The 144,179-nt window shown below is 39.4% G+C and overlaps 3 protein-coding genes across 7 annotated transcripts; 2 read left to right on the top strand and 1 right to left on the bottom strand.

Annotated features, from left to right (window-relative positions):
* Positions 1-24,703: 24,703 nt before the first annotated feature.
* Positions 24,704-122,562, top strand: lrfn1 (leucine rich repeat and fibronectin type III domain containing 1). Of its 3 annotated transcripts, XM_020088603.2 has the most exons (6): positions 24,704-25,930; positions 73,354-73,405; positions 89,979-90,045; positions 98,697-98,813; positions 116,911-118,306; positions 120,668-122,562. In XM_020088603.2, the coding sequence occupies exons 5-6, from the start codon at positions 116,931-116,933 to the stop codon at positions 121,560-121,562; spliced, it is 2,271 nt and encodes a 756-aa protein (XP_019944162.1). In that variant the 5' UTR covers positions 24,704-25,930; positions 73,354-73,405; positions 89,979-90,045; positions 98,697-98,813; positions 116,911-116,930; the 3' UTR covers positions 121,563-122,562. The 3 variants fall into 3 exon arrangements, with proteins under 3 accessions (XP_019944162.1, XP_019944160.1, XP_069391068.1); XM_020088601.2 differs by lacking the exon at positions 89,979-90,045; XM_069534967.1 differs by lacking the exons at positions 73,354-73,405; positions 89,979-90,045.
* A 3,163-nt stretch (positions 122,563-125,725) lies between these two features.
* nkapd1 (NKAP domain containing 1) lies at positions 125,726-129,509 on the bottom strand. 2 transcript variants are annotated; one of them, XM_069534970.1, is made up of 6 exons: positions 129,411-129,509; positions 128,531-128,629; positions 127,812-127,900; positions 127,520-127,660; positions 127,377-127,430; positions 125,726-126,997 (listed from the first exon to the last, which is right to left on the bottom strand). In XM_069534970.1, the coding sequence occupies exons 2-6, from the start codon at positions 128,597-128,599 to the stop codon at positions 126,556-126,558; spliced, it is 795 nt and encodes a 264-aa protein (XP_069391071.1). In that variant the 5' UTR covers positions 128,600-128,629; positions 129,411-129,509; the 3' UTR covers positions 125,726-126,555. The 2 variants fall into 2 exon arrangements, with proteins under 2 accessions (XP_069391071.1, XP_019943510.1); XM_020087951.2 differs by having other exon boundaries at positions 128,716-129,506.
* Positions 129,510-133,102: 3,593 nt separating this feature from the next.
* On the top strand, positions 133,103-143,882 carry dixdc1a (DIX domain containing 1a). Of its 2 annotated transcripts, none has more exons than XM_020088234.2 (16): positions 133,103-133,261; positions 133,535-133,713; positions 137,674-137,831; positions 137,934-138,079; positions 139,457-139,546; positions 139,818-139,871; positions 139,982-140,032; positions 140,280-140,384; positions 140,508-140,561; positions 140,658-140,747; positions 141,658-141,735; positions 142,157-142,318; positions 142,433-142,499; positions 142,694-142,802; positions 142,962-143,070; positions 143,317-143,882. In XM_020088234.2, exons 2-16 carry the CDS (start codon positions 133,691-133,693, stop codon positions 143,398-143,400), a joined length of 1,380 nt encoding a protein of 459 aa, XP_019943793.2. In that variant the 5' UTR covers positions 133,103-133,261; positions 133,535-133,690; the 3' UTR covers positions 143,401-143,882. The 2 variants fall into 2 exon arrangements, with proteins under 2 accessions (XP_019943793.2, XP_019943792.2); XM_020088233.2 differs by having other exon boundaries at positions 140,655-140,747.
* Positions 143,883-144,179: the final 297 nt, after the last annotated feature.

The following is a 144,179-nucleotide window of genomic DNA, read 5'->3' as shown; positions in this document are numbered from 1 at the left end:
GAAGCAATTAGTGCCATGTAATTTAATTGTCGACATATTCCTGTTTAATTGCCCTGCTCATGCATATCATTCCACTGGGTCTGATAAAAGGAATATATTTACAAACTGTGAATGTCACTTCAGCCTTACAGATGATAGTGGATGAATTATTATTCCCCGGACAAGGAACTATCTCACCAAAATGAGTAAATAAAATACTGTACCTGTAAAAACTTGTATATGCATCACAAGCCCAACAGTGTAATTGTTGAAAGTTCAGGTGATTTATCTGTCACAGACAAAAGAAACTGACTTTATTCGCTAAGCAGATATGCTTTTTGTGGAAAGAAATATAATTTTCCTCGGAGCAAGAATGTAGTCGTCTTTCTCCTTACCAGCAGAATATGCCTCCGACCTTAATAATACTTTATTCCCCTGCATTTGTATCCCTTGTGAGCCTGGTGCAAAGTGCGGCCATTAAAAACTAGCCTGTCATATGCAGGGTGAGAGTTTCCAAACCCAAGGGTGTCTATGCACGAAGGAAAACAACACAGTTCATTAGGAAGCACTTTGACGAGGAGCACTGGCTTTTTTCTAGGGATCCACCAGGGTTATAACTGTGAAAACGCCACGGTGACATCGTTTGATAAAACTAAACGGCACCATTATAACAACTCGAAGCACATGTCTGTTTGTGGGATCTCTGCGTTACAAAGAAACAAGGAAGACAGCGTCGCAGCAGAGCGTTTAGGTTGTCTCAACCAATCACGCTGCCAAGGACTGCTGATTACAACCACAATAATCAATGTGACATCCTTAATAGAAAAAAAGATAAAATGAAAAACAGAAATCCACAAAGCCTATGAGGGATTCATGCCCATAACACACTCACCGACCAAATGATCTGATGAGATTTTATATGTCCAGACGTATAATTACATTTTTAAGCAGCAGTAAATCAGGGGTGTCTGTGTTTACGGCTGCAGCTACCTATTGGAAAGGGATCAGGATGAAATATTGGTATTGCTCCTCCGGGCTGAGAAGATGCTTGTTTCAGCATGTTGAGCATGTCACCTTTCCCACCACAGCCCCAATCAATGCCCCCTTGACAAATCTCTCCCAGAGTGGGAATCATATTTTCCAGCGACTGAAGGACATTTGCTCACCCTGGCCCTAACAGTGACCCAGCTCTGGCTCACATTTACAACCTTTCCACGCTGCATGACACATTTAATCCACTCTGTATTCATACACTGTTCTGAGGATGCCATATATCTCCACGCTGCTGTTCATCTGTCATATCATATATACTGTGTATGTATATATATTACACATAGGCTACATATATATATATATATATAGGATCAAGATGTAAGATTGAATGTGTTCAGCCAAGCAGTATTTGGAATCATTTAAACACTCCAACCCAGTTATGTATTATAACCCTCCATTTTTATGACACCATAATTTTCTAATAATTTGCTCTGTAGTTTCCAGGAAGGAACTGTTTTATTTGATATTTCAGAGACATTAGCACACCTATGTAAATATTACTGCTCAACATAATTGTTGACAGTACAGTGAATTGTCTTTCTGACCTAAGCATGAAAATATGCACATTTTGACTTCACATATAAATTAGTAATTTATGGTAAATTAACTGTAACTATACCCATTTATACACATGTTCATACAGTGCTATTATGTGCTGCACTTTTTCCAATCCCACACTATTCACACACAGCCGTCAGGGGTTCGGTATCTTGCCCAAGGACACTTGGGATTTAGAACTAGGGATCAAACCACAGACCTTCCGGTTTAATAGGCAGCCCGCTCTTCTTCCTCCCTTCAAGTAAATTAAAGAGGAATGAAAACTTACTTGCAGTTAATTGGAGCCATTCTTTTAACAACTTCTTATAGCATCAACATGGCCAACTCAATGCTCCCTTAAATACATGTGACTGAAAAAAGCCTTAAAAAACTTCAGTAATTGGTATAAAATTATTCTTTTATCATTATATTCTCACTGAAGAGGGATTTGCTCAGTAAAGTCCAAATGATAATGAGTCATTTCTAGCCTAGACATGTTTTGTATTTCCTTATTAAAAAGTTCAGTCACCACTAATTCACCCACGTATGAATTGAGTCATGAAGAACAAGTCGACTTTAAAGATGTGTGTGTGCTCATGATGCTCAGGTGTATTGAGAGGCAGGTTTGGTCTCCCTGAAGAGAAAAGACTTTGTGATGTGATTGAGGTTGAAGAGTTTCTTATTTGATGAATAATGAGTCACACGTTTTTTGTTAAGTGTCCTTCAGGTTTACAACCACGTGTTTTAGGAAAGGAACTGTTGTGCAGAGGTGGGAAGTAACAAAGTACAAATACTTTGTTACCGGAAAATCTTTCAGATATCTGTCCTTTACCTTAACTTTTTACTTTCACTCCCTACATTTGAACACAAATATCTATACTTCCTCCTTCTTATATTTTCAGGCTTGTTACTTTGTTTAAATCAGTCAGTAGAAATGGCCTTCAGAGGGTTTAATTTCTACCTTTACACTGTGAGTACATTCTTATACAACCTCTTTACCCAGTAGTATAAAGTATAAAGCTTTACTTTTATACTTTATACTGCTTTAAACTTTATACTACTGGGTAAAGAGGTTGAATAAGTACTTACATGTTTACTACTTCTACTGTATAACATGTTAAATCTATAATATAACATAAACAAGTGATTAATGTTGTTTTATATCCTCTTTTCTTTGCAAAACAATACAAATATATAGAAATACATTTAACATTGGTTTTAGTTGAAGAAATAGATTCAAGTTTGTGATGGTGAGGATGTAATTACGTTAATGAAGAAGTTACTCATATTAGTGGATAAAGACTGGAAAAGAAATCCTTTACCCTTTGTTTCTTTTTCACAAATGAGCATTAATGTCCCCTGAGTTGTTTCTAAAAGCCTCCAGACCTAAAAATATGGCTGCGTATGTCCTCACATTTAAAAGTTTCTACTTTTTCAACATTTCACCGCCCACTCTGTGCACATGAGTGCACCTGATGTGCAGGCGTATAAGTGAATGTTACAAAGCCTTTGACCCGTGATATCAGCCGACCATGTGAGTCAGGTTTCAAATTGTTCCTTTCTGTTGGCGAGTTTGCCTCCAATGATAATGTTTGATACACACTCACCTTTGACAAGAGGAGAAGACTCGCACCGGACATAAGTATGAATGAAGGGGCCCCTCAGGTGAGAAGGGCAAAATCATCCGTTCATACTTTCCAAGGGCTGTGAAATGCAGCGTGGCCGCATTTTATCTGACATTTATATCTACAAAGCTTCACATTGAACTTAAGATATATGTTTTCATCTGCATCTATGTCTCAGATTTTATATTCTGATATCCAATCTGCCAGGATGATTGAAATAAACGCTACAGCAAACTTCATTAAAAAACATCCCTGAAATAGGAACATGCTCTAAATTTGTGCTTTGAAAGGTCCTAAAACTCTTTTTTATTAAATCTAGAAATCTTTCTTCTGAGAAGCATGTTTTTATTTGTCTCTCTTTGTTCTCTCCAAGCTAATTATGTGCACAATAAAAGCTAAAATGGTGAAACACACAAAATGAAATTTTTTTATTTTGTCCTTTGTGATTATTGTCTTTTATGCTGTGCTGTGGATCAGTCTCTTGCTGTTTTATATTGTGATTTTTGATATGTCAATGAAATAATAATAATAAAATGAAATGAAATACTAAAATTTTTAAAAACACTCAGAACAAACAAACATGTTTATGAGAAAGTGCCACATATTGTTGACAGATAATCGCCTTCCAGCTTTGAATGAGAATGAATGAATTACTTTCTGGCCTTAAAATAACCAGCAGATAATAAAGTCAGTGTTCTCCGGAGAATATATTATAAGTGAAATGAAACCAACATGGTGCTGCCCATGGTGAATACAGCGTTCAGGGCTGATGCATGTCAGCGCTGGTAGGGAGTTAATGGTATAATTTGAATTACATGTTGTCCCCAAAAGGTCAAATAGGGAAAAAAATGTTCCAGAAATCTTACACCCACCCAGATACAGAGAGCTTTGTCTCAAAGTCGCCGTGGTTACATATTATACATGTAAATTCTATCGCTGCTATATAACTGCTCACAGTTTTGTAGAGTAACAAAGATTTGACATGAGAGCAGAGCTTCCTCTGAAAAAGGAAAGATACAGCAGATATACAGCCCCATAGAGACACAGTGAGCAGAAGCTATGCAGCACCGCAGAGACCAATCACAGGTAGTAAAGGGGAATTTATAGAAGAAAGTCGTGACCTAAATGTAGGGCAGTGCAGAAAGAGGACACAGGAACCTCACATCTGACAACTGAACCCCACCTGAAAACAAAGGTGCACCTGTAGGCGGACAAGAACAATGAGGCCGGGGAAATGATGGGGTCAACTTCTACATTGTGCTCAAGTTAGGAGCTTGATTTTTGTTCCCCGATGGTTTATTACTGTATCCCTGACAACATGGCAGATAATAGCACAGTGTGTTTACATGTTGAAAAGCTGTAGCCACAAGATAAAGGCCCACGAAGGAAATTATTGATGAATGGTCTTCACAAAGCCCCACTGGTTTTCTGCAGCGATGTCACCCGCCTCACAGCAGAGCTCCCAACACGCCTGCCTCGGCCAACTCCGGCCAATGACATATTCAACTGCCACATACATGGCAGGTGTCTGGGGGTTCAAACACGCCTTGTACCGTCCCCCATTCAAGAAAATACTCCTGGATGCAGTAAAAAGAAAAGCTGTTAACATTTAGATGGAGATCCACTACAAATGAATGGACGTCCAATTATTCTCCTGTTTGTATTATATATATCAGTTTCTACCATATAACTGGTCAATTTGAGCAAATCTGAAAGTTATCAGTACCAATTTTGGGTTTCGCCTGTAATGATTATGCAGCTATCTCAAAGGATTAGAGATCAACCTCTGAAAAGATTTCCTCTACCGAATAATCTATTCTCTTCAGTTCCATGGAGACGTGGTTAAATTCAAGTATTCTAAACTAATTCACAATTTGAAAAAACAATGAAAGAAGAAAATAATAATGGGGAAGTGCACTCTGCATGTTAAAAGAAAGATCCAAAACTAAAATCGATTAGGGATGAAATAAATATTTGGTACTCACAAGAAAAAGGCAAACAAAAGCAAAACCATTCACAAAATTAGGTATGTTGATTAGACATTTTGTAGGTAGTAGTCACGTTTTGGTAATTAGGCCAAAGTTCAAGTGAAATTTGATCCGGAAAGCACATTTTCCAAATATCTCCATATGTAATAGAGATACAGAGACAATCTGAAGCTTCTATTCATCAGAAAATGATTTTCATAAATCACGTAATTATTCCAGTATAAATAAGTCAGCATTGGAAACATGCAGGGTATGAATCGACCCTGTGATGCTGTTCATTATTATTCTCTTTTTGTCTTTAAAATAGATTAAATGAAATGTTGCTGTTCGTTTGCTGCTGACTTCTAATGATCTCTGTGAACAGGTGATATCTTTACAGCTGAGGAAATGTCCTCAACTATCTTCTAAATACAGAATTAGAAAAAAAGGAAAATACGGGGGCTGCCAACCACACTCTTAAACTTTGAAGGTGATACCTGATTCTTTGTATCAGCAGGAAACTGTTGCCAAGGGAACAGAATTACTTGACTGTTGATAAAGGATGTCAGGCAATCAAGAGGGAGCTGGAGGCGCCGAAGTACATTCTGAGAGGGCGGCAACTCCACCTCCTCTCTGAACAAGGATGTGGGAAACCCAACAATCCATCAGCTTTTCCATGGTTGCTGGTCAGATTGACTGGGATCAGCTCCAGACCGCTGTTGTTGTCTGAACGTCTCTATCTGAGCATGACTTCTGCTGTGGAAGCAAAGACAGTGAAGCAAAGACATTCATAATGACAGTCATTACCTGACAAAAATAGACCTTGGAAGGTCACCTGCGAGGCAGAGCCAGTTTTACACAGAGAGGTGACTGACAAATGTTGCCGCGTCGCTCTCTGAAGATCTATAGCTTGACATTTTTCCTCTTGCTTTCTGCAGCACGTTGGCTCCACAGTTTCAGAGGAGGCTGTGAAATCTGCACACATGAGCCTCATGTCTTTATGTAACATGCCTAATTTAATGGTACTTGTTTCAAGTAGGAACTCTCCCGTCCTCCCGTCCAATTATTTAGTTACAAGCTCAGGGCTTTATTTTTCATATCTTATTTCTCCTGGAACTAAATGTATAAACAATGCATATGTGCAACAAATATATTATTTCATACATATAGAAGCATCTCTTGCTCACATTTAGAGCCAGAATGATTTGCATTTTTGGGGGCCGAGGCCAGTGCCAATATTTAGGATGTCAAAAATATCCAATATAAGATGGTGTTATCGAACCCTTGTGATAAAGAAAAGTAGTTGAGACTTGATGTGTTACATTCTAAGCATAAACTTTTTATGTACTAAAAAGAAGATACAAATACAAAATTGAATTTGAAAATATCATAAAAAACTAGCATCATTTTCATTTATGTAAACATAAATGCATTTGTTTATTCTGTAAAAACATGCAAACATGAACGCTGACTCTGATTGGTCTGTGAAATACTCATGTAAGCCATAATTTGGAATACACAAATCAATTTTCTGTTTTTGCTCTTTGTCAGTTATTGAACGTATTGAGGTATTTGAAGGCAAAAATCTTTATTTGCTGCAAATACCTCATTGAAACAGACTGCAGGTTTATTTTTATTGAAAGCCAAAACTCTTGCACATTTCTGATTTAATCCATAGAAATGTGTTCAATTTTAAAAGTGTTTTATTATCCTCTGTGGAAAAATATTTATTAAAAAAAAGTTGTGGCTAAACTCATCGAAACAAATGTGGAGTACGGCGTACAATTCCTCCGTACAAAAGTGCAAAAGAGTGGAAGTAAAAAGTAGCATAAAATGGAAATACTTGAAGTACAAGTATCTCAAAGTAGAGTACTGGAGTGCGCTACTGACCTTCTCTAGAAATATTATAAAATCTCACCAGTGGCACAGTTGCTTAAATTCTAATATTTTGCTGTTGTCTTCATCGAGAGGTTTAAGAAATGGAGCGGGCTGAAGTACTAGTAGGCAAACAGGCGAGGGAACGGATTGTGTTTACACTTCCACAATGACTGAGAAATAAAAGACAGAACCAGGTGGATCTTTGTGAATCACATTCATTTTAATAAAAAGCATGTTTCTGTCTTTGTGCATATGTAGTTTAATAGACTAGCAATATCAGAACATTTAATTTATCATTTAATTGTACATAAATAATTCACTTTCTAATTTACAGTTGGATTGATCGCACATCTTTTCTTTGAATTGTTCAACATGTAAATGGCAGAAATGATTTTCAGGGACTGTCTTTTTTTCCTTCTTTTTATCGCTGTGAAATTCTCATTTGAATCAGGTATTAAATATTGAATGACTGGTTCTCTGCAGAAGATTCATAGACCAGCTATTGCAATATAAATGTAATGGTAATATTGAAAGCGAAACAATTAGATGACTCAAAAACGAGCTCACCACCATTATGGCTAAAGTGGACATACCGTCATTACTCAATAACTGGAATGTAATGATTTTAAAAAGCATCCCGTGTTTTTGAGTGTTTTATTCTGAGGTCTGAAAAGTGATGGAAGCAGAGAGCAGAGTGTGAGAGCATGCCGTGTTCTCGTCTGAATCACGCTCTGTTCAAAATAGTCTAAGCATCAAATTGGAAGTAATTATGATTCATTTACCACGGAATCACCTCTCTGAAGACTCTCACCAGCTTTAGTGTTTGAATAACATCTGAAGATGGAACATTTCATTCCCATAGATGTGTATATAATTAAAACAAATAACTAAAATGGTAATGTTATATTCATGAATACTCTTGGATACACCCCGGTCTTGTTGTGCTGTGACTGGATGACATGAAAGCTGCAGTTAAGGTTATACTGGAATGAGGGGGGAAGAAACTCTGAAGGGGGGTTTTTGGCTTGTGGCTGCATGAATTTCATTGATGTTGAGCCATATTTTTAAGAGTCTTGGCAGGACTGACGCAGAATTATCTGTCACATAGAGACACTGCCAAGTTACCACCGAATCAGAATCCATCGAATTAATAACCTTGACTAAATTACAGTTGCTCTGATTTGGATTCACACAGAGCTTGGTAAGGAGGTAGGTTCATACGTTTTTATAATACACAGGTGTGAAATGACTGGAACTAATAGAGACTAAACGGAAGTATTTTGACGAAGGATTACTCTTGATGTTGCTTTAGTAAATTTATTAAACTGCTAATTCCATATTTATAGTGATGTGCAGATATTTGAGACACTAAAGAACATATAGTAAAAGAGTATATAATATGAACCCCAGACTCTAACCCTAACCCCCCATTCATGTCAATGGGAAAACAAATTATTTCTATTTTAATGTAGTTATATTGAGTCCATGAAAAACAGCCCCAGACCAAGGATACAAAAATGCAGGTGTATTGCATCGTGCAACGAGACAAAGAAGACAGAAAACCAAGATGGTTTTGTTCTCTTTTAACAAGCCACTGCTCTTAAATACTGCATCCTAGGGCCATTGTAAGTTAACATAAATAACGATCCATAGGAAGTTTTTTTCTTTTATCTCACAAAAGTCACATAACAACCTGCGATGGATGATAATGAAATCATACTTTGATTAGGAAACTTTGCAGTCGGATTAGGCAATGAGGAAATATGTGCTGTGGTTGTGTGAGAGAACTATAAATGCAGAGCACTGCTAGAAGTGATAAAGGGTGGGGCTGAATGAGTGGCCAGTCGACAGGGGAATGAGGTGGGGGAGCGTTGATGAGGCAGGGGGCTGAGTGAAGCTGGAGACAGCTGGAGATTGCTCATTCATATGGACTGCTGCATTTCTCTATGATATTGTAAGGTCTTGACCTCGTTGTGTAAAGTCCCTTGAGGTTATGTATGTAAAAATTTGGTAAAACAATAAAAATACAAAATTTGAATTGAATTATAGAGAATTGCGTTCTGTGGCAGGCGTCACCACTTAAATCTTGGAATATCTTTATGTCCTTAAAAATGTGCAACTTTAATGTCAAGTTTTTTCACGCAGTACCACGGTAAGGGAAACAGAGGAAAGAGGAAACAACTGGCTTGGCTCTGTGCAAAAGTAACAAAAGCTTGAGAAGTGCGGTTGGATGGATGGAGTAACCTCAGGGCCACACCAGCTGTTTCCCCATTTCCAGTCTTTATGCTGAGCTTAAACAAATTAAAAACACACAAAGAAGGCAGCATCCAAATGTCTATTTACTGCAGAGTAAGCATATGCTACCCCACTTCAGGTCATATTCTTTCTTTGCTTCGTGTGCTGTAGATTTCTTTTGCTGGATAAGGTCTGCTGCACATTCGAGGATAATCAGGCTGATTCTGGACCTGATTTGCCCCTTCTGACAATCCTGGGGCTTTGCTTGACTGGAGGTCACTTGGTGTTGATTATCAGCACAAATAATCCTGAAGTTGTTTAAAAAATAATCTTAATGCTATTGATCTCGAGTCATTATATCAAACATGTTAAATTGAGAGCAAGCTGACTCGGAAGTGTCACCAACAGGACGTTGCATTCTTGAATAAAAACAACAATACATTTCCAACTCACCTCCAGCTTGTGCTGCAAAATGCATAAACCAATTCCTCCTTCTCAGCCATGATCTCATCCATTGTTTTTTTCCCTCTTTTTTATGTTTGGTCCTCCTCCATGTTTGATTTTGCTCTGAAGTCACGTTTAATCATGCAAGTTTTCCACTCTCCAGTTCAGAAGGAAGGGGGAAGTGCACCGAAAGTTGTTTGCCAACCGCCATTGAAGAATGTGTGGTCATATGTTCCGACCAAATCATCTAGTGTGTGTTTGACGATTATAACATTCTAAATCAGTTAAATCTGTCATTATGACTGTGGTCTCCCACGTTGCTTAAGAGTTGAAAATCCTCTTGTGTGCACCAGGCTTTCCTGAAACATTCAGAGAACTATTCAGGCCGGGAAATAATGAAATATAGTTCAAAGCTGTATTGAATCTGACATTATTTCATACACACTGCCCATATCACTTAACATGAGTGGTTGGGAGTGATGAGTCGTCTATTTCCAAAGACAATTTATACCTCGAATGACTCCGCTCTCGTTCTCCAGAAACTGGTCCTGGTCTCTCTCTAACTCAGAAACTGTTGAAATGAAAGTGTCCTCCACGTTTCCAAAACTGTCGTAAAAAAAAAATTGCTTGCGCGTCTGTAATTGTTGCCGTATCATCAGATGAAAAGACACCTCATAAAACCGAATTCCTCGAAAGGAACAAAAGACGAACAAGTGGAACATGGTGGGTCAATTGCAGGCGTATATAACAGTAGTAATCCTTATCTAATTGGAATTGTTCTGAGAAATCATTAAAAATAATTCTACCAGGGAATGAATCAGCCGCCAGGCCCTGCTCTCCATTAACTTCATCATTAATGATCACATAGTATTCTGCACTTAAATGAATTAATGTCATGTGTGATTTCTAACCCTTATTGCCTCAAGCACATTTGATGAAATTTTAACATATCAAGGTGCGGTTAAGTTTGCGTGCATACGAGGTCAGGTAGAGCGGCAGAGACTCTCTTTATTCCTCTCTCCCTCAGATACGGGCAGATTTGACAGCCAGTCTCTCTGTTTTCCTCTTCAGATTTTTCCATTTCAGCCTCCCAGCTCTCTCTCTCTCTTTCTCTCTGTTGTTGAAGTAAACAGCTTTTGTAACGACAGTGTTCCACCCTTGGTATGAGTTCAGAAACAATCCCTCAGTTCTTCAAGATGCGATGTGGAATTGATGTTGGCGCCACACGAGCCAGACCTTGAGCCGGTAATTTTGCCAAATATGATGCTTTATCCTGCAGAGGACAAGAACCTCAGTTGACTCTGTGCAAAAAGAGAACAAACAAAGCAACAGTGTGTAGTTTAACTGTGATGCAAAACCCAACGCTCCCCTGATGAACTTTAGATGAATTTCTCATTGAATAAACCTGCACATGATGTTGGATAGGTAAAAAAAGCTTTAAAAAGGTTGAAAGTGAAAAAAGTACCTCAGGGCTGTCATGTTAAAAACAAATGATCTTACTTTTCTGGTCAACCTTGTCTTCTACATATTGTGTTTTACTCATTTGGCCACAGCTACAGCATTTTGAAAGAAATTGGATTACGTGTTTTTATTGAAATATCAAGAACACATTTTTATTAACCACTGCAAGTTCAAGTCTTTCAAACTAAACTAAAAACACAAAATAAGTCATTTGTGATTGTCCTTCAGAAACACATCTACATTTACACAGTAACTCTAAGTGACATTTTGTTAACCAAACAGCCATCCTGGCCTCTCATGATATCATCCATCCATCATCTATTATGCTTGTCGAGGGATTGCTGCAGCTAATCGCAACTGACACCCTGGACAGATCGCCAGCGTATCACCAGGGCAACACACAGAGACAAACAACTATTCACACTAACTCTACAAATGATCTATCCCCAAACTGTATGTCTTTGGACTGTGAAGGAAGCCGGGGTAACCAGAGAAAAACCTGAGTGGACACGATGGGAACATGCAAACTCCAAACACAAAGGCTGCTAGCCAAACCAAGATTCAAACCAAGAAGCTTCTTGCTGTGAGGAACCGTCTCTCTGTCTTCATGATATCACAAAATTGATATCTCACTGTTTCCTCCTTTGCTTCAGACGGATACAATAAATAATTCCAACACAAGAGGGATTTGTTCTGTGAATATAAACAACTGTTGTTTGGGGGCATTTGCAGAAATATCTGATGATCGTTTTTCTTTGGAGAACGGTCTCGAAAAGGTATGAAATGTCGTGTATTTGTTTCCCCCCTACAATTTCCGCTCATGGCATCCAAAGCAGATTTAGGATTTCGGCGGTGTGAGGTTGTGCAATATGTCACCATTCATTAGTATTCCCCTACAGCGACATATATCTTATCTTATGCAACCGTGCTGTGTTCACCCGCTGTACACCTATAAACACAAGTATGACTTCTGTGCAGGACAGGAACACGATACATTGCGAACTAGGAAAAAAATGCAGTCACATTTTTCTCAGAACCATCTACTAGTATGTAAAAATTACATCTTAGGGACAGGGTTGCTTTAAGCATGTGTCATTTCAATGTTTAGAGAAACGTTTAATCCTTTCATATCAGTGTGTATCTGGCCATATACTATATAACAGGTACAGCACTGTCATGGTGCATGAAGAGATTTCACACAGTCTCAACCATCGTTGCCACATTTAATTGCTCAAAAGAGTCGCTATGCTGTTAAACCAAAACAGGATTTAACATCAATTGATCTTCCCCCTCATGCTTTACACTGACATCCTTTACCAGTGAATGTATCCTATAAAGGCACTAACAAGCATGAGTCCGTATTGCTATTCACATTCTTTTTGCACGGCGCTGCACAGTTTGACTGATATGTCTTTCAATGCCGCCTATTAAGACGTTATCTGTCAGAAGTGAGCGAAACTCAGCATCTTTTAAAAAAAAGTGGTAACTCTGCATTGTCTTTCTTTGAATGTTTTAGCACCCACAGCCTTTCAAAGAACGAAAATGTTGACGAGAGTGATAAATAAACGTCTGCGTGTGTTTCACATGGAGGTTTTGAAGGAACATTTATTTCACCGTAAAGATGCCTTATACAAGCAGAGAAAAATCCGCCTGTGAAAATGTGTCACGGCATGTATACATTATATTAACAAACATGTAACTTGAAAGAGAGAACAGTTTTATTTTCAGAGTTTGATCCCTGGCAGAGATTGAGCTGTGATGATATTGGTCAGGGGGAGTGAACGTATCAGTGAACGTATCATAGTTGGTGCTGCATCACAGTAGCCATTGAATAGTGAATGATCAGTCCCTGGGGAAATTAATGGGGTATCACAGCAAACAGGCTCTATCACAAGTCTGCTTAAAAAGGCAGAGGCAGGAAAGAGGCGAGGGAAAAACAGGAGGCTTGATCACTGAGCGCACTTAGAATTATCTATTGAAGTTGCAGAGCTGCAGGTGCCAAAGGCTCAACAACACCTCCTCTCTCTCTCTCTCTCTCTCTCTCTCTCTCTCTCTCTCTCTCTCTCTCTCTCTTACTGTGTATAATCTTGACTCCTGTGCGGAAAGAGCAATGACAGCTGTTTAACCTGAAGCGCTATTGTCCAACTGTGGGAATTGTGGATAAAGGCCTGTCAATGTAGAGACAAAGTCGCTGCAGTCGCCCTGTGAATTCATCACATTCACTATTCCACTATTAAATATCAAGTATGGAGGCTGAACAGATGCTCCTAAACTCACATTTTGCCTAACATGCAAGATCCCTGAACAAAAGCATGCCCTGCAAGGAAGAGGAGAGAGCTTGAAACCAATAATATCAGATACTTTTTCCTGTGTTGAGGGCGTTTTAATGGCCAATACAGTTTGCGGGGAAGCCTGAACAGGCTGCCTCCCTGTTGGACAGCTGTACTAATGGAATCATGCATAGTCTCAATTAGCCAAGTCCCAGATCTGCTCTAAGTGCCAGGTGGAAACAAGATATTGTGAACTCACAATTTCATTCCTCTACTGCGGCCTAACTAGAAAACACAGAAAAATGAATTAGTTTCAAGCCTAAAGGCAAATAGAGACCACATCATTAGAAAGGTACATTAAAATCAAGCCTAATGATTGTTATGAAAAAATCCTATGCATACAGTATGAATCAACCTTAGCTTAGAGGTGAGCAGTGGATTTATTAACATATACAAAATCTGCATCGTCAGGGAAAATTGTGCAACATGGACAATAAATTGCAGCATGAATGGATGAGCTTGAATGACACGTTTGTTTTCTGCGCAGCACTAAAGACACTGAATACAGCCTGATGCAAACTGAAATTTGTTCGTGATCATTTTCTGTGGGATAAAACCACCACTTAAAGCATTTTGTGACAGCAGGTGATGCACGACTAAGCCATCACCACCTGGAGGCTCTGGAGCAATGTGCCAAACGACCATCAAAGAAAGAGCGGTGTTGGGTTTGGGCCAGGATGTTTAGTCTTTACAAGGTGTAGATGAATGTCTGTGGAAGAGATTTGTCTCGATTATAGCTGTCGTTTTTTCAGATCCCTTTTTTGTGTCAATTTCCTCCAAGATTTAAGATACAAACAGAAACAAAGGGCTGGTTGGCACAAAGTCATATAAATGAATAAAAAAGCAGAAGTTTGAGGTAGAGCAGGTTCTCCACTGATTGTGAGGTTCATATCTCAATCCTCAGCCCTCTTGACACCATGTCCTTAGGGACGCCAGCATATTGCATGCAAAACAACAAAGTTCTTTGGATGTAAGCACAATATTACACGCGCTACAATTTAAGAAAGTATGTACAAACAGACATAGCACATGAAAATATAAATATTATATGTACAACACATGCAAATAGTTAATGAAGTCTGCTGCTCATCAGTGGTGATGGAATGTCACAAAGCATTTAACTGCAGACACGTTCATCACTTATTCAGGTTGCCTGGAAACATTTCCGGAGTGGTTTGCAGATCGTTTCTGTATTTGCATGTGTTGTGACTTTTTGCAGCGCATTTGTCATCAAACTGATGAAGTTGTTTTCTTAATTTGCACCTGTTTTTTCTATTTGCATCTGTTTTTCAATTTTCAGCTCTCTCGGTCACAGTGATCCCATTTGTAACTCAGTAAAGTGACTGCACCCACAGAAACTGAACTGGTAAAATTTTTTATTTTAATGTCCTTTCATCTGTTTATCTGATTTGATGTGGTACTGATGAGTCGAAGGCAATTTTCCACTCTTGGTGGACAATAAAGTTCTATTCATTCATTCATTCATCACAGCATGCAAATAGTATCTGTGCCATATTGTAATTTAATAAAGTGAAGTAAAGTTAGAGGTTTTTTTAGGGACCGTCAGTAAACCGAGAGGAGAACTAACAGTAGGGGGCGGTATATACAGCCTGGAGCTGCTCCACATGTTGGAGCAGCAGCTTCAGAATTATGGACTAAAACAAAAGTCATGGGACAAAACAAAGGTGAGACCTGACGTATATGATTATTTTGTTTTTGACGTGAACTTTACTTTAGCTCTTGTTCAGCTGCTGCTTCAGTGTTGGTGACAGAAAGTTTCCTCTGGACTCTGGGTTTGTGTTGTTAGCATCAAGTAGCATGTTTGTGTTGGCAGCTTTGTGGCCATGTTCAGTTTGTGTGTTCGGTGTTTGAATTGTGTCTGATTTATGGTGTTATGGTTGTTATGGGCGTTTAGCAGAGTGTCTATTGGTTCTAATGAGGTGTAGCATCGCCATATCTCCTACATGAGACCCCATCACTGTCTGGTATGTTTACCTGCGACCAGGTGAGTTTCAAGAGGTTAAAGAAAACATTAGACATGAGTGGCAAAATATGAACTAGTTAATTCTGATCTTTATGAATTGGACTTTGAACTATAGGTCATTTTCTGTGTGGACTCAAACTGAACTAAACCCACATCATGCTTAAAAACCCAGTGAACTCTGTAGATTACATATTGTTCATCAGTAAGGGTGTAAATATATCAATGCCAATCATACAGCATTATTATGTGTCAAAGAATTCAATGTGTATTTTAATTCATTCCATTTCATTTAATTGTTATAATCACACAAAATCTTGTGTCAATGCAGAACATTCGGTACAGTCCTGTAACCCTACATCTCCTCCTTGAAAGCTCCTTCAAATGCGATTCTTCATAATGAACCCGATACTACTTTAAAATCAAGGAAGTCACGTGGCCCAATAATCAAGGTCTGAACCGGCCTGTGAATTTGGAGAATCGTTCCACCCCCACTCATCAGTGAACAGCTCTGTTTCACCCCACTGAACACAAGTAATGCATAAATCAGCATCTGCCCTGGGGGTTGACTCACCCTCCACCCCTGAGTGTTCCCTTGTGATTGAAGCTGCTTTGACATTCACCTGCCTGCCCTCATGGGTGAAGTAACAGACCAGTAGCTCTAACCTTTACTCAACCAGTGATTTAGCCTGCCTGTCCGCACTGATAACACACTCTATCAGAGTCGGCTGGAGAAGAGGAGATGAGGGTTGCTCGGTGGTGCCGCTGTGCTCAGGTAGGGCCTTTGGTCACTGCCACCCATCCTCTGAGTGTTAACCGCCATCCACCGTTTATCTCAGCCTTGGTAGCCTCTATTCCTCACATCCACTGAACACTAGCACTCGTCTATTCTGCAGCATAAAACCCTGTTGAAGAACCTTGAAACTCACCTACATGGACTCATACAATGGCAGCCCCCAGATCCATCTAGTCAGATACCCTATCACTCACTCTTAAGCTCGAATCGCTTCATCTATGGCGTGACTGGGGTTTCACTCTGATTGAATGCTGTCATTTTGATGAGATTACTTTTTTTGGCTTAGAGATGAAACGCTTGAACATTTCAGACATCTTCTAGACTCCACATTCACAACAGCTTTAACTCAAGCAACAATGGCTCAGCGATAAGCTGCATGACTAATTTCTGTCTGCATTCTGCATTTGAGCACAATAATAAGGATCCAGTGTTTTATATCGCAGGCCTTGATGTGCTCTGCTCCAGCTCGAACAGTGATGGACTAAATTTGTCATCACCAATTACAGTGCTAAAATGGAGTTTGTGAATAATATCTTATATAACCTAATAAAAATGTCATACATTATTAAAGCTGTTAGACAATAAACACATTTTTTAAAATTGGACAGTCAGGTGAACAGAAAACACAATTAAGTGAACTGGTAATGTTGTAAAACTTTGGCTATGACAAAATGAGCTTCGTAACATGAAGCTAAGGATTTTCAATCAAGAGTCAAAACTTGTTTGACGTTAAGACTTTATGTCACTCCATATTTTCCATGCAAAACATTGAATATAAATATTCATTCAACCGGTATATGTCATCAGTTATTCTCTTTCAGTTTCTCTCTTGAGCTTCCTGCCTTGCAAATGAGGTGCATTAGCACATATCTGTGAAGTTTGGAAAAGTCTCAGGGCTTCTGTTCCTGATGACGGGGGACTTTTACTGAACAATCATCACCTAATAATGTGGCGCTTGTGCATTCAGCATGGAAAGGTGTTTAAGTGAATGGGCATGCAGCATTTCCCCCACTGACAGATGTTCTCTGAATCTGTGCTGTGAGTGATTATGTTTGTCAGGACGATGGTGTGTTTGCCAAGCACTGGAGAGTGAGATTGGGAAGTGAGAATAGACGCCCAAGATAGACAGCTGCAGCACTGTGTTGATTGCCACTTCCTCTTTCAAGATTTGAAATTGAGTTTCTCGGGTAAAAAAAAATAAAAAGAGTCTCCGCCTATTGCATGTCTGGTGCTCGTCCTGCTGCACTGCCAATCAAAGCAGTGTCCACCTCATATCACTATGCCAATGCTTTAGTGGCTAAACAAGCTTCATTGCAAAAGCAACACAGACGGAGCCCTTCGTCTCCACACCAAGATGCTCCGGCTGCTCTCGCTCGTCCTGTGACTGAAGAGCCGTGATAGGACAGAAGAGATCAGTGGTCCAGACAAACAATACTATAAAACGCTTGTGTACGTGCAATCAGACTCTGTTGCTCTTGTAATAGAGTAACAAGTCTCTCTTGTAATCAGCCTCTCTTTGCCTGCTGTTCTCATCAAAATTCTTTTGAATGCTCTGTTGCCATGGTACCTTGAAAAATCTGCTGCTGAGATTTTTTTTTGTCTTCCTGGTATAGCACTTCTCATATTTCTGTCTGCTAACCTCACAGACGAAAACACTTTGGAACAAATTGAGACAAAATGTGTACATAATGTAAAAACAGATTGTTTGGGGTTGAGGGAAAAAGAAAGACACTTAAAAAAGTGTTCTGCTGATTTCCCGCTGCTATATGTTCTTTGAATTAATTCAGTTTTAATCCAAACACTGTAAGAAATATGAGGGTTGTGAAATTGCTCTCATCAGGACAGTCAGGATCAGGGCCAGTGGTTGAGATCATAGTCACATCACCAGAGCCATGCATACAGATCTAATGATGTAAAATCTACAGGTAGGTGCTCCCTGACTTTTGCACCACATTGCATATGCATAGGTTTTTGATGGGAATGCCCAGTTTAACTTTCTAATCTTTCTGTAAAGTATGCATTTCACAAATACAATTCGATCACATATAACCTGCTGTCTATATCCTTTACCTGTCTGAAACCCGCCATTATACATCAAGAGGGCAATGAGTCAAAATGAATATATTATCTTTTGAAGATAAGATTTCACACTTCATACCTAACACCAGACTGTCTGTGTTAAGATGTACTTAGCATTGATAATTAACCCCTGACTCTCTCTCTCCTTTAACTCTATGCAGCATTTTAGACTCTTTCAACTTATTGTTTTGGTTTTTACAGAGTTAGTATTGTGGTTCTCTCTCGCTGCCGTCATTAATCCTGTATTCAGGCGCTGCAAGCATCTTTTTTATTTCATCAAAAATACTCGGTACACTACCTAGACAGCACCAAACAGCAGTCAGTCACAGTGAGCAACTAGCCAGCAGATTCCATCAGATATTTTCCTCAAAAGTTTGGTGTGACTCAGAGTGCTAAATGGAGAATTAACATTAGTCAAGGAGCCAATACTGAATGCTAATGTACCAGCTGGATGTGTAAATAAGCAACAGCAATGACTTGATGAAGTGCTAATATGACAGTGTTGTGTTTTCTGCTGGTGCTGCCCCCCCCCCCCCCCCCCAAAGGGGCCAAAAACATCAATGAATGCAGTCACCTCATGAAACCACTGCATCAAATTACACACACTCATAAATCACTCCCTTTAACATGCCTTTTTTCATCAACACACATGAATTATCTTGGGAAAATTCTGTGAAAATGTTAAATATGCTGTCTCGCAATTTCCTGCATCTGCAGCCTGATCCGGATCCACACTTACATGTTATGGGTTCTTCTCTGACCCATGCTGCATCCTTCCAACGAGCTTCCTGCTAATCCTTCCTGTAGTTTTTGTGTAATCTTGCTCAAAAACAAACACACAAACCTAAACCAAACCTGTCCTCCTTAAATAAAATATTACTTTTGTTATGCTATGAGTTGAGATAACACCATGTTTTTAAACAAAGGTTGAATGTATTTAGCTGTGTGAGCTTTTAAAAAAATCCAATACAAGTTGAGAAACTTTTGCTTGCTGACGTGCTGACTGAAGTGCATCTTTATGTTTAAGGGGTAAAAAAAACAGTGTTGCACCCTTTCAGGATCAAAAGATGCTCTCATGGAACAACAGACAAAGCTTTAATGTCAGAAACCCTCACTCTCAGTGTTCATCAGGATTACATGATAACTTGCACTCTGTGATGAAGGTATTCAGTAATATCCTAGATGCCTATAGACTTAAATGGCTCTATAAGAGAAATACAGAATTTTTTCTAAGACTGCAGACATGCAGAGACTCATTAGCTGTAAAACAACAGATGTGATGGATGATTTCATGGCGCGGTGGAAAGTGAAAGTAAGTGCTGAAATACTGAGTTACTGAGTGCAGGAGCTCCATTAAGAGATAAGGTGTCAAAACTCTTTAAAGAGGCCAGACATCCCATGTCTGCTTTTTCTTTTATTGCCATCAAAAAAGGTGTCTCTTGGTCCAGGAGGACGTGATTTAAATTTCATTAGAAAATAGAGAGAGAGAGAGAGACCTTTTGGATTGTAACCCAAGAATAAATTGGGAACCTGATTTTTGAATATATCCTGCAGCTCTTTCAATATGATACAATGTCAGACCCTTAATTATGTTTTGTGATATATATACTTTTTAATATTTTTTAAAAACTGGCATCTACGAGGTTATTTAAATGTCCCTGTGAATTAACTATACATGTAATCTTGTAAGACTAGTGAAAGCTTCAGCAGCTAAAAAAAGAAGGCCATTTGCTCTTAAAACTTTGTCTTGTGTTCCTACACAGCAGTGTAGAATTCGTTTCAGGCGAATAAAGACAAACTTGGAGAATTGCTTGTACCTAACACTTCTCCAGATGGCCTATGGCTATCTTTAAGAATTTCCCATACAAGGACACATACTGAAGAGCCCTTAAAGCTGCCAAGTAGCACTTATTTTATTTGGAATGGGCCGGCCAAGGCTGACACACAAAGCGCACAGGAAACATGAAAGAGTGATTGTTCTTGCGTGACTGGTAGGAGAGGAATAATGTATAACACTGTGTCATTTGAGACACAGGTATAGCGTGAGAGCGACCCAACATTCTTGCAGAGGCAACAGAAAATGCAGAGGATCCTTGTGGTGTGCCGCACATATTCCTCAGCCTGTAAATGCCATTTTATCATAACTTACCAGATGCACTGTGCTCTTTTGATTATGTTCCTTTGATCCTACCCAGATCAGGAGACAAACCAAACACAACAGAGAAACACTAAGGGCTTTCATGTATGCTGAATGTACCCGGTACAGGCCAATCTGAGATAAAACTCCACTTGTTTATTCTCTCGATTCACTACTCCATGTCTAAATACAACGCTGATAAACCGACGAGAGACCCTTATTACATCAATGGTGCTAACACACTGGATGGTAAGATGGAGGCTGAAGAGCACTTTAATATGAACTTACACTGTGAGGGAGAGAGCAATAATGTACAGTGTCTGATTCAGCTGTATAAACAAGACTGATCTAATCCATTACAGAGCTACTGCAGTCATGTTGCTATTCCTGAAGACAATGAATTACTGTCTCTGTCACTGCCATAGGCTGCAAAAAGACCGACGACACGGCAGCTCCACAAAAGTAAAGCCAATCTTGATCTCCTCCTGGTTGCTGGCTGCAGTATAGATCATAAACCCCGAACTCATCCATGTTAATTAATGGGACATGGACCAAACTGAAAACTCAAAGTGCACATGGTTTTAATTGGTTTGATTTTAATTAGTCATTTGATACTCTATGCCATTTACCCATTTACACCCAGATTCAAACAATGTGTATGTGTGCAGCACTTTCTCTGGCTTTGAACCACCGACCTTCTGGTTAGTGGACGACCCGCTCTGTCTCCTGAGCAGCAAACACGCATATCAATAATAATATCAATAACACACCTCCAAACCCTAATCGTATCAGGGCAGACTGGCGTAGTTGCATGACAGCGTTTGCTCCCGGGATATTTTAGCTTCTTTTTTTTGTACAATGATAGCAAATGGAGATGTGTCCTTTATCTTTTTATGCAGCCTATGGTCACTGCACTGTTTTAAATCCCAAGTCAAAGTGCATGGACATGCAAGACCACTTGCTGACACGTTGAACTGATGGAGCATCACATTTGAGGCCCTCGGGCATGTGCAGCTGTGTTTCAATTGAAACAGGCCTCTATTGACATGCAAGAAATAATTTACCCACATAAAAATATACTGCAGCACAAAGGAGGTGTTTTTCTTTATTTTACAGTGAAGATATTTATCATTTGAAATAATATTAAACTCTCCATTTGAAACACTGGTCTCAGATTATGGAGTTCTTTGCAGTCGGTACATTTTAATCTGTTGGAAGCTCTGCTCTCCTTCACCTGACACTCGGTGGTCTCCCCCTCTTATCTCATGATAACACCACTGGGGTGTTTCCCTCATCTGCAATGTATTCTCCCTATCGATCACTGTCTTTACAATCAGGTAGGCCTGATTTATCCTCTTCGACCTGCTGTTGCCTTCTAAATCTTCCTCTGTGTGGCCATAACATTTCAACAAATGTTGTTAAAATGGCAGTTACCATACATATTTTATTGCGGCCTGCATTTTCATTCTGAACTTATGACTTTTGTGGTAGCCTATTGTTCTCTATCAGTATAGCTATATTTTAACTAGTCTATTTTCCCTGCAGGTGATGTAAAAACTTAATAAAGTAAAATATATTAAGCTATTATTCTGATCCTAACAAAAAAAACTCTGCATATGCTACTAACATTATATTATAGAAATAACTCTATTCATTGTTATTAACTATTGATGGTTTATCTCGCCAACACTGTTAGTAGCTGTCAAAACTTGACCATAGCAACCACTAGCCTGCTCATCAGACTGCATATTTCACCTCTGAAGGGATTTACCATTACAAATATATTGTTAAAGTGGTGGTGGGGCCCATTTGGACTGCAGGGGCTGCAGGGGAATACTTTATGACACAGTATTGCTTTTATTGTTAATTTCATTTCACGGATTTGTTAGAGCTGAAACAAAACACATTGTGCTATTCAATGCAGTTGCTTAGAAGGGGCTATGCTTCTGTTTCCAAATTTAAAATGCTGTTATTATAATTAAGGTAAGTGTTTGGATTATTTTGAGCTGTCCATTATGTTGGAGTGCACAAAATGCTGTTCAGTTTAAAGTCTGGAAATATACAAATATTGATACAAACTTTAATTTTTTGCCTCCCCCCCTCTTTTAATTATGTATTGTTTTTTTTTAACACAGGTTAAGGCCTCATATTAGCTCTTAACACAGGGCCCTAGAAACTTAAGCCCTCTGCTCTCAGGGCTCAACCAGGGAGTCACTGTCCGTAATAGAAATTGATCCAAGCAATTTGTAAAACCAGTCACAAGGGCGACTGTGTTATGTCAGAAATGCCTTTTCTATGTTGATAGTACAGTCACTGTGTTCACCTGAACCTAAATTGAGCAACCTCTGTGTGTGATATGTTCCAGGTCATTAAGCAGCACCTCTGAGGGTATTAGTGCTGGGTGGTGTGGATCTGAGTGCAGACCCCCACCCTTCGCTCTCTGCTTATAATTTGCAATGGGCTATAGGCAAGAGCTAGATTCTTTATCAGAGTGGATGGGTCAGACTGACCTAATATGCTGTTATGCTTTCAAAGACTAGTGTGCACTGTGCAGTAATTTCATCACTTTTTCGAGTGAAGACAGTTAAGATGGACAATATCCCTCAATATCACACTAATCAATCACTTTTACAGCGCATTACTATGAGAGGGAGCTTCGCCCCATGGAGTGCAGTCAGATATAAATAGCAGATTGGCTTCTTTCACGGCTCTTTCTCAATTCCCTTTAGTATTCGCTGCATGCATCCTATGCACTCACCCATCTCATGAACACACATGCTCATTCACATCGGGCTCAGTGCGATCACATGATGAAACTTAAGCTCTATACACCAGGTTCTGTGGCACAGTGACATTTTACGGGATCTGCATCAATTCAATAAGCACAAAACTAGTTTTCAGGCTGCATTTTAGCCTAAACTCAGCCAGTTTCAACCCATTTCAAGATAACTGTGCAGTGAGTATTTGCTGAGTAACAGTGAAGTGGGTAGAGTTTGGTGGAAATGACGCCCTTCGAAAGAGAAGACAGAGTCTTTGTGAGTGCCCCCCGAAATTAGTTTGTGTCGTGTTTCCCTGATCCATTTATAATGCCCTGGCCGTAATCCGCCTATTATAATGTGCCCTTTAATTACAACAGGCTGCTGCTCTTGTAGTAAGAGTTAAACATCAGATTATTGTGCCACCTGTCATGTTGTAGCTGTGAAACTAAAGGATTATATGAAACCTGCAGCTACAGAAGTTAGATATCAGAAAAGCATGCAGAAGAATATAAATATTCATATAAACTTTTGCCACTTCTATTATAATTTCCAGAAGAACATTAAGGTTGTGTATAATGAGCAGCATCCTTGTTATTTATGGTACTTGTATCTCCTAACATCTCCACATTATTATAGCCTTACAGAACTGTTTCGAGTGATATTTTTATAGAATCTCTTATTCGATGAGGAATCGGATTAATTCAGCTCACAGCAGACCTATTCCATTTAAATCAATTGCACTTTAAAGGTGAAACTTTCTGCACGTCTCAGGTCTGTAATATATCCATCTCATATGCAATGCAGTGCAAGTGTGTGCAATGTGTGTGATGTTGCTGCAGTGAAATCAATTGGATTTGACAGGATTTGTCAAGTCCACCAGAATTCCTCCTCTCATCACATATGCCTGTGGCCTCCATGCAGGCGGGCAGACAATACAGTCAGGGATGAATATGCAGAAAAACCCCCACAGACATTCAAAACACGTTATCCTCTTCTTAGTGGCATATTGCGTATGTGCACATTATGATGAAGGATGGGCTGTCTGCGGCTTTTCTTCTGCAATTCTGAGAGGATTACCCTTTATTTTTTTCATTTCTTTTATCTTTCTGGTGGTTTGATATTCATGTTTATTTTTCTGTATATACGCTGGATCCCAGTTTTCACTGATCTGGACCAAGAGGAGTGCTTGTCTCAAAGTCACAGAGATGTTGGGGGTCAGGTTATTGTGATGGCCATTCAAGATTGAGGAGGACAAGCAAATAAGAGTTGAGCAGTACACAGGTCTTATCCCATGTAGAGGGGTGAATAGGATTTATTTTCAGTGCAGCAATGACCCACAACCCCAACCCCCTCCATCCCCTCACCCTCCCTCCACACCGTTGCAGTACCTTGTTGTGCTGGACTGAGCCACCAGCCCATCCGGAGTATCACAAACACCCCATAGCGCCTCCTCTCTGCATGAACCCACTGATCATGTTCAACCTTTTCTCCCCTCCTTCTTCTTCTCCTCATCTAAACCCTCGCTGTGCCTAGTCGCCCTAAATGTGTTTTAAATGCAGCTTAAGTGACATCACATTGCTGCAGTGCTGCAGTCAATGAAAGGTGTCAGTCGTCTCCTCTGATACCAAGAATTTGTCCACTGGCCACTTTGCTCAGCTCTGCTCCAGACATCATGGCGTGACTGCGTGTATTCATTTGCTCTTATTACGCAGGTGGACGCCTGCATGAGGAAGCAGATAGAGGCGCAGCTTGGGAAGAAGAAGCTCTGCCTGTTCTCCGGGACACAGCAACAACACCATCTCCCTGCTGCCACATCCCACCACCGCATCGCTTCGTTGGAGGAGCGGACAGACAGGAGTCATGTGCGAGAACTAAACTGCTGGAAGGATTGCGCACGGAGCTGGAGGAGACCGCGTGTTGACGGTGCATGGGTGGGATTCCTTCATTGCGCCTCAGACAGGGGAAGTTATCACAACAAATGGCCTCAGCAAAGGCAAACAGCTGCCGGTGAAACAGGCGTGTTTCAAGACTGAAACCCGGCGTGGACGCACAGTTTTCGACCTTCGTGGCTTTTTCTGACGGACTGGAAGCCTTGGTTTCACTGTGAGGCGGCTTTATTTTATCTCCAGGAGCGCAAATCCTGGAGCCTCGGACTGCAGCTTCCCCCCCTTCGCCATCAATTCATAACAAGCGTGAGGCTTTTATCGGATATGTAATCCAGCGTTACAAACCCTGTAGTCTACGCAGGGGGACTTGATTCGACCACGTACTGACGCTTTAACCCATTTATTTGAGCCCGGCTCCGGACACGAGCGTCACACTCTCCTGAAACCGCGGATTTGGGGGATTTCAGCTTCACACGTTCTGCCTCCAAAAGCCTCAATCGGATCGTACTGGGATTTAAGGTGGGGTTTGATCCACACGCAGGTAGTCGGAGGAAGACACCCCGTGTTCTCTGGTTGGTGACACTCAGCAGATTGTCGCTCGTCGCGTCCTTTGGATTTTTCTGCAGAGCCGTGACGGTTTTACGCGTGAATTTGGGAATAAACGAACTCTCTTCACCACCTGAGATTCGCTGTGTTTACCCGGTGGAAACAAGTGCGTGGACGGTGGAAATCATGTGCAATAGGATCAACCCTCTAGAATCTGCGTTATCAGTCCCACTTTTGGTAAGTCACTTACAGACTTGGTGAGAAATGTCCAGTGGACTTTGGCACCGCTGGATGAAATGTATGTCCCTCTGAACAGTCTCTGATGTACCGCATTGATTGTGCAAACTACTAAATGTAGCCTAGAATAATAGGCCTTATCTATCTATCTATCTATCTATCTATCTATCTATCTATCTATCTATCTATGTCTGTCTATCTATCCATATATCTATCTATCCATCCATCTGTCTGGTTCTGTGTGATGTCTGCATTATGTGCAAATCTTATTTTCTTGCTCTACTTTAAATGCAGCCATTCACAGTAGTCTCCTGGTAATGATGATGTGATGTGTGTCTATGTGCTCAGGTTACTTGAGAGACCCAGCCCACACGTGGTGGAGCAGATATTGATAGTATTAGTGCTGTTCCAGAGTCAGTTAGGGCTGAGTCCAATGGGCCCAAAAATAGCCCTGTCATACCGTGGCCATGCTTCGGCTCCTGAAATTGTGCGATGAAGATAGTTACTGTGACACAGAAGTTGAATTCCCAGAGACTGGAGCCGCATGTGGAAATGGCCCGGGCGTGTCTGCATCAGCACGACACATGCAGAGATCAAGACTTTTCATAAATTAGCAGCAGCACTGAAATTCTCCCATCAGGGCCAAGTGCACTGACTGATGAGAGAGTGGACACTTTCACTGTGGATCACTGGATTTTGAGGGGAAAATACTTGCTAATGTCCTGTGACTTGGAATTAACACAACTAGATTATTTTTTGGGTTTGTAGTGAGGCCTGGCCCAGTAGGATGTAAGTGTGCGTATGAGTTAGAGAGATGCACACCTTTGTTTATGATAATCAGCTGTGCACGTTTAGAGATGACAAGGAGATGCAGAACTACTGATGCTGCATGATAATGATCTCATGGGTGCTGTGAGTAAATGCTGGTGATTACGTTTGCAGCTGGGTTTTTTAGCCTCCTCATCATTTTCCAGTTACTCAATAAACTCAGCCTCCTCAAATCCAACTCAGCATTTGTAGGAAGTTTGTGACACTCCAGCTTTTCTAATTTGGTGCTAAGTGCCAAAGAGGTCAGTGTTTGGTCTGTGGAAACACTGTTCATCATTTTGGAGGACACAGGCAACAAAACATGGGAGAAGTGAGTGTCCAGGATGGCTGCATCGGACGCGGCCAGGTTGTAAATCTATTAAATTGAGGTGGGGTTAGATGTCAATATACTTACACTAAAGTCAAGTGAACATCCCTCATACAGCTCTGCTTTATCCACATAATACCATCCAAGACATCCCCTGGGGAAGATGTCGGCACTGGACAGCTGTGTTGCCACATCAGGGCGTTCAGTGAGTGCTGCTGCAGCTTGCATTGCCGTTGGGAAACACTGATGCATCTTTTGTATGCACCCTTATTTCCCCCGACTGAGCCTTAGGACTCTATGTATGTTCCGACATGGCAGAGCACCACCTCTTCACAGCTGTCGACTGAAATTAAACAGCAAGATGAAATATGAAAGTTGTCACAGGGTCTTGGCATTGGTCCATTTTCTGACAGATGCCTCCAATGTCTAAGAGCAATAAAATGTACTGTAAACATCAGAACAGGCCTTAATGGTAAATCACAAAAACAAAGGAGCAGCTAACTCTGGGACGTGGCTCAATGTGATTGTTAAGTCTTCAAGTAAAGGTTGAGCCCAGTGTTTTTGACTGACTGTAAGAATAGAACAAATTGAAATTGTTTAAAGCTTTGCATCACAGGTTTAATGCAGAGGACTTGAAATGACTCCTAAAAACAGGGGTTAATAAGGTTTGTTCTTAGGAGGGTTAATACTCGTGAGCCTTATTGGATTTGTAATTTGAATTAACAGTGCATGCAGCAGAGTGCCTACGTATTTAGATGTCTTTCTTTACTAGCTTTGTGTGCTACAGTAAATGATGGCGTTCACGTCTGTGGCTTGTCAATGGGTTGCAGGGTGTTGCAACAGAAGCTCACTGCACTTGCTGTCATGCGTTGGCCTAATGCAATCAGGCAGGATGGTCATTATCATACATTATTGCCAACACTTCTATGTTTAGCAGTGCTAGTGCAGGCGGGGAACGACTGCAGAACAAATTCATATCTCAGCAGGTAATGTAGAAAAAGGAAGTAACAGAGTGAATGAAAGGGACAATGTTTATTGAGGTTCTTTTCTCCTTCGTTCTAGGTTGCCATATATAGGCCGTGGGGTGAGATTAATGGGGTCTCTCTGTCCTGCCATTCTGTTGCATTGTATTACAGCAGCCGCTCATGTTGCTGGTGTCATGTGTTAGCATTATGAAATTGGTACCAGTAGAGGGTTATCAGCCACTGCAGGAATGAGAGAATTACAGCAAGCACCAGCTATTGATCCGTGTTGGGAAGAAGGAGATTTGTGGACCTGTTTTTGTTCTCTGTACAAGACATAAGAAAGTAGCCATTTACAGTGAGTCATGCTCATGGCTTTAAATTGCAAAATACATTTACTGCAAAGATAAAAAAAATTCCAAGCTACTCTTAGATATTATTTTAAGTGTCAACATGTCAAAAGTGTTTTTCATGGAGTTTTAACCCTATCTTTATTCTTTGAGAGCATATTTCATCAGCTCGTGCTCCCTCAAAACCCTGTGCTCTCTCTCAAATAGCTTCTGCTGAGGTGCAGATTTTATCTGCTTCGGCTCAAAACTGTCTGCACAAAGATTTGCTCTTGCTGCACACATGTCCTGTACTTGAATTTGAGTCCTTCTCCTCATGCTCAGGCTGCCTCTGTGTGCTCATGAAATAGTTTTGCGAGTAGATTTTTGTGAAATGACCCTGTGCAAAATTCCCCAACCACTAGATTGTCAGGTATGATGTTGACTAATGACATTGCCTCACCCTTATTGCGGGCGTGTTCGCTTTACTTCTCACAGCGTCCCAAGAGGAGAAAAAAATCTGCACTGGGGCTATTTTAGAGAGAGGGCAGGGTTGAGCGAAAGAATCAGAAAAACTGTACGGGAAACAAAGAACTAAAGCTCTTAAAAAATAAAGACACCACTTTTGAATAATGTTGGGAAAGAAACTCTATAGTTTTTGACTCCATGGACACATTTATATGTATAAACAGTATCACAGTACCATGAAATCATATAAGCCATTTAAGGAGACTGATCCCAGAATTAAGAAAAGGTTGTTTGTCTCTATATGAAGGAATATTCATTTTAACCTTTAAAATCCAAGCTGTGCTTGTACTTACGCATTATCTGGAAATAAACAAGAAAGGATATTATGATGCAAATCATGACAAACTTAAAATAAGTGATTTCAGTAAGTAAAAAAAACTCTTGTATAAATTTTTGGAAGTCTGGTCTCAGAAAAGCACAATTAAAGAGGAGAAAATAAGTAGCACTACCAATTAGGTTGTTATCAGTCGACAGAAGGAGATAGATGTTTCTCCCAAGGCAAGTCAAGTTGTTTAGTGCTCAACTTGAAGAAATGGCGTAATTACCACTAGCCAAAAAGATCAAAAGTGTAGCCACCAGAGCGCTGAAGCAATTAAACCGGCGCTACCCTTGGAATTTGTTTTAGTAGTAGCGAACTATAAAGTGACAGAAAAAGGCAGCAGTGCAACAAAAGTTCTGAACACAAGAGGAACAGGTAAATAACACACAGGACTCAAGAGGCATAAAACACTTTTCAATTTTCAACTTTGCTGCATCATGAATTTCACAAGGAGCAAAACGTAAGAGCACTAAAATATAATGCTAAACGGTTACTGCAGTAAAATTTCACAAGTCGTAAACCCAACTGTTGGTCACATATGTGAGATATTTGATAGCACATGTATAGATTAGCCTGATTTCCTTCTTACTCATCAGTACAGAATGAATTATTTGACAGTGGTTAAGGATTCAGAAGATCTTTTTTGTAGGTCATATTGTCTCACATGAAAAAGGTTTGAATGCACTGATTAGCTCAGATTGTTTGTGTGAGAGAAAACTATGGTAAAATTCATCCAAAGAGATGCATGTGAGGAGGATTTTAAATGTTATTTTGCCCGTCTGAAGGTGAATGTGACTTTATTAGCCCTGTGGCAGACTTGTGACCTGTCTAGACTGTACCTTGCATCTCCCTCAATGCATGCAGGGAGAGGCTGCAATCCCCCGTGACTGTGCACAGTTTTGAAAATGGATGAGTGATCTGCATTATTTGCTGGTTGCTCTGTTGCCATGCAGTGTCACCACAAATACCTTAACAGTCAATCAAATCCTATTGCTGACATTTGTTCACAAGGGTCCAGTCAATATGTTGGGATGAAACAAACTGTCCTCAGTACAAGAAAGCAGCAGGAATTGAACAATAGAATTTAAAATGGCCTAAACTAGGGTAGATGGACGTTTTAAATTTAGCACCTGGTTATGTTTTTGCATGTCTGGAGAGCATTTATATGCCGACTTGCTAACCTTTGGAAATGATGGTTCCTTTTTATCCCAGAGGCTTTTAGTCCCTCACATCTGAATAAGGGAAACTGTCATTTATTGTCACAGAGCGTGAACATGTGCCTGTGGCGTGCCTGTTCGCCACGGCTAAGGTGCTGTTTGTTTCTGACAATGAGCAATAAAACAGGTGAGCTCAAAGAAGTACTAGTGCTTAAGGACTGACCTTCTCGGTGCTGCACGATGAGTGTCTCATGTAAAATGGAGCAATATGGTGTGACCAGAATGTTCAATGGGAGCGGGTGTAGGGGGCAGTGCAGAGTTATTTTCAGAGACTAGCTGTCTGAAGCAGGTGTAGAGATTCACATAAAGATCTATACAGGGTCAGGGAGCTAATTCTTTCAGGGATACTGTGCAGGATGTGGTATGATATTGAACACCCAGCTGAGCCCGGTGTTGAGCAGCAGTTACAATCCAAGCTTTCCATATTCTGCCTATTCAGAGCTAGTGTCCTCACACAAATATTAAATTGGGAAAACATGTCACCCCCTGTAGAGCATATGGCATTTAAACTACAGAGCACATTTTATACCCACGAGGCCTACTGTACTGCATGGCACCAGACACTCGCCCATTCCCTCTGTTGACTCGGATAAGAAAATTATTGGTGGCATCTGTCTTCCACAAGAACCACTGTTGTGCTGTCATCCTGCCACTGATGCAGCCCTAAACTGTTGATCCTGACACAGTGTGTCAGAGCCGTTATATGGTCATTTAAATAAAGCGACATGATACTATTATGTAAAGGGGAGACGATGCCTGGATGTTGTACAGTGCAACAGCAAAACCCGCGTTGACGTCTAACACTGCTGCTTCTAGCCTTCTCCTGTTTACCTGAAGGTGACATTGATTTAGATCATGCTTTCAGTAGCCGCATCTGGTCATATTGATCAATATCTTCTACCAGAACAGCATTTCCCTTTTTGCTCTCTTGAGAAAGCCAATTAAGTGAGCTACAGTACATGCTCTTATATAGAATTTGAAATGCACACAAACACTATCTTCCTCACAGTCCCATTAAATAATGCATAAGAACAATATATTATTATGCAGCGCTTATTATTACTATAGGTCTTACCAGTTCTATTTCTCGTCCGAACTCCGTAGCACTGGACAAAACGTGGAGCATTTAATGCACTGCTTGTTCTTGACTGAGACATTAGAGGGACGATAATGCCTCCGTGAATTATGCCTACTGAATATGCCACTGTGATGAGAGATCATTCTGTCCTTACATATTGATTTGTTTGTTAGAGAGTCGTATGGCGTGCTCCTCATCAGACTGCACCAGTCTCATTGGAGATGTGTAACTCCTCTGCCTATTAAAATCGGGGAGCTCACAGAGGCATTCACTTTTCTAGTCAAGCTAACAGTTAAGAGCCTCAGCCTTCACATTCTGTTGTCTATGTTAGGATGAATATCTGGCTCTATTAGAAACATGCATTAAATGCACCACAAAGCTAAAACAATGAGCCTGTGAATAACAACTTACCACTGCCTTTGTTTGTATGTTGTTTTATTTTGAAAGTATCTGTACATGTTGTTCCAGGACAGCTGCAGGGACTGGATATCTTCACATCATGCTGTTTGGTGTTGTGCAACCACAATAGGCTATTGTTTGTTACATTTAAGGAAGATGAATCATAGGCTATCATTACAATAGTTTTTTGTGCCTAATTTGTTTTCCACAGCATACAAATGTTTTAAAACTTAATCAAAGGGCATGTTGAATTCTGAGAGGTGTCTGCTCGGCATCTTGATTTCTTGACTTGACAAGCAATCGTGAGGAAAACAAACTCCTCTGTCCTTGATACAATCTCTCCAAGAGCAGCTGGATATCTATACATTTGGCTCAGATCCATGAATTAAGATGTTCTCTGTTGCAGGCTTTGTTTATGTCATTTGATATTTATCTAAAAGAGTCACAAACTGATCATTTACTGCCCTGGGCTATTTTGAAGCAGTAGTAACCTATAGAAGGTTGAATCTCGCTGTGTGATGTTTTATATGTATGTAAAGCTGAAAACGAGCCATTGAAACGCTTTGAGACCACTAAAGGCGTTAAAGCTCAGAAATACTGGGCAAAATCTTCTCAGAATAAATTTAAGGTGTAGTTTCAGAAGAAACTAATCAGGTAATTGCTGATTAGTAGCATTGATGGAATTAGCATATTCAAGTTATCGTCATTGCAGATAAAATGTGTTTTACAAACCTAATCTGATATAATGTGTGACTATCCTCTAAAACACTGCATGCACAATTGTGAATCATTGCAGAGCAGGCAAATTAAGTGACAACCAAATAAAATGCTTATACAGTGGGGCCCATTTCTTTGGCTTCAACTCCTTTAAGTAAGCAGTAAAACCCATTGATCAGCACATTATTACACATACATGAGCAGAAGGTCACTTAAGCCGGGTGGATTTCATGCTGACGCAGAGGTTGGACTGTGGCTCAAAAAATCTATCCCCCACATCAACATCTATCGGATATTTAAATCCTTGTTTCTAAAATTGTTCACTCGAGTTCAGCTATTAATTACATGAGTTGTTGCTGATGCACTGTTTCTAGCTGTGAATTCATTTTAGTAATACCTCAGTTTTGTGCATTATGTATGGGGGTAAGATTTGGCGCAGGTGGTGGAGCAGGTTGGTGGTTCGATCCCCAGCTCCCCTGTCAGGAAGGGCATCCAGTGTAAAAAAACAAACAAACAAGGAAAGCCAAATCAGAAAAGCAGATGGGGATCTGCTGTGGCAACCCCTCACGGGAGCTGCAGAATGACGACAACAACAACTTCATTTTAGAGATATGTTAAGTCTTGTTTCTTGTGGTTGGTTTTTGTGCCACTGGAATGTGCTCAGCGACTCCCAGGATGACTTGCTGCTCAGTAGACCGTATAAATCCTGCAGAACCTGAAATTTTCATGTGTTGCATGTATTCAGTGCTTGACCATGCTGAGTGTTGCATAGATTAGCATAATATAATTTATATGATTATAGCTATAGCTTTTTTTCAGGGCTAGTCAGCACACATTGTCAGTCCTTTCACAGACATCCACCCATCTATCTACATTCTGTTGCCAGTTTCCTGTAATGTTTTTGTCTTTTGGGACTTCTATTTTCTGTCCTTTTTATTTTGGCATAATATTTCAATTCAAAGAGCCTAATGGTGCCTCCAAATCCACACAAAACTGTGTGTGAATGTGTATGTATCCATTTGTCCAGCTGCCCATTCGTCTGTCCTTGGTGTCACCGTCTCTGAGAGCCTCCCTGGTTATTTGGCAAATATAAACATATTACCAGCGCATGCTCCAGCCGGTCATGGGACGAACCAAGGAGAGAGTCCACATAAAAACAACTAAGAGACTAATGAATGGCAGTACATTGGGTGTGTAATTGTGTTTGACACTACACTGTGTTGTGATTAAAACTAACACCGTTTTCCAGATACTGAACAGCAACATTGCTGAAAATGGAGAGAAAAAACACACATGCTGGCTTAAAGAGGATTTCTGTCAAAACCTTTTTGAGGATGCTTCTGTCCTTTATTGGAGCACTGACAATATCCAAAAATTCTTTATTTCTTTTGGAACCGAGCCTCATGTGGAGTGGATCAAGTGCACACTCTGCTCTGCTCTGCCAAGTCACAATACTGCTTCAGCCAAATATAGCTGATAAAAGACTATAATTGTACAATCTCTGTACCTTACCTGTGCTTAAAGCTTGTGAAATACCTACAGTATTCACTGTCGGGATACAGTGCAGCCGAAAGTGCAGTTCTACCATTTAGTGCAGAGAAATTGCCATTGCTGACAATGTCACCAGCATTTTTTTAGAATAAAGACAGTATCCTGTATTGCAGTTGGTGAAGTGTGACCGCATATCGTGTCCTACATAAATGGAAATCTATTCAAGAGAACGAGCTGAAGCTTGTTAGTCCTGCACACTAGTTTGCTCTCTATAGGACACCGGCGGTCAGCTGGGACAGTCAGGTCGCTGCCAAATGTCTGCAGTTGATGCGATGCTGTTGAAATAATTATGAATATTGAAGCGTGCATAAGCTCGTCTGACAAATGGCACGAATGTAAATGCTAATGTGATGGCTCAGATTTTGAGGAAAATAATTTGGAATCTCAATATTATGTCCAGTTAACCCAACAGTAAAGGACCTTGAGAGGGTTTTTTATTCTTAGCTACTCAATTTCTAAACTGACGTGCTTACATAAGACAAACCAGTCAAAGGGTGGGGGGTTTGAAATGCCATGTTCTCTATGAAATCTCTTGTGATCTGGGGAATCGTCCGTAAGGGCCTGTATTGAGGGTTACTGCCTGACGTTGACTTGCATGAGATGTGAATTGGCAAAACATATCAAACTTCACGACTGAAAGAAAAGCATCAGTGGCGTAACAGTGTCAGCCTCAGTGTACCTGTCTGTCAGGATGCATCGAGACATGCCAACCAAACTCTGTGTCAGTATGAACGGTGCCCAGCAGAAGGTCAGCGGTGTATCTCGTTCATACGAGAGCGGCGCTGTGACATTAAACAATATGAAAGCTTTAAGGTTTGATGCCATCATCAATATACCCTGTGGCAAACTAGTAAATAATATCTTCCAACAGGCGGTGGCTCTGTGATTTTGGCTTTTCAGAGCCATGTACTGTATGTAACAGCTTTCGATGAGGCACTTTGACAGGCTTCAGCAAGACCGGTTCATTAGATGGGTCTGACAAACTACTTTCACTATCGAGATACTTGATAGATGATGCCTGGATGTGTTGGTTGTGGGCTGGGTGTCTATTGACTCAAAGGGCCTCATTAATGGTGGCCAGGATTGGTGATTTAGGACATTCATAAAGCGTGTCAGTCTCCTCCTGCAGGTTTGGATGGATGGACCGCTGAAAGCACCAGTTTTATTCTGCAGAGATGGAAAATAAAGTATGTTTACAGATTTACTGTTCTGTAGAGATATTAGTACTTAACCCACGGTTTCCCATTCTGCATGAATGTGTACTTCACCACATTTCAAGGGGAAATATTGAATATTGAACCACTTTTATCTGATAGTTGTTGGTACGAGCCTTTAAAATGGACAATCTTAAACCAACACGCTGAAGGGTTCATTCTCCAGAGTGAGTGTTCACATAATACTCAATGGTTTATTTGATTTGTACTGAAGTAAATTCATTGTCACTGGGAGGCTTTCTTTTCATGGAGTATCTTTACATTTTCACATTGCTTCTGTTACAGACTAAGTAAAGGTGCCATTGGGTTTCACTTTGTTTCCTACTTGACACTGAAGTCAAACTGCAACAGTCACTTCTGTTTTATGTCTTTTTATTCCTTATTATTGAATGCGAAAAGATATTACATTTAGAGATGCTCATGTTTTTCCCATTATCCATACATTTTCTCATTACTGATTTGTTCAGTTCAGATCTTTATTATCCCACTAGGGGATTTATTTTTTCCAGCCAGATGAAACTGTGAAAACAGAAAAAAACACAAACACAGTAAACACACAAGATGACAAGCAAAGATTAATCAGTGAATGAGATAGAATAATATTCAGTTTACATTGATATATGGCAGAGAGAAAAAACACAAAATCCTCTTATTTGCGAAGATGAAACCAGAGAATATTTACAGTTCTTCATTATTCTTGCTTGAAGAACGACTTATATGATTAATCACTTATTAGAGGAGTTTCAGCTTGTTTTTTATATTGATCCACTTTAAGATTAATCGACTTATCATTTTTAACTCTAATTTGCTTTAATGTCACACAAGAGAAAAAAGCAGCAAATTCTCCCAACTGAAACGCTGCTGTTTGGTATTTTTGCATGAAATAAAATACCTACAAAATGAATAATTTATCAGAAGAGTGAATTTTATGTTTTAGACTAATAGTTCTCTGCAATAATATCACTTCTAGTATTCAAGCAATATTGGAAAGTGGATGTATTTTCATATAGTGTTGTACCGCACATATCACAGTCATAGATTCCCATTTATATTGAGTCCTGAGTCTGTTTCCCCCATTTTTTGCAAAATTGGTTAACGATAGAAGAAACCTCAGAACATGTCACTTAAAAGATTATAGAGCTTCGTCTCCAGTGTTTTGAGCTGCAGGAAATTATTCTTCATGTACACAAATCTCTTTGAAAGTATCCTGCTGCAGAGATGATGTGACGTTAATTTAGGGCATATGCTGCATCACTTTCTGTAATTATTAATCCTCCTTACAGAAGGCAGTTTAGATTTATCATCTTGAGCTCAGCAGGTAAAATTTGAATCCCAATAATTTAACATTTATTGACTCAACTAGGCCTCTACAACCTTACATTTTCCTTAAATAGAGCTTCCACAAAAGACACAAATACATTATCTAATAGGAAAAATGCTGCGTGTTAATATGACAAATGGTGAAATATACAACTTAAAGGTACAGTGTGTAGAATTTTGTGATTTCTAGTGTTGAAGTTGCATGTTGCAGCTGAACACCCCTCACCTCACCCTCTCCTTCAAACATTAAAAATAACCTGTGGTAGCCTTTAATTGTCATAAAAACTCAAAAGGTGTTTAGTTTGTCCAGTCTGGACTAATGTAAAAAACATGGCGGCCTCCATAGAGAGGGTCCCCTCCATGTACATATAAAGTATTTAAATATAAAGGGTATTTTCTGGGGTAAAGAAAAATACACTTTGTACAATTTAGATGAAACGAACTAGTGAAAACATCATGAGGATTATTCTACATTAAATTTCTGCCAATATTTCCCTTTCACCTAAATCTTACACACTGGACCTTTAAACAGTAGCCCTTTCCTCATGTCTCATGCATTGTTTTGCCAGATGATTGAGAGCTGCTTTTCGAATGCATGTCTCAGAGGAAATAAAGCTCCAGTTCAGGATGAAAAGGAGATAACGTCTGCGAAATCCAGAGTGAGCACATGTCACCAGCGCAGTAATGGCAGATGGATACCGCTTTGATCCATGGTGTGGGAGGAGAAATTGATTGACTGACTGTGATAAGGCATTCAGCAGTTAAGCACTTCTATTGTATCTTGACTTGACTGTTTTAGGACGACACTGATGTTTTAATAACACTATTATTGAAAGAGGGGATTGAAATTGAATTACAACATATTTATAATATGACTTCAACAATCTTGACAGTATTTTTAAACAGTAGTTTGAAGTTTGAATCACATGTTAACAAAACGATACTAGAAGAACATGTGTTCATCTTCAGAGTGTCATATTCAATCATGGAATTAAAGAGTTCCACGTGAATGTCTTTACAGTTGCAAAAGTCTTTGAATTTTGACATGTCAGTAAATGTAAGATTAGACAGCCGAGCAAGCAAGACGCTTGGCAGTTGGCTGTCACTTGAGTAGCTTTGGGGGAAGAGACTATATCGTATTAGACAGTGAAATGTGTTGTGCATTTTACGCTCTTCAGTGATGTCCCCGGTGATCATTACATGTCACCGAAAAAAAGTTCCATTTTAAATCACACATTTAAAGAAATGATTGGGATTAAAATGGTTAAAGTTAACGTGTGTATTTTAAAGCTTTATGAAACACAGGGAGCAAATTCACTGGTAATGCATAGTAAGGCCTGCACTGCTAAATACTTTTTCAATTTAGGTCAAATTAAAAAAGAAGTTGTTTTATTAGAATAAGATGAATGCATTGCCATGGCAGCAAACATCCCTCAAAGCTGTGTTTGTGGCATCCCGATGGCTCAGCTGGATGAAGTGTGAGCCATGTAATTGTGATATGCTGTGTTTGAATCGAGCAGGGACACTTTGTTACATATCGCTCTTTTCTATTCGTCCCATCTCCTCTAACTTCTCTCTGCTGTATTCATCATCAATCATAAAAGAATTAGAATATGTTGATGGACGCTGATTTTAAAAGTCACTCCGCTGCCTTTCAAAGCAATTGATGTGTTGGTAAGCAGTGAAACTTGAAATCAACCTTCCTTTTCAATTAGACACGCAATAAAGAGACTTGAAGGTCTAAAGCAAGCCTCATCCAAAACAGATGCACCTCCATGTTTGACTGGAGGGGTAGTGTTTCTCTCAGCATGGCTGCGGTCTAATCGGTAGTGTAGCATATGGCTGATGAGCCTACAGCTCTATCATTCTGGTCCAAGCACACTTCATAGACACCAAGTGGTTTGGCTCCAGGTGAAATAGTTTTTGTGTGATAGAGAGGGGCCTATAACAATAAAGTTTATCTGATGCAAGCATGAACACAACTGTACAGTAGCTGTCATAAGATGTCAGTATGATGTCCTCACATTCAGACATTATTTTGGTGCATTGACATTGAAGAAAACCTTATTGTAAATACAATACTCAAGGTCCTTTTGTGTGAAGTTCGAATGTTCTTATGTTTCTCTGGATACTTCTGCTTCCTCCCATAATCAAAAGACATGCAGATGGGGGCTCGGTCCATCAGAGACTGAGGTTTCCATAGGTGTGAATTTGAGATTGAGTAGTTTTTGTCTCTGTACGTCATTCCTGTGATTTACGCTCGTCCAATGTCAGCTGGAATTGGTTGTTTCAACCTTTTAACATGACATTTAAAGCAAATGTCTTCGGTTTTTAGCAAATTTTAAATTAGGCTTAGGTTGCAATGCTGTTTTTTGCAACGTATAATATGAACTTAATCTGCCAAAGTATATAGTTCCACCAGATACGCATATACCAATATTTATGTTTTATGTCAACATATCTTCTTTTTGTCTTTTAACAACTGGACTAAAAATCTGCCTTTATCCAAGGACAGGTGTGTCATTTAGTTTAATAACCTTGGTGTAGTGCTATAAGAAAAGTCAAATGGTCCCTAAAGTTATAGGGAATTAATGTAGGGGCATCTTAAATATCTGACCGCATTGTACAACATTAAGATTCATCCTGTGGAACCATGAATGTATGTACATAAATGTTTCATGGCAATACATCCAGTAGTTGCACCTGAAAGTAAACCAATTAAGTGAGTTCTTGTAATGTTACCTTCAACTCGTTTGACATAATGTTCTGTTCTAATACACAGCTACAAGGAAGGTAGTTTTTCCCTTTTGAATTTTGCATTTAAAATTAGTCTTCAATTCACTGTTTCGTTATATCTCTTTGTATTAGCCTGTACCTTGTTGCTAGTGGTTACTAAAAAGTGACTAATACACAGCTACGTTCACCAGTTTCCCAGTGCCCACACATTGTAATATACAGTAAGTAGCTGCAAGTAACTGAAGTTCATTACGGTAGCTCGACTATTATTCAAATGTTCAGAGTAATATGTTTGTCTTTGAGTTTGTTGGAACTCCCTCTTCATGTTGGATCAGATTACTGTGGATTCGTACAATGACAATTATGTTTACTTTCCGCAGCAGTGATCCTCAGGTGATCCAATTGTGTCTCTCATAAATGAGTTTTTAGGTAATACACAGATAACCAGAAAGAAGATATATATCTATGTGACGGCTGATGAAGTTCCCGCTGCAAGCAATTTACATGCATGGGATGATCAATGGACACATGTAAACATAATGCAAGAATTATAATGCAAATGTATCTACTAATGGTATGCAATTAATAATACCTCTGACATTTGGGGATCTGAGATGCAGCTATTAATGTATTTTGTAGTTTTGATCAACAATTTATATTTCTAGGCATATAAATATGAAACACTAATGTGAAAATATGAGGAAAGATGATAGTGACATCATTTTACATGAGATATGCTCGAACGTACAGTGTTCAGATGTATAATTTATCAGTGGGTGACTAACTTTCAAAAGTGACATTTACAGTGGACTTCTAATTTAATAGCAGTCAGGAAATGGAGATTTAGTTTTAAATCTTGACAAACGACAGATTTTTTCTATCTTAATCTGATCTGTAAAATGTTCCCATCTCTGGTGACAGCAAGCGGCATCACAGAAAAGCACCATGAAAGAGACTTTTGACTTTGAAGTAGCTGAATCAAAATGACAGTCACATGGGAAAACCATATCAAGATGAATAACAATTAACCGCATGAGTCAGCTTTCAATTCTTTGGGGAACAAAAGCTTGCCTTGAATTTGAAAACATAGGAGAAATCCTAGCCACAATGGTCTCAGTTTTCATTTTAAATTATTAAGATAGCTGCATAACAGTGCTAGCTCAACAGGCCAAGCCAGAACCAAAGGATTGTGGGTCACAAAAACCTGATAAGAGGATACCCCCAGAATAAGCTTAGAACAGAGCAGTGTTTAGTTTTATATTGTATAAAACAAGCATTGTTTTTGTTTTTGAAATTATTATTATTATGGAGTGACCATACATTGCAGTGCAGAATTCATGATTCTAAGTGCTCATCCGTGGCTGTGTTCCCTGAGACGGAGGCTGTCCATGAATAATTAGCTCAGTTTTGGGCTTACTCGTTAAGAAGCTTAGAAGTGCTATGAGCTAAAGTATAAGCCGGCTTAGTGAGGTAAGTCTTGTACACCAACTATTGACCACATGTTCCAGCATCTCTCAATAGGTGGGTTGCTGGAGCCCGATTCCCCTCATCGGATTTCGATGCTCGACCTGGGGTCATAAAGACGTACAGGTGCTATATTACATTAAGGGCTGAGCTGTCACCCGATGCTACTACAGAGATCCCATGTCCACATCCTGTAGGTGCTTGAAATGATTATGGTAGGAGCAGTGTTTGGGATTTACACTGACTCAGCCCGTCATGTGCAGGTTTCACCGGCAACATCTCAAAATTAGTTTTTTTTTGTTTGCTTTTTCCTTCATTTGGACTGTACCACTTACGATTGAGTAATTTGGTCGTGACCCTTTATGTCAGCCTGTCTAAGCTGTGATGGCGGTGTCAGCAGGATAAGAAATGTATAATGGCCTCTTAGTCCCTGTTGCCTTTTAAAGACACCCAGATTTTCCAAGCCATTACCCTTTGAAAGATGAGCACCAGTAAAGAGTGAAATGTCCTGTTTGAGCAGCACTTTGCACCAGCATTGACTAACACCGAAGGGGACCTTGTTTTTGTCAGTAAATCAACATGGCCTGTGAGTTTGGTGCCTGCACACGAGGTGGAATCATTAGTAGGCCTTATCCTTCAGGTTTCCCTTTGTCGTCTGCACACTCTGCTTCTTTATACCACTGGATACCAGGACTGGCAAAGTGCTGCAGTATAAACTAATTTTCTCTCCATAAAAGCAACATCTGCAATAATATGACACACTTTAAATGTCTAGCGTGATTGCAAAGCTAATTTGACCACAACTACAGACTAAACAGGGCAAGAATAGTAAACATTTCTATTTCCAGGAGGTAGAGAATTAAGACTTTATCACCATTAGAACAAATGGTGCATATCACTACGGTGTACAGCATATAGCAACCGAGTAAGTGCCAATAAATGTATCCTTTCGTCAGGCGAGAATTTCTTCATCCACCATTTCCCCTTGACATCTTTTTTTTTTTCAGAATTACAATAAAACTCCATCTGTCCATCCACTTTAAAACGCAGCACAAAAACATTTGAGCCTAAGCTCAATGACAAAGGTGGATGAGATGTAAAGAATACGTAAAGTGGAGGGTGGTCTTCTGCACTTCACACAGCTCAGAGGATCTCTCATTTCACAAAGGCTGAAATCAGAGAATGTGCTCTACCATTCATATGCATTTAAGTATGTACTGAGATTTAAATGTGCAGTGCATCTCCATCCACCCAAAAACATACTCGAGTGTCGTCTTTGGCCCAGATACAGTATCATCTCTGCTAGACTTTAAGTGAGTGTTTAAATTTTCTTAAAATATGAATGTTAAACTTGTTTGTTTTTATGTTTTAACTTTAAGAGTCAGAAATGACCCCTGGTAAATGACTCTTTAGCTGGATAATGTATTTGTTCTACGTAAGGTTCGCTCCGTATACAGTATTGACGTTAATTAACATTGATCTGCAGACTTCTCTCAGATCTGGCTAGAATAAAAATCTCATGTTTTCACGATCACTGTCTTGACCACCATCAGCAGAATTCTTTCTTTTGAATTTGTAGCAGGACCATGTAGTATTAGTTTGATAGAGAAAAACAGGATTTATGACTGAACTTCACATATTAGATGCTAATATGTTCTATATATATCTATATATATACATATATCTGACACTCTTGGAGTCCGGTGTTGTTAATCCACTGTGTTCTTGCGAAAAAATCCTATATACTATCTTGAACAAGTTTTTCACTTGTAGCCTATTTTCTTACATGAATTTCATGCATTTTCTTTAGGTAAAGAGTTGTCTAAGAAAGGCTTGCTGCACACACTTATGTTGTGTACTTTAAGGACTGGCTCTTGAATTTCCCTGATTTCCTGTATCCTTTCGCTGCACAACCATAAGAGAGAACCAATTTAAAGGGGCAAAATTGAGCTCTTAATTGCCTCAGTTAATTTAAAGACTATTTTTGAGATGTAGAGATGGAAAGAGGCACACTTTGAAACCCAGTGTTGCAGTTCAGTGCTCTACAGCTCGTTCCACCTATTGGCATATAGTCACACTGCATCCATTATTAATCACATGGTTTTCAAGGGCGACGTCTGTGCAGATTAGCATGCAGAGAGCACGAAGATCACTTACCAGCAGTGACTTTAAAATTAAGTGTTGAAAAAAAAATTCTGGCCCTTCTTTTAATGTGCCGAGGCCGCATCTCTCTGCTGCACAAAATGGCCATGGGCACTGAGCTGGGGATTTCAAGCTTCACAGTGGTTGCAGTGAAATTCTCTGTGCGTGACAGATTCAGATGTTGCTGTATTATTAACATTTTTACCTTCGTCTTCTTTGCTTGGTCTATGAGGGCTCCGCAATTGAAAAGAAGGGAGTTTCACTGAATCTCTCATTTAACCCATTTACAATATATAAGAAGTTGTGTTATAATCATCTATAACAAAGGAAATCTCCTGACATTATTTCAGTTCGTGCGGAGTATCTTAGACAAGTCGAGTTCAGAATTAGCCTTTGAACATATCTCATAATCCTCATCAGCGGAAGGATTTTGCATAGTTATTATTGATTTGTAGATGTTTAGACTTCCTTTTATTAATTTATTCATTCTTTTAATTTTTAAGTGTCTGCATGGGGGAAACAGAAAATTCATGCAGTTTCTGGTTAAACTCCATCTGCTGATGAAGATAAAGTTGGACCAGCTGTAATTTCAAACTTAGCCTTGTTATAATGTAAGACATTTTATGCATCACTGAATTAATACACGTCTCAACGTTTAAAGTGGTTCTTTCGTCTCACTAAATATTAAACCTGTAAATGCTGCATAGCTGACAAAACAAATCCTAGCTTATTGAAATATTTTAAAGAGGTTTGTCCTGACCTGAATCAAACTACTGTTTAATTTAATAAGGAACATTTTAATTACATTTCACTAAACACACATTTCTTTCAGATTCCATATTTTTCTGTCAATAACGTTAAACCAAATGAATAAGTCTGTTTCTCATCCATTTTGAAACACATCAAAGCTGCTTATGGCTCTTAAATTCAACATTTTATTCAGTAAAGAAAGAAAAAATTACTTTGTAAAGGTTCACAGATAAAGTTTCAGTCAAAATCCTTTATGGAAATACAGAAAGCCATTATGGTTGGTTATTAAATTATCTTGTGGATGATTCAAGACTCACTAAAGGTCTTCTTTCATGTTGGGAACTGGTTGAAAGGCAAGGCACTGTCAGTGCACACTTAGAGCCTGACATTCAGCTAATGAATCGTCATAGCGTGATATATTCATCCCCCTGCTGTTTTCTGAGAACAGGCTGGATTTGGATACAGAGGGATTTGTCACTTTGCTCCTGACTCTACACACTTTCAGCGTATTAGTGGGTGAACAGCACCCCTGAGTAGGGACCGGTCTTGCAACTGCTCAGAGGAATTGGCCTTAAAACTTTGCCAGTTCTTCATCAACAGCAGCGTGTCATGGCCGCCTCTGTCTCCGAAAAGAGGAGTCAATTGACCGGTGGCTGGAAAAGGTATTTGGGGAGTTCAAGGAACGAAAGTAGAGCTCTGAAGTTCCCTTTCGAGTGGAACTTCACCTTTCTGAAAACCTAATGTGGCACTTAAAGTTAGCAATGGATCCTGAAGGAATTGCACAAGAACAACAGCATCTAATGGTGAGAGCATCCTTTTCTCCGCATGGAATTACTCTGCCAAACCTTGACTGTGCATTCGGAGAATGAGAGGGGACTCTGGAGGCACTCTGCCCTCTCACCTGTAAATGCGGTGCACTCTACCAACTCTAGTGGTCTAAAGTCTTTTAAGCCCTCAGAGTGCACACTCCTTTTTTGTGTGTTGTGACACATTCATGCATGTTACAAAGAGGAATAGTCAAGAAAATAGCCTAGCTCATTACACATCACCAGTCTGGAGATAAGATAAAAACTACCTTATCTGTGTTATGGGCCTCGAAGACTCATAAAGAAGAATGCATGATGCAAAGAGAGAAATCCCCAATGCCAGCTCACTCAGGTTCACTGTCATCCACTGACTGAGATGTCTTTGAACTTAGATTATTCAGAATTGATTTTCTTTAAGTTCCTTTAATGGGCTGAGGCTACCACCCTATTACCACCACCTCAACTCCTATATGACTTTTTCCCAACACGCTCTCATTAAATTTGAATGCGAGACGGACATGTTTCAATCCAGGTGGAATCATCACAGCTCCCCTGAGTCCCAATGTTGTGACACCTTTCCCCTCTGTCCTACTGCCTGCTGACGTTAGCTCACATCCTCGTTGCTTCTCACATTCAGTTGTATAGCCACAAACAAAGTCAGACCTATTATGTGCGATGTGTCACTCACACCAGAGCGGGCGCCATGTCAGTGAGCTAGTTTTGGGGGATGAGACGATTTGTTCTTCAGGTGACTCGATCCCTAGAGGCAGTTAGTATCATTAGGCCCGCGAGTGCAAGACACTTAACCTGGCCAGTTAATCACCCATGCTAATGAAGTCTGCTGTGAGTCCATATGCTGAACTTCAGAGGCCAACAGTGAGCAGACTTCATCAGAGCCACATTACTGTATTACTGCATATTTCAAAAAAGGCCATGTCTTCAAAGTATTAAAACAATTTTAAATACCTGAATAAAATACATTTTTATTCTTTGATACCACAGGTTTTAGGGTTTGGAATAGTGTTGTGCAAAGAATGGACCATACTATAGACTGTATATAGAGATTGATGACTCATCTCCACTTTCTCCCATTATCTAGATATGAAGCTCAAATATCCCAGATGTGCCATCTTTCACTGATAACATAATTTTTAGGAAAAAATTTAACTTGAATATACACCAGTGTGATAACAACTTCCTAATATAGTAGAAACTAACCCCTCCTCCTCAATGTTAGTGACCTATACTGCAGACATACTGAGACATCCAGACTTTTACTTTCCATTATAGGCCAAGCTTCAAAACCACAGGATCCTACACTTCCTATAATGTAACCATTCATCCATCCATTATCTTTAACGCTTATCCATAATGTAACCAATACACGTGTTTTTATCAGACCCTCCCTGTTGTCTTTAGAGCTATTAAAAAGTCTCCAAGCTCAAGATGAATGGCTCAGGCAACAGTATTTTCATATTAAAATTAGTGGGGCGCTTCTTTGAATTAGATTGGGTATACAGTTAGAAACAATTGCCTTCGATTGTATCAGTAAAACATAATGATTAAATTACTTCATTTAAAACTTTTCTCTAAAAAACTATTTTTAGATACACAACCACTTCTTCTGCAGGAACAGGAATTTTGTTAAAGATGGTTTTTCATCCCAAAATAATAAGATTTTCCCTCATGTGAAGCTGATGAATCCTTAACTTTCTATTGGATTTCTGCAAAGTCATTTCAAAGGTACCTTTGTAAAGTAGAAAATCTACATTGTTTGCCTTGTCCATTTGAGCCTACCCACCTGGTTTCATTTAAATTCCTGCTAACTTTCCAATGGAGTCGTACAATTACCTTTAATCATCTCTCCAGGCCTGCCATTACAGGGGTTATATCAGCACTAATTTAATCTCCTGCTTGTTTGCTCTCTTACTCTGTGATCGGGGGAGAAACTGAATCGACACTTGAAATGAGAAGCTACAAATGACAGCATATTGTCAAGTAATCGCATCTAACTGCAAATGTCGTCCCATAATACCACAATATGCATAAGAATATATTTTTGCCTTTGATACCTGTTCAAGAAACTCCAAACACCCACACACATTTACACAGTTCATACGGTTGATTTACCTTCTCTTACTGAAGTTGTTTAAAAAAAAAACTTGTTTCAATTAACTTAAATTTCTTCACGCTGCAGTAAGGCACAACAAATTTGTAGCCACTGGCAGATGGTGATTTTTGTTAAATGGTTTATTACAATGCACTCATTGTGTTTATTCATTGCATAGGTTAACAATGAACATATATATATTTTTTTAAATTCACATTGTTTCTGCAAAACTCCTTTTAGCTATAACATCTATATGACCTGTGTGTTTTTCCTTTTAGTGTTGCTCTCAAAGACCACTTAGAAAGACCGCAGTTGTCTCGTGCCACACTGCTCACACTCAATAGATTTCCAACTCTGTAACATGATGCCGCCTGGCCCTGACTGCAGAGGCCTGCCTCAGTCCCATTCAGCAGCGTGGGCTTATATGCCACTGCCATTCAAATAACCATTAAACACAAAAACAGTAGTGTGCAACCCTGTGCCTACCCAATGTCTCATTATGGGATACTGCTGCTCAATGCAAAAAAACATACGACCAGAAAATGTGTCTAATTTGCCACTACATTTGTTTAATCATTAGGTGCTGAATGCCTGATTGGCTATTGCAATAATAGAGGAGTAGACCATTTAAAAGGTTTTACAAGTGAATGGACTGTAAGTGCAATGACCTATGAGGAATGCTGTTCTCTATACAGCACAGCAGCCATTTCCCCCTTTATTTCAGCTGAAGCATAAGAAGACAGGTGGAGAACCGTATGTTAAAATCCACACACTGTCTTTGAACATGTGGGTGAATCAGGAGGCTCTTCCTCTCCCTCTGCAGCTACTAAAGGTGGTGGTGAGGAAAACATGGCAGCAGGGAGGCACAGTGCAAAGAGAGACCACCGACTCAGAATATGTATCAGCTATAAGAGGGCTTTTGTAATGCTGCCCTTTATTCTGGCCTCTTACGCAGGGGAGCAGGAGAGGAAAGTATATCTCCATGGAGATTTGTAGAGATAAAATCATCCACATAAGATTTGGCTGATCAGTTAATCATTAAAGTCATCTTTCAAGCATTGATCAAATATAACATATTTATGGTTTGTGCCATTAATGAAAATACCAGCTTGACAAAACTGCTATGGATCTTCTGACATTTTATATTCCAAACAATCCAATAATCAAGAAAACATGCAGATTATTCATTAATAAAATAATTGTTTGTTGCAGATATAATATGTAGCAAATATAAATAAATATGACTAGACCAAACATCTTTCCAACAATGTTCAACCCAGAGAAATCCATAATTTTTATTCAATGTAACAGGACGTTTCATTTTGGTTCTTTAATTTATATCAGCTTAAGCTGTGACTTTGAACTTCTCTGCTCTATAACTTCCATGGTAATCAATGTATGACAAAGGAAAATCACATTGCTGGCCAGTTGGCTGTTTTTTTCCTTCCGCTATTTGTTTTGGTTTCTCGTAATGATGATTATTCATTACCGTGTGCTGCGTAACGTGAATAAAACGTTATCGCCTCACTACCTCATCCGTGAACATAATTTGCAACTGATTTGCGTCACAAAGAAATGATACAGTTGTCAATTTATTTTCAGTTGATTGACATTAGGCAGCACTGCAGTGGTCAAAAAACAGTAAAAGACACATTGAACTTTTAGGTGTATGTATTGCTTATTTTTCCAGACTGTTGACTGTGTGAAACATCAGCATATTAGTATTGCATGTGTCCAGCATGGCATTAGACCAGATAGATCTATAGACCACATCCTGCACTGGAAGAATAAATGTTAAAAAGTATTGGAAGCTCTTGAAACACACATTCACTGCAGTATGTATATAAAACAGAGGCCGTATAAACTTTCTATAATATAAAATGTCGCCATTATTCCCAGAAGCAGCAACGCTTGGCTCGTTAAAAGATTTATCATTGGGAATACATTCAGCTGTCTCCCATTTGTCTTCTGGTTGCCTTATTGGAATTTTGTTTTCTTTTATATGTGCTGACTGCAAAAGTTTTTTTTATGTAGAACCTGTTACTCATATCATTTTTTTGTAAACGCGGTATATAGTCCAACCACGAACCACAAAATTGAATTGCGGCAGCAGTAATTCCTTTAAAGCGCGAGGACTTTAGAGATCAGTTGTGACTTGTTGGCTTGATAGATGTGGGAGCCTGCACGTGTTTACGGGGCCCACCGCCCAAATGTAGCCTTCGTTGTGCGTATGATATTGTCACATAAATCATTCCAATTGTTCCTATACAAACCTCACACTCTAGGCCTTGTGTTGTATTTTATCTCTAGAACATCAGGTGCTCAGTGCCACCATAATGTTTTTCACTGCAAATTATATGAGATCATACATGTGTGGTGTTCTTCCCAGTATGACACTTGTGGGAACCATTGAGTGGTGATAAAAAGCTGGTAAAGATGCAGAGACTTTATCACGCTCACTAAAATAAAGCCGGGCTGCAGTATAATGGGCTGCTCCTGACCTATTTGGCCACTATAATGATGTCCCTGCGGAACTGAGCACACAGTGTAAAATTACTTAACCTGGTGCATTGGCTGGACATTTTACAGTTTATAAGTTTATAATCAAGAATGAATCCTTCTGAGTTTTGACTCGTGGCCCCCCGATACCAGCTCCTCCTAAAGATGTCACACATTATCAGGCAGCTGGATGTTTCATATTGAGTTTAATGTAATCTCTGCCTGAATTTTTTAAAGCGAGACAAGTAGTGATGTCTTAAACCAATGCTGTTTGATGCAGTGCAGCACCTCACATTATATAAGTTTTTAATAACAGCATTGCCACACTATTCCTAAAAAAAAAGTATCTGTGTCACATCAGTCTTGGGAAAGGTCTCAGCAGAAGTAGAACTTCATATATTTCGAATGCGATCATGTGCTGTCTGGTCCAGTTTAGCTATGGCCGGCCTTACAGCGGTACTTTATACTGGTGTCACTGTAAATTCACTCGCCCCCGAGAGCCTTTGGCATCGTCACTCGCAAGCAGGCTTATACCTCACTATCCTTTTCACACCCTTGCATCTGTCCCCTTTGTCTCCTTCCGAAAGAACCGGGTCTCTGTTTATGCCTCATTCATGGTCTAACTCTTTCTTTCGGCCTGCTATATCACCTGTACTCTGGAAATTTTGACTAGGAAGACACTAAACATCAACCTCCCAGTGTTTTTCTGGGTCAAGTGCAAAATGAGATACAGTAGGACTAGTCAGGGATGCACCAGTGCTGGTTTCTATGGTAACTGCAGGGCTGTATTTAGTGCAGTTGTTTCAATGCGCCTGGCTCTCTGTTTTCAACCAGGCGAGGAGGAAAGAGTGAGGACTGTTCCCAAGGGGACTGAGCAGAAAGTGGGGCAACATCTCCAATCACCGTCAAACAAAATCTCTCAGCTTGAGAAGGGATCATGTCATGAATTCCCCACCTTGTTTCAGGAAGAGAGGAGGCACAGAGAAGGCACATTCAGTCACAGATGTCACTCATCTGTTGACACAAACTTCTGATCTTTCAAGGTTGCGTCTTTCTATTGTATGTTGTGCAGAACAAATAGCTGAAAGCCTGGATTTTGTGAGCATATGGAGCAAAAATGAAAAACTACTGCTGCTGTAGTTAATACAATTACTAAGTAAAAACTATTTATTTTGAATCTGCAGTTTGAATCAGTCAATAAATGACAGAAGTTTAAGCTGCAAATAATTCATATCCATGTCTATGTATATATATATGTATAAACATTAATCCATCATCGAAATATTTCATTCCTACGTTATCTAAAATAACTCAGCCTAACACTGTTCAAATTGCAGTAGGATTTGAATGGGTTAAGGTTATAACTCAACATAAACTAACAATGTGTTGCAATAATTTGAAAATATTTGACGAAAACAGAAATAATTGCGGTGGTTATAACAAAATTGATCTGTTTTTTAGGATGTGTGCAAAAAACAGATAATGAGAGTGCAATCTTAAGTTATTACAGAGATGCAGCACACCCTTACATAAGTACATAATTATATTTATCCATATTCAGTAGCATCTCTGTAATTTTCAAAATAAAAAACAGACCTTTCTTAACTTACTATTTAATTAAATCTTGCTTCATATGAAAGGTGCTTATAGCAAATGAGTGAAATCATGATTTTCTCATTGAAAAATATGTCATCAAAGATCTGGACACTGTTTGAATATCTATGATTGCTAAAAATAGTAGTAGAGATTTACGTATGGAGGCAATCAGGTTGCTTACTTTCAAAAAGCATTTAATCTTACATAAATGAATGATGCAAATAACATCTGGCCAGATGTGTTGTGTTTTCCAAGCTCAAACCGCTGGCATACACACTGCATTTTCCCTTTAATATTGCAAAGACCTGCTGCTCATGACTTGGAACAAAATTCATTTGTGTCAAAACACAAAGGCACATCTCGGTGCCAGGTGACTTCAAGATATGAGAAAACAAGCGGGGAAAGTTCAAAGCCAGAGCACTCTGGGATGTAGTACTTAAATGAGGCTGGATTGAAGGTTTGACTGGGGAAGGTCTACAGCTGTTTGAAGTTTGACAGTATGTCACTGCCTACACTTTGCTTCTAGCAACTCATTCCAGGTTCAAGAGGATCACTACAGACCTGCACCTGCTCTACACACATGGGTGTTAACTATTTGAGCACATAATGATTAATTACTCTTCAGGAACAGCAATGGATTCAGTCAGATCATGTTTTGTTTGATAATTCATAGAGCACACGGTTTAGCTTCGACCCGAATACCTTGACATACAATTTTGTTTTATTCACCATTTTCTTTGTAACTTTAGAGTCTTTTGGATGTTTTATTGCACATTACATGCAGCAGTAAAGCACTGCAGTTGACATATTGACAGTTATAATGTTCATAAGTTGAGCAGCAAATTAGTTATGTAAATGAATAGATGATTGATGGGTTCTGTCCAATAAATTCAAAAATTCAAACATGATCACAAAATATAAAATGCTCTATGAATAATTGAAAATTGAGGTGGAATGAGCCAAAAAAACTAAAAAACACCTATATTGTTCATATTTAAGGAGCAAAATGGGACACAAACATTCACAGTGTGTGTTTTTCTCGCCAAAGAGAAGTGCCAGTGCCTTGCAGAGCTGTGTTAAAAACAGGGCTGTGAGCCCAGAATGTGTTGCATATAAAAAATATATGGATTTATATATATGCCCTTCTTGACTTTTTGTTCCTTATTTTGTGTTTCAGTTGATTTTCAAACTGGAACCAATTGGTATTTGTCTGTCTGAAAACAACATCAAGTAGCAATCTTACATTTATAAAAAGGAAAATGTTTCCTGCTGGTCTGATGTTTCTGTGTGACATCCATTGACTCATGGTTATGTGCCACACCTGAATTTTCAATGATTCTCAAGTCTGCTGTGTATAATATTACAGCATTTATCATTATTTGCCAGAAGTCATACACAAATGGCATTGTAAATGACATTGTTTCTTGTTCTCTGCTCTCTTCATCTGCTGCAGTACGCTAATATTCATAAAAGCTGCCACTGAGATCAGCTTCAGATTTCCTGCATGTGCTTCACAATACATTTGTTTGAAAGCAGTGGGCGTCACGATTCATGGTAGGAGCTCAGGCAGGGAGGACCCATGCACTGACACAGGCTGGCTCAGTGAGTGAAGGAAATTAAATAGATTGAATAATGAAGACCAGCCTCAGACAATGATAGATGGACAAGCAGTGGGGCGGATAGACTGGCAGGTTACGAACAGTCTGGTTGTGAGAAGTGACAGTGTTGGCCTCAGGTTTTAGAACATGCTTGACGTCAGCTCGGATGCCTGATTCAGACATAGACGAGATATCGGCTGACTCAAGGTTCGTCTTAGTGTCAAACTCAGGGTTCAGTTCCTGGTTTCACTGGGGGTGCTGGGCAGTGGAGGTTCTGCGTTAACGAGAAGCAAAGGTGACCAACATCTTCGGGGCACATACGATGAGGGCGATGATGGGCACATATTGATTTCTTTAAAATTGCGAGATTAGTTTTTTGACATTTCCCCCTCCTTTGCCAGAGAATAATGAATAAATGTTGAGGAGAAAAAATGTCATATTAAGGAGGCTGACATCTGAGTGTTTGTAAATTGGTGCAGATCCCAATAAAAATATGGATCTAGTGGATTTAAACGTGGTTTCATGGGGGAATGTATGCACTTTGCTGAGTGCTATTCTAGCCAACCTCCACTAAACCTCTGTTACTGCTGCTCACTGCAGCACAGCGTTGTTTGCAAGATCTATATCTGCAGATAATACCAGTAATCTACTGTGAGGAAATGTGTCTCTGTTACACAGTAAAATATAATAATTTTACTGAAGATGAAGTGAAGATCCTCTGCAGGTGTTTGCAGTGGTTTTATTTACATGCAGCCAATCAGCCTGTTTTCTTAATTTATTACGCACCATGCTTTGCAGAGTGGATGCATCATTGACATTAATTGCTGAATTAAATCCTACTGTTGCACAATTAACATTCCCCCCCCATATGATATACTAGTGAATGACTGATGGGAACTATAATTCATTTAATTTCCCTAACATAATCCGAAATTATACTGAACTACAGTATGGGTGAGTGAAACACCTTCTGCACAGTGTTAGTGTTTTCCACAAAACAAGTACACATTTTTTAGTATGAAAGACAGAACAGTTTCTGACTTACCAATTGCAGCCGAAAGGACAAAGTGTGAAAAACGATAACAAATGCTGAAGAGTCTCTGCCAATAATCGTGCTGTTTGAATAAGTCAACCGAGGGCACAAATACATTCAGAAAGTCTTTAGTCATTTACTTTGAGTGCATCACAGCCAAATTGTACATGATGCTTTCAAATCAGATCACGAACACTGGCATTAACAGAGACAGCTGCACTGTAACAAAACAAATGATTGTGATAGTGATGTTAAATACTGATGTGTAGCTCGGGAGGTTGGTCATTTAACAGACTTTTACAAATTCACCATTCATACAGGATTAATATTATATAACAGACAACAGTATCCGGGATTAAAAATGTACCCTGTCATCCAAGATTCTGTCACAGCCTTTTTTTAACTGAGGCAATTTATTGTCCCTGGATGTGCATGACAGAATGCTCCCACTCATTCTTCAGCATTCTGAAGAGATTGATCATTTGTACATTCACCACAGTCGGCCTGCTGTGTTACTAGTTTTATATTTTTATCTTGTATTCATTTTTATTTCACAAATATCACAGTGGTTTTTTGCATGCTATATACTGTATATAGTGGAATATAACTTATGTATGAACTTATGTCTTTAAAAGTAAAAATCATGTGGATATACCTTTGTAAAATAATCATTGTTATGGATTAAGCTAGGTAATTACATCTCAATAGTTAATTGTGTTATGGTAACTTACATGCTTGTGTTATGGTTACTTACATGCTTTTTCATCAGAAGTAATTATCTGTTGTTTTGATACATAATAATAAAATAACCCTGATTGGCCATTTTTCTGCATATCCAATATTTTTCATTTGAAATACTGAGAGTACATTTTGCGAATGACTTACTTGTGGACAGTTGCCAATCAAGTTTGCCATGTACATCTCAGAAAATGTTCCCTGCAGGTTTATACATGTGTGTCGTGGTCGAACCAATGATATTCCTGGAGATAATATCTCCTGTATGATTTATAATGAGTGAATCTGCAGCGGGGTAATCCACTTTTGAGGCGCTCGGAGCCGAGTGGAGAGCTGTATGATGGCGAATAAAATTACCTACAGACCAGAGAGCTGCCATTAATCAGACCCTTGGTCCAATGCCTGCTGCTACATTCTCCTCAGAGCCTGTTGTGGGATATTTATGTTGATTGTCTGTAGAGTCTCTCTTACCCCCCGTCCTTTCCCATCCTCTTGCTTTCTTGTCATTAATTAAAATAGTAAGCATTTTCAACTCAGAGCTCACTAAAAAATATGTATTCTAATTCTCCCAGCGGGCTTTTTTCTACATGTCGACTTGTGTCTCGGAGACTCTCTTTCTCTGTCAGTGACATGGGCCAATATGCCTCAGCTTACTGGAGCTTTATTTCAGCTTGACACTGGACAGCATGATTACTTCTTTAGGATAAAAATAAGGGTCCATTTAGTGATGGTTACAGGGCTAATTGGCTTGTTGTGGTCCTTATGTGAGCTGCATTCAACACACATAGTCATCACTGGTAAGCTTTAGGGAAACTGTGACTTACTATGCTGAGATGAGCACTATCTAACTGTGACAGTGTGTGGTGTTATACAAGGGACGGCCAAGTCTCATTTGCAAACTAGCCACAAGAAAGTGTTGCAACAGCTACTCCTTAAGTATGTAGCTTATATACAGATGAAACTGTTTAGTTATAGAGTCATTTTGAAAATGGATTCCAGGAGCTATGCAACAGAGAGCAAGACACTGTACTTAGGCAACCAGCAAAACAAAGAGGAGTAATCCTAGGACTAAAAGTGTTCTGCAAACATAGCACCGTGTTCCCTCTGTCGAAGACGCAGGCTGCTTTCATAAGACGACTGAAAGAGCCGCCTGTCAGAGGAGTGCTCCATTAGTGCAACACCAAAGCTGCTCTTTTCTCAGACACACGAGGTGTATCATTAATGCAGTCTGCCATTGTCTGCATATTTAGCAGCTCCTGCAGAATCTGCGGCAGAAATTGTCATAAGGTGATCGTTTCATTCTCGTCCTTTTTTTAACTCTGCTGCTGGAGTTCGGCAGTGAATCTTGATTTCGTGACAGAGAGATGCCAACTTTCATCTCTTTTTTTAATTTTCCTTCAGAGAGGCACTCTGTTGGCTGAGAATATAAATCTAAAGTGAGCCTTAAAGAGAGTCCCTTGGCAATTTTACAATCAGAATATCCAAGGCACCGAACCAACTTTTAATCAACCCAATGCGTTTTTACTGTATTAAGATTGACGTTTTCTTTGAGGTCCCATATTATGGAAAGTTAAATTTCCATGTCTTTTTCTTTATAAAAGCGGTCTAGGTCCTAAATAAATACTGTGAAGGTATCAAAGTGCTCAATCCATGGAGAAATGCATATAGACCAAATTCAGACACCATGCCATAACGTAAACTGTCAACTCTCAACTCTGTGATGTCATAACACAACCATCAGCTATGCCAAACTGGACCCACCTTCCAATTTTACAGGATTTGGGTTCTTGGGGGGAAAAAATCTGAAATAAATTGATCTTAACACTATTCTTCTACCAATCGTTGGATAACTTTTAACTTGTCGTTTGAAGTTTCCTGTTTCATAAATCATGTTGTTCTATGAGTTACTTTTGGAAAAACAGATATTATTATGGCTGTTTGTGTGAACCACAAACTTGCTTACTCACAGTTGAAATCCACCGCCTGGAGTAGGAGCTCCGAAAAAAGGATAAGCTGCTTGACAGCTTTGTCCTCATAGCTGCTGCTCAGGCAAAGCATATTTCCGCCATAATTTCCCCATATACGGTGCCATCCGCCGCCAGCAGTAAACTGCTCTCCATGCGCTTGCATCTACATCAGCAACAGTATGGTAGACTGCTCCTTCTCAAAGTAATCCCTCTCGCCAGACGTGCCCAATGGTCTCTGATTCTGCCGCCATGCATGCTCCACCGGCACTTTACCGATCCACCTGGAAGGTCTAGCAGCAGAGGAGAGTGAGCTGGAGGCAGGGGCAGTGAGCTCCTCCACTCGACCACAGGACCTGAACACTGCATCATCTTGGACTGTCACAGGAACCATGCCCAAGGCTCCAAGTCCAATTCAGTCTGAAGTTGATCATCTGTTTGGCTGTCTTCATTCTCCATTCATTATCTGTTGTCAGCATCCTCTCTTCAGTACCTTGAGAGTGACACGATCTGGTTTTCTTAAGTGCTTTAGTTGATTTTAATTAGCATATGGATTGGTGGTATTTTAAGCTACATTTCACACAGGAGCTGTGCAGAGAGAGGTAGGCATTCTTCATGTTTACCATTATTGTGGGGGGGGTGTCCTCAGGTTGAGGATTAAAACACACAATATAGTCAAAGCTGGCAATTCTCCAGCAGTGTGGATGTCGTTGTGTTAAGAGATGTTTATGGTCTAGTGAAACCGCTCAGATTTCAAGGAAAATGGTTAAGATTTATTAGGTATCGAGTCCGTTCAAACTACACAGCCATTTATCAGGCAGAGGAAGTGCTACAGCAGCAGCTGTGGAGTAAATAAAGTAAACTTAGTCTGTTGTTCTCCTCACAGGTCTGACAAAGGTGTTTCCACAGCTTTACATGACTCATATATTTCGTTTTTACTTTATTATCTCATTTGAATCAGACATTTTAGGTAGGTTTTATCATTTCAGGATGGATTTTTTCATGTAACACTCAGAGATAGTAAGAAGTAACTCAAGTCATGTCCCCAACAGGCTGCTACTAGCAGGGTTTTTTGGGTATTTCACCTTTATTGAGAGGACAGTACAAGTCTGAAATAGGGAGAGTCCTCAGTCGCTGCTCCTGTATGCTGTGATTATTTTAATGTGAACTTGAAAGTGCCTGATTCTTACTTTATGTCTGAGGTTTTCCTTGAGTAGCCTGAGGTGCGCCACTAGTGTCAGCAGATTTAAATTATGCAAACATGGATGAAGCATTCATTTTGAGTCTTAGAAAGACCAGCCTTATGCATAATAGAAACCTGTAGTATTCTAAAAGTCAAACACTGACATCTTATTTATTACACTAATATATTTGTCAATAGTAAAAACATATGTAGTTGATTTGTGTGGTAAATCACTTGGTCCTTCCAAGATTTTGCACATAGTTTGAGGATAACCTTAGACATGGTGTCATTGAGCTGCCGAAAGTTGAAAGATGCTATTTATTTAATTTTTTGTTTGTGTGTTCAGGAAGTACATATATAAACATTTAAATGCTGTGCAGCCATAGCAAGCGGCTTTTTATGTTAGAAAATCATTTATGTCATGGTAGCACTTTCAAGCCATTCCTGAATGCATTTGTGTTGACTGTTGATTGTAATATTCTAGGTCACCTGACATTCCCTGTGATCTGCCAGGTCAGGCAGCTAAAGGCCTGTTCAAAGCCTCCACAACAATACTACAGCAGCAAATGACTAATGGAGCATTTAACGGACCAGACTGCTGTTTCTGCACGTTTAAGCCCATTTGTTGTGAATCCGAATATGAAAACTCCGCCTGTGTGGTACATTGATGTGCCTGCAGGAAGACACAGCCATCTGAGACGTGAGAGTTGGCTGCCAAACATCTTGTAAATGCAATGAGTTTTCCTTCCATCATCATCTCTAAACACCCATTCCTGCCTATTGTTTTTCACTTATAGCTACATCTGTTAGCTTGTAAAATTAATGTTGAGTTTTGGATGTGGTACCAGTGTGAAAGCAAGGTGTTGAGAATTGCTTGATACATACAGTAGGTGTCTATATATATATATACAGAAGCTTATCTACAGAGCACAATGTGGAGCTCTCAAAGATTCAACATTTCTTTTTGTAGTGATAAACCTACTGTGGTGATACAAAGGTTTAACCTCAGTATTCTGATGGATGGTGTGCAAAATATGGAAGTATCGAAGATTGAAGTGCTCCTTTGCCTGGCTACGACTGCTCGTTGCGTCTGGAGGAGTAAATCAATGGAGAGGCTCTTTCTCTTCATTGGCCTTGATAAAGATTAGACCCCTAACCTGAAATAAGTCATTTCCAAAAATCTTTTATTACATACATAATAACTTTTGTGTTTTTTGCCCAAACCTCTTCAGTGACAGGAGATGCTACAAGACTGTATTTCATAGCTCACCAGCTTGGAACATCAATACAGCAACAGCTTGTAGTTGAGTTTTAAATATGGAAAACAGCAGGAATTGTACATGAGAAGACTGATACAAAATGGAAATGGACCTTTAAAAAATATGAATATATGTTTCCTACAACTTAGCAGATATCTGTTCAACTTCAGAATATAGACTTGTTCTTGCCTGCTAATTAGCCTCAGCGGTCATGGTAGGATGGTAATCGTTAGCACAAGAACTCAGAATTCATTCAAAACAAAATCCATCTGTTTAGAGTTAGCCATTCCTCACGGACACTGTGTTTAAAATCAAAAGGTACGATTGTTTGGCTGCATACTCTTCAAATTGACAAGCAGTGTTAGCTGTGACACTGATGTACTTGTGTCTCATTTGTGCAGAGGGTCGCAAAGTGAGGCTTCACAAGTATTTTACTCACAACATTTTGACTTGCATCTGCAGTCATCAAAATTACATCCTCAGAGTAGACATTGTCACACATTCTGTTGTTCACACTCCAAGTAGATTTATTAAAAATTTAAAACTTAAAATAAACCTTATCAACATTTCAAGAGGCCAGTATTATGGTGCAGTGTAAGTATTAAAAAGCTCGGGTATCTATAAGGCCTTTCGGAACTAGGCCCAGTGAAAGGGGTTGTGGTAACCTCCTCCTGTCTGGATTATCAGTCTCTGACAGCACACTGCTCTGTGATGGCTGCTGCCGTCACAGGAGCATGCATCACACACTTGTCAAAGCGCCTCTCCTCCACCCACCCCCTTTCCGCTGAAAGTCAACACCATCGTCTCACCACACATATACTTACGTGCTCACAGACTTTCTCTCGCACGGCCAGCATGCACATGAGAACATGCGCACACATACAGTACACATATACAGACACCGTTCCCATTATGGTGACAAATCCTGCCTGAGCTCGCTCCCATCTGTGAGTCATGGTGTGGCGTGTTGTACGAGTCAAACTCCCCCGTCATCTGCCTTTCACAGATGAATCTGCGGGGTATCAAAAGGACTTGTCTGGTGGCCATGGCTGCAGGATGGCTCAGATTCCAAACTCCCATGGTTGCGAATGAAGGACAGATAGAAATTTCCCAAGCTTTGAGGTATAAGGGGGCAGCTTTCCAACATTGGGGTCAGCTTAATCATCGTGGTTTGAGTCGGTTTAATCCATTAAACCATGAGATCACCCCTACATAGCTTGAGTCTCTGCACTGATCCCATTTCCTCTGTATACATATCCATTCTTTCATGCTGGCTCCTATTTGACCCCATAATGGGATTAACTCCAATGACACCAATCTGAAATCTAGCTTTAAACTCTGCAGGGTGAGTCTTATTTCGCTGGTTATTCCCACGAGGGATGAACCGTGCTTTGGATTACATAATTAGATTTCTCTCTTCCACCTAAATATAAATGATGACACATTAATGATAAGTAGCTCTGTGTTTGTACTTCCTGTTTTGTGCCGGCCTGGTTAAGACGCTTCCAGATACATAGCACATAACCTTAACATTGTGTTAACCAACATGTCATTTAGAATAATTGGAGGGCAGACTCATTAATAATGGATCCTGTCAAACTGCCTCGGTGCCTGAACGACTTCGGTTCTGTGGCAAATAATGCTTTGTCAATGCTATTACTTTTAGCAATAAAGATAAAATAGGTTTACTCCCCGCCTTCTCTTTAAACATAATACATTCTCCATTTTAATAGTTGTACCCACCAATAACTTTTGAAACACAGCTATTAAGAAAGCTTATTATCGAGCTCTTTCCCCCTTCATAATAAAATTAACATGGAACTATTGACCTTGGCAGAACAAAAAACCCTTTCACTCCTCTCTGCCTCGTTCTTATGGTGTAACAAGACATTAGAAAGCAGTTTCATTTCTTTGTCTCTCATCGCTCCCAGAGCCATTAACAATCAACAATTTGCTTTTTTTCCTAAACACCCTCATCTCTGGTTTTTTATTGCAGCACAATACAAGGCCCTCTGGATTGTATTTCTGCAAGTGAAATGTGGAGGAAATAAGGCATATGGTTGTTGGTGATTACTTGTGGGGATGCATTGAACTGTTATTCACCATATTTGACCTCATGTATATGAATGTCCTGGAGGGTTTTTCATGAGGCTGAAAGAGTTTTATTTTTCTAAGAAGGAGCTATGATCTGTAATTTGCTTTGTCATTGTGGATTTATTGATCCACACACTGCACTTCTTGTGCACATGGATTAAAAAATTCTGCATCACTGCTTCATACTTTTAAACATCTTAGCACACATCTTTCTAGGAACAATTGCTTTACAGCTATTCTGCATCATCCATTTATTTTAGTCACCATTCTCTTAGCTAATATGATATTTGCATTCAAAAAAAGAAAATATGCAAGACCTGTATATACTGTATATGTTAACAATGCAACTGGACTAAGATAATCCATTGCAAGGTTTCATAAGTCTTATTTTACGTTGCAACAGTAGAAAAGCAAGAATATTGCATGAGAGCTTCACAAATGGCACAGTAAGTGGTACTGTGTATCTTAATGTGACACATGCAGCTATTGAAAATGGAAACTCGATCTCAACTGGTCTGAAAAAGGTTTTAAAGTATAGCTCTTTGTGAAGTTATATATTTGAAATGCAGGTAGGGCTCTGAGCACAGACAACACAGGAATGGTTTCAATCATGGCCCAGCATCAGACTTTATCACAGAAGTGTATGGAATATATTAAGAAGCTCAGTGGTGCAGCATTAATGTGTTCGCAGCCATTTATTCACATTTAAAAGGATCAGTGTGAATCTACTGATGTCAAAGAAGCTTTTAATACCCGTTTAAGTCTTTAATGTCCTTTTAGACCGAACTTATTTTAAGCATCCCTTTGCTTGTATATAAAACTGCAAATGTTTGAGGACCAGCATCTGTCGCAGACTTTTATTTGTCTTTACATTAATTTATTAATTTAATTTAAACTCTTTGATATATATTTAGAAAAAACATAACTGTAGTAAAGATGAGCAAAAATTCACTCAAATGGTCAATAGTTGTAAGAACTACAGAATAGGATGTTTTTTATCTTTTGCTTTGCCTCTATTTGTGATCATTTGTACATACACACACACACACATACATACACACACACACACACACACACACACACACACACACATATATAAGTTTCTTACATTTTATCAATGCACAGTATGCGCTTTGAGCTAAATACTGTTTTATTTTTTCCTTCTTTCATCTGTGCAGACGAGCCGACTTTAGGACACAAACAGTTGGTGATATTTCTTTGCAGTTTAAATTTCTTAGCAAACAATGTGTTTGACTGCAGTACGAGCCCCCTGCCTCTCACTGCCCCTCCTCAGAGTCTGCTGGATGTATCTAGAGAATCTTTCCAGTAATATAATTTACTCATGCAGACGCATGCCCGTATTTCTTCAGCTGTCTTTCATCTTTATCCGACACAGATTTCCTGAATTGGATCCAACATTATATTTTTTGGTGGACAACATAATCATGCGACATGAATATGAAAGGGTTCTGTATCAAATAGAGTCAACATAAATATGTGGCTCGAGGTACGTTAATGCATATATCTTGGAAACAGGGGAAACAAGATTACTGTCAAAAAATAAATCAGTGTTTGTCTCTCATGAAACCCTGCAAGTTTTTGTGGCCTTTTTATCAATTCATTTTTCAATTTATCATAATGGAAATTTCTGCTTTTTTTTGCCCTGAAGACCAAGAGAGGCCAGAGCTGGAAATGTATTGAAGCCAGCAGATGAATTAGATTGTAGAACACATCCATACTGTGGAGAGGGGGAGGTTTAGGTCTTTCTCTTTTGATAGCAGCAACGAACAAAGCATGCATGTGAGTCACATTCACCAACATATGACATATCAGTGATGCCTCTCTATCCCAATCGCCGTGTGTCTGACTCACGCCCATGACACATTTCCAGTGACATGTGGAAGAAGTCCAGGGTGAGGCACAAAAATGGATTGGGCGTCCATGGCGGCTAATTCTGATTCAAGGAATAGAGGGAGCTGTGTTAAGGATGTTAGGCATTAAAGAGTTGTCTTTTTCATGGGATTATCTGCGAAGGAGGAAGTGAGTATTCAGACGGAGCTGACTGGCAAGGCAAGATCAGCCTTCATCCAAGTAGAACACTTCTTCAGGCATGCTGAACATGCAGACTTAAGTCACATAATCCCTTTCAATATCAGTGAGGATGTCAATACTCTGACATGAATGGAATGGATACGACGGTTTTGCAGGCTTACTGTTGTTCCCGATCACAGTGTTGTGCAGTGGTAGCTGGCAGGTTGCTATTCTTAGCCACTGCAGTGATATAAATGTTACTGTGGATCCGCTGACGCTGTGATGACAAAACATATTTAAACCATTGGTGAAATGCTGTCTGTCCAATAAAATATCATCAGGAGTATTCCAGGTTTATTCGTCGCACCCCAACACAGCGGCAGTAACGGGGCCTGCAGATATTGAAGTAAATAATTGAGCACACAAAGCAAACACTGACGCACATCTCAGGGGATAAACAAACAATGGCACACTCTGCACGCTTGGTGCCCCAGTTCAAATGAGACTGTGGCTCTGTATCACAACAGGGCTTTGCTGGTGTTTTGTGGAAGCACAGTTCTGTCAGTGTGACTAAGCAAGGCTGTCCAACACGAGCTAACCATGACTGTTTGAGAGTGTCAAACAATGGCCTTTCAAAACAAGTGGATCCAGGCAAATTGTTGACGTTACACATTCAGATGTTGAAAATGGCTTCATCTCTGCTCCTGTGTCTCCCTGCCAAACATCTGAAATCCTATTGTTAACACATTGGAAATGGCCATCAGGGTTGAACACAACATATTTCTGGAAGTTCTTATTATAATTTATCAATATGTATGCTGCTGCCACCTGATGTTTCTTCATTGAACTCATTAAAGTGTCATTGTATCTCATCTGATCTCATTTCATCTCATTTTACTTTATAAATTCCGGGACATGTAAAAAGATTTCAGTGATCAGTTGGGTCACATCTAGAACCTTATAGTCATATACGTCATGTTACGCATGTCTATCCATTCATTTGTATATTTGGTTATTCCTGAAGTAAAATGTATATCCAAAGCCAGGAAAAACCTCCTCATTGTGCTCAAACTCATTAAAATCTTATAATTTCTGTTGCTCTGCCTTTTCATTGCTTTTTTGTTCACAACCACTCATCAGATCGACTTCAAACCTAGATGTGACGTGTTTTGAATGAGAAATTGAGCATTTTGAACAGGCATAAAAACTGAAATAACAAACAGAAAAGTGGGTGTAGTTACAATCTGAATTGTACTTCAGATTTGAATACAATTTACGATGATTTTTCTGAAGTTTGAAAATGGAAGCTCAACATCATCTTTAACATCATTATATAGCTGGTTATAAGTGGTGGGCCTCTTAGTGACAAATTTGGGTTTAACTTTGCTTCTACAGAAATGAATGGGCACATCTAAAATTAACAAAGGTTCAGTAAAAAGACAGCCTGTATGCAGCAAGATATTTTTTTTTTCTCCTGTTTTCCTTTTTTTTTCTTCATGATTTGAAACCTTGACTGCAACAAAGCTCCGTTTCCAAGCAGTTGCACATGCAGGTTGCAAAATGCTAATTCAAGTATTTTGGCAGCAATCAAATATCAACGCGCCAAGCAAGGTGAAGAGACGATAGTTTCCCCCAAACAGCTGTTTTGACTGTTTGTGCCAAGCAGACGCAATGAAAAAATATCTTTTAAGAAGTTGCTGAGGTTTTGTTTATGCAGATCATTGTGTGCAGCAGATTTGTTATTCATTTTGGCACAAAATTGTGGAGGTATTTCCTCAGACCATCTCTAAGTTTAAATGTAGGTGCCAGTGGAATATTTCAAGACTTTAGTTGGCAAGGGCAACCCAAAGTGTATTTTTTATTAAAATGATTATGATAGATTCTTACTAATAATATTATGAACAACTTCAGATGCTTATAAAACATGTAGCATGGAGGATGACGTGTGTAGTTGCTAATTTAAAATGGTTTTCTTAGTTAAATTTACATCAGTGTTGTTCCCTTACTTACCTTAGCCCAGGTTTTCCACCCTGTTCATTTGTTTGTTGGTTAGTTTGTACATTTATTTTGAGGCAAAATTAAGTAAAAACTGCTTGATGGATTTAGTGGAAGGCTTAGTGGCAGGATTTTGCTATGGGTCAAGGGAAAAAAAACTTTCATTTTGTTTATTTTTTTAATACAGCTAGATTTTTTACATTTTGGTTGATTTCTCAAAATTTTCATTGATTTGGTTGAAACAATTATATATTTATGAGTTTGTGCAAAAAAAAACAGGATCTAGGGGATTTTAATGTGGTTTCATTCGGAGACGTGGGCACTGGCGGAGGCAAATGTACTCAATTACTTGAATTTTCTGACATGAAAACATGCTCCACTAATATCGACATGAATGCATTTGTAAACTGGTTGGTAAATCAACTTAACTGAGCGTCATTAAGTATCTCAGAACATTTTGAAGTTACAAAAATACTCACATTTAAACAAACACATATACTATGTATGTAGCTCAATGAAGGCAAAGGTTAATGAGTACAAATACACACTGTACACATTGAAAAAATTTATTTAAACTTTATACCCTTTTCAGAATATTTGCACTGCACACTAATCAAATTTTTGGGTCGTGCATTGTGTTTGTGCTTTGGGCCTTGGCACCTCCTGCACAGGACTTGTTCCAAGACTGGATTCTCCTTTAGGAGACAATCTGACTTTATCTGCCATTACAGAAGCTTATCCCAGCCCAGCCAGCTGATTATAGTGTTTACTGCTCCTTCTCCTTCCATTTCTGTGGAACTGACTGCAAACAAGTGCATAAAATGTAAACTAGTGGGGTGGGATTATGCACTTTTGGCAACCAGATGCTCAATCTGATTGCATGGGATCTGTTGACACCTTTTGTTTGCAATAACGCAGAAAACCGAACCCAGTTTCACAAAAATAAGACCCCACATGTGTCAGTGTCAGTGCATCGAGCAAAAGAAAAAGTATCAGTTCTACTAATGCCAGAACTGGAGGTCTTGTCAATGGGAAATTAATCAATAGAAAAAATATATATATTTTTTAGATTCAACTAATCATTTATTGAAAAGGGAAAGCCTCTGCTGCTTGTAACATGCATAGGTTTTTCAAACTAGCTGAGAGCAGCAAAAAAAATGTGAGAATATATTTGGTTGTAAATTAATTCGGTGGTAGTTTTAAGCATTAACCTCATAATGCATGACAAATGGCTCTTCCCCCACATGATGGTACATTAGTTATTTTTAATAATAAGTGTTTTTTACCTGATATTGAAACCTAATGTCATGGTCTCGCACACCTCTAGTTGACACAGAAAAGTCTGTGCAGCAGAAATTTGATGTTGCTGACATGGGCTTTTCTGCTCTCTGAGACCTTATCAATAATATTCAGTCCTAGCAATATGAACATTAAAGCCATCATAGCCATTAATACAGTCAGTCATTTGTTTATGACTGCATTAATAATAAAAACTCTGGGTTGTTTAGAGATAAGGAGGGAGGGAAATATTGCATCACAACCGTACACTGTATATAAAGATGAACAACATGACCGCTCCCCAAATGTGAAGCCAAAGGGTTAGCCTTCTTTATAGCCACCTGGTGGCTGGCTGCAGTATAGGACATAAACCCCATCCCCTCCATGTTAGTGTATAGGACATGAACCAAACAGTGATGTACATATATAAATGTTATTTTTTTACTTAGTGGTACCCTTTGATAGTTTTATCTAATCCCCAAATGCGCACTGTGAGGACTCTGGCTCCAAATACCATCTTCAGTGCAAGATGGCAACATTCACATCCACTGTGCATATTTGTGGATAGTGGAACGAAGTGGAAATGCATGAACGATCTTATATACACTCTATGGTCACTGGGATGTTGCGAACACTGTGCATTGTTCTGTGAAACTAGGAAGCCAGAAGTTGCTGCATTCAAACAAGCCTTTTCCTCTTACGCACACGCTCCCATGCCTCCTGATTATTTATGTTGTGCTGGTGAATGTGCTGAGCATAGGTAGGTGTATAAATAGTAGTACAGACATTATCAGAGTCTTGGGTCACAAGAGGGATGGGGAGGGGAAAGAGCTTACTACTAGGGCGTAGGATCATGAGCATCAGAGACGATCCTCCCTGACTCATCAAAATCCCTCGCATGCTCCTGTTCTCCTTGTTGGAGGCTCATGGGTAACCCTGGTGACCTCTGTGACCACTGGGGCACTACTTGTTTTGCACTTATTGCATAATTATTCATATGAGATGACAAGTGCATTATTCTATCACATTGTTTCCCTTGGTTCACTGACTTATGAGGGGATGTGTTTTCGGATGATACAGATATGCAATAGAAACCCTTTTTTATTATTAAAAATAGCTGCATAACCAGACCAATTATTGGAGCGTATATGATTTGATGTTATCCTCTCAGGCAACTTGTACAATTGCTCAGTGTCACCATGGTCAGTGTCTGCCCCACGACAAGGTTTCTTTGCTCACATATGAGTCACAACATCTAAGTAATTGTAAATATCAGCAAAACATTGGCAAAAACAAATTTTCCCTCATCTTTTTAGACCTTTGCTACAACCATTATCTCTGTGTGCTCACATGTTCCAGCTCTCCGCAGTGCAGCCCACAATAGAGGCCTGTACGTTGCCTTGGGTTGTTGCCTTTGTCTGGAGCTCTCTCATCTCTGGAGGTCACATTTGCTGCCCTGGAGGTACTCGGGAGGTAATGGTCAGTGGGCCAACTGTGTGGGCATGCTAAGAGAGCCATATGCTGTCTGTTAAATCACTCAGCGGAGGCAGCAGAGTAACACGGCTGCTTGTTATCTGATGAAAATCACAACATGCTAAACAAGCACGATGGAGGCAAGTGCTGCAGCGTATTAGAGCAGGTATTTCTCACATCCTTTCCTTTCTTACCTTGTCACTTCTCGTTTCGGATTCCGCACTGATCTCTTCAAGAGAGGGGGATTAAACAGGAGGAATAACCAGGCTTTTCTCAGACTCCATAGGCTGGCCTCTTCTCACTATTGACTATTCATCCAACTGGTTAAGTTACCCATGGCCAAATGCCAAATACATGTTTGATTTGTATTGGTGCTTTATAATAGCAGTGTGGGTCTCAGCCTCAAAATATTTATTTTAGCCTTGTGGCAAGTCAAGCAGAGAAATAGAGGAGTGGATGTGCTGTGTGCCCAGCATTTTCACACATAGTTCAGACACTGCTACAGAGAGCGTTTTCACTCTTCATTAAAAATTCTAGAGGGTGTTTTCGACCATGAGGCGATAATGTTTCTATGGACATAGCTGGCCTTGACTCACACACCAGGTTCTGAGAAACACAGGCAGTAGCATGTTTCGGTTTGAAAGCTGTTGGATTTTAAAAAAAAACACACACTGCAAAATCTTTGAAAAAAAATGTCAAAAGGGACGTCCATTTTGTCACTGTGTGGAGGCATAATCCAAGCTTGCAGTTATCCAAACGCCTGCCTCACCCTGTGTAAAGACGCTCTGAAACACTGAACAAAAAGCTGTTTGTCCTTGATGACGGCCACAAATGTTGAAAAAGCGAAGAAAAGCAAAACCCTGGCAGCTAAAGTTTAGTCTCTAATAGACCTCAGATCATAACTCATTAAAATATTAAGCTTTAATCATTAGTCAAATTAAATGAGTATTATATATGTATATATATATATATATATATATATATATATATATACATATGTATATAGGTAAAACTATACATTAAGTATAGTATTTTAATTATCCCAGTCATTTCCCAAACATAAAGATAAAATAATTTCTGCTTCCTGCTTCTCTTGTTCTTCATTTACCTTAACATTCATGCAGAAAAAGAAATAATGCAGCAGTTCACAACATAGATAGTGAGGGCGGACATAGCTGAAGTATAGTACAGCACACAGTTCAACGTATTATTTAGTTAATTATGTGTAATTATGATCATTGGGTCCACTTGACCTGTGTGAGAAAACCAGGATTTAAAATCCTCTCACACAAAGCTCCACAGTGAGACCATAGTAATCATTCAATTGCACACTTATATTAGAATCACTGATCATATCAGCTGCTCTCCCTATACCGAGATGGTTTTTAAAAATGTAAGTGACCAGAATTTAGTCGAGGAACAGTTCCAGGTACAAGATAATTTTCATAGCTGCCAACAAAAGCCTGTGGTATACTTCTGTTCTCTTCTTTACTGTGCAACCTCAGAGCTGGACAAACAAGACGATCATGAGGAGCGACGGCACGGTGTTGCAGTGGTTAGCACTGACGTGACAAGAAGGGTCTTGGTTCAAATGCATGTTTGGCTGTGGCCTTTCTGAGTGTTTGCTCTCCTGTGTCTGTGTGGGTTTACCTTCCAAGACATTCACATTGGGCTTAGGTTAATTGGAGACTGAATGTGAGTGTGAATGGTTGTTTGTCTCTAAGTCGGCTCGACCTGTCCACTGTGTATCCTGCTTCTTGAACAATGTCACCTGGCTCCTGCCCCCCCCTGCAACACTAAAAGGATAAGCATTTTAGAAAATGGATGGATGGATGTAATGAGGGATAGACGGATGTCCAGGCAGACTTGAGAGCGTAGCAGTGCCACAGCGTACGGATCAAAGCACTTGCTTTTCCGCAACCGTGCCGTCACAGATCAGAGAAGCTTGGGTCTATTTATTTTTGTAAGTCTGAAGGAAGTGATATAAGCTCTGTGTAAGTTTTTCACTTGTGTAACTTTGAGTCTTACTGACTTGAATGTCACTGAAGTGTCCCCCCCCATATTCTTTTGCTCTCTGCAGAGGTGAGTGAAGCCCATAAGTCTTGTTCCTATTGGGACTCAGTGTGAATGTTGAGGTTAGAGGAGGAGTAAATCATCAACCTGCACAGACCTGACCCAGAACCTCTGTCTGGAATGCTACAATTGTTTGTCAATTTATTGTGAAATGTATATGGAATTAATCTGTATAATAATTATTGATTGATTATAATTTGTGAAATGTATATAATATCGTGCTGCTGGCAGATGTAGTTTGACAGGGGATTGTTCCCTGCTTCTTAAATGTGAGAATCAGAATAGTTTGTCTTATATGATAATTAATTAAATGTATTTGGATTTTTAGTAGTTTGAATATTTCCTATTGGGCCCTGGATAATTATAAGAAGTATTTATCACCATTTTCTTTCAAATAAATACTGAATTGACTAAATAAGGATGATAGTAATATTCAGATGGAAAAACAGCAATATATATTTTCTTTCAACTACACCAGTTAAGATTGAAAAGCTGTGAGTTACACATTGCAGTAATCCTGTTGCATTAGCAGAAGTGAAGATATTCCTGGAGGCAGTGTGTGAGCCTGATGACATCTGATCTGTGAAAGATGTTTTGACACTGGTTTTGTTTTTCGAGGATTTACCCTCTGCTCTGCAAGTCACATGTCCCAACACCAGTGGGTTTTTTATCAGGACAACAACAGTAACATGAAATGTATTTACGAAAAAATCTCTCTCACAAACCTAATCACTGTGTCACTCAGACGAAATCTATGTGCGTGCAGTGTATGTGTCTAATGTATCTGTGTGGGAGTTTGATGAGTAAATGGAGGGGCAGTTAGCATACAGTCACAACATGTAGGACTGCAGCTACAGTGGCTTGTGTGTGTGCCTACAGTGTGAATTAATCAGTTCCTCAGTGTTGGATCCTTCAGGGAACATGAATATAGGACGGACGCTTCAGTAAAGTGAAGCATGCGTGAAATTGTACTTCTCACATCACTGTCTTAGGTTTGTCAGAGATCCGGTCATTGGATGTTTCATAATGTATTGAACACTGTACAAAATACACATCCTGTCACATATTCCTTAATAAGACCTTGAAGATTTTTGCTAAATATTTGGAGAATCTGCTGCCTGATAGCAGAGTTCTTTTAAATGCTATGTGAGGTCCAAACACAGCGCTAAAGAGGAAGAAGGGACATCTACTCCCCGTTGAAGGTTACGTTAATGTCAGGGTCTTTTGTAAGGGCCTCGCTTGTTTACACCTTGGTAGAAGTCGGAGGTGGGTTCGGTAAATATGCCGTGCTTCGACAAACATCTTGTGTTGCTGTGGCTGGGGCCGATAAAGAGGACTGTTGAGATTCTACTCAAGATTGACGCTTCGACTCAGAGAATCAGAACCATCTCTTTGCTTTATTCCTGCCTTTATTCTCGATAGATAGATAATATGGAACTTATTTTTTCTTCTTCTACAAAAGTTTCCGTTAATTGTGATTGCTTACTGTATGTCTTTAGCTGTGCTCTGGGGAGACGGAGAGGAAATTGTGACTCCCTTGAACCGTTTTAGTCCTTTTACATCACAGTAGCAATTTAAAATAGAATGACACTCAGTGGAGCGCATATCACGGCCATGGCCCAACAGTCCCCTTAAAGTCAATCAAGCTGCACCACATTGCACTCATAGATTTCAGTCCTCCAAATATGCCTAATTCTTTTCATCAAGATACAGGAGTTATTCCCTGGGAAATCAGTGAAAATATCAAAAACATTAAAAAACTAATGACAATTCTAAAGAAAGAGATAAGAAATAACTCGATCTGTGTCAAAATGTAATGAGCTCTTTTTTGGCCAATGTCCCATCCTTCCACCAAGTTTTTTTGAAACCTGTTCAGTAGATTTTGCATAATCCTGCTGACGAATAAATAACGGAAGGGGGGCAGAAACAGAACCTCCTTGGTAAAGATAATGAATTCCAGTATTTATCTTTTTGTGTGTGTGTCTTCTGAAAGCGATTAAACGTGTTTTTTTTGTCACCACAGTCCTGCAGAGTTTAGTTTTGTGCATGTGAGATTGATGTCATGAAGCCCAGGTGTGCATGAAAACACCTGAAGTGCCTAAAAAATGCTCAGATCGTGTGCTCAGCAGGTGAAATCACCAGGGTCTCAAGAAGTTCTGTAGATGCTGTTGAGTCCAGTTAGTTTCTCTGAAATCAGTCAAAACAATACAGTTTGTAGATTTTTCCTTCTCACCAGAAAAGGGTTTCAAAGGCTCTGCAGTGCTCGGCTTTTAAGAGTTTGGAGGACATGTGTTTTCTTTGTCATTCTCAAACTAAATGTGCTAGAAAAGACCATTGAAGGCAACGCTAAATAACCAGAACCCTATACAGTAGCAACCACACAAACGAAAGCAAGTACCTAACTAGCTTATATAAATGTATTGGGTTACATGTTGACCTGAAAAAAATAAGCCTCAGTCGTGACTAGTCTATCTACTGTGCTGAATTTCTCCATAGCAGAGAATCTGGTCCTTCATGCTTTCAGATTTAATGCTAACTTTAGCTCTGTCCTCTGTATTGGATTTATGGAAGTTTACAGTCCTGCATTGCCTTCCAAAGCACGAAATCAAAGTTTCACAGTCCTGTCTGCCACAAGGATCCTAGTCGAGGCCAACATGATGGTTTCTAAGAGCCACTGGAGCAAGGTCACCTCTCCTGAACTGTACTACACTGCCTATTACCATTAACATTGTTTTATACAGTAAGATTTGATAAGCATCAATATCCATCTATGGCCTGGCCTCACAGATGGCTCAGAGACAGTGAAACTTTGTGCAGGGATTCATGGGATCCCAATATATCACCATACGTGGTATATGTCTAAGGTAAATTGAAGTTCCCATAAAGCTGTGCATGATAGTGTTTATATTGAGACACTTCACTGTGGAACTTGTGGCTAGATAGTATCGTGCAGTTTTCCCTTCTCCCAGTAACCATTCTTGCTGTTTTTATTTGTTGCTGTTGTTATTTTCTGGTAATCCTCTATGAGATTTGTTTTCGGGAAGAAAACACGACTGCTTATGTTAGGTCAACACAATAGACAGGCTGCTTATAAATTTCTTATCATGCGTTCCAGTGTGTTTGTGCTTCACTGTTTCAGCTGCTCACTGCTCAGTGAATCTATCTATCCATCTATCTACCCATCCAACCATCCACCAAATCCATCCAGTATGCTGAATGCATAGCTTTTTTTGGGGTGTAATAATTCAGTATATAAGAACATGTTCATATTATTTATTCTCCTGTAAGTATTCACTGAATCAGTTAAATGCATTTACTAGCTGAGATGGAAGAAATGACTGTGGGCATATCTTGAAATATGCAAAATATGTCAATTGTAACAAAGGCTAAAGACAAATATTATTATATTATTAAGTCTTCAACAAAGATGGAAGCAGGTTAAGTGATACTCCTGCCTGAATTTCTCCTCTTTCAAGTCTCATCTGGCAGAGAGGCTGTAAAAAACATTATCCAAGTGTTTAAGTGTCCGATGCAAGGTTAATTATAACAGTGTCTGACAGTGTTAATTGTTATGCATATAAGTCAGAAATAATCTACACAGGAAGAACAGGTGATATATTTTTTTAAAGTTTCATCTGGCAGAGAGGCTCTGGGCAGAACATAACCGTTCCCTCACCATAGACATATCAAATCATTTGTATTGAGTCTGAGATGGAGTCAAAGATTGATATAAATTGAACCTTTTTATGATTCTGACACTATTACAACTGGTGCTGTGTGGCCCCCAATGTTATTTGTGCTTGAACATTAAGGTGTGATCGTTTGTTTCTCTCTGCAGACTTCTCTGAAGTGAACCTTGTGTGGAGCATCCAAAACAACACAGTATTCTGGTGAGTTCCCTAGCTGAAATTAAAACCCTCTTCATATTTACATAATACACTGCCACACATTACCCACCCCTACTGTGAGCATGAGCAGAACGTGTTGAGGATAGAGGGGGAGGCTTTGTTAACAATATACTAGAAAAAAAGATGCGTCCATCCTATGACTCAATCAATCACTCAGTTTTAACTCCACAGGGTCAGTATGTCCGACTCTCCATGCCTACATATCCTCACCACATTAAACACAAAGGCAAACCCACATTATTTCCCCTTTCTCTTGCATACATTAACTTAAAAGCAGGCACAGGAATATAGAAAAGTATCCTCCTCTTCTTCGCTTTGTTTTTTTCCTCCTCTCAGTGTCACATGCAGATTTAACCACATGTTCACATACAGAGAGAGAGAGAGAGAGAGAGCGAAGAATCTTCAGAGTGACACCGCTAGCTGTCCTCTCGCAGAGGCAGGGTTGGGCTGGTGCCACGGCAGTTTGCCTCATAGCTTGCGCAATGGGAGTCGGCTCCATTATCAGAGCTGCTGCTTCGCCACCCTGCAGCAAACCCAGCATCCTCTGCTCCTGCAGATTTAATTTCTTATCTCAATAGGGAAAACAGCCCCTCTGATGAACAGCAGAAAACACCCTGGGCTGCTGTGAACACGGATTGAGAATACATACAATAGATGGCCTGATAAACCCATGAACGTGCACAGCACTTTCATACCTCATAGGAATTTGTGGCTGGTCGTAGACATTCAAGGGGATTCGTTTTGTGCTGTAAATAATGATTCAGGAAAATTAAGGTCCCAACATTATACAGTAATCATACAATTATTTGTTCCATAAGCACATGTTGAACATTAAAATGGACCAACGTATGTGTGTAATGTGCTGCCTCTGTTATTCTTGTCTTTATGTTGCCGTTTGCAGATAAATAAAGGCATCACTTAGACTGCTGTACCGTCACATGAAAAACTCACCATGAATCATTGCCACACGTCTGCCACTTTTGTTGAAAGTTTTACAAAAAAGCATCATTACCTCACAGAGAAGCAGCTGGATATAAAAAGGATGTAAGCTTTGTATGTTACTTAGTTGTTTTTTTTTCGATTGCTCTGCCATTTGCTTTATTTTTGACAACACTAAAATGTCTTCTTTGCTTCATTTGGTAAGAAGTCAAAAATCTGTAATGGAACTGAATGATTTGACTTGTTGTGGCTTTTCCAGCCTCTTACTAACAGCTTCATCAATGTCACCAAAAGCCACTACAGTGGTAATTGTGTGTCAGCTTTCCCAGGCCCTAAAACAAGAGTTATTATGTGAACACAAAGAAGTTACGTAACACAATATACCCTAGCTAAATTAGTTTTCTTGTGCTTTACACTAATCACCTTGTAGAGCTGTACAAACTGGCTGTAGTGTTATCTTATCTGTGGTGTAACACATCGAGAATAACTTATTACGACCATGAATATTTCAAGATTTTCTCTTGTAAGTGTTTAAGCAGTGGCAAAGGAAGATGCTTTACTTATGTAAGCATAGGGATACTGCAATAGTAAGTACAAGTAAAATGCTTGCATTCACAATTGCACTTAAGTAAAGCTATGAAAATATGTGCACTGTACTATATGTACAATGGCCAATTTTCCAATTTCACTTGTATTGTTTTATTATGTACTTATGCTACTGTGAGACAATGATTAAGTAATAGTCATAAATTAAATATCAAATACTGTCCACTGGTTTACTTTTCCTGAAAATAACTAATCCGTCCATTATAAAATTTGAAAAGTATTCTTTGGAACATTCCATGCAGGCACATATACTGTTGTAGTGGAACGTCATGTGTGCTTGTGTATAGACATGCACAGACATCATTTAAAAGTGTATATGACAGACAGAGAGAATCGGCAGATGTTGCAGCCAAACAGTGCAGATATTGAAACGGATGGTCTTCAGGTGGCTGGAGTTTACACAATGTGGCAGCGTGAGAAGACATTGATTTTTTCTGCTTTGAACTATTAGTCCTGCAAGATGCTTCTGTGCACAAGGCGATATGTCTGGCTGCAGTATTGCAAGAGGAAGCAGCAATCAGCCGTATGAGATAATGTATCAATTGGGTAGAAATAGAAAGTTAATAATCCATAGTATGAGCAACAACACATCTAAAGATTGTGTCTGTGCATTAGTCAGTGTCTTTTCCCACTGAGAGATACACGAAAAGGGACACGAAGCTTCTTATGTTTTAAAGTAGTGAGCAGGATATTATTAGTGCGGATGACGCTGTGTTGAATAGCTGGTTGTTAAGATTCTTTGAAGCAGATTAATTTGGTGTGTCGATTAAACCTTCAGAACATCAGGCACAGAGAATATTTTTAGTGTGTGATGTTAAATTAAACACAAGCAGATGGTGTGAACATGAGATTAGTAATCTTATTCATTATATTGAAGAAGGGGATTCTGGTCTTTTTTTAGTGGGAAATTGAGTGCAGGTAATAAGTTTGACGGCTTTGACATTTTAGTACCAGGTCCAGGTGACAATATTCTTTCATGAGTTGGCCCTGGAAAAGCAGCTTCACTTAGAGAGACTGCACAGAAGGCAGGGTGGTCTGGTAAAAGCGTTTGCTGTTTTCATTATATGTTCGTCTAAGTGTTGAATTTATATGGAGCAGGTTTAGGTCTGTAAAACCTGTGTAGAAAGCTCGATAGGAACTGAGCAACAAGAAAACTACTATAGACAGTAAGCATGTGAGAACAGGGGATTCAGAAGATTTCAATTTAACGTCTCGGAGAGAAAAGTGAAAGGGAAGAAAGGAAGTGATTTGCACATTAAGATGAAATGACATGTTGACAAGTATTTTCATTAGATGTCCTCCTGCTCAAACCAAACAGATGTAAAATTAGCATATTTGTTATGTCTTTAGTACAGAATCAAAGATGTCAATGAAGTGCAGTCAAAACAACACGTCTATCTGTCTGACCCTTCATCACATCACTTTTTGCGATAGCCTCCGAATGAACACGGTAAACAAAAAAAGCTCAAATGTACTCGGTGGTCGTGTAAGATTGCAGCAGGTAAACAAATAGTTATGTAATTTAATTAGCGCTGCTACTTTGTGATGCTGCTGAAATGCTTATTTAACAGTTCTTCCCTGAAGTTTGACAAAGGCTTCATTTGCATTACCTCAGGTTGTGAAAATACTCAGTGTTTTCTATATAGAATAGAATCATTACCATAATGCCTAATACAAGTTAACAAGCCCTAAGGAAGGTATTTAATAAATGATTAATCATAATGAGCAATGCAGAGGATATATTTATGTAAGCATGTGTGGGAAAAAAAGTATTTCACTCCAACATTTATTGCTTTTTATTCAACTCTAAGATTTCAGTCCTGCAGTGTTTTTCATTTTACTTTCATGTCCTGAAGTAAATATTTTCTTCATGTTATCTTATTGCACGAAATGGTCAAATCAATTGACTTGAGTGTCATATCCCACAAAATTGGAAATGCTCACAGATTAACCAATTATCCTCCATGAGAGCAAGCATGTTTAGCATACAGAACAATGTCAGCAGACCAAAATATAATTTTTTTAATACACTATATTCAAATAGCTGTTTTGATGTCTTTTGTTGGCATCTGTTGCTTTTCCCAGGGCACTATAATTAAACAGGAGGAGTCTGCAACCCTTCTTTATAGTTTGTCAGTTTGAGGAATGGCTGACGCGCGACGCACTGTGTCAAAGCAAAGCGAGCTGAACAACAGCTAGATTTAATCCAGTGGAATCCCATTTTTGGGAGATTGTTTATGCGAGGATACTTGAATTAATTGTCATTATGGCAGTGGCATAGACGTCTGAAAATGCACCAAAGAAAGGTGGGAAATTTACTTAACAGCATCGCACTGCCATATCCATTCATCAAAGAAGTATCAAACCTGAAAATCAAAACTTATGAAGGCACATTACAGCTGAAAAACCTATTGAAATCCCTTCTCACAGTAACAACTTAATCCCTGACACCAACAAGATAAACGCATTACAAACTAGGAGTTAATAGTCAATGTTGTGAAACATTTAACAGAATCAAAGCACCTTGAACTTAATTCAATTGTTATCCAACATTTTAGGAGCTGCACTCCATCACAAGATAAGTAATCATTTTGAATTATGGAAAAAACTGACATATTTTTTATTTACTCTCTACGTGTCACCGCCCAGGTTTACACCCACAGCACATCCCTGTAATCTGACAACATCCTCGGGATGACTCTCATATATCATCATTACAGACTCAGGCTCTTTGTCAGAGTTTGCAGTCCAGTGAAAAGGTACAAAGGGGGCAGAAAATAGATCTATTTGATGAACAAGAGATTATGATGGAGAGGTGAGCAAACATTCCTCCTCATTCGCTGCCCACATGTGCAGAGCAGTAAGACTTACCGTCTCACACAGCAGCAAATTGCTGCCTGATCCCAAAGACAAGCTGCAAATGGGACATAATCCTCATGGATCTTTGTTAAAAACTACAGTGAAATGTGAATCAAGCATCCATTTAGAATACAGCCTAAGACCTGTTTCCAGAAATAATCAAAGAATAAAGTGAAGATTAATCAGCTAATTACATTTACATATATTCATTATTTATAGTATCATTATATGTACTTTAGAGGCTATTCACGTGCACTTACACCCCAAAGAGAGGCTTTCTTTCACAGACCTGTGTCTGAATTATCAGAGTATCAGCAGCCTCTTTCAGCTTGACTGCCATTGTAGTAATATGACATGTGAAAGTCTGACATAAGAATTTCTACTGTGTTCTGTGACTCAAGAGCTCACCCTGGATGGTTCTGCTTCAGCCCAGTATGTTTCACAGGTTGTTGGGGTTTTTTTGGTCACCTATGAGGGGGGTGTTAGTTAGAAATGTTACGAGTGCAGTAACACACAGTAGATCACAAATGATGGTTTAATTGTAATATAACTGAACTGATTGAAAAACCAGAAGGGTTCTCTGAGAGTGCATAGCTATGCCAAGGTTATCTCATCCTGTTATACTCTTATTTGGGTTCCTAGCTATTAATTGAAAAAGTTTACATCCTCTAATGTTCAGAAAACTCATCAACTTCTTCATACTGTCTATTGCTGCAACTCCACAAAATAATTATTAGTTATAGCCCTATAGTTGAAACAGTGGAGATAGACACAGTGTTTCTGATTAAGCAGTAATGCAAAGCATCTATATATGTGTGTTTATTTCATATAACTCTTTTATGTATATGTAAGTAGGTCAGTAAGAAGCTGTTTGAAATTTCCCAAGGCGACCTGCAGCTTAATTGTTTTCAGCTATTAATATTCCATACGTTTGAGTTTAGAAATTACTGGGATTACTTTTGATTATTTGTTAGATATGGATTCATTATTTACAGAATGTTTAAATTTCATGACTATGAAACGTTGGAATGGACTTTTATCCTGGACGGACTTCCTGCTGAGCTATGCTGATGATAACCTCAGTGTGAGAATGATATCTGTGTTCAAGTTTAGTTGCTTATCTTTATAAGACGATTTACAGGTTGACAGTTAAACAAAGTGTAAAAACAAGGACATACTGTTTATATCCTTGTTTTTTTCAGTTACACCCATCGTCTCACCAGCCTCATATACGTCTAACAATATATAATTACATGACTGATCCCGTAAACATAGTAATTAACTAAGTAATTACATAGAAATTACATGCAAAAAGAGAAATTTCAGCGTTGTATAAATTCCTTGTCTCATTGCTGAGTGGAACAGTGGCTGAGAAACAGGAATTTTACTAAACTAACCACTCACACCTGCACATCTATATTGATTTTTCAGCTTCTGTGGTAAATTATTGTGTTTACATCTGGCACATACTAATAAGTAGGTAAAATACATACAAAATACAGAATTAAAGCCACGTTAATTCATCTGGAGCAGGAAACTCAACTGGAGCTGGGCGGCACAGGAAGGGGTTAGTTGTTGAAGAAAGGAGAAGGCAGTAAAGGTGCCTTTTCACAGTAACCTGCACTTAGCATGCTTGTTTTTCTTTCTTTGCCTGACAAAGAACTTGCTTTAATTAACTTGAGTTTGATGTAAATATGTCAGGTTCAGTGAAAAGGCTAATTGTCCTCTCTATAGTCGCTGATCACGTGGTTGTTGCACAAAAAAAACAACAAAAAATCAGCAAGGATACAGATAGAGCCTGTTAAATCCATTACAGACCCACACGAGCACATGCACCAATCAGACTGTCACAACAACCAACAAGATTACTCACCACACTGGACTGTAGTATTTTGTGAATGACGTGACACAATAATGGCAGAAAAAGGCACTTTAAGGTTCCCTGTGTTGTTTGTATCAGTGCTGTTAATAGCTACTCTGTCTCTGTTGCTTTCAGTTTGTCCAACAAGGCCAACTTAAATAGTCATTTGAGCCTGCAGCCATTGACTCATACAGAAATGCAGTATGTCGTCATACACAGAGGAAGGTGTGGCAGCAGCAGGGGAAAAAACACTGTATGAGGCCTTTACATTTTGCTTTCCTTTACTTATACAGGCTATTTTGTATACTGTATTTTTTTTTTTTTTGCAGAAGAGATAATAAATGTGTTCAGCCGTGCTTGTGGAGTTTCAGTAAGAAAAGGCGAACAGCCTCTCAGTATGAAGTCTTACACGAGTGCCATGTTTAACGGTTCACGCTGTGAGTGTCTCTGGAGAATTGTGTCAGTGAGACCTGGCATCTCTGGAGACAGACGTAGTGGGACGTCCCAGGCTGCAGGAAGATGAGAGTCATCAGATTAAGAGCACACTAAAATGCAGCTTTTCCTGCTGTCTGATTCCAACACCCACAACTGCTGTTTTTTTATTCATTATATTTTTTTTAAAGAAGCAGCTCAGGAGGCAGACAGCTACATCAATCGGAGCTACATGTCAGCAGTTTGATACATCAGATAAAATAAATCTAATACAGATGAAAATACGGAAAGCACAGAAATGACAACGTGAAACAAAGCATAACAGAAATTCACAACTGACATCATGTTCCCTTTGTTTGAAATAAATCTCCCCCGATTGTGCAGCACAACAAGAGGGGCTATAAATTATTCAGGTGCTCCCCAATGGCTGCACATTTACAGCATCTGACTGGACGTATTCTCCTGCCATATTCCTCAGTGATCTGCCCGTTTTAAAATGGCAGCAAAATGCATGTGACCTCCGAGTAGGACTCTGCCTTCACTCTGATGCTTAATTTATTCATTACCAGCCGCCTGTATTGGGTACGTGCTGCAAAGCCCCCCAGTCGTAAATACTGTAGAATATCAAAATGAATGTGAAGGGGAGGAAACACAGAGGATTATTACGCCTATATGTAAATAACAAGGTGAAATGTGGCTTGTTCCTCATCACAGTGCAAGAGCATCAAGGAAATGGGTGAGGGAGGACTGAGCGAATGCAGTAGTCAGATAATAATACCATTTGCTGTATTGTAGCCCATGAAGGACATTTCTCTCTCCCGACTCCCCGACATGTAATTTTTTCCTTGCTGCTGTTCCTTCACTCATGCTGATGTGGGGTTTGCTGCAGCATGTGGCGGAGAGGGGAGATGGTTGAATGAACGCTCTGTGGAGCGTCTCTGCTTATATCTCCACATCAAGCTGTCGATACTGTTCAAGGGCTCAGTCAAGTTTTTGCAAATATATGTTCATGACATTGAAGGGTGGCGCACAACAGTAAATTCTTACAGGGTGTCAGTCTGTCACTGGAGATCATGCTGTTTGTTTTCAGTTTTCATCAGGCAGTCAGTTTTGTTTCTAAAAAAGCACAAACATGATCGCTCCATAACTTAAAGTAGAATAGCTCCTTCAAGGCCCCACTGTCCACGTATGAAACCATATTTAAATCCACACGAATAGTTTTTCTTTTTTTCTTTTTTTCCAAGATCCACTAATTATTCTCTGAGAAAACAATGAAAATGTGAAAAAAAGATTAATCTCTCAATGTTAAAACAAAGGGGGAAAATCCTGAATCCCGCCCCCTGATCCAGATCTGCACCAAAATTGGTTCTTTCTTGAAACCACACCACATCCTTCATCCCAGGTTGTGGTAATACCTCCAGAGACATTTGCATACAACAAACATAGATGAAAACTTAATCAGGTTATGACATAGTTATTTATGACAAATGCCCCCCCCCTCACCTTAATGTAATACTAATTACAACCCAAACCCTTAATTTTTTACCCTTAACTCAACCAAACTGTTTTTGTGCTTTAACCAAACTTAAAGGTTCAGTGTGTAGAATTTAGTGATATCTAGAGGTGAAGTTTCATGTTGCAGCTGAATATTCCTCATTTAACCTCCCCCAAACATGAAACAGAACCTGTGGTGAATTTCTGTTGTCATGAAAACTCAAAAGGTTTTAGTTTGTCCAGTTTGGACGACAGTAAAAAACATGGCGGCCACAGAGAGGACCTCCCTCCATGTAAATATAAAGTTTTTACATATAAAGGGCCCATTCTAGGATAAAGAAAACAACAATTCATACAATTTAGATGATTACACACTAATGAAAACATCACTAGGATTATTTTATATTCAATTTCTGCCAAAAATTCCTTTCACCTAAATCTTACACACTGGACCTTTAAACCACAGCCAGTGGTGTCACATCATAAAACTGATTTATTTTTCGACAGAGATTTGTGACAGTTTAGGAAGATTAATGTTGTCGTCCTGCGTCAGATCAGAAAAACATTTCTTTATGTTTGTCTCTCGAGGGCACGGACAAGTGACATACGTTGTCATTTAATTTGGACGACTTGTTGCAAATTGCCTTAGGACGCACTAGAGATTCACAGGAGATGGTGCAGCGTGTTCTCCAGCTTAACATCAGCGATAAGTGATTTCTGGTTGCACTGTGTTAGAGCTTAAGTTACTGCTGATTCAAACAGAATATCTTACTGCTGCTGCACAGCATGGATTTTGTTGTGACAAAGCCAAAGGAAACTGTGTGTATTTGTCACACATTAGCTCTAAGATTCTCCATAAAACAAAATGCATCCAGATAAGAACAGTCATTTTCATAATTATTGACAGCAGATCATTTCTTAGATATTTTAGAGTCATGGAACAAGAAGATATCAAACCCCGCTGTGATCCGCTGTTGTCTGGAGAAAAAACTACCCACGACATCTGCAGCAAGACATTAGATCAGGTTTCTCTTGATGGAGAACGTGTGATTATTGCCTGACTTCTTCATTAACGTGGAGCGAGTTTGTTCAGCGGCAACTTTAGATAAAACTGAACTTCTTCAGCTCACAAATCTTAAAAATATTGCACATTGAAATGCCATCAATCTCTTTAAGATGCTGTTCGTCCTCTGTGACAAAAAACTCTTTTTAAACACAAAACTTTCCTCATTTAAATTTGCCCATTTTTTATCAGCATCGCAATATCACAGTGAGACACAGACTCGGGAATATGATCTCTAATGAAACAAAAATGAGATCCCCCTCCTACTATAAACATAATGTGCGGCAGTATAAGTCATTTAGTCGTTCACATTTTCTGCACTTGACAGATACAGCCTATAAATGTGTATACCATTCAAAGGCAGACGAGAGAATAGTTTTTAACGTCGATTGTTGATTTAATCATTCTCTGAGGATGCGATCATCGAGGGACTTAAATTGACATCAATTGAGGTCAAGTCTGCTCAGTTTGAACCAAGACGCTGCCCAAATATATTTATCAATAACTCCTTTAATCACTTTCTCACATAAAATCTCTCTCTTGAATCCCAAATAAGAAATTGACGCTTATATATATTTTTTCACACGAACCTTTGTATGAAAAGATTTAAGCAGGACAATTGGAACATACAATCTCCAAGTTAACAGCGAAATGCTGAAATTGAAATGACGCTGAAATTGAAATGACCTTATCTCTTTGTTATTAATCAACATTGTCTTTCCTGACTAAGTATTTGTCAACAAAACTTGTCAGTACGTTATGATTGGAGTTTGTCTCAGTCATTGATCATTAGTCACAGACCATTTCCCGTTTTAGGACGTGCATGTCATCGTGAAGCGAGCTGCTGCTTCTTACAGAGCAGAACCAGTTTTCAGCATCAGGGTGGCACTGTGATTAAATTCCCAGCCTGCGCTTGTTCCCCTGTGTCCTCTCCTTTTTGCCAAATAAATTGGAGTGAGCTGACCTTTAATCAGATATGCACAGCAAACTTGAGTGTTTAAGCTTTGAGAACCAGACATGTTAACTTCAATTAATCAAGTGAATGCCATTACAGCAGGTTACGTGTACGTGACGGTTCACTGCACCGTCTACAAATTTTTACTCATCATCACTCCGAGGCATTACTTTCAGACGGTTTATGAGCGGACGGGGCTGATCACTGGCCCCTGCCTCACTGTCACGCTCTGCAACACTAATGTCTACGTGTGGACCTCTCTGCTACTCTGCCATCATGTGTTATCTTCAGCAGGGTTAGTTAGGGTTTTTGGTTTTGTGTCATGCATACAAGAACAGTATGGTTGGCCAATAATGATTAACAAGACTTCACAAATGCAAAAGAAAAAGCCTGAATCATAATGCTGCATATATATTTTCAAACTGTTCAACAAAAAAGTCCCAAAATGAAGAACCTTTTTCTTCTTTTGAAGGTTTTGAAACAAATGTACTTCAACTTTTGATCGTCTGTGCACCACTGCATTTCAGGATTTGGTCGAGCATTTCATGGAAACATAACTCCCTGAACCCCATGAACTGATAATAATTTGAACAGTACTAAAGAAAATAGGAATTTTCCACTTCACCTGGATCACACAGCTCAGACGATGTTCTTAGTCCTGAATATTTTTTTTTTTCTACTAACCTCAAAGAGTAGAGGAGGAACCAGCCCTCAACTGTACAACATAAGATCTGTTGCAAGATCTGACAAACGATTCAGGCTAAAACCTCTGTTTAATTCATAGAAATATCCTAAATATCCTCAATCTGATTGAGGCTTCATTAGCGTATTGAATCATTGTATGACAAAAGCAAATATATAAATGTTTCTCCAAATGTTCTCCATCTACTGTAATCTGCAATAAGGGGATACCCATAGAATCCCATATATCTAAATATATAGCTAAAAGGTGTCGTATGGCAGCGAACAGACAGAAAATGATTCTGCAGCAATTTGGTTAGTCAATAAATAATTTTTGAAATGTAAGAAAGGATGCCAAATATCATCTTAATTTATTTAGAATAAGGTGATTTTCTCTATTATTGTTTTAATGCTGTTTGAGTGATGTTCACAGAAATAAAACAAGACATTGGAAGATGCCATCATGGTTTATTTGAGATTGTGATGTGATATTTTCAGAAAGATATACTGAAACAATTCACAATTAGTGCAGACTGCTTGCTTGATAATGAAAATGATCACTATTTGCAGCCTTATATTGAACACAGTGACAAGTAATGTTATAACAAGCTTGTGTGGCAGGTTTCTTGGAACAGAAGCTAAATCGTTATTCTAATGGGGCATAATTAAAAGATATAGAAAAAAAATCATGATCAGTGCAAGTCAATAAAGTTCCCAGACAAAGTCAATAAAAGTAATTTGGCAAACAGTAAATAGGCAGGAATTATTTGATATAATGTCGATTAGACGGTCAGGATAAAGTAGAAGCAGATTATGATCACTGTGACTGCCTGAAAATGTGTTGGTTTTTTTTTGAGGAGCTGATAATTTTACCCACCATAGCTCCTCACAGTCTTGGGGGGAAAAGTTAAAAATATGTATCATCAGTGGAAAAACTAAGGAAGCTCCACTGTAACATCATTTAATTGGGGCAACTGTGATCCTGGTTCTCAGTGTGCTCGACTGCAGATGTTTTTCTGGTGTTATGAGATGTGGTGATGAAAATGAGATGTAATAAAAGCACGAATAACTTTTTTTTCCAGCAGATGGAACAGCTGTTACATCATGAGATGCTTTTGCACAGACATAACAGGAATATCCAGAAAGGCTGGAGATGTTTGGGTTCTTTTTGTAGTCAGATTAATAGAGCTGAGTAGATGGAAGTCAGCGATCATAGATTCATTATCATTAACTCGCAGCTTAGTGATATATCTTAGTCTGGAGATATCACTCTATTTCTGGAATCAAATCATCGAGGTGAACCTCCTGCTGTAATTTAACAGAGGATTCACGTCTAATCATTTCATTACAGATGAGATATGAACCTTTTTTTTTTTTTCACCGAGAATGCCTTTTTTAACGTTCTATCAGTGTAATGTAAAGGTTTCGACTCATGGGTGCTCACTGGGGGAATAGATAGCTTGTTTTGCAAATAATTTGTCATGCATGCAGAGGAAAGTTTACCTGAGAGTGTAGATCGGCAACTCACTTGTAGCTGAATGGTTTGATCTGTTTGTTTCCAATGTTATCGAGCACTTTATATTGGCTTCCATTATGTATCGACAGAACATTTCCTCTGAATAATTCAATTACAGCAACACCTTTATTTCAGACGTGTTTCTCACATTGATTAAAGGCTCTTTGTAATGCGAATTTAATCAAGAAAGAAGCTAAAATCTATTCACGGAAAACTAAATCCATTCAAATACAGTGGAGAGGATGCATCGCCTCTAACAGCACGAAATGATCTATCAGTAAGCTATGGTCTGAGCCATCTGAAGCGCAATAACTGTGACATAAACCCTTTTTCGAGGAGCTCAAGCACGATGGCCTGGTCTGTGGTGTCATCTGCCTCACTGAGATCAAAAAGAAACAGAGCAATCACAAGCACAAGCAGCGACGACGGGAACACAAGGGAAAAAAACAACTTTCGTCCTTGGAATCTCTCAAAACCTAATTTAACCTTCTCGACACATTATTATTCATAGAAAGCAGCAATTTGGAGAAACAACATTTTGCCGAACATTGGCAAAATAAACATTTGAAATATGTAAAAAGAAAATTGCTGTATTGTTATCAATAACAAACTGCGCATCTTGAGATTGAGAAGAAGATTTACTCTGGGTTATTAAATACTGATTGGCTACCGTACTCAAAGGGGAAGATCTTCATATTGACTTGCATTTAAGACTGAAATCTCTGAAGTCCTGGCAGAGAACGATCGGCATGTTCTTACTTTAAGCCCTGGATATTATTCATGGGAATGCAGAGTATGTTTGGAGATGTCCTTTTTAACATTTCATAAAGTCCCGGAATCTCACTTGAGGTGACTTGTTCCACCCCACACGACTCCATATCCATTATAGATGGGCGGCTCAGCCGTGCCAGCAGTATACATATGTTTACAGCTGTGAAATGCAACATGTCACTGAGAGGCCTTAAAAAATACCCATCTGTATTGGATGGATCCCTAATGCCTTGTTGTAACATTGTAACATTATTCTCATGAATATATCAGTAACACATAAAGAGATGCATGTATAGAGTCAAAAACAGGACCATCAGGAATATTATACAGTTTGTTTCAGAGGTTGGTGGAAAATAATTAATTAATTTCTTATCAAAATCCACACTTTTTGCAAATCATTATACACACTGTTGTTATTTATTGCAATTAGTTTATAAATGAGAAAATGTGCAATTTATGAGAATCCACTTTTCAGATTAAATGGACGAACAACGAAGGGAGCATGGAGGGAAGAGAAGAGAAGGCTGTCATGTTATTGAAAGAAAAAATGCTTAATTCCCTATATGTGCTGAAGAGACAGTTTGGCCTGAAATGGCATTTTTCTCAGTGTAAGATAGTGTTGTATGAGGTGAAACAGAATTTAAATGACCTTGGAGTACATCAAAGTTGTCCCCGACTTAAACCCTGTTTTAAGCGAAAGCGGCCTTTGATTGTGTGGTTCAAGACCATGCAGGGCAGTAAGGTGTTTCTGGTATTTCACTTTTAAGCACACAGCTTCAAATGGGATTAATAGTTTATGTTTTCAGTCTGGTGGTTCTCAGTATTTGTTTGAAGAAGCTGGGGAGGATTTCTACACTTCCAAGATATTCAGTGAGACTTTGTAGAAAACTCTCTTTTTTCATCTTAAGGTCTTTTGTCATTCATCGAAAAACTCAAAGTTTGAGCTCAGGCATTCATGGGCAACCAAGCAAGTCAGGCAGGAGTTTATTTACCTAAATTCAATATGAACACATTTAAAAGTCAGCAGGTGAAAGTAATGAAGCTCTTTCTGTCCTCCTATGAACTGAAAAATTGAGGTTCAGGCAAACACTGACTAAAAAACAAAACCCTGTCTCTTAATACTATGAAACTTTTTGTAGTCAGGGTGGATGGTGGGGTGTACTATGGGAGGAAGTGTTGTTCATAAACTAAGTAAATGTAATTTATGGGAATAAAGAAAGATAAAAACACAAAGGGGGAATGTTTATATCAAACAATGAGCACATCAGAACAAATTAAACCAGAGAAAAGATAACACGCCGATAGTGTCTCAGCTTAATTTACAAAATTACTTTGCTCTGTATTATTTCACAAGACTTATGAGTTTGCAGCCATGCTAGTGGTTCTATGAGACTAAGCATAGCGGCGCTTTGAGCTAAAGGTTAACCCAAGCATGCTAACACGCTATGGATAAGGAGATTATGCTCACTGTCGTAGTTGAGTTACAGTTTGTTAATGTATGTTAATTAACTTAACAATACAAACTACATCTGAGGCTCATGGGAATGAGATAACTTTGGCAGGTGTTTCGTGTTGACAGACCCACATTGTCAGTTCTAAAGTTATGCTACAGCATTGTTTAAAAAAACTGAATTGAATAAGACGCAATAAGCTATGATTTAAGTTTCTCCTGAAATACTTCTCTTTAATATTATGAGAAGCCTGTGCCAAGCTTTCTTTTGTGTTTCATTAAAGGTTCAGTGTGTAGAATTTAGTGGCATCTAGTGGTGAAGTTGCATGTTGCAGTTAATTCCCCTCATCTCACCCTCCCCATCCAAACATGAGAGAGAACCTGTGGTGGACTTCAGTTGTTTAAAAACTCAAAGGCTTTTAGTTTGTCCAGTCGGGACTACTGTATAAAACATGGTGGCCTCTGTAGAGACGGTCTGCTCCTGATGTAAATATGAAGTTTTTAAATATAAAGGGCCCATTCTAGGGTAAGAAAAACAAGAATTTGTACAGTTTAGATGAAACACACTAGTGAAAACATAAGGATTATTATTATTATTTATTTTATATTCAATTTCTGCAAATGGATCGCTTTCACCTAAATCTTTCACACTTGACCTTTAATGTCATGTCAGAATTGAAAGCACGGAGAAGATCTCAGCTCCTGACTAATAGAAATAAAATGATGTCCCAATGTTGCACAGTCTGAATCTCTTTCCCTTTTCAGTGAAATGATAAAGTAAAACACCTGGGTTGTGTTAGTAAGAGGGCAGGTTTTGTTGTTTTCTGATCGAGCCGAACTCATGCTGAACTGAATGTTGGTTTTGAAGCCTCTCAAATCCCAGAGTTCTCTCCATCGAGTGAATTTCTCCTTCACCTTCTTAACCTCCTCCAACAACAGGGCTCTCTCCACAGTAAGCCTGTTTGTTCCATCAACTGCCACTTCCACTACCTGGGGAAACAAAAACTCTTCTCTTCCTGTTTTAGTTTTGTACTCTAAATTGAGGTTCTGTTTCCCAGGGAGAATTCGTACCCGGTGACATCAAAGTTTATAGCAAACTAATCCAAATGCAAGAGGTGTCATTTGTAGAGTCAATTGTCAATGGCAATTACATTGTGCAATCAACATTTACCTCTTGATAATAAGAAGTTGTCTATCGCCACATTAAGGTGTCGATGACGAGAACAAACATCACTGAATAATAAATGGAGGCAAAAAAAGTACATCTCAACTCCTGTAGCTAATGTGATTCACTGTGTTCTTGTAGTGCTGCTTAGTTAATTTAATTTGTGTGACAAGAAAGCGAGTAGGAAAAATAAACCAAAATGAATTTTTAGGACTCTGCACCATCGAGAGCTAACCGAGGAAATCAGATATGCTCCCTGTAATCTTCCTTTGACATATTGCAAACGATATTATCAACGCTCTCCCTTCCTGTTTGGTCTCTTCATCCTGACTTGCCTTGACAGACAAATCCTGCCACGGTTGGCAATAAATTCAAGAACGAAACACGAATTACAAAAGCGCAAGTATTTACCAGCCTGGAGAGAATTGGGATGTTTTCATGAGGGGATGGAAATGAAGAGTTCTTGTTTTTTAACCTGTTTTGTTGATGACTGCTGCACCGCCACCTCCACAACCTGTCAAAGTGACAGCTCTGGCAGCGCTCGGGCCCAACGCTGACATTATGTGGAGATGGTAAATAAGGAAAAATATCTGGCGACTAAAATGATTCATAGTTAGTCCCAGCTCCTGTTTCCAGAAGAGTTGTCACATTAATTTAGCAAATCACGCTCGTGCTCGGGGCTCTGTAAAATTATTTTGCCCTCCCACTTTATTGGAGGAGAAGGCACAGTAAAAAATTAATAAAAGCTTTTTTCTCTCCCCAGCCTTCCAATCTGTTGACTGAGAATCCCCCGGAATCATTGATCTCTATGAAGGGATTATGCAGCAAAGGTGCCAATACTTTATTGCAGATTTTTTTTTGTTATATAATTAATTGTAAAAAATGTCTACCAGCTCAAGGCGGCTCCATTACTTTCTCATAACCCCTGCTTATAGGCTTGTATGTAACAGGATATGCTAATACTTGTCGCACTAAGCCCTTGTAATCTTCATGCTTGAATTTGTGAACAGAGGACCATGTCTTCTCCACATACTGTAAATAGTGATGGCGTAATATAGCTGTGTGGGGGGAAAAGTCGTTTGAATTCCCCAGAGTTTTTAAATGATCTGAAAGAGCAAGAAAGTGTGATGGTGCAGCGCAGATGTGCAAGAGGAAACTGAATTATTAGGGATTAAGGTAAGATTCACATGCATACCCCCCCCCCCTGTATATTACATTTTCCTGGTGACTGTAGTCCATATGCTTATGTGTTTGTCAGTGAACCATGAAATCACTTGGTTTTCATGAAGTCGATTTGCATTTTCAGGTTAAAGCTCAATGGGGCAGTGGAGGTAGCTGTAAAACCTTCATTTGGTGTATCAAACCTGTCTTTTCTTATTACAGCAACAAAAAATCATTACAGTGCCATTATTACTGATGTGACGCCACGTGCTAATGGCATGAGACATGAAGACAGCAGTACCACCTCACACTGTTTTTACACAATTACAGCGCGATCTAAATTTGAAGCATTCTTCATCGTAAGATGTTTTTTATTCTGTTTGCAACATTTAATGAAGTTAGATATATTCACCCAAGCAGGTCACGAACACAGCACAGTGAAAATAATAGAAGAAAACTTTAGATTAATTATTGTTTTAGGTTTTTATTATTAGCTGCTTGAGCGGTGGGAGCCTTTGTGTGCCATTCATATTAATCTTAAGTGTCGTTATGTCAGCTTGCAGCCACATGAAGATTCTGCTACTATTCATTCATCTAAACACTTGCAATAAATCCTCCTGTTGACGTGACATGGACATGTCAAACCCCCGGAAATTTCCATAAACTGCTCCGTGCAGACTGGTGCCAGTGCCAAAACCTGTGCACATTGCATGAAGATGAACAGACCTGCCTGTGGGAGGATTATGTGTATAATTAGTGGAACCACATTGCAAAACAGTCCTTTGGGAATTAGGGGAATGTAAAAATCTAATCCCAGCGAGCAATTTGTTCTCCTGGGAAAATATAGCTTGAATTTGATCCAACAACACTGACACTCACAGGAGATGGGTCTACTGGCACATGAGCTTGTATTTAAGAGTATTTCACACTCCACAGTAATGCTTTATACTACTTTTACACATAGTAGAGGTATTACTCTCATAAAATTGGATGAGTTCCTTTTTAAAATTTGGCAAACATAGCCAATGAAAATTATATGATGTGTTGAAAAACCATAGCAATTCCAATAAGTGAGCTTTTTGTTGGTGCTGTTGTGTTTAACGACTGTTTAAAGGGTCAATAATAAAGAGAACGTTTTTGCGTTAGTATAGAGTTTGTATCTTAAAGGAGAAAAAATAGACTTAAAACACTTTATAACCTGAATGAAAAACTTCACTTTAACATTTATATCGACTCGCTCCACTCTGTGATTTAATGATTCATAACTTGCCAGTTGCTTTGGATTAATATCATATTAGGGTGTTTGATGTGTAGTAAGCTATGACCTACTATGAGGTTTTACAAGCTTTTGGCTGATCATATCTCTAAATCATGTCCACTACATCCCCAAAGTATTCGAGGGTAACTGGAGCCAGAACGATCGTAGAGACATTTCACAGAGTAGTTTGCACAAAACCACTGAGATCTTTCTACTTTTACCCAAATTACACTGTTTTATATCTTGTGTAATGTCGCTTGTTGTAACTTGGATGGCAGTGTTTTTTCTCCATTATGTCCAACTGTTTCTGTCAGAACTGAAAACATTAATCAATTAAACGATTAGTCAATTCAAACACTTATCCTGGCAGCGTGACTGTGGCCATGGCAGTATCAGTCGGTTGGCTCCATCATTTTGAACCAGACTGAAATGTGTAACCAAACTATTGGTTGGATTATCATGAATATTTGTGCAACCTTTTTTGTCAATCCAGACAACAAAGCCTCATGATTTTGTTGATCTCTGATTATTCATCACATCGAAACATTTACATATGAAGTTAAATATTTATAAACTATTGGATAGATTGCCATGATATTTGGTGCACATGTTCATGATCTCTTTTTGATGAACTATTGTGATCCTCTGATATTACCTCTAGCACCAGCTTCAAGTTTAAATGCCACTTTGTATAATACTAGTAACATGACTGTAGACTCTTGTTCAGTCATAGATGCCAAACATTTTTTGTGCATTATGTTAACTCCTGCAATGTGGATTTAAATATAAATATTTCTAAAACACTTATTAGATCATTTTAATTCTGTAAATCCTGCAAGCATAAATTACTGTTTGATAAATGACAATTCAATGTATCATAACATCATAACCAAATGTATTTAGTGGGACACATTTCTATAAATAGTACAAAATAAAATATTTCTAGTCAATAACCTCAAGTGTAACCTGTGCTGGTATTCAACTAATATTAGTGCTGTTGTGAGAGAGGACTTATACATAAATAATTAATCAAGTGAATAATTAATTATGAAGAGGTACAGAAATAGCAGAATCAATGATTATTGTTTTATTTAATCAGGTAGCCTCTCCAAGATAATAATCTCTTTTCTAAAATAGATCTGAGAACAAGAGACAATCACAAAAACACAATCAACTCAACAATGAGAGGACAATTACACAATGCAAGGAACTAAGGAAATAAAGGAATGAAGAAAAAAAAACATATTTTTACAGTAAAAAAAACATCAGATAATAAAGCTTTAAACCCCTCAGGAAAAGTGGAAGACTCCAGTTCGAGTGCGGTTCACAGTTCATTCCATTTTAATGGTGCATAGCCTCAAACCAGCTCTGCCAACATTAGTACGTGCATGAGGGATATGTAAGGTTAAGTAGTTACTGGATCATTTTCCGTAGATATGAGATTTAAATGAGAGAGGCGATATGGGGAAGTCTGGAAGCTTCAACAGGAGAGATGGTTATTTCCTCTCAACTGTAGAGAGATGCATCCTACTGTGTGATAGAGAGAACGGTGATGAGTATGATGTTTTTCATATGTGATAAAAGCCAATTGCAATGTGATGTGCAGTGTTTAAGAGCAGCATGAAAATTCAGGAGATCCTCACAAGGACAGAAGACAGACATCGAAATAAATAAGACAAGTTAGTATTTTATGTTGAATGTTAGTCTTGAATTATAGTGTCAGCCTAAATAGCCAAGTTTCTGTTTGGCTCTTCAGCAATATGGATGGCATTTAAATTTTGAATGGCACCGCACTTGAGGAGGTGGAGAAAACCATGGCATTTTCTGTATTTCGTATTTGTTACATGTTACATTAGATGAAGAGCAAAGTTATAAATAATTCAACCTACTCTTAGCGACCTAAGAAGGGAGTAAAGACTTCCCATGAAATCCTTTCTTACTGGATTTTACAGCAGGATTTGATATTATTAACGAAGAATTATCACATGCAATGAGTTCAATACAGTTTGAAATATAAATTCGAGATCAGTGGTTGAATGGATTAGGAAAAATAAATTGTCTGCCAATGTTATTTAGACAATTAGCTTTGTATTTGATTCAAACCTCTCTTTTCGTATATAACCAAATATTTGTTTTTGCCTAAATGATGAGTTTATTACCCAATTCTAGGAGTTAGTAGGAATAAATTCATATGGTAAATCATTGTGGTCAAAACTTGTGAATAAGATGTTAAAGAAAACAAAATTGGCACAAAACCCAACATGAACAGCTGATACAAACATTAATACAGCACTATCCAGACTATTGCCCAGCAAAATGGTTTTATCTTAAATCTTAAGATGGATATGAAATTACAAATGTTACAAACCAGATTGATGTGTGTCCTCCAGTGTCTTAATTGTATGAAACAGTGACAATACTTTTATAATGTTACTGAAAAGGGAACATTGGAGTGAAATCGACTTTTCTTATTTTTTTCTCATTATATTGAATTGTAAAATGGACCGTTTTATAATTTCAAATGTGGAACAGTGCAGTGACATGGTTCCTTTTTCACTGACATTTAAACACAGTATACTGATTATTGACTTGGTAGGCGCTTGTTTTACACTTTGTGATTTCTGTCTTGTGATGTTATGAGTAATGTTTTAATAGTTGCATTATTACCAAGACTAAGTCGATTTTAAGGACCTCAGGAGAAAAGCTTCTTCAAGGCTGTGGCTCATGGGGATCCTGTTAAAGTAAAATACGCTGAACTAAATTTCCTCACCTCTCTATGGCAACGGAGTAAACCCTTTTCACATGTGAAGGCCACAGGAAGCGAATGAAAGCTTGCAAGTGGACATTGTGTCAGGTTATTTTGTCAGATAAAACTTTCCGAGGTTCAGAATGAACCTTGAAGTTCATCACGTTTTTATTAGTTGAAGATCATTGAACGCTGCCTGTGAAGGATTACTGTGTGTGTAAACAGTTAATGGGATATTAACAGGATTTGTTTTTATGCGTAATCATAAATCACCATTAAGTATGGCTTCAGCTGTGTTATCATCCATTCATACATAAATGAATAAAGGAGAAGTTATAAATGTTGACAGAAGATATAACAATGATAACATAATGGATTATATTACAATATGATCATTTGTAGTATAAACAGTTTATTAAGTGTTTGTATTTAAATGCTATCATGACGGGGTTAAAGTTATGTGTGACTTGTTGTTTTATTTCTTTGTAAATTGAATATCTTTGTATACTGGTATATTGTTGGTCACTGTGAAGACATATCCTTGGGCTCTGTGGGCATTTCCCTCTATTTTACAGACTAAAATATTGATGTATAAATTGAAATAATTGGCATATGAGTCACAAGCTGCAGAACTAGCTATCAATGAACTGCATTGTAAATTGATCTGCTGTATGTCCATTGCATTGTAAATGGATCTGCTGTATGTCCAGACCTTAAATCTAACCCATGCAGGTGTTATTGGATAAAGAATATACAGTGTGCACCTTAATGCAGTACAGAGGACCTGAACATGTGATCCTGATCCATCGGTCTTGTCTGCTGGACCCAGCCTTAATTATCGCTGAGAGAGGGGTTTTTGTGATCCTGACCTGCTTCTTTATTTCATTCCCTTGGTAACCTTGCCCTCTATAGTAGCAGCACATTCTTGAGTATTGATTGGCTGAGGGACACACGTAAGCACACACACACACACACACACACACACACACACACACACACACACACACACCATGCATCTGTTCTTGACCTCTGATGCTTAAGGTTTGTAGAAGTTAATAAAAATCTAATTATTCAATCAAACTGCTCCTACAAGCAATTTTCTTTGAGACTGTTTTGTCTCATTTCAAGTGAAGAGCTCAGTGCAGCCAGAGTCAGGCCGGTGGGATGGGAGCGTTCATTAGAGTCTGATGGTGTTTTAGATTAGCAGAAATGGCCCAAGACAGAAACAGCTGCTCGTCCTTGATAATCATCTCACTTCTGTGGGTTTGTCCCCAGTTGACTCTCTCTGCAAAACAGGAATATATCAGAGAAATTTAAACACACTTGGTCTGCACATACAGTATCTTCAATATGTTGGCAGTTTTGGGCCTTTGCTGTTCATGCACACTTATTAGTTAGATGTAATTAGGCTTTGACTGTGGCAACGCTGAAAGTCCATGAATGCGTGAAATACTATGATTGATATCTGGCCATATAGTGTATGTGATCCTGTGTGTAAATAAAGTCATTAATCAAAGTGCTGACGTGAGTAGGAAATTACAGTAAAAGCCAGTGAAAAGGGGAAAAGCTCATGGTGTTGAGTTTCACGTATCTGCTGAGGATAAGTTTGACCTCACAGTTCTGACAACTATCAGGCTACTCTACACCTCTGAACAGCATCGATGTTTCCTCAACGAGTGGCTCTGTCAGCCCGCTGCTGAGTCATGATGACATTGAGAATGTCCTTTAATAAGTGTGTTGCGGCTGCTTTATTACTGGTCTTCATCTCAGGCACCGAGAGGAACTCGTTAAAGAAAAAAATTAATTCTGACCCAAACCTTTACTCCAGTTGGGTCATTTGAAAAAAATGAAAGTGTGTATTAAATACACAAAACCCTCTTCACATGGCGGTGGTGGAATTAATTTCCCACACTGCTGTCGTCTTTATACCCTAAGGGTCCTTGCCTAACTGCTAGTAAGCTCAGGAATTCCCATCACTTCTGTCGATATCTGGGAAATGGTGCACAAAACAAGGCGACTTTCTTCAATATGAATGCATTCACTCAAATCTATAATTGATTGAAGCTCTGAAGCATGCTTTTGTCTCCCAAGATGGTCAGCAGGATCAGATGTAATGAGATGCCTGAAGGTTTTTGCAGAGGTTTCCTTTACTGCTTGAAACAGCTACTGCATGAAAAGAAAAAATCCTCCCTCTCCTCAAACCAGCAGGGAGGCAGATCTGTCAACGTTTTCTTAATATGTAATTTGTATTTTAAATGCGAAGACAAAAAGTACAAAATTACAATTTTATTATATCACAACCTTCAAAATAAATCAACATGACTCTGATCCGCTTATCCTGTTACTTGCTGTAGGCAGAGGAAATCTTTAATTCATAATCATACATCATTTCAGTAAAATAATATTTATTCTCTCAGCAATCTCATTGGTATATATTGGCAGATGATGCTTTCACTGCAAATGTATTTGACTATTTATGTTCAAAGTCTATTTGTAGGCCTAGAAATATATATTGAGCGTCATTCATTTCAAGAAAATATGTTCGTTATAGAGATGAAAATCAAAGATAAGGTTGTTTTCTTATGAAAGAGCTCGAAAAGAAAAATGTTTATCATTCCTGCACCTGTCTGGCCTTATGTTTCTTTATGCCGCACTTACCAAGACGTCTCTGTAAAGATTGACAGACAGAATATAACTTTGGTGAGTTAAAAAAGAGAGTGTCAGCCCCCACCCCCGTTATACCAGAGTATTCCAAGTAACAAAGCCGGCAGCAGTGGAGGCTGTCTGTCTCCCTACCAACTGTCTTTGTCTTGCTCAGATAGGAAAGAATCACAGTGATAGATAATGACTTGAGAATGTCCTTTGGCCAAGGTTGCCTGGCACTGAGGATTTTTGTTTCTGTCTTTTCAAGGACCAGGAGGGGAAAGCAAAATGGAAAAAATGGAGAGGTAGAGTCTTGTGGCTGTGAGAAGAAAATGGAGCAGGGTAGTAGAGTGTTTGACAGAGTGAACAGGAGCCATGTTGGAGATTAAGTGAGACCGGCTTGTCCTGGGCTGACACCAGACATATCACACAAGGCCAGGTGACGATTCGATGCTTGGAAAGGAAAGATAAGAATGAAAAATCAGTTGTTAGACGAGTCAGGTCGCATAAAGGGCTTTTTGTTTGAAACAATTCAAACGTCACTTCCCTCCCAGTGGCTGTTAACTATCACATCGCAGTCACACCGCTCACTGTCACTCTGACTGCCTCAAACGCGAGTGGAGGCCGTGAAATGATCAACCCTGGAATTTGTGACACTTACAATCTTACTTTGTTTCTCTTCTTCATTTCTTAAACTCTGACATGACAGCACCGACTCAGCCCGAGATGATTGAGATGACGTATCAAAAAGCAAAAGCTTGCATCATAAATACTTTATTGGCTGGATGAAATGCTGAAGGTGACAAGCCTAAAGTCCCTCTCTGAATACAAATTGATGTACAGTCAAGCTGGAGGAGGAACCTGAGTGGAGAATTCTGTTTTTTAATGCATGAAGGCTCTCTGCAGACAAATGCGAGTGATATGGTAATCTCTCTCTTGGCTTGTGCTGCTGCACTGCAGGCAGAGCTGAGACATGTCAATGAGCTTGTTTTGAATTTTTGGGGACAAGTGAGATACTGAGGGTCTCTGACCTTGGCAGTCACCTCTGTCTGTTGTGAGGGAAAAAAACATTTGCAGTAAAAATAGTCAAGTGAATTACAAATCCTCACCCTCATCCATCTTCATCAGATCAGCGTGTTTGACTGCAAAAAACATATGTTAAAATGTGCTCTAATTATTTGGCTGCATTAATCACCTTATTTTCTCCCACACAAACTCTTCCATGTTCTTTGTTTTGCACGGATAAATTCCAAAGCTGTGTCAAAACATGATTAATTTTTCATTATGCTCCCCTTTACACTTTGTTCTTCTTCTTTAGCTACAATGAAGCAGTGAAATATTAATGACAGGACACACATTCATTGTCATAGGTTTCTCCAGTGCTGTTTTTCTGGTGCCTCTCCTGCTGCTTATGTTTCTTTCCTGTTGTTTCATAATCAGATCAGCGTACATATCTCACCCAAAGCTGCCAAGTGTAAATGAGATTATGAATGTATGACTGCTTCTCCAGTGTGCTGAGGAATGTTACCTTCATCCTTCTCGAATCCTGACTAGAAGCAGATGATAAACATCCAGAAATGAATTCGAAACAACCACACTCCTGGCAGCTTTTTCAGTTGCCTCCACAGGGTCCCAGGCCTAATGAAAAGGCTAAACATGTCTTTATTCTATAGGTGCTGTATTTCCTGTGACACCCACGGGAGTCATCTGCGTCTGCATTGACCCTCTCGCTGCGAGCCGTTCAGCATGCTGATGTGAAACCGGCAATGGAGACCAGGGCTTGATATCCGGTGAGTGTGTTGTATTTTCCAAGGCGCTGCATAGTGAGCGTGAGCATCTGCAGCTCCGCCTTCAGCTGGGGTGACTTTAACTATACTGAAAATGTTGTGTTAGCAGTGGTGCATCAGCAGATTGAAGACGCAGTACTGTGTAGATCACCGGTGGGAATTCATTACAGAAAAGACAATGAAACTACAGGTGCAGAACAGAACTGGGTCAAATTCTTTTTCTTCTTCTTTTCAGCAGCATTTGTTTTACACAGTTTAAACAACCATATGGGCGGAGTGTGTTTAATCATAATCAGCTTTGTTGGCCAGGTATGTTCAGGCATAGAGGGAAGTTGGAACGGGTTGTGAGTGGCTGCTTTCACACACTTCTGTCAACAAGCATATAGAAAGATGCACAAATACATGCATGTTAACAAAGCATTAATCAAAACAGAGATAAGCAAACATAAACATATGGCTATTGAACATGTTGAACACACAGGCAGCTCCTGTCAGTATGAAAATATTGATATAGATACAGAAATAAATGCACAACAACATATAATGTCTGCAGGGTTATAAAGTGTAAGAGTGTGTGGGAGTATGTCTCTTTATATGCAAATAGTAGGTTGATCTTAGACAGAACGTTGAGTCTGCTTTGGACATTATAGATTATATGAGCAAGTTGTACATCAAACAGTCATATACTGTATAAAGATCTTACAGAGTTATGGTCCTGGGATTGTTTAAGATTCTGATAAAACATTCATGATCACACCATAGATTGTATATAAAGATGGACAACACTTCCTCCCACTATTTAGAAATCAAGCTAAAATATTCTTCATAAAAACGCTGTCATCTTGCACATCTGGAGCCCGAGTAGGCGCAGTAGCGATAGAGGGATGGAGCTGCGCTATTGAGGTCCCACTAATATACACCCTTGATCAATCGTGAGTCAGCCTTAGCTGTCAATCATAACGTTATTAAACCCGAACCTGATGAACATGCATCAGTGTGATAAAAACTACCTGAAAGGACAGAAATCATCTGAATCTACACAAAAACATTCTTCAACATGTTCAACACTTCTTAGTTTGGCCCATTTCTCATCACTAACAAAGGGTCTCTGTCCCATACTGCAGCCAGCCACCAGGTAGCTTCTGGCTACACTTTTGGGGAGCTGCCTTCTTGTCCATCTTTACATATAGTCTATGGTTGTATGTCCAGCTCGTCCAGATAATGTCTGGTGTTCAGGGTTGCAGCATTCATGTGACAAACAAGTTGTTTTCAGACATGACCTGCAGGTAAAGTCCGGAGAATTGGGTCCGGAGTTAACCCTGAGTTCGGTTTTCATACATGCACAACACAGCGGGAGGTTTTGTGCACAGACGCATCCACAGCAGCAACCAATCCTCAGAGAAAGTCTTCAGATAATCTGGAACCTCAAGCATTTGTTTTCACACCTGCACCTCCTCCTGAGAAAATATGGGTATCTGCAGAGTTGAATGAAAGCAGCTATAGAGCACAGCCTTGGTCTGGGTATCAAACTGCTGCTCTGCCTCTCTGCCACTCACTGAGCACTGTAGAAGCACAGAGAGGTGTGCCTCTTGCTCGCAGGGCATGAGAGAGTCCACAGAGTCACTAGATTTGTCTGTAGATGCCTTTAGAGAAAAGAAGTCACAAAAGGAGTCTGACAATAAAATATTGTTTGTTCCAATTCATTGTGAAAGAGAGATAGCTAATGAGAATACTCCCAAAACTATTCCAGTCAAACAATGAAGTAGCTTCAGTCAGTCATGCAGTACTCAGCCAACCAATGACGATTAACTGAACTGAACTCACTTGCTCACTCTGGGATGTAGAAGTGAACTGGCCACAATCTAGATAAAATGATCCTGCAGACTTCCTCTCAGGCTACATCCAACCTCCGCCAGTGACGTAAGGGCACATATATCTATCTTGACTGAAAGAGAAGACGGGGCAAAATGAGGCCACAATGCACTCTTCTCCACCACTCGTTACTGCACGTTAAACTTATTGCTTTGAGCCTGTCGACATTTTCATCATCTCTTCTACTTTGTCATCATAGCTAAGACAGTGAGAAGATACTGTTGAGAGATTTCACCAAGTAAAATGCCTAATTACGCACTTCTGTGCTTTGGGGGCACAAAGCGCTGTGTAGTACGTACCAATGCAGAGTTGGGTCCGAGGTGTAATTTCATTGGCTCACTTTAATGAAATCGGGAGGTGCCCAAGTCCTGATCTTCTCAGTTCTCGTCCTGTTTGGTGATTCGTATCTGTCAACTGTCAAATATGTTGGCCGCTCTATGAATAATTACTCTTTTTCCTAAACCACTTAACAAATTTTGCTTCTTTCTACCGACTACATCTCTAACTAACCGGAAAGGACCCATAAAACTCTCCCCAAAACACTGCAGCAGTACATAAACACAGTTTCATGTTTCAATTGCACATCATATAGCACAAAACTATTAATTAAAACCTGGTACACGAGAGGACAGAGTTAATGATCTGTGCTCTGTCTTCAGAGAGCAGTCAGCCGAGAATAATTGTGTGTATCTGAAGTGCAGTAGGTACCTGTATCCCCCTAACATCTGTCTCGTGTGCTCTGAGTAGGTTTGGTTCCTGAAAATGTCACCGCTTCACATCTAAGCACTATATTGGATGCAGCATGCAGCCTGAAAGTGTACATTGCTGAGGGAGTAGTTTTCGGCTGGATAATTCCCCTGGGGTGGGTTCAGTAAGGAGGGGTGTGGGAGGTTGGGTTATTTTGCCTACCTCTGACCCTCTGTGGTCAGACCCCTGTGGTTTCTGCAGTGAGGGGGGGATCACCCAGTTCTGAGAACAAAGAAATATGATGGCTCCCACTTGTCCTCTGCTGGTTCAAAGGGAATGGCAGGGCAATGCTAATTAGCCAGCTTGTGCTACTTCGTGGAACATAACTGCTGTTCCCTTCAGTGTTCCCCCTCCCCCTCATCGTGCGTCTAACAAGCAGCATCTCCACCAGTCATGGACCCTGCATAACTCTGAATATTTTCTGCACTGTGAGTCACCCCGTTCCATTTCTGTCCTAAAACAGACAAATAATTCCTGTAGTTAAATGAATCTGTTCTAAGAGAATTGAATTCACCCATCTCATCAAATTGAAGCAATTTGTGTTGGGAAAGTACGGCAATTTTGGCCCATATGTATTCATTCGGCAGCCTTACCCAGCTGTTGTTTGAGTATAGTTTAATCCTGGTTGTCAAGTTTGAGGGCGATAAGAGGCGTAACAACAGGATTCCCCACCAGTTCATCTGGGATCGCACAAAATTATGGTACTACAAGTGAAAAAATGTCGTCTGTAAGTACGTAGTGAATACATGTTTCTAATCAGGGATTGAGGGGAGAGTGAGGAGGAGGTCAAGTTATTACCCTCACATATTCCGAATTCCAGTGGCGGCGCTGTGCTCGTATGCCTTCCCTCCGCTGTCTCGTGTTCTGCTCCTCTTGTCAAAGTGAATGTAAGGAGTCTTGCAGTCAGTGTTTCCTGGAATACCAAGTGTTGGAGGCAGTGACAGGTGGTGTGGAGCAGCGGCTCATGGTTTTCTTAATGTTTACATCACATGTTGCCATGTTCAGATCTCCGTGCTCGATTCTGTCGCTCTAATCAGCCACATAAATAAGCTGTACATGCCATATCATCTGCATGTCTGTGACTAATAGGGTTTTCTTTTTGTGAATTTGAAATGGCTGAAGCCATTTCAAATAAAAGTGGAGGCAAATATGGTAAAATCAAACACACCTGCGTGCGTGCGAGCACAAGTAAGATACAATACATGCGTCGCTTCAGGGGAGTCGTGCCAGCGTCTCGCTGCCTTCTCTCTCCATCTCTCTCTCTTTTTCTTTCCCCCAGTCAGATCTCTTTTTGTTAGTGCAGATGCTCTCAGGGTTGGCAAGACATTGAAGACTGAGTCACTTAAACAGACACATCTTGACACACAGCTGACTCACAGTCAGTTATTTTCCTCATAAATCATATTCTTTTGAGCTTGTTTGTGTTTGTGTGTGTGTGTGTGTGTGCGTGCGTGCGTGTGTGCGTGTGCTTGTGTGTGCGAGGAGGGAGGGTGATGTTTGAACTTCACTGAGCCACATGTTTCACTCGGAGCCTCCTCATATGCAGCATCGCATGATTAAAAATTCACAGGTATGTTTACTGACAGATGGAGGTGGAACCTTATTTCATAAGCATCTTCATTAGTTACAAGCAACATAACTGAGTTTAAGAATCCATTTACATTAATGGGAAAGAGCTACACTGTTTGTGAGCGTAAATAAGCTTCTCTCCCACAGCAGCAAAACAGAGAACCTCTGATCTGTGTTGTCATGCATTTGTAAAGCCTGGAGCTCAGTCATTCAAAATAAAAGGTGCATTACATTTCCGTGTTACTTTTACCGCAGTGCTGAGAGGCTCTTAACCTAAAAAGGTATCCGTAACCACAGACAATTTTTTTCTGCTCATGCATTTCTTCTGTATAAATGTATCATTTCATTCACTTTTGCAGAAGTCAGCGGGGCATTGAAAATTACAGAGCAGGACAAATGTATCCTACTCATTTGTGGCAAACAGAGACAGAAGTTAGTGAACTGTAGAGACGCAGGATAAAAGTTCAACAACACAGACAGATGTCTGCTCAACCATAAGGAATAACTAAGTCAGCACTGAAATTAAATTGTTCTCCCTAAGGCGACACCAAACCCAAAGTATATTTACACTAGGCTCCCACTAATTATGCTCTGTTATGTATATTGTATGAATATTGTATGGTTGTTGTATGTTTGGACTCATGAGTATCATTTTTGAAGCAATGGTGCACTCACTGGAGTTTAATTAATGAATAATATATTGTGCTTTTTCAAGAGAATCAAAGCTTTTCTCCCAAAGTGGTAAAACGAATTCCCATTGAATTATATGATCTTTTATTCGAATAAATAAGGTTGTTTATTTAAAGTGATATTTTTAAATAAATACCATAGCTCAAGGGTAAGGGCTTTACCTCCTGCTGTTCAGGGAAACATGCAGAAACGCACCTACTGTGCTTCCCTTTCCTCTATTTCATCTCACTGTCTGAGCATCCTTCCTCAGGTCCCATGATATAATGTGGCCATCTGCGCATTGGTCTTAACAAGGCCATGACATGGGCCCTCATCCCTTCATATCATTTACCAAACACAGAGCATGGGAGGAGGCATCATGATAGTGGCAGACGAGGAGCTGTTTATGAGCCACAGCTCCTCCATTGTCTAGCGTGCTGGAGAAAAAGTGGGAGCCCCTAAAGAGGCCTGGCAGAGTCTCTGCTTCCATCTGCCCGCATGCCTCACCATGGAGCCCAGCTCGCACCACTTGAGATTATACTCACGTCCAAGCTGTTACTGTAATTTGCACTGGCTCATAGTCAGAGAAGAGTGAGGAGTAGGAGGAGCTGCGCATGAGACTGGGATGTTATAAGGGGTCCTGGCAACACAATGTGCTTGCCTGGGAGTTATGGACAAGCGACATGGGCAGAGCTATATTGCAATAATAATGTCAGTGAACAGGTTCCCCATCTGTCCAAGATTATGGTCTGGGTTAGTGTCTGGACTACATTATGGAAAGGTAGTGTTTGAACGATGTGTGCTTTATAGCTGCATTATTCTTAGGTTTTTCACCATAACTGTCTGTCTCACATCAGTTACATCACATGAAATAAAATATAATATCTGCCATTCCTAAAAACCCTACTCTTTGTTTGGTATATCACTAATTAGCCACGGATATATTCATTTCTTTGAATCCATTTCATGAATGATTGCTCACCTGGAGGAAACCCAAGCAAACACTGAGAAAATAAACAGAGTCTTCAGAAAAAAGAATGGGCCAGGGCTGAGGATGAAACCAAATGACGAAAACACACAAGCTTTAGGGCTGCCCTCTCTTTTTCAGATCTAACATCAAAGCTGGGAACTGATTCTAAAATCTCTAAGAATTTATTCAAATGCAAAGCAGCAGTTTTATTTACAAACAATTTTCTGCACTAAACAGACGTCTGCAGTGAACGTGGCAGCAGCAGCCGTTTTGGGAGATGCTGAAAATGTGGAAACTGCTTGATCTGGGATTCCGAGTTAAATTCACATTTTACACATTGAAATGGAAAAAACAAACAAAAAAGCTATTTCATCTCAATCCCACTGAATTTTCTCTGGTGTCATTTTTCAGGCATGATTTATTTTTTCTGACTTGATTGCATTTGGCCAGCAATTTAGTTCAGCTGCGAATTCATTGAATTTACTAATTAACAATTTACAGAAACTAAATAAGCACAATAGACCCATGGTCTTCTTCTTCCTGTCTGTTAACACTGGCCAGTATGAACAATTCAGTAGTAACTTTGACTTTCCATAATAAAGCAAAGGGAACAGTTTTATTCATAGGATAGAATTCTTTGTGCACAGCTCAGAAAATTAAAGATGATAAGTATATAACTGATAAGAGAGAGCTACATGTGTCTTTCTCAAATAACAGGCCTGACAGGTTTGTGATTAGGGACTCGCACAGTGCCACATGAGCTTGATGCAGTCGCTCTAAACATTTCATTGATATAATTACTAATTATACAGATATGTCATGGTTTAAAGGCATTGACCTCTTTTCTCTAAACAACTGTGACTGGAGGTAGAAACGGCAAATAAAGATCTGATTCACCAGGGGAATCATTCTTATCAGCACTTTTTAAACATGACTTATATTTAAACACAGCAGGTTAAACTTGTCCACTTTTAGAAATAAAATGGAGGCTTGTGTCTTTAATTTGTATTCTTCTAACATGATGAGATATATAATGATATATTGTAATCAAGCAGGTTATACAGGCTTATTTTTTTGATTAAGCTACAAACATTTTATGGTCACATGTCCCCCTTGTATCTTTAATGAATATATTTTATGTGAAATAGTCAGTCAGAGCCATGGCTGAGTATTTCCATGTTAACACTTCAGTTGAGAAATGGCACTGTTAACAGATTAGGGCATCCGGGGTTTGTGATGTCACAAACCCACGAAAACCAATCCAAAGGCTCCTCAACTGCAGGTGAGCTGTGAGGGTGTGGAGACGGGGAGCAAGGGCGTGGCCATATTGGCATATTCATGTGCTCTCAGTGATAAATTCTATTCTAGTAAAATTATCTATGCTTTGATGTTATGTATTAAATGTAGTTCTTAGCACACAGCTTTAACTTGAGTGCAGTTTAAAGTCTGGATAGCCAACTAGGAAAAGAGGGCCGCAGAACCTCCAGGGGCCGCAACCCCCACAGACCATGTGTGTTAGTTACTTCTATTATAATCTATTGACTTTGTGGTAATTTGCTAATTAGTTTGATTAAAACCTCAAAAGTACAGTTAAACCTCGAATGTAAAGTGGCTCCGAACACATCATGAGGCCCTTTTGCAGATGATGCTGTGCTTGCAGGTGGTTTACTTTTAGTAACATCCCGATTTAATAAAATACTTTTAAACTCTGAGGCTGGTCAGTCTTCTGTTCTCTGCGGAGGGGGCCTGTGTGATGGGAGTTTTCTGGAAGCTGGTGAAAGGAGGCCTCAGGCAGCAGCTGATGCCTTAGGCAGAAGAGTTTAATGCAGACTAGATGCATCGAGGAGACCAGAAGGTGGAAGAATAAATCAACATTAACAGAGTAACAAAGGTTGGAAATGCTGTCATTCTTTATAGCTGCTTTCAGACATGACCTACAGGTAAAATCTGGAGAATTGGCTACTGACTGTACCTGCAGTTTGCCTTTCACACATGCACAACACAGCGGTAGGTTTTCTGCACAGATGAGTTCACAACAGCAACCAATCCTCCACAATATTCAGGTGAGAGATGGAGCAGCAGGGTGCAGCAGACAAAGGCAGGAAGTGACATATTACCTCCGCTGCAGAGATCACGCCTTCATGTTTGCAGCACCCTGACACCATCATCAGCTCTTATCACCACAAATTCTCTCGACATCTTTGATGGTGTCTTATATGTGTATGACATCATATTTTCAAACATGCACATATGCAAGTTGACATTGACAACATTTTTTACAAAGGCGGTGTGCTTTGTTTTTCAGTCGTCACAGAAAACAAATAAAGGAACTTGGTATAAACGCAGCTGGAAATAAATCCACACCTTAATGTGCATTCACTGCTCCACTGCCACTGTGAATGCATTTCCATTGCAAGGTGCTTTCTTTGACCCAGACACCAGATTAGTTCGGCTCAGACAACCCATAGTGCATATATGTATATAATACCTGACAAAAGTTCTGCCTAAACCGGCTTTTTGTAGGCTTTCCTGGGAAGTGTGTCAAATTGAAGCTGTATGGGTCCATTATTCCAGTGAATCACACAGTCATTGCTGCCTCATCCTGCGGTTGTTGCACTCTCTTGTAAGCATTACAGCCTTTGGACTTTGGAATGAATTTGGACCAGTGTCTTCTATATCAATTAGAGCTGTACAAAGTTTTCATTATTTCTACAGCAGATTTATTTATGTGGATCCTGTAAGGTAATAAATCTCAATTGATTTTGTTATTAAATGATACTTTAGTCACAAAGGAGAAGGTGCACGTTGGATATGTACTTTTTATTTGACTTACAAAATGATGAATGGGGTCGTATATACATCCAGTGTGGTATATGCTATGTTTAACAACACTTGAAATTATAACTCCAACCCTTTCAAGATCCAAAACTTGATTGTCCAATAATTCAGGCATCAGTGGGACTTTGTCTCTCACTGGTAAATGGCACACAAAACCGTACGTAAGACAAAATACATAACCCAGAGCAACATTTCAGGAAAATAGAAAAAACAGCATGATAACAGGAAGCAGAAAAAAGATATGTGCTAAAGGAGGAACTTCAGGACCCAATGAGCTGGGGTCCTGAAGTTCCTCCTTCTTTGCTATAGGGCTTCATGCTGTGATTGGTCAGACGAGAGAGTCAGAGCTTGATCTCCCCTCTCTCTTCTACCTTTATTACCTTTATCTCTCTGGACACAACCATTTCTACTTTTCATGTGAACAATCAAATGCAACACAATACATTTCTTACAGCAGTGACTGTCTGGAAATGTAGTCCCCCTCCTCTCTATGACAACAGGCTTTTCACTCCACCTTGAAGTGCTGCCGTTCATAACAAGTATAGATATCCCATGGTATGAACTAGTTGTGCTAGGGTGAAAAAATAACCTTTAATGAGTATATAGCAATGCTAGGAACAACATAGCTTTAAGCTTAAATGCTAATGTCATCCAATCAGTAAATTATGCCCAATGGCACAAAATCCCATTCTCAATTCATCCTATAAAATTCTTAGATTTATGTCACTGAATGGGGGAAAAAAATTGACCTGCTGGTGGCTCTAGATGTAATGTCAGGGAATCACCAGAGACGTTAAGATTCATGCTCTGGTGGATTCCCATGAAATATGCAATAGTCGCACAGTCAATTCAGTAAAACCCCAAAATGTCAACTTAATGGTGGCACCAGAGGAAGAGAAGCAGGACTAAAGTCATTACCACTCATCCCCTGGGGACCATGAATGCCTGCAGAACATTCCAGGCAAATCCCTTCAAGTATATTTAGAGAAAGTGTTTATATGTTTTAATAGATAATCAAAATATTAAATGAATTATTTTAGATTTTAATATATTACTTTGCAGTCTACATTGTTTGTTTCAGACATGGTTCTTTTTCATTTGACGGTTAGTAATCCATCTCCAGTGGTTTTAAGTTCAGCCATTTGATACATATGCTCTCCACAGTGAATCTGCTTTTCACTAGAGTCCGCTGTGGCAGTGCGGCACATAACAGGAATACATAATACCTTCCGAGGGTACATACAGAGTGGGATCAATGCTGTATTGGAGCCTTTGAAAGGCTTGGAGGATTTGAAACGGGAAAGTGTGGATTCTTTAGCATAACTGTAAAACAAAGTGGCACCACAAGGCACCAATTCAGGCATTCAGCTTGTCCTCACAGCACAAGGACGGCCAGGAGCTGCAATGCCAAGGAAACAGAGGACAAGAATAAAATAAAACAAGTCAGTGGATAAAATGATATGTGTATAGAGGATAAGCAAGCATGCACCTGTGAGGGAATAACAGAAGAGTCACCACATGGGAACACACAGACAAGACAGTCATGCAGCCACAGTGTTTATAATGACCGGTTCTTGTCACTGACCCTTACTGGATTTCAAAATACCTAAGACTAGAAATAGAAATCATCATAAGCTGAGTGTCACTGAGAATTACTGTCCAACCTAATACTGTTTGCTCAAGCACCTCCTGCTTTTATCACAGCTTGTTTATCCGTGTGTGGGGGGATGGGTCTTTTTTTTTTTTTGGACAAATATACCGACTGTATTTCAGCCACCTCTGTGGAGGTGTCAAAGAAACAGCTACATGGAGGAAAGAGTAACAGCCCCACCGTGTATTCTCAAGGTATTTGTTGATGTCAGGTCATGCTACCTTCTAAGACGTCCCCAGAAAAAGAACTAATTTAGGCTGAGCCTTGAGTTATCACTATTGTCAATTATAGCACCTAAAGAATACATATATTGATATAAGTAGTACTGTCTTCCCTCAAGTATTTTAATTACCTTTGCTCAGGAGGTTATGTTTCCACCCCTGAGAACATTTTTTTCACTTTCCTCAGCATTGCATTTTTCAACATTTTGATTTCTCAGAGAATAATTCATGGATCTCAATAGAAAAAGGGGGAATGACATTTAAGAGTGTGTTAACTTTGGTGCAGATTCAAATAAAAACTCTGGATCTAGTGAGAGTAAATGTGGTTTCATTTCCTTACGGTATACCTTGAGGTATGCAGTTTTCTAAGTGCCCTTCTAGTTCCTCTACTCCACCACATTTAAAGGTGAAATATTGTACTCTTTACTTTTCTATATTTATTTCGCATCTGCAGTTGTTCTTTATTTTGCAAAATTGAGATATTTAAGGATTAGAAAGAGCATATAAAATACAATTCATGTTTTTACAGTGTATTAAAGCCTGTTAGTGCATCCATAATAATCTAATATAGTGCAGTTATACTGACAGAGCCCATTTTGACAACATAGCAGGTACTTTTACGTTTAAATTTCCATATTAGATTTTGAATGTTTCATTTATTTCATTTATTATTTCTTTTTTATCCAGCCATCCTTGCCTGTTATGAATTTATCTTGCTATAAGATATTATTGCATATTTGTTGCTTAAGTTATCATTGACAAATTACTTCAGTTATTCATAATGGTTCATATTGTCTATGCTAAATAAGCTACTGAATGCCTTCATTCCCTTTTTTATGATTGATATACCTATCCAGCACTTTTTTCCAACTGACTGAACTGATTGTTGCAAATTTATTTTCTTATTTGAGGTAAAATTTGTTGATTTTTGGTATTATGCCTTGAAAAAGAAATACTGAAAGTCAATCAATAAAAAGTCAGAAAATTGTTAAACATTTTCATAACAAGTGGATAAACGAGTCTCTCTAAATTTCTTGTTTTGTGTTAAACCCAAATATTTTCGAGCAGCAATGATAAGATTTAAAAACATAATATAAAAATAGTAAAGTAAGACTGACACAGCCCATTTCCTGTTATTATTAATTCTTTGTCAGCTTGCATTTAAACATTATTGTCTCTTTGTTGCTAGTAGCAACTGGTGTTTGAACTTGTTTGTATTGTCTGTACTGTGTAATTAATTGAATGCCCTAAATTCACTGTAGTAAAATGTTGAATCCATGATTGAGTATTTTAAAACGTGGTAGAGCTAATTCAATAATCAAAGATACGTTAATACCTTATATAATTAAAGCAGGTGCAGAGTCCTCCATCCAGAGTGAACATCAAACTGGCCTGGAGTCCTCCCTGAGTGTAAAATTCCAAAATAGACAAGTGGCCATTGTAAATCAGAGGCCGATGCATTCAGCTCTTTATTCTATTAATCATGACGGCTAACAGATGCTGGCAGAGGTAGTTTTTTCTCATTTTGGCTCAGTTACGGAGGCAATTTGTGGTTGAAGTGGATTGACTGGAACAACGGCATATCAAATAATTCCATTATGCATCATATGGCCCTTGTGATTGAGTCTGTTTCACTGAAGACTTCAATGAAGGGATGTGCAGTAATCAGGAGTCTGTGCAGAAATGTGAGACTTTAAAAGAAAGAAACAATCACTTCACATGAAAAGACGCTGGTTCGTCATTCATGTGAATCACAATTATTTCCACTGTAATTATGTGTGAGTTTTGATGGGAGCTTTATGTGTTTATTTGTGATGATTGTCTCATGTGAAGGAATTCTTCAACAAATGTTGTAGATCATTTATCTATTATCTCTGATTAACTCATATATTAACCTATTACTTAATATTTCTGTTTTCTTTTGGTCATCTATGATAGAAATTTGGACTTTTCTGAGTTTAGGACTGTTCACACAAAATAATATGAGAAAATATGGCAACGTAAGAATCTGGGACATTAAAATATGGACTTGCTGTTAATTATTGATAATTTTTTTACAATTTTTAATCATTTTACAGAAGAACTAACTAACAATAGAATGTAAATGGCAGATTAACTACAGTCCTATTTGTAAGTATTTAACTGGTGAATATTAACTACAGGTATTTCCTTCAATATGTATTTTTGTGTGAATAACTGTAACTTTTAGCAGATAATATTCAAGGGTATACTTTTGGAAAGCAGAAAAAGAAATTTGTAGATCCTGCATAATTATCATTAGTTTAATTTTAATTTTAAAACATTCTTGATTGTGTCTGTAAGATGAGTTATTTGAAAAGGTAGCTGGTAAAGATTAAATGTTCAATGGACAAGTGACGTGCATGACTGTACTAACACAGTGCCAATGTAATTGACATGTTCTCAGACTCTTACAATTAAAGTTTATGGAGCTGCAATAGTTTGCGCTTCTCATTTCTTCTTCATTGAAAGTTTTAAATGGGATGTAATTGAGAAGACAGTCTTCGCATGCAGACATAATTATAATATGCAAATGATCCTCCTGTTTACGACAATACCCCCCACCCCTCTTGATGATATGCAACCAGAGATCCCCCAGGGCTGCAGAGCCTCCGTTAAGGCGTCCGCTGGTAGAGATGGAGCTGACTCTGATGAACTCTGCCTGTCAATAATTATGCCTGCATCCTGACAAGAGTCACACAAGGGCAGCTCGCAGTTCATCGCCTGCACCGTCTAATTGGCATTTACGGCTTCCTGACAATGTCATGTCCAGAAAATATTACTACAGCGCACCTGCTCTGGGCAGATGTTTTTGTTTTTCATTGTTTGTATACTGCTACTATTTTCAATGTCACATTCAAAATATGCATGAGCCTCAACTCGTGTAATTGTGATGATGGGCTTCCACTCAGCATTATTTACATTATAAACTAACTGCAGATTATTTTCCACAAATCGTTTGATTTTCTAAAAATATAATGAAACAGAGGAAAACTTTCAGAATTTCCCAGAATTTAATTTGTACAGCTCTCCTCATTTGACAGTTCCATGATTTATGACTTGTCGTCAGTTGTTCAATTTGTAAAAAACATTACTTCTCTGTGGTTATTTAATCATGAGAATATCCTGGAGAATTCACGGGTGCCATAATTAAAATTTTCCAGGGCTGTTAATGCAGCGGTCGCACCGCAGTATCTGGGTGTAACTAAGCAGGTGGGGGGAAAAAGCAAAACTTGTTTTTCATTTAGCTGCTAAAAGAAAAATTGACTTTCTTCGAAGTTGTGGAGATGCGTTATCGTCCCCACAGCTGCTCGCCCTGTTTAATATGTAAACTGAATCCTGCGTTGGGAGTGCTGCGGCAGAAAGGTGTTGCACATTCAGATTGAGGACGAGCGTCTATCAGTTTTCATTTGAATCACGCTGCATTATTCAGGACTCTCTTAGTTCATGTTTAAGTGAGCATCTGATTGTTTAAGGATTTGCACAAGCACCTGCTGTGGTGTACTATTTGAACAGAGCCCTATTGTGTGTGTGTGTGTGTGTGTGAACCAATAAGAAAATCATCAGTATGTTTAAGAACACAGGTATAAAATCACAGTATCAGCCAAGACACTTGAAGTGCTAATTTATTCTCCTTTCTTTTGTTTGTTGTTTGTTTGCATGTTGCTTAGATGTATAGTTGTGTTTTTACATGTAGTCTCCTGTGTTTGTGTGTGGGCAGCTGTGCAATGTTCCCATGTGTACAGCACATGCCTTGTACTGCAGAATTAGGCTTCTATGTAAATATGGAGACAATTTTCTTCTGTCTTCTTAATGGTAAAATATATATTCACTGTTAGGCTGGCACAGTGTGTGTCATGGGTATCACTGTATATCTTGGGTGTATGCAAATGTGTGATTGTACCGTAACTTTTTTCTTTCTAAATACAACACAATGTAAATAAAAACTTCTCTTAGTTAGAATATAGGTGTCTATATAATCCCTCTAATTTGGCCTTTGTGTTCCTGCATCACTGGATGCAAAAACAAACCTTGACTCCGGTTCACCTTGTGCTCCCCCCCCCCGTTGTCTACGTATCGATTTGGCAGCCGGCACTAATACTAAGCAATAAAACAGAAATAGAAATGTGAGGTGGAGCTGCCCTTTTCTTTTTAATGTACTCGCCCATTCAGACATCCGTTCACGTCCCTCCTTACCTCCTCGGCACACCATTAAGGTTGACGCTCCGCTTTTCAGGCAGCTCGACATCATCTTAATGCAATTCAAAGGCCCATATTCTGCACCAGAGTTGCCGTGGCAACAAAGTTTCCCCCTCCACTCCCTGAGATGCTGAAAGATCAATAAAGTATCCTCGATGGTGTGGCAGGACATGCTCTGGCACAGATGGCCCTCTGAGAAACCACGAGCTTTGTGGCATAGTCACCATGTGAATACTAATAAAATAATCCAGCACTATTATATTGAAATTTAACAAGGTTTGGTAAAGAAATTAGATTTGAACCAATCTTGGCACTGTTGAAATTATCCTATTCTCCTGTATAGTAGATTCAAAGGAATCTATTTTTTAGGAAGTATGACCTGTATTCAGTCTTAAATAAAACTTTTAATTTAGTTACTTTAAAACAAAATATCCTACAAAAAATAAGTTTAAATATACTGTTAAATAAGTCTTTCTATTTTTCATTTAACTGTCATATACGATCATAGAAAAGGGAACTATCTTTCTGTTTTGTAGCTAAAATCAGGACATTTTTGGTTAAAAATTACTGAAATGATGAACTGACAATCAAAAACGTTGCCAATCAACCTTCTTTTCAATGAATTATCAGTTACTGAAGATGTATCAATCTATTGTCTTCCAGTCCAGATTCAAGACTATCATTGCTGCTGTGCATTTATACTTTGGCCACAACGATTGTGAAACCGGTATTAAAGGTTCAGTTTATAGAATGACATCTAGTGGTAAGGTTGCATGTTATACCCCTCACCTCACCCTCCCCGTACAAACATGAGATAGAACATGTGATAGCCTTCAGTTTTAAATAAAAACTCAAAAGGTTTTTAGTTTGTTCAGTTTGGACGACTGTAAAAAAACATGGTGGCCTCCGTAGAGAAAGGACAACTATTGCCCTATTTTAATATAAACGGTGCAATGAATATAAAAGATTTGTACATTCGGGTGATCACACACTTCAAACATCTTGAGGATTATTTTATATTCCATTTCTGCCAAATCGATTCCTTTCACCTATATCTTACTTACTGAACATTTAAGTCACAGTGTGGAATTAAAAAGAGAATCTTAACTTTTACTCGTTGAACCCTGCAGAAACCCTGTTGTCGTTTTTACATTCCCGGTATCTTAACAAAGGGAATTTGGAGGATTAATTTAGACACGACAGGCACGCTGTGCTGCCAACAATAAAGGAGTGTTGTTAAATAAATAAATTCTCTCTTGGGGTTTGGAAATTTCCTCACTCAGTGTACCACCTAGTGTGTGTCTTTGTATGAGTAAATGGTTTAACCTCACTATAAATGAGTGAACACAGACAATAACTATGTGTGCGTGTTCATTATCTTGTTTGTATATTCTTTGTAAATTGCACAGCACAAATCCTTTTTTTCCGATTTCAAACAGTTAAGGTGGTTCTGCCTCAGAAACGTAGGTTGTAGCCGCGCCTGCAGAGTCACAACAAAGAGGGAGGGGAATAAAAACACAAACCGAGCAAAAGTTTAACTTTTCGAATGGTCGAGACAGAATAAAGTGGAAGTATTTCTGTCACTGTTGATTGAATCTTTGACAAACTATCCCGCTGGTTTGAACTTGTGTTTCAAGCTGTTCTACTTCCTTCAGAAAATCATCATACGAACCCAGATTTTTAATGAGCACTCTGATTGGACAGCAGCATCTGTAGCTAACGAGAGGCCCTGTAGTCTGTCAGACAGTGGCCTGTGTGCATGTGCGTGTTTATAAGAGAGTGAAAAGAAGGAAATAAACGACTGAGAATTTCCATTGCTGGTGGCGAATATAACTAAGTTTGTAAGACGACAGCAGTGCGCCGACTATTTCTCACTTGTCTCACTATCTTGAACATGCATAACAACCGCATCAGGCCAAGGGTATTAGGTTTGAGAAGTGTGCACAACATACAAATACATAAAAGTCTGAGGAGAGAGGGAGGAAGAGAGCTTGGATTATACTTTTCTATGAAATTGGACATGTGACATTGAAAATATTATCATCACAGGCTTTTTTTTTTAAAGAGTTTAATCAAGGGATATTGGTACTCTGAGCATTAGATGCTTTTGCAGTTTGGGCACCATGGGGGATGGAGTCAGTGGCATTAAGGACGTCAGCACCCCCTCAGTTTCGTGGAACATAGATAGAAAGGCTCACATAAGTCATGACAAATTGGACGGTGCATCCAAATTGCTGAAAAACAGACAACTACTATCTATTTTTGTTTGAAATCCATGGCCAGCTTTTCTCGAGTGCATTTGAAATAATTTTGGGTGACCTCTGAAAAAGAGACATTGCTGTCGATTGAAACATTGCATCTGAAGGGTATGAGAACTGTCGCCCTGTGGGATTGGATGAGGTGATAGGCTGCAGCTCTACCCGTATGTCCTTGTCTAAACCTAGAAAAGAAAAGTCAGTTGTCATCTCTTTAATTTGTCAGTGTTAACAGGTACTCTCATCAACAGTGAAGCTGAAGGCGTTACCAATGAAGATGGATGCCAAGGAGGGCATCAGCACATCACTGCTGCTGCTCCACTGGGGTCTTTGATGGTTATTACAGCCAAGGATCACTTTTTACCCCTGTCACCACAGGCGTGTTCTCCTCTAGACTGAAATCAATACCTCTAAAGGGGAATCAGAGAATCAGAACATCCTCCAAACCCCAGAATCATCCAATAATGTCTCCATTGGATGGGCTGGAAAAAACAAGCTGCATCTGTGCTGTTTTCACCTTTACTTTTTATTGCTGTGATTTACATGACAGGTTTCTGTCTAATTTTGCAGTATGTCTCAGAAGAATTGGGAGAGCAGAGAGAATTAAAAGGTCATAAAAATCCTTGACCGCTGCTGACAAGTGCCCTTTTCTTAATCCTCTGCCCTGGTGTGGAACTCAGAGTGAGGAAAACACACAGGTCTAATGTGATGGAAATGCACACACGTTGGATGGAAACCTAATATGGGAAAACTGTCGTGTTATCATTCAAGAAATTATATGGTTCAGTAGTGATGCAGCCTGGTGGCACAAAAATGTTTCTGTTATTTCCATTATAAGGCTACAGAGACATGAGCTTCTGACAGTGTTGGCGCAGCCTTTCATCATCCCAGGTGCCATTATTTCAGAAAAGCTCCATTTCATTTTGTGATTGATACCTTGCTGGCAGCCTCAGCAATCTTGGTCAGACTGTGGGTTTTTTGCAGCAGGCTCTCATAAAGCCCATGATGCTATTTATTAATGCAAAGCTCTCCTTTTTTTTTTTTTTTCACTCAGTGTCTCTCCTTTTTTCCCTTTCTGTCTCATGCACAGGACCTGGACACTGATCAACGATGGAGCGGCTGGTTCTGTGCGTGCTGCTGTGTGCAGCTCTGGTGAAGGGTTACAGCTGCCCCGGCCGCTGCATCTGCCAGCACCTCTCCCCTACTCTGACTCTGCTCTGTGCTAAGACCGGCCTGTTGTTCGTGCCCCCCACCATCGACCGCAAGACCGTCGAGCTGCGGCTCACGGACAACTTCATCACCATCATCCGCAGGAAAGACTTCTTCAACATGACTAGTTTGGTCCACCTCACTCTGTCCCGCAACACCATTAGCCAGATCACCCCCCACGCCTTTCTGGGCCTGCGATCCCTGCGGGCGCTCCACATGGATGGGAACCGCCTCAGTGCGATAAAGACCGACCACTTCAAGGGCCTCATTAACCTGAGGCACCTCATCCTCGGAAACAACCAGATCCACCAAGTGGCCCCCACCTCCTTTGACGAGTTTGTTGCGACCGTAGAGGACTTGGATCTTTCCAATAACAATCTGCGCAGTCTTCCCTGGGAAGCCATAGCCAGAATGACCAACATTAACACGCTCACACTGGACCACAACCTGATCGATCACATTGGAGCGGGGACTTTTACGCTGCTCACCAAGCTGGTCCGCCTGGACATGACCTCAAACAGGCTGCAGAAGCTGCCACCAGACAGCTTGTTCCAGCACGCTCAGGTACTGTCTGACACCAAGGGCTCCAGCTCTTCCACTCTGGCTGTGAGCTTTGGTGGGAATCCCCTCCACTGTAACTGTGAGCTGCTGTGGCTCCGCAGGCTGACAAGAGAGGACGATCTGGAGACATGCGCCTCACCGGAACACCTCATGGACAAATACTTCTGGTCCATCCAAGAGGAGGAGTTTATCTGTGAGCCCCCATTGATCACCAAACATCTCACCACTAAGCCCTATGTGATGGAGGGGCAGGGTGTGACTCTGAAATGCAAAGCCGTGGGTGATCCAGACCCAGAGATTCACTGGAGGTCACCAGACGGCAAGCTGGTGCATAATAATTCCCGTACCATCCTGTATGATAATGGCACCCTTGATATTCTCATCACCACGCTGAAGGACAGTGGAGCATTTAATTGTGTGGCGTCCAATGCTGCAGGCATCGCCACAGCTGCTGTTGAGATCAACATGATCCCCTTACCCTTGTTTGTTAACAACACGGGCCACATGCGCGAGGACCCCGGACTCTCAGACATCACCACCTCCTCCAAATCTGGCAACGACACCAAGGGCTACGACAAGCAGGACAGGAGGGTGATGGTCACAGAGCTGACCTCCTCCTCCGCTGTAATCCGCTGGCCATCTGAGCGCCATATCCCCGGCATCAGGATGTACCAGATTCAGTACAACAGCTCGGCAGATGATACTTTGGTGTACAGGTAAGCCTTGGTGGAGTGGGTGGGGGGAGGGAGGGAGGGAGGGAGAGGAGGGTAGTAAAATAGGGAACAAGGAAAGGTGAGACATCTGGAGGTACCATCTGTTGACATGACGCTCCACTAAGACAGGCTGAAGTATCCCAAAGATGAAAAAAGATGAAGTATGTCCAAAAATAAGTAGAGCCCTGACAGTGTACAGTGAAGAATATTTTTCCATAAATTAAAATACAACTGAATGTTTTTTCATATATACAAAAGTGTCTAATTAAGATATTTATAGATTTAGTAAACAAATTTCACTCTGATATTGAAGTGTATTGTGTGAATCAGTTGTGGAGCCAAACATTAGGACTAAAGGGCCTTGTCAGCGTCATTAAAACATGATGTGACAATGAACAATAACACAAGGACAACTATTTCACTGCATGTCTCTGTTTATATCATTAGCAAGTGTCTGCATTAATTGGTTACAACACAGACTGTGATTAGATGTGGTTGTCTAATGATGGGCCTGGTTGTAGTGGTCGTATTCAGATCATTGACTAACAGCAAGTAAAATGATCTGCGTATTATTTCAAAATGATAATATTGTGCAACTTTTATCTCTTTGTGGCTTAAAATATAAAAGAAACCCCTCTGAGAATGAAACCATCTTTGATGCTGATAACAACCTAAAGTTACTGTATCTGAAATGTGACCAGGGACAACACAACAATGCAAATATAGATAAGAATGTTGAGACGCACTGGTTTGATTTTTAACATCATTATCATGTGTTTTTCTATTTACATATAACTAGTAATCACAGTTTTCAGAGCTTAAGTAGATTATTGCCTCCACCAAGGCGGTTATGTTTTCATCAGCTTTTGTTTGGTTTTTATTAAGCATCATTACTCAGAAACTACTGAAATGATTTCCATGACATTTTATAGACGAGAGGTGCATGACCCATGGAAGAATGAGTGGATTCAGATAAACGGGCGAGATAGGACCTTAGCCTTGGTGGAGGTATGCGCCCTTGTAGTTTACCTCTGAAATGTAGTGAATCCCAAGTATCAGAAAACAGGAAAACAAATTGTGCTTTACAACAGTGCTTGAATAAATGTACTTTCCATCACGGCTTTAATATTAGCAACAAAATGTTATTGAAATTTAGATGTTCTTGCTTCGCAGAATGGCTCCTGTCAGTGTTAATAATCACTGGATCATTCTTACGCCGTATTTATGTGTAAATGTTGAATCAATAACAGTGTAACATATTGTTTCACATGTTTTGCTTGAAAGATCTTAATCTGAAAAGCAGCTGGTTATATGTAGCTGTAAATTGAATGCTGTGGATTAATGGGTACAGAATAAAATGAAAAATGTACTGATTTTGTACTGATGGTTGGTTGCAGCAAGGACAAGGTCAATATAAACATATATATATATCTACCATGAAATATGCAAAACGCTTCCATTGAGAAAATGAAAAAGTGAATAATGCGCTTGGATGGCACTTAGTTACAATGAGAGTACTTACGCAGTATGAGCTCACTTTTTAAAATGATGAGTATAAACAACTATTAGCAAACCTTAAGATTAAATATCAGACTTAATTTTGTGTGTTTCTTATGCAATATGTGACACACTTAATGCAAATCTAAAAGGATTTATGTATTTATATAGCGAGTTAATTATGTGGTCGACTCCCTTCTTTTTTTTTAGGTTTTATCAGATATAATGAGTTGCTCTCCTGTATAATTTTCTCATCCAGTTTAGGCACGGAGCTGAGTGTTGTTTTGTCTTTAGGTGGTACATTATTACCTACAAATGATAACCATCAAAGTTTCCCTTTAGGGAAAAGGAACAAGCTTCTAATTATATTAACGCCAGTGTTGACCTGAAGACAATGCCTTTCTCCTTCCTATTTAGAGTCGCGTAATCTCACACTTGCCCACAAAATGTGACCTTAGGTATTCACACATCAAGACTGCCTTCACGTCATGCATCACTTGTCCTGCAGCTGCCAGCTGCTGTGGCATATTCTTTAGACACTTCTACCTTGTTTATCACCTTGACGTTTACCTTTCACTGTCATTTTATACACAAGTCCAATAGAGCTACTTCTCATTTCTATTTTATAATGTAACATACTCCCTCATAAGTCAGCTTTAATGGAGCATGGTGCATTTTATGCCCATCACCCAGAATGAGTGATATTTAATGCTAGAGCTGCAATGGCCCTGTTGTCTTTTTGTTGTGTGGAACGGACACCTTTGTGTGATTTAATACACCTTATGCAAATCAGTGAATGTGGGCGTTGTAATAGCGATGATTAATCCTCTGTGTCTTCACCACCGCTCTATGTTTCTTCCTCTGCAGAATGATCCCATCCACCAGCAAGAACTTCTTAATCAACGATCTGGCCGCCGGACGGGAGTATGACCTTTGTGTGCTGGCGGTTTATGACGACGGCATCACATCATTAACGGCCACACGTGTGGTTGGCTGCGTGCAGTTCCACACAGCCAGTGAGGTCAGCCAGTGTCGCTTCATGCACAGCCAGTTCCTGGGAGGCACTATGATCATCATTATCGGTGGTATAATTGTTGCTTCAGTGCTGGTGTTCATCATCATCCTGATGATCCGTTACAAGGCCTACAGCAGCCCAGAGGACAGCAAGAACAAGGTCAGCTCCAGCATGCACTCCCAGACCAATGGCAGCCAGCAGCGTCTCCAGCGCTCCGTCTCCAAGCAGCCCTCTGATGATGGCCAGGCCCAGGTGCCCAAAGAGTGCATGGCGCTGGTGCTGAGGGTGGACAATGAGAAGAAGGAGGATCCAGCTGCCACTACTGCTATCCTGGAGGTGGAGCTGCCTCCACTGACTGCAGACAAGCTGAAGAGAAGAACCAGCCTGGATGCACAGCGCTCTGGTCCCCCGTCTGAGGACACGCAGACAGACAGTAGCCTGACAGGCTCCACCATGTCCCTGTGTCTCATAGGTCCCAGCGCCGGCACCAAGGAGGCTCCCAGGCTCAAGGACAAGAAAAATGCCCTGGCTAACATGGGTTTACTTCCCAACGAGCTGGCACGAACTAGGCATAGGTTCTCTTTTGACGGTGGGGACTACTCCATATTTCAGAGTCATAGTTACCCACGCAGAGCGAGGACGAGGTGGCACAAGTCCACCAACCAGCTCAACGTGGAGTCGTCTCCGCTCGCCAACCGGAGAGTTACGTTCAGCAGCACTGAGTGGATGCTCGAGAGCACAGTCTGAGGAGACCAGTGTAGCTGAAGCACGACTCAGCCACACACGCAGACATACACGTGTAAAAACACAAATAAACCTACATGCCATATGATGCACACTTTTCCTGCAAACGATAAACACAAGCACATTTACTTACACATGAGAACTTTCTGTGAGTTGCTGGAGAAGAACATTCTCCCTTCATCCTGCCTCCCCATCATACTCCCAGAGAGGTTTGTTGGCCATGTCCTTTCTTTATGCAGCAGTGCCTTATTCTAAAAGATGTACGAATGGAGGATGCTGCTCACTGTAGTCATAAACCTTCCTCTCTTATCATTGCCTCCCACCGTGATAATGGGGAGCGTTACTTTGGATTTATAATTTTTTGTGACATGCCAAGGGGGTGTGGCGTTTGGATGTATGTAACTGTTTAATTGTTTAAAAAAAAAAAGACAAAAAATTCATCATAACTGTAAAGTGAACAGCCAGGTATCCTGTTATGTCAATCATGTTTTGGGTTCTTTCAAAAGAAAAAAAGAAAAAAACTTTTGCACAGAAGACACGAGATACAAGGACAAGTATCACCACCAGTCTATACAATAATAATAATAATAATGAAAAAAGAGAAGAGAATTTTACACATGCCAGTTTCTAATGTTAGCGCAGAGAGGACGGACCTGGAAACCTGCCATGGATTCCTCTCTGGCGGTGGGACTATATGATGTTTAATAGGTATTGTTCCAGATGTGACTGTATATTAATCGGTACTGTATCTGGCTGGTCTAGATAAAAAGACAACAAACAAAAAAGACATATATAAGTATATTAAAACATTGGTGTATGTGTACTAACTATGTAAGTAAGTAAGTCATATGTCACATGACTTTTTACAAAGCATTTGGGTGTTGGCTGCAAGTTTTTACATTAAAAACCTGTGTCATCACACCTCGCCCTATTTAGTATGTCAAAGTTTGGACCATTTATCCCCTCGTGAAGGGTATTAAATTTTTTGTGTGGGTTAACTGTATGAGTGGTGTTTCCTTCTTGTGCTTCGGGGCCAGTGGTATTTGTGTCCACTGCAGGAAGGGACGCACGAGTTGAGACGATAAATATTATATTTGCCAGTTACTATTTATAAGGCTTCGGTGAAAGCTGCACCATGGCCGCTGAGCAGAGTGGGGGTGTGGGGTGACGAGGGTATAACTGGAGGATGCGACGCTGAATTCAAATGCAGCCTGCTCTTCTTTACAAGGGTGTACCATTGGGTGCTTACCACTAGGGGGACACAAAGCTCTGTAGGGTCCCTAATTACATGTAGACTGCAGTGAGGATGTGTTATAGACATTATGCCTCATAAGAGGAGTTTTCATGACAAATACATTTAACACTTAACATGTCCTATGTAATGTGTAAAACTATAGTATAGTGTGTTATAAAGCATTTTTAATTGTATTTATACTGCATATAAATGCTAAATGTAGGAGATGATGATAAGCTTGACAGCAGGAACAGATACAGTCAAGGGTGGAGGAGGGATATTTGTTTGCTGCTGTAGAAACCACCTTGTCCTCCTGATTACAGCTACTTAGAACAGGCTGAGATCAAACACAGCGGCGTGGACTACACAGAGATAAGTCACACTGGAGCTTTTCAATCCTCTTGACTCTGCTATTTGCATCCTCAGTGGCAGAGAGGATGAGTCGAAGAATGGGGTCATCGTTTTTTCTTTTCCTTCATCTCTGTTTACCAGGTTCCAGCCAAATCTGTTCACTTTTTCCAGCAAGGAGAATACTTCACTTTAGGGTGTAAACTCTCGGCTGTGTCCGTTCATCTATCTCCTCATTAAATGCTGATGCTTTCTGCTCTGGAAATGCGCTGCTGACCATTTCTCACAGCAGGAGAGGTATTTCTGCCTGCTCCTATCTGTAGCCATTATTCAACACAAAATCTGCTTAGGTAGGAGACATCACCCAGGCTATGAAATTGGCCCAGACAGCCAAACTAGTGAACACTGGGGATGGAGCATAGTGTGTTGTGTCTCATCAGCAGTTCTGAGTAACTGCAAAAAAATATGTGCCTTGACTAGGTGTATGTTGGGTTTTTTTTCCACTGAAGATCCCATTATATGTTTAACTCACAGTAATACTGTATGTGTTTGAAAACTTCAAAGTGAACCTGGTGTTAATATGTATAAACGTCTTACCCATCGTGCTCACTGATTCACAATATCACCATTTTTTCTCATTCCTCAGTGTGCTGACCCTGCAAGTTTTCTTCTATTTAGATTTATTTTTGTTATATAAAATACCGCTTAATTTCTGTAATCTGTTTTCTTATCGGCAAATATAAAATCGAGACGATCAAAATTAGATTTGTTTTACGATTGGATTTTGTCAATTGTAGAAGCACATTATTTCCTAACGCTGCTCTTATTTCATCTGTTTGAGGAGCCTGGTGTAACAGATATTAGCAAAACGTAAAGTTGCACATAAATATTTCATTATTTATAGTGTTGCAAGGCACACAAGCATGAACATTTGTATTTTTGTTTGCAGTCTCCCAATCAGGACTAAGTGTGCAGCCATGCTACAGTGGTTTAATGAGGCCGTAACATAAATGTTCAGAATGATAACGCCAACATGCTCAAACTGACAATGCTGTCACCAATGTTGAGCAGAAAATATTTACTAGGTAATGTTTACAAGTTTAGCATGATAACATTTGCTAATTAGCACTAAACACAAAGGACCAAAGTTATTTAAATTCACCCTGAGGGAAAATAAATGTCTCCAATATTTCATGAAAATTCTAGCTCTATGTTTCTATCCACATTAGCAGCGCCACAATGATGCCATTAGTTTAGCATAATGATGTACTGATGACATGAAAACACCCAGAGCCAAAAATGCTATTTATAAGTTGTTTTCTTAATAGTTCTTTTTTGAATAAGTTCTCCTATCTAGATATGCAGCTATCAAACATGGATTTTCTCTTTTGCCAGATGCTGTTTAGTCTTGAGAATCTGTTTCCATCAACACTGATTCAACGAGAAGATTCTTTTTTTGTCGTTTTTCCTCTTCCACGATTCGGGCAGTTGGAGCCAAGCTCAACTCGGCCCACACAGCTGCTTAGAAAAAAAACACTTCAGTCTATTGACACAGACTTAGCAAAGTGCTTCAGGCTTTTCCAGTACACACACACCCTTTCACTATGGTTTACCAGCACTTACTCAGCATCAGATTATCTCACAAAAAAGAAAACCCAGATGGGACAGGGCTACTGCTTATTACCCCATTTACCAAGTGCGACAGGATGAAACCAGAAACCAGCGACGCAGGCGATGAGGTTAATTTGTTCAGGGCCATTTATGGAAATATTGAAGCTTGGTAGACATTACATTTCTGGTTTAGCTGTCAAAGAGCCACATATCCTTACATTTGTTTAACATGCGTGGCAGCTTATTAAGATACTATATATCTTTTGCATATTGAACAGACGTCCATGTTCAAACAGGGACTGCAGCACCATCACTGATCCACAGCGTCCTCCGTTTAATTCTTTACAAACAGCCTGACTAATTAAAAAGTCACAACATCAACATTTCCCTAATTCCGCAGGTTATCTCAGATTGTGAATTATTAACTCTGTTATCTGGACTTACACTGCCATTTCATTACACTACACGGAAGTAAACTGACCGGTGGAAACAGGCTCTCAGATTTACTCTATAGTATCTTCAGGAATCCAATGATAATGTCAGAGCTGTACATGTGGTAACACATACAATAATTTGTGTGAAAGAGGTTGTCGTCAACAAATCAAAAGAAAACATGAATCCAAAATTAACGTGTTGATTTATCTCTCACTTCTGTCGACTTATTTGTGCACAATTAACCCCACGCTGCACAAATCTTTCAGGAAGGGTCATGAATACATGGATTTATTTATTATTAAAAAGAGTCCATTTCCTTCAGCCACTGCTGCAGTGCAGGAAAAACATTATTCAAACAGGAGGAAATTGTGCATTTGTCTGGAACTATTTTCATCTCCGTTTATTAAATGAATACACATTTGGTGTTCGAATGAGAACTTGTGGCAGCAGAGCGGTGGATGTGGGATCAGCTCAAAATAAACGACAGCGTCTATGTTTAATATAATGACGGTACATGACAGCCAGGGCAACACTGTGATTCATTAATGTTGTTTTATTTTAAATTGAACAACAGACGTTTGAACCTTGTGTTTCCCCTTTGTAAAAGAAAGTAACACCCTAAAGTTATTAATGTTTGTCCTATGTATGTGGCTGCACCTTCACAGAAAGTGGAAGCTGTCTATTTGATCTGTTAACAATTTATAAATATAAGATTTGTTTCAAAAAATATTCAAAAATCTTAATTTGACTAATAAATCAAGTCAATCAAAACAATTACTTTTTGTACAGTCCCTAAGATCTATGATGTCCGTGTGTTGCACAATCTTTAAATAAGAAAACCATTTTAAAAACAACAGCACATTTGATGTTTATTTTTCACCCATGATAATGTGCTTGATCAAAATATTAAAATTGAAAAGAAAATGAATAAAAGAAAATGCACATTCTATCATAATTGGTGAGAAAAGTTGCATTTACTTTTTTCATTTTTTAAATTAAAAAACGTCGGTGGTCATTTCAGGACAGAGGTTCTTCATGTGAGACAGACTGAGCAGAGACATGGTGATAAATCAATGAGCCTGCAGCCAGTAGCATTCTTCATCAGGCAGGTGGTGGATACCCCACCATCTCTCCTCACGCCGCCTGTGCTGTCGTAATGTGCTTCAAGCCACTGCAGAGGTGATGAGATATTGCTACAGCGAACACCCTGGGAGAGGGCTGACAGCACAGCTTTGTTGAAGTCTAACAAAGTACAATACAGAACGGCCCTGCAGAGAGAAGCCCTCTGTGCAGTTAAGAGGAGCAGAAGAATCCGCAGTAGTTTTTTCTGCTCATTACCTGAGCTCTGTCTGTCCTCGTCCGTGAATCTCAGTTAGCAGAACTATCATCTGAGCTCCCCTCACCTGCTGCTTTCCAGTTTTTCCTCCTCTTTTTTAAATTCAGACCTGAGTCAGAGTCTTTGTGGAAGTCCTGTTTTCGCTTTTTGCGACTGTGAGTCCGTCTCTTTCGTTCTCCATCATCACTGCCCCCTGAGCTGCTGTCATCGTCTCTCCCTCTGGTTTTTGCACTTTTCTTGTCTTTGTGTCGACTCTTAGTCCTTTTCCTCCCCTGCTTGTCTTTGTTGGTGCTGCTGTCACCGCTGCTGTCGCTGCTGCTCGAATACTTGGCTTTCTTTCGCTTAACGTCCTCGTCTTTTTTCTTCTTTTTCTTTTTGGTCTTTCGAGAGGATTTCTTGGAGTGTCTTGATAGGCTTCCTTCTGTGTCAGACTTGGACTTTTTCATTTTGTGGCGTCCAAGCTTCTTGGTAGATCTGTTGACACAAAAAAATAATCATAGGCTAGAATAGAATTTGAATGCAGTCATTCCCATGTTTATGACCCCAACAAACATATTAAACTGTATAATATAATCAATTAGAGTTTCATGATACGAACTACGGTCGTTAAATTATGTGATGGGTGCATATTTGTTTTTGTCAGAAGTGATCATTATTTACAAATAGGAAACTCATAACTAGGTGCATTATGGGAAATGAAGGATCTACTCAAGATTTTTTTCTTTTTTTATGACACACAATTTTCTGAAAGTACGATGCTAGTTCCCTGGACTACCCCTTTAAAATCAGAGTTGCGTGTGTAGCTCAGTTAAAATCTTTGACTTTATTGGTACAATGCAGCATTTTTTCTTACCTGCCACTTTTAAACTCCTCAGGATAAAGCTCCTTGAAGCCACTGTGTCCCCATCTGTGTTGTGATACAAATGAATTAGTTGCAGAAGGTTCTGCAGAATGACTTCAATATTATTGAAAAGAGCATGAGACCATATACTGCACCTGTCAGGGTCTTTGGCCTCAAATTCATACAGTTTGCGTGTCCAGTCTCGAGCCTCTCTGTCGTCGTGTTCTGAGACTCGCTCTCTGCTACGCCTCACGTCTCCAGTTTGATCTGCCCCTCGATCACAGTGCATACTCCCCCTAACAATACAACCGCTGTTAGTAGATAAGCCATCACACAGCAATGGCTCTCTGAAGTGAGAGCTACATTATGAAAGATGCTCCTATGTGAGCGTTTGGGTAACTTGTGTGCAGGTGGCTCGAATTAAACTGGGACAATCACTGCTCCTACCTCACACACACTGTGTCTGATGAATGTTTGGGTTGGGACCTATGGACCTCGTAGTCTCTCATTTTCCACATCTCCATCTCCTCTTGGATCTGCCATGGGATGATGACAGTAAGTGCATTAAAAGCTGCCCACACACACATACTCTGACTGCTTTATTTGAACTCACCAAACGCAAAAGTATTAAAAGGATTCTAATATTTACAGAGGTTCTAAATAGAGATGATCTGATACCAGGATCAGAAATAACTCTGATCCTGTATAAAATGGTGAGTTCACAAATCTATGTTCTTCTCAGATACCAAGACTTAAAGGCGTATTAGTTTCACCCAGATACATCTGCAAATTAGTTTGTGTACAAGCTTATAGCTGCCAAACATCAGTATTACCGACTGGACAGAGAATCAGATGGTTTCAGGGGGTTTCAATCTGAAGATAACAACTTTACGCTTTGGGAGAGTTTGATGCACGCTGATATTTTCTGCTAAAGGAAAATTAATGACCAGCATGATCTTGTGACCCTCCACACAGCCTGCACTCAGCTACCTATTCTGTTGCATGCTGTGCCCTCATCATTAGTTTGAGTTAGCTGTATCTAATCAACTGAAAATAATCATGTCCCCTTATGATCAGACCCTTGGAAACGGATGTTGATACCAGCGGAGTTTCCCTCGCAGTTCCCGTTGTTACCACTCGTCTCACACATGATGGATGAATCTTACCTTGTTGTGAGCGTCTGTGTGTCGGATCACGTTCCTCAGCAGCGTCTTCCCCAGCGTCTGCTTGGACATGCTGCCTCCGGACAGGACCCTCGCGTGAGTCTGGACGAACACAAACCGGAAATGTAAACAAACAGGGCAGAAAACCCAGCTTATACTCACATGGTGACCGGCGAACGAGCACTCACCTGTTAGCCTAGCTAGCTATCTAGCTAACACTGCTGGGTATTCAGTTTGAAGGACGAGCTACAGAATGAACACGTGTACGTCTGACAGTGTCTCCACACAACACGACACAAGTACAACCAGTACACGTTCACTATGGTTCCTTAAGTGTGTCCGAGGACGTGTAGTTTTCAAGAGGAAACACAAACTTAGTTTCCGGTTTCGTGTCTTAAAGTGATCGTCTGCCAGACACTCATCCCCGTCCACGGGCGCGCGCGAGCAGGCTGTTAAAGTTGTATCTCCACGCGTGTGTTCGTCTCCAGCCGCTGTTATCAAACTGTTACACCACGACACGCGGGTTTGTTTCCACGGTGATAAGGAAGGTGTTTGTAAAATCACGACTGACGCGCATTTCGGTTTGTTTGAAGATCAGTCAATCAGTATACATTGTATCAGTGTGACCGTCAGAGATCAAAGAAATGAAAGGAAGAGGCATTTTGAAAAGAAGTGAATGTCTTCTTCTTTTTCGATCATATCAAACACATATAAAAATCAGAGGCATGTTTGAACGTCATGTCTGACTATCAAATTAACTATTATGGCCTCAATTATGATAATTCAGTTAAAAGTTAAATGTAAAGCTCTTTAAGTTCATATTTCCTTAAAAAAAATCACACAAAAAAGGATAAAGTTAAAAAACAGTATATATATTATGCACCTTGATTTTGATTGCCACCAATAAACCTAACGAAGAGGGACACCAGTCCTGTCAGACTGCGCGCGCTCCCGCGGACGGCGGTCAGTTTACTCTTCCGGTATACGTAATGACGAACAGGCTACGTCACAGATCGCCGGTAAATCTGAGCTGTGATTGGTTGTGTGAGTTTGAACCTTTGTGGCTCGAGTTTTCATTGTTGTTCGTTGTTTCATGAGCTGGTGCTGATGGTCCCACTGAGGTCACAGATATATTCAACAATGACCCACCACATTGTTTTGTTATTTGTAAAGATAAACAGGACACACATCTTTTTCGCTAGATTTTAGTGCTTCTGATCCTTATATCAATTTTAATATTTACAAAACATGTTTTTTTTCAATAACTACCATGTCATGTGACAGGCTGAGTGTAAGCCATAGGTGTAAACCAACGAAGTGTATTATTACCCTCGATAAACACCTGTATTTACTAGACTTTATTGTTTTTAGCATTTTATATGAAAATCTATGTTTTTTCAACACCTTCCATGTCATTAATTGTTAAACAAAAAAAAGATAGATGAAAATGTGGACTCTCACAGTTTACAAAGACATTCTAACCTAAACCATTAATTATGATATTCAGCAAATTAATCAAAAGTAAATAATCATGATTTTCTGCCCTACATTTTATAGCTCTATGTCTTGTGAATTTTACTCATGGATCAAGTTTTATCCTAAGCATATAAAAATGTTATGATAATTTGACTGATTCTTGATCTAAGAAGTATCTAAGTGATAAAAAGGTATTTTTCTTGAATTATGGTGCTGTAAAAAATACTTGGCACAAAATGTATCTCAAAATTGTACGTAAGCCAGTTTACCAATTGCTAACAGCTTATTTCAGTTTGTGTATTCAATGATACATTAGCCATCTCCCACTCTAGCAAATCAGACTATTATATACAACATTACTTTTTAAAGTAGCAGCAAGCGAACCACAAATACAGGCGAGAGTCTCTTGGGTTTTATTCAGGTTTATTAGAATCTTCAGAACTGACGATTTCACTCAGTCTGAGAGGAGGGAGGCTGACTGGAGATTTGAGGACAGCGCCAATGAAACCTAATGGTCTCATCATCTGCATGTGTTACACAAGTTGCATGTAGATGTAAATATACAGTTTAAACAGCAGATACTTGACTCAATTGGGGTGTGGTGATAGATCTGGATTAGCTTTTTCTTCTTAACTAAATAAATTAAGAAATACTGTTAAATAAACATACCAATGAAAATAATGTGAGTTAATCAAAAGTATACCTTACAGATATGGGGGTATGGAACATTTTACATAGGCACAGTTGAGTACTGAAGCAGAGCTGTACGCTGCATTCTTCTGTTTTCAGTCTTAATGTCACTCTTTTCGAAAACGATATTAGACTTCATATGATTTAGTTCATTTCCTCTCACTCTCCAGTTTAATTTCGATATGCCCGGCTCTCTCTAGTAGCGAGTACCAAATGCTGTTTTTTATGTTTTTCCACACAAATTGCTGCTGACTGATGAAAGTATTCCCGTTCAAGAAAAACTGTATCTTTTTATAGGTATTTTCTCTCAAAATAGATCATTGGTTAAAACAAGGTCCTTTGAGTGTTTATTGATCCTGACAGGTAAAAACTGTTTTGAAGAAGTTGTGCCACATAAGTTTAATGTACTCAATTTAATCTAATCTTGTCCTTCAGTACAGTTTCTAGACACTTTTACTTTATTTATTTCCATGTTTTGTGACTTCATACTTCTACTGTTACTATAACGGCTACAGTTTTTGTTACATTGCAGATTAGTGTTACAGATAAAAACGAAGATGTGGTTCAAGTTTAGATTAAACCAATGATGACACAGTACTTTTTTGTACTGCTACATTTTGTCAAGTAATAGGATCTGAATATGACTGCCAGCATTGCAATCAAATATAATTTGGTGTTCTTATTTTTCAAACATATTTGTTTTTTTGCCTGTTATTTGTTCATAAACATGATAAATAAAAGATATGTTAACATTTGAGTACTATATTTTTTTTAATAATTCTTTTCTCAATAACTATTGTATTAAAATCAAACAAAAATTAATGTGAACATTTTCTGTGATTCAGATGGATGTGCATTTGGTAGAGCTGAGCTCTAAGTGCTTGACAATTTTCAGATAATTTAAATATTTTAAATATGGTGCACAGATATTTTACACTGTAGCTGCCTACTGACAATGAATGACTTGTAATTATTTTTCACCCTATCCACTGTCATTACCCAAACAATAAACTTAAATCGCCTCAGAGATCCTTTACAAATTGTATCTGACAACGAAAACGGAATGGGACTCCCAGGGACAAAGGCTTATCAGTGTGTGGTGCTTTATACATATCATTCTGAAGGTCAGGGAAATAAAAAGGGAAGAGAGTCTCTTGTTTCATTGCAGGCACAATAATAATTTACCATTAGAATCCACGGTGACCATACAAACAATCTGTTCTATTTCAGCAGCTCATTTGATTTACAAATTGTTCGACTGCTTGTCGTCCCTGTGGCAAAGCAGCTTTCTTCTCGCCTCCCAAGTGGTGGAACGACTTTCCCACCATTCTTTGAACAGCAAAGTCACTCCTTATATATCATCCACACATGAATTAAATATTCTCTCTGTTAAAATAAACATCTCTGTACCCCTATTCCCTCAGTCACATCTCGGCGTGCCAAATCTTTATTGACTCCCTGCTTTGTACCTGAGGTCGTCCTTGTCTTTTTAATAGTGAAACAATATAACACTGGAAGGAATAGAAATTAGAGCACAACAAAAGAGTAAAACGTTATGAAGTAGTTTCTGGAAATGTTTTTCAAGAAGTTACTGAACTTGCCAAACTGATGTGAACACTTCTTCCTTGTATTCATGACCCAACTTCTTCTTTGGAAACTACATCTGGGCTGAGTACAGTGTTGACTCAACACTGTACTCAGCCCAAATGTAGTTTCAACACAGTTGAGTGTTGGAAGGTCCCACTCCAGGTTTATGTATCTAATCCATGCCCAACATCAAATACTGCAGGGGGGTGCAGGAGCCACTTTTATTCCCATACCTGGACAGAAATGTTTTTTGGCAACGTATGAAATGAAAAGAATAATAGCCAATTTTTCCTGTGAGTTCCAGTTCGCAGTTTTACAGACTTCTGCCAAATATTCAGGTTGAGTTAGCTTGAATAAATCAAATCAATTGAGAGCCATATAATTAAATAAATTGTGTTAAATATTTATATATATATTATTTTTTCTTTACACTTTAACCTTATTTGATTAAAATGCCCTCAAGTTATTTGATTTATTTTACATTAAAAAACACTTCATTAAATGTGACTTCACATTGACCTTATGTAATAAAGTTCCATGGAGATTTAATATGTAATTTAAACACAAAAGTCAGTGGTTAATTTATTTTTAGATTCTGACACGAACTATATCATTAACCTCATCATGTGTGATTGTTGTTGTGGCAGGAAACCTGTGATTTTAGTCAACAAACCAAAGTTTCATCACATATATTTAATGTCTCCTTTTCCATGCATGTGCTGGCTCTTTATTTTAGCTGCAGTGAAATACAGTAGAGAGAGAGCAAAGGGAAAGGAAGGAGGAGGAGAGATCCCTCCTCCTCCTTGTGAAAGGAGAGAGCAAAGGAGGGAGGAGGAATGAGGGAGAAGGGGGAGGGTAAACACACCCAGGCAGACAGAGCCATGTCTGACATCCTCGCTCAGTGAAAGAAGGACCGATACAAAGCCAGGGTGACCGAGCAGAGGAGAGATAGAGGGAAGGAGGCAGGGAGGGAGGGCAGAGGTAATACATGCAAAAAAAAAGAAAAGGGCTAAAAGAGATGCACAAGAGCTGCATCAGTTCTCGTGCACCAGGAACAAAAAACATTGTGTTCGTGAATGGGAGCTGGTGGTGAGAGCAGTGAGGAAGCAGCAGCCAGACTCCAGCCTCTGCTCTGTCTCTGCAGCCTCATGGGGAGGGCACAGGGCTTCTTCCTAGGATCTGGAGGTTTTTGTGTTTTCAGGGATATGTTGCAGGAGCGGATTTGAACGTGCTGTTGTTTGTGATTGAACACAGTGTGCGACGTGGAGGCTCCTGTGGTTGCAGCTGCTCTCAGGGCTGCTCCCCTCCCTGCTGCCTCCATGCTCCTGACAGGGAAGCAGGGCATCATCATCATCACCATCACCCAGATGCGGCGCCGCTGTATGGGAGGTTAATCCTGCAAACACCAGCATGGGAGCCAAACAGATGAAATGGTAAGAGAGGATTTTTTTTTAATTGTTGTTTGAACATTACAGTCTGTTGTTTGTCTGTGATGAATGAGAGCATCAGTGTAGAGAGATTTAAGGCCTGGATTCAACACACTACATATTTTATTTATCATCGGCATCTGAGTGTTAGTGTTAGAAATAAATATCACCATAGCAACCCACTGCTCCTCAAACTGCAGGTTATTGTTCAGTGTTTACAGTGAGGTAGGTGTGGGTGTGTCCCTTTGTGTATATATGTGTGTGTGTGTGTGTGTGTGTGTGTGTGTGTGTGTGTGTGTGTGTGTGTGTGTGTGCGCGCACGCGCGCGCGCGCGTGTGTGAGAGCTGAGCTGCCATTGCTATAGCAACCTCAATCTAACTTTCATATATAAAATATATATAAAATAAGGTTGAATGTTTGGATTGGGAAGATATTCTCTAAAAATCCAGCATCTTTTTCAAGATCTGATTAGACACAATGAGCATATACTTGAAAATGAACAGCTAAATCAAAGTCTTTTAACTGCTTATTTGTTTTTCATGCTGAGCACTGATGGATGGAGTATATTGATTATTATGGAATATACTCAAGTGAATTTGCAAACAATGTAAAAGTTCATAAAAAGTACTACATTTGAAAATAAGTAAAACAAATACAGAAGTATTATCAGCTAAATGTATTTGAAGTACTTAAAGGTCCAGTGTGTAAGATTTAGGTGAAAGGGAACTATTGGCAGACATTTAATGTAGAATAATCCTCATGATGTTTTCTAGTTCGTTTCATCTAAATTGTATGAATTGTAGTTTTCTTTACCCCAGAAAAGGCCCTTTATATTTAAATACTTTATATTTACACCGAGGGGACCCTCTCTACGGAGGCCGCCATGTTTTTTTAAATTAGTCTAGACCGAACAAACTAAACACCTTTTGAGTTTTTATAACAATTAAAGGCTACCAGTTTCTTTTTCATGTTTGGAAGGAGAGGGTGAGGTGAGGGGTGTTCAGCTGCAACATCGGTTTCAACCCTCGATATCACTAAATTCTACACAGTTATGTTTACCTTTAAAGTAAACATAACTGTTGAAGTAAACTCATACTTTAGATGCTCATACTTTTACATGTCCCTCCTGACTAATTTATAATCATTAATAACATTATTAGATTATTTATACCATTGCACCTATGAATAAGCAGGATTTAACAAATTCTTCTTATTGTGGTGAAGCTGGATGCTACTGTTACATTTATTGTGCAGTATTTTAGTCCATTAGTTCGACACTAATCTAAAGGGTTTTTAGATTATTCAAGTGGCATGAAAAGAGGAAAAGTATAAAGGTATGCTTTTTAAATTTGTAAATGTTTTAAGACGTTTGAGACAAATGAAATATTCACCCATTTTACCTCTTTAGGGCACAAACATTTATCAGCTAAAGCCAACTGAGAAGTGCATTGGGGAGATTTTTCTTTGGTAGAGCTGCTGACTACGTTTTAATTAAATAAAAATATGAAGAAGCATAAAACAGAAATACTTGAATTGCCTCAAAATGGGACTTAAGTCCAGTGCTGGGCTAAATATGTTTTGTTACTCTCTGCTGATGCTGTTTGGATGATGTTAATCTGTTGCACTGAAGCTCATCTCTTGCAAATCCCAGTGTTAAATCTGTGGTTTAGCCCATATGTTGTATGTAGACCTCTGTGTTCTGTTGGTGCCGCCGATCAACAAATAGCATCTAAGATAAATTAGTTAGAATTTGAACTGGACCCTGAGACAGGACCTAGGGGTTTCTGAATGCTAATGGCATGATTAGTGGGACGCCACCTCTCTGTGAAAAACAGGATAATCACAGCAGCATCTGATAAGACATGACCTGGTGCAATGAATGTTTCTGAGGAGGATCAATCTACCAGACGTTTCTCTGTGTGGTGATTGCAGCCTGAAAATGTCACATGATTACACTAAAAAAAGTCCAAATTACAGGCCACCAAATTATATATACTTTTCTTTAACCATGCAGCAGCCTGAAGGAAAGTTCCCCTTTCATTAGGTTCACCATGAGTCCAGACTGAAATATCTCAACAACTTTTCATAAATTACCATGCGATTTGCTGCACATATCCACATCCCCCCTAGAGTCGAACTGTAAAAACTTGACCTGCAAAACATTTCGATTAGCCTTAGTCATACTTTCATTTTATGTGTTTCACATACAATTTGAAGGTAAAACCCTCAAACTGCTTCATCTCGTTTTCAAGGGGATTCGTAGACATGAGAAACATAACTACTACTAACAAATACACACATTTGCAGTAATGATGATACTATAAAGATATACAAAGCAACACAAAGCAATAGGATAAATGATAAACACTTGACCAAAAACATGTATACATGCACAAGGCCTCTCCTGTGATCCCAAACCACACACTCTGTATTTCTGTCATCATCTGCACAAAACTTGGAATGATATAAATGATCACTGCCAAACAAACATTCTGTCAAAGTACTGATTTGACCTATAAATCAAACAAGAAGATCAATACATTGAAATGTTAAAAAAAAGCACAGTTGAGCTAAACAAGCGAAAAGTAACAGATCTGAGTGAGTTTGGTGAATTGGTCCAATCATGTGGGGATTTTAACTGAAAATCACATATTCCAGTTTCTGTAGGAATGATTGTAAAATAAAGAGGGTGTTGAGCACGTGAATCTAGAAGCTCTTTTTGCCAAATAGGGGGTAGTTAAAGTATTTGAAAACAAAATTCAACGATCATAAATACTCTAGAGTTATCTATACATGACGCAATCATGTATAAGATAGTACAAATCTACAAATGTTACATGTAAAGTACATATAAAGATGTGTTTCGGGGGTCAGTTATATGATACCACAATATTAAACTGATTGCATTGTGAGACTGATGATACAATCAATAGCTTATGTGGTGACAATAAATTCAGAATCAATCCAAAGTCACAATATGAAATAAATTAACTTCCATAAGCAGGTATAAAATTTGTGTTAAATGTTAATTCACATATGTTATTATCCTAACTTATGGTGAATGTTGTAGTTCAGAGAGACAGAAGTTGCACATTATAATTAATACATCAGTTATTTCATAGAGTCAATGGGAACATACATATGACAGATTATAGTTTTACTGTCTCTGGTGATATTTAGCGTTTGCTGAGTAATGCTGTTGCGATCCCAATCTTGCATCCTGGCACACGTATTGGAGGAACATGTCCAACCATGCAAATCCCTCAGGACATTCATTGGTTTCTAAATGCAGCTTTTTATTCCACAGTTAAATCCACAGTTTGTTTTTTCACATCTTAGTTTTAGCCTCAGGAGGAGGGCGATGAATTTTGGTGCTTTTCTCTCTCTCTCTTTGCTCGCACGCAGTTTAGATCGGTTTCCACAGATGCCAGCTTGTTTTTCCACACAGACAGAGGGAGAAAGACGGAATGGCCTGTTAAAGCACCATGCATAATGCCATAGGTCACAGATCACAGTGGCTGTATACTATTCCCACAAACAGATCAGAGTGAAGACGACAGTGGGCCTGAACCTCGAGCTACGAGCGATGCTCTCGGAAAACACAAAACACAGTATATTCATTCAAGCTGCAGGAAATCCAGCCTTTCAGGAGCCACATAAACATTATGTTTTGAAATTATGGCTGAAGGGGGAGCGAGCTATGTGAAGAATTTCCTGTTGGAAAAATGACAGTGTTGCAAATTCTTGCCCTCGCTGTGTATTTTCTGAACAGGTTTTGGTTCTGGTCTCTCATTCATTTTACAGATATGGTTTAAAATATTTAGCCCTGATAGGATTCTTTACATTTTTTGTGCTCTCTGGGAAGTTGTATATCTCCATTTTGTGCAGCTCGGCTTATTCATTGCTGTTCATTTGGCAGGAGATGCAAATACACTCACTCCTGCCTGTGCCCACCATCTGTTTCAGTCTCAGCTCCGCCAGCCCTGCTCACTCCCCCAAAGAGGAGTATGTTATCGCCCAGTTCACTGACACCCCTAAAGAGGAGACTGTCCATGATCAGGCGGAGGACCATGGGGAATCTTGCGAAGACAAATCTGAGCTGACAGAGAAGAAATCTGTCGCAGGTTGGTTGGATGCACGTCAGCTCTTGTGCAGTGAATCCAAACATCAGAAGAAAAAATAAAGCTCCCTCGCTTCATCTCCTTCTGTTTCTCTCTTCATCACAGAGGAGGTGTCTCTCTGTGGATTGTGTCCCTCCCTCGGGCTCAATGGGCAGGAGGAGGAGAAGTCCTGGGAGGAGCAGCTGGATGCCCACCAGGAGCATCTGGAGAAGGAGATGCAGGAGGCCAGGAGGATGGTGTTCCGCCTCCAGGTAAGTTTCTGGTGACAGAACACTTAAAAACAAAGCACATCGCTCAACACACACAGAAGGCACAAAGACTAAAGGAACATCAGAGGATGGCAGCAGCTTAAATTTAGCATTCAGTGAAATTATAGCCCGCTTCCACACTTAAAATCCTCTGCCCACGTCTGCAGGGTTTTGCACAACAATAATTTTACAAAATGGCGATTCTCTTCGAGTATCAGGGTCATTAACACCTCATTCTCTCTATACTCTAGTTCTATAATAAGTTTTGTGTGAGTGGAAATATTTGGAATATAATTAGTTTTCAGTAAAAACTTGAAAAAAGTTTAAGAAGACTTCCTGAGTCATACACTGTATCCGTGTCACATGAGTTGTGCCACTGCCCCGCCCCTTTAAGAGACGAGTGAAAAAAGTGAAAACAGATAATGGCCCATTCTTTTACTTTATTGTCACTGGTACATTTTGGACACATTAGTCACGAGCCGCAGACCTTTCAAACATTAGGGCTCTAAAATGTTATTTTCCAAACAGACAAATAAGGACGTAAAAGAACTTGCTTTGAGACCCGTCTCTGAGTCAGTGACACTCTCTCATGAGATCTGTCCACAAAGATATCTCTGTCTCTGCTTTCACTGCTGTGCTGCTGATGTCACTTTCCAATGGAGAAACACACATTTAAAGGGACTTATACACAGGACCGTGAATTATAGTTAGACTTAAGATCTTAAAGCTCATGGGCTTGGTAATCTTCAATTGATATTGCTATTATATTACTATTCTTGGAGGGAAAAGAGAAAACTCACATGATCCTGTACAGGGTTGATATCAGATATTAAACACACAGCTGCAAAATAAATCCCATATTTGTACTGTTTATAGTGATGTGTTCTTTTGTAATGTATTGTTTTTTATAAGGACATGTAATAGTTCAGTAATTAGTGTTAAAAAAACAAAGCTATGTGCAGCCAAGGGCTTAAATAACTAGTAAACATCACAGAAAAATGACCATTAATAATTAACAGACTTAGAAAGGTCTCTGGGATAAGTTGGGTAATTCAGACTGTTTATCAGGGGATGGCTTGATATGTGTGTGTGTGTGTGTGTGTGTGTAGTGGAGGGGAGAGTATGAAGTCTGTGTAAACTTCTGTTAGCTTTTCAATTGGATTTCAATCTGATTCAGTCCACTGAATTCACAGGCTTGATTAGCTGAAATGAAAAACTTGTTGTGCAGCCGAGTACAAAAGACCGGCTGCATTTACAAGTACAAATACACAAACATATATCAGGCGTCTCTGCCATGAAAATTTAATTACAACTGCTTGCATGTCTCTCCACTCGGTGTCTATACACAGTTTATATGTGCTTTTGTGTTTTTGTCCTCAGGCGCTGCTGCTCCACGGCTCCCTCCCTGAGGAGGACCAGGATGGATCTGTGAGCTTCGGAGAGAACCGGGCAAACGCTGAACAACAGCTGGTACGGTGCCCTCTCTCTGCTAACTTGAGAAAACAACACTTGCTCGTCGCTCTGTGAAGTGTCAGTGTCAGCCTGTCTGTTGTCGTGAGGATTGCCGGCGTCACTCCTCCTGAGAGGACTGAAACCTTTGTCTGATCGCGTTCCTCTTAAGAGGAGCACAAATGAATCTCTCTAATCTGCTGGCGGCTGTCGTGCAGGCTCGTCGTCTCCTCATGCATTCTGACAATTTTCCATCCTCTAATTATGTTCCTCATACTCTCTCCCTCTGAAGGTTCTAGTCCGCAGTCGTCTGGACCAAAGCATGGAGGAGGCCCTTGATCTCAAGGTACAGTACATACACTGTAAATGTAAATGTGATTAGGTTTATAACAGAAGAGCTGCCTTGTGAGCAAAGATATCCTTTCCCTAATGTCTTTGCATTTGTGCGTGTTTTAGAGGGAACTCCTGAGACACAAACAGGAGGTGCGACACATTCAGGCCATCAAGGTAAACCTCTCACTCTAATATTGTCCTTTGTGTGCAATTTAAAATAGATAAAAGGATATAACTCTGACTCTTCCACCTTCCTCAATTGATGATTCTGCAGTTTCGATCTCGCACAACATCCATTTTTCATTTCAGTACAAAGTAAAGTTGGGAGTTGGGTGTGTGCTGTCGATGTTGCAGGTGGATGCAGTGTTTCTGTATTCAGGTCTTCACCGGACGTTTCTTTGATCTCCCTCTCTCTCATTAGGATGCTCTGCAGCAGCGTCTGGCAGTGCAGGAGGACGCCGTGCTGCAGCTTAAGCAAGAACTGCTGAGATCCAACATGGCCAAAGATCAGCTGGAAGGGGAAAATGTGAGACAAATGATGATTTCCGCTTGACACGATATAATATATGCCCTGCTTGACCTATGGATGCAGGTTTATGTGACAGAGCGAGAGAGCGCTCGTATATCACACTGATGTATCTGTTTGCAGGCAGAGCTCAAACACAAGCTGAGCGAACAGAACAAATTGCTCAGTGAATATGAGGTATCGTCTTTTATTATTTACACTTCAGTGGATTCCTGAGATGTAGACACGCATACAAAGATTCACGTCGTCCATCTTTCTTGTCACAATTAGCAGCAGCTCGGGAGGAAGGAGAGAATTCTGCAGCAACAGCAACAAAAACTCGAGGACGCTCAACATAAAGCACATGAAGTCAGCCTTGCACGGGTATGGAACATGACATATTTCAAATATTTACTCAATAAATGTGGAGGTCAATTATATATAATATATGATGATATTTGTTATATTTATTTATTTATAGAGCGCTCAAAACTTAAGTCAGCCAATTAAGATCAGGGAATTGCAAAATCAAACATTTAATTGAATCAGCTAATAAAATGTATTATCGATTAACTGGATCAGGATGAAACAAGAAAAGAAAAAGACAATTTCAAAATAATTCAGTTAGTTCTTTCATTAAACTACGATTCAAGTAGAGATTTATTTTTTTATAATGTGACCACTCACTTCTGAAAACCCACCTTTAGTTGCCCTGTTTTATTTTAGGATCCTTATATCACTGCAACAGCTGTTTTCCATTTTGTAGCAGGTGAGCACACAGAGCAGAAATGTCACCGCTCATCTTTTCTGTTGTTTGAGAGAAGATGTTTCCAAGCATTTAAAACTAACCTGCTTAATTGACCAGGGTAAACCTAAGGCATGTTATTCTGTGTGGTAAAAGGTTGCAGTATTTTGTTTTTGGTAAAATACCTGACAAGAACACTTGTTTGTGTGAAAAAACTCAGCTGTGCACTGTATTTTTTATAAATACAGATAGTAGTAGGTTTGTTGGGGACTACTTTCAGCTGTGGATTAGTACACATTTGGTGCTCTAGGGAGTATTTTTGGCAGCAGGAGGGCATGTGTGAGTTAAAGTCAAAATAAACTACAGTACATGTATTAATCATAATGAAGAGAAACATGTCCCCCAGTGAAACAGTGTGGCTCATTGATGTTTGATGGAAAATGGAGAGAGAAATAAGCAAACGTTTTAAACCTACCACCTCTATTTTTAATGACTCTTCTCCTCATTATTTATTTAACATGTATTTTTACTGTGTCATCTGTTTGATAGTCATTCAGGAGTGAAAGTGGTGGTTACAGTAACTTAGTGGCTTCAACATCTCCTCCAGCATTCCAACACATAGCACCGGTTTGTATGCTTCTTTATTTCAACCTTTTTATCTTAAAACACTAAATGTTCAGATAAATATTTTAATTTGGATCTTCAAGTATTGAAGAAAAACTAAATTGATTAAATATGTTATGTGTGATGAAAATAAAGGCGGGGCATAGTGAGCACAAATTATAAGATACTAAGAATTAACAAGACATTCAAATAATTAAAATAATGCTGCACTTGTTCAGTATTTATTGGAAGAGTCAAAACAACGATGCTAAGCTAGATTTAAACGATTATTAAGTATTCAACGTGAATGAATGAGTCTAAAATTGCACTTATTATCTCATTTGTTTGACAATGAGTGTATTTTTATACATCTTGTTTTCCCTTTGTATCAACACCAAACTACATTTATAGAAAGTGTATGACTATCAGGAGTCTGTGACTGCAGGGTGAAGAGCTGCAGCTGGTCAGGGAGGCACTTCGTAGTTTGAGGGACAGTTTTTCTGGCCACGATCCCCAACATCACACCCTGGACACTCTGGAACAGGGCATGTCCAGCCTCATGGACCGATTACACACTTTTGACACCCAGCGCAGACAGGACCGAGGGGTAAACACGCACACACGCACACACCAAATACAAAGCAACATGTCACCTGATGGATGAGGAGTCAACAACAATGATATCTGTCAGTGTGACGTGATTTACTTGTTCTTCTTCTAGGAGGAATTTAAATCACCAGGTCGCAGAGCCAACCCGACAGACCGTGACTCCTGGCCGACGAGCTCGAGTGAGACAAACAAATTACTCGCTTTGTTTAGGATTTGTCATCGTCCCAACATCTCCACAGCAACTTCCAAATCAAATTGTGCATTTTGCCTATGCTGCTATGTACAGAGAAGGTCTCACTGGCAGTGGGGCTACAGCCATTTTAGAATCGGATTGTGAAAAACAATGATTTGTTGTGTTTTTAAATATTTCTAGAAATGGCGCACTCACACAGCAGCCCGGGATTGGATTCCGCCGTTTCAACCAAAGTGCTCTACTTCACGGATCGCTCGCTCACCCCGTTTCTGATCAACATCCCAAAAAGGTGAAAATCGATTTCAGGTTTATATGATAGTGTTATTGTTTGAACCCTCACTAGAGATGCTTTAGTGGCTGTGCTGGTTAAATGTTTATCCTTAGACCGGCCTAATGCCTCTGTGGGTGGTTGTGTGTACAGATCATGACTGACAGTGTGTGTTTACAGGCTGGGCGAGGTGACACTGCGAGACTTCAAGGCCGCTATAGACAGACAAGGCAGTTTCAGATACCACTTCAAGGCCCTTGACCCAGAGTTTGGCACAGTGAAAGAGGAAGTAGGTGGAGGAGCACTTCATTTCACATCAGCTTCAACACGCAAATGTAAAATGTCAGGTTAAGACAAAGAAATGCTAAAAAAAGCTGTGTCTGTTCTGTACTTGAAAACACGGTGAGGTGATTGATTTTCATCCCAGAGAATTAGGTCAAACTGAGCAGCTATTTTCAGTTCCCAGGTGGACATTTGTGCTGTTCAGTGTATGAGTCTCTCTTGGATGTGTAAATGCTTGATGTTGGCTCTTCAGGTATTCCAGGACGGAGCAGTCGTGCCTGGCTGGGAGGGGAAGATCGTGGCGTGGGTGGAGGAGGACCACGGCGAGCGGAGGTAGAGCCCAAAAACAAGAGAGCACCACAGCAAACCTCAGTTGTTCCCACTGGACCAGAAAAATAAATAACGTGTGATGCCATAAGAAATAATAACACAGTTAACTGGGACCAATAGTTAAAATACAATTTCAGTGTAAAACAATGTCTTTAAATGAATGTTTCATATGAAGAATTTGACTTGAATCTCACATTTGGATACTTTTGTTTATTTAATTTTTTTTAATTTTTTAAAGAATGAGTATCAGACACTTTTTGCAGCTCATACATTAATATGTGGGACTAAAAGTTAATGGTCAGTAAACTTGAAACTCTGAATTATATAAAAAAAAAGGTGATTTACAATAAATAACTAATTGGATAAGCTAAAAAAAGAAGCTGTTATCAGTGCTGACTGACATTTTTCACACGTTCCAGATTGCCAAATAGTGTTGTTGTTATTCCACATCCATTGTGATGTTTTAATAAAGGCAAATTACTGCATGGATCATTTTGTTGTCAGTTATTCCCCCGGCGTTCTGCACTGACTGTACACCAGCTCCTAACCATTATACGCCTCGACTTGTACACCCACACATTAATAAACAAAACCCACAGATTGTCATTCAAGTCAATCAATGCGTTTTGTGTTGAATTAAATTTGCTGCTGCAGATCAACCCACACAGTGAAACACAGTATTTTTAACAGAAAAGTATTTAAGATTTTACGTGAGAACCAGTTTACAGAGCAGCTGTTGTTTGTTTGTTAGCGCTTGTTTGTCAAACGTAAACATGTTGCCAAGGA

Source organism: Paralichthys olivaceus, chromosome 11, assembly GCF_024713975.1.
Source record: "Paralichthys olivaceus isolate ysfri-2021 chromosome 11, ASM2471397v2, whole genome shotgun sequence".
Taxonomy (NCBI): domain Eukaryota; kingdom Metazoa; phylum Chordata; class Actinopteri; order Pleuronectiformes; family Paralichthyidae; genus Paralichthys; species Paralichthys olivaceus.
This window is presented reverse-complemented; position numbering and strand designations above follow the sequence as displayed.

Coding starts and splice junctions, on each gene's coding strand:
- lrfn1 (XM_069534967.1), top strand. CDS start 116,931: ATGGAGCGGCTGGTTCTGTGCGTGCTGCTGTGTGCAGCTCTGGTGAAG. Junction 118,307..120,667: donor GATGATACTTTGGTGTACAG/GTAAGCCTTGGT, acceptor CTTCCTCTGCAG/AATGATCCCATCCACCAGCA.
- nkapd1 (XM_069534970.1), bottom strand. CDS start 128,599: ATGTCCAAGCAGACGCTGGGGAAGACGCTGCTGAGGAACGTGATCCGA. Junction 127,431..127,519: donor GAGGCCAAAGACCCTGACAG/GTGCAGTATATG, acceptor ATCACAACACAG/ATGGGGACACAGTGGCTTCA. Junction 126,998..127,376: donor GAGGAGTTTAAAAGTGGCAG/GTAAGAAAAAAT, acceptor TTGTGTCAACAG/ATCTACCAAGAAGCTTGGAC.
- dixdc1a (XM_020088233.2), top strand. CDS start 133,691: ATGGGAGCCAAACAGATGAAATG. Junction 139,547..139,817: donor CAAACGCTGAACAACAGCTG/GTACGGTGCCCT, acceptor CTCCCTCTGAAG/GTTCTAGTCCGCAGTCGTCT. Junction 140,385..140,507: donor ATCAGCTGGAAGGGGAAAAT/GTGAGACAAATG, acceptor ATCTGTTTGCAG/GCAGAGCTCAAACACAAGCT.